Source organism: Procambarus clarkii, chromosome 32 (genome assembly GCF_040958095.1).
Source record: "Procambarus clarkii isolate CNS0578487 chromosome 32, FALCON_Pclarkii_2.0, whole genome shotgun sequence".
Taxonomy (NCBI): domain Eukaryota; kingdom Metazoa; phylum Arthropoda; class Malacostraca; order Decapoda; family Cambaridae; genus Procambarus; species Procambarus clarkii.
In genome coordinates this window covers 14,532,817-14,676,995 of record NC_091181.1, presented here as the reverse complement: position 1 = coordinate 14,676,995, position 144,179 = coordinate 14,532,817, and the positions used below count along the sequence as shown (strand labels likewise).

At 43.3% G+C, this 144,179-nt stretch overlaps 1 protein-coding gene and 1 long non-coding RNA gene across 2 annotated transcripts; both read left to right on the top strand.

The window, feature by feature from the left end:
- Positions 1 to 38,983: 38,983 nt before the first annotated feature.
- On the top strand, positions 38,984 to 41,206 carry LOC138370582 (uncharacterized). The gene is made up of 3 exons (XR_011230149.1): positions 38,984 to 39,073; positions 40,850 to 40,974; positions 41,099 to 41,206. It is a non-coding gene; the product is annotated as an uncharacterized lncRNA (long non-coding RNA).
- Positions 41,207 to 41,879: 673 nt separating this feature from the next.
- LOC123759270 (uncharacterized) lies at positions 41,880 to 140,481 on the top strand. Its single transcript, XM_069334797.1, has 16 exons — positions 41,880 to 41,885; positions 42,285 to 42,508; positions 42,672 to 42,800; positions 88,294 to 88,452; positions 89,009 to 89,099; positions 89,438 to 89,738; positions 93,415 to 93,503; positions 95,879 to 96,000; positions 103,617 to 103,965; positions 106,568 to 106,691; positions 122,688 to 122,918; positions 129,170 to 129,390; positions 129,989 to 130,169; positions 130,301 to 130,400; positions 139,746 to 139,875; positions 140,010 to 140,481. The coding sequence occupies exons 1-16, from the start codon at positions 41,880 to 41,882 to the stop codon at positions 140,121 to 140,123; spliced, it is 2,571 nt and encodes an 856-aa protein (XP_069190898.1). The 3' UTR covers positions 140,124 to 140,481.
- The last annotated feature ends 3,698 nt before the right edge of the window (positions 140,482 to 144,179 follow it).

Here is a 144,179-nt window from a genome sequence, read left to right as displayed (position 1 = left end):
TATATATCATTCACAATTTATTAATGAATTTTACAAAAAAAAACCACCATAAATTTTATATTTAAACATGTAAAAACTATTTGTTTTACATTTGGAAGAAAATAATTGTAGAAAAACTATTTATAATTAAACCTTTGTGTTTGGATTTTTTGAGTAAAAGTTTCTCAAAGGCTCTCCTGCACCATTCTCAATGCAAATCATTCCCACACCTATGGGAAGAGATAGGCGAACGTTGTGTAGATGATTTGTGTTTGCTGGGATGAGACTGCTGTTCAAGCTCGAGAGGCAGGCGGGGGTGGGGGGAAAGGTCCTAGCATGGATAAGGAACTACCTAACAGGAAGGAGCCAAAGAGTTACGGTAAGGGGCGAGAAGTCGGACTGGCGAACAGTAACAAGTGGAGTACCACAAGGATCGGTGCTGGGACCAATTCTATTTCTTGAATATGTTAACGACATGTTTACAGGCGTAGAGTCCTACATATCGATGTTTGCGGATGACGCAAAGTTAATGAGAAGAGTTGTGACAGATGAGGATTGCAGGATCCTCCAAGAGGACCTGAATAGGTTGCAGAGATGGTCAGAGAAATGGCTACTGGAATTCAACACGAGCAAATGTAAAGTTATGGAAATGGGACTAGGAGATAGGAGACCAAAGGGACAGTACACAATGAAGGGGAACAGCCTACCTGTGACGACGCGTGAAAGAGACCTGGGGGTGGACGTAACACCTAATCTATCTCCTGAGGCACATACAAATAGGATAACGACAGCAGCGTACTCTACACTGGCAAAGGTTAGAACATCATTCAGAAACCTAAGTAAGGAGGCATTTAGGGCGCTTTACACTGCCTACGTGAGGCCAGTCTTAGAGTATGCCGCCTCATCATGGAGTCCCCATCTGAAGAAGCATATAATGAAACTGGAAAAGGTTCAGAGGTTTGCAAAGAGACTCGTCCCAGAGCTACGAGGGATGGGGTATGAGGAGCGCCTGAGGGAACTGTGCCTTACGACACTAGAAAGAAGAAGGGAGAGGGGGGACATGATAGGAACGTATAAGATACTCAGAGGGATTGACAGAGTGGACATAGACGAAATGTTCACACGGAATAGTAACAGAACGAGGGGACATGGATGGAAGCTTGAAACTCAGATGAGTCACAGAGATGTTAGTAAGTTTTCTTTTAGCGTGAGAGTAGTGGGAAAATGGAATTCACCGGAAGTGAAATGGTTGTGGAAGCAAATACTATTCATAATTTTAAAACCAGGTATGATAGGGAAATGGGACAGGAGTCATTGCTGTAAACATCCGATGCTCGAAAGGCGGGATCCAAGAGTCAATGCTCGATCCTGCAGACACAACTAGGTGAGTACACACACACACAAACACACACACACACACACACACACACACACACACACACACACACACACACACACACACACACACACACACACATCAAGTGTAGATATGACAGAGCCCGATAGGCTCAGGAATCTGTACACCTGTTGATTGACGGTTGAGAGGCGGGACCAAAGAGCCAGAGCTCAACCCTCGCAAACACAACTAGGTGAGTACACACACACACACACACACACACACACACACACACACACACACACACACACACACACACACACACACACACACACACACACACACATACACACACACACAAGACCAGGAAACCAGGAAACCTGGTAGCACATCTGGAGAGAAGGGACTTCGTGACAAATCGACAACATGGGTTCAGGGAGGGTAAATCTTGCCTGACAGGCTTAATAGAATTCTATGACCAGGTAACACAGATTAAGCAAGAAAGAGAGGGCTGGGCGGACTGCATTTTCTTGGATTGTCGGAAAGCCTTTGACACAGTACCGCATAAGAGGCTGGTACATAAGCTGGAGAGACAGGCAGGTGTAGCTGGTAAGGTGCTCCAGTGGATAAGGGAGTACCTAAGCAATAGGAAGCAGAGAGTTACGGTGAGGGGTGAGACCTCCGATTGGCGTGAAGTCATCAGTGGAGTCCCACAGGGCTCTGTACTCGGTCCTATCTTGTTTCTGATGAATGTAAATGATCTCCCAGAGGGTATAGATTCATTTCTCTCAATGTTTGCGGACGATGCCAAAGTTATGAGAAGGATTAAGACAGAAGAGGACTGTTTGAGGCTTCAAGAAGACCTGGACAAACTGCAGGAATGGTCAAACAAGTGGTTGTTAGAGTTTAACCCAACCAAATGTAATATAATGAAGATAGGTGTAGGGAGCAGGAGGCCAAATACAAGGTATCATCTGGGAGAGGAAATTCTTCAGGAGTCAGAGAAAGAAAAAGACTTGGGGGTTGATATCACACCAGACCTGTCTCCTGCAGCACATATCGAGCAGATAACATCAGCGGCATATGCCAGGCTGGCCAACATACGAACGGCATTCAGAAACTTGTGTAAAGAATCATTCAGAACTTTGTATACCACCTATATCAGGCCAATCCTGGAGTATGCAGCCCCAGCATGGAGTCCATATCTAGTCAATGATAAGACTAAACTGGAAAAGGTTCAAAGGTTTGCCACCAGACTAGTACCCGAGCTGAGAGGTATGAGCTACGAGGAGAGACTACGGGAATTAAACCTCACTTCGCTGGAAGACAGAAGAGTTAGGGGGGGACATGATCACCACATTCAAGATTCTGAAGGGAATTGATAGGGTAGATAAAGACAGGCTATTTAACACAAGGGGCACACACACTAGGAGACACAGGTGGAAACTGAGTGCCCAAATGAGCCACAGAGATATTAGAAAGAACTTTTTTAGTGTCAGAGTGGTTGACAAATGGAATGCATTAGGAAGTGATGTGGTGGAGGGTGACTCCATACACAGTTTCAAGTGTAGATATGATAGAGCCCAATAGGCTCAGGAATCTGTACACCTGTTGATTGACGGTTGAGAGACTAAAGGACTAAAGAGCCAGAGCTCAACCCCTGCAAGCACAACTAGGTGAGTACACACACACAAACAAACACACACACACACACACACACACACACACACACACACACACACACACACACACACACACACACACACACACACACACACACATCAAGTGTAGATATGACAGAGCCCGATAGGCTCAGGAATCTGTACACCTGTTGATTGACGGTTGAGAGGCGGGACCAAAGAGCCAGAGCTCAACCCTCGCAAACACAACTAGGTGAGTACACACACACACACACACACACACACACACACACACACACACACACACACACACACACACACACACACACACACACACACACACACACACATACACACACACACAAGACCAGGAAACCAGGAAACCTGGTAGCACATCTGGAGAGAAGGGACTTCGTGACAAATCGACAACATGGGTTCAGGGAGGGTAAATCTTGCCTGACAGGCTTAATAGAATTCTATGACCAGGTAACACAGATTAAGCAAGAAAGAGAGGGCTGGGCGGACTGCATTTTCTTGGATTGTCGGAAAGCCTTTGACACAGTACCGCATAAGAGGCTGGTACATAAGCTGGAGAGACAGGCAGGTGTAGCTGGTAAGGTGCTCCAGTGGATAAGGGAGTACCTAAGCAATAGGAAGCAGAGAGTTACGGTGAGGGGTGAGACCTCCGATTGGCGTGAAGTCATCAGTGGAGTCCCACAGGGCTCTGTACTCGGTCCTATCTTGTTTCTGATGAATGTAAATGATCTCCCAGAGGGTATAGATTCATTTCTCTCAATGTTTGCGGACGATGCCAAAGTTATGAGAAGGATTAAGACAGAAGAGGACTGTTTGAGGCTTCAAGAAGACCTGGACAAACTGCAGGAATGGTCGAACAAGTGGTTGTTAGAGTTTAACCCAACCAAATGTAATATAATGAAGATAGGTGTAGGGAGCAGGAGGCCAAATACAAGGTATCATCTGGGAGAGGAAATTCTTCAGGAGTCAGAGAAAGAAAAAGACTTGGGGGTTGATATCACACCAGACCTGTCTCCTGCAGCACATATCGAGCAGATAACATCAGCGGCATATGCCAGGCTGGCCAACATACGAACGGCATTCAGAAACTTGTGTAAAGAATCATTCAGAACTTTGTATACCACCTATATCAGGCCAATCCTGGAGTATGCAGCCCCAGCATGGAGTCCATATCTAGTCAATGATAAGACTAAACTGGAAAAGGTTCAAAGGTTTGCCACCAGACTAGTACCCGAGCTGAGAGGTATGAGCTACGAGGAGAGACTACGGGAATTAAACCTCACTTCGCTGGAAGACAGAAGAGTTAGGGGGGGACATGATCACCACATTCAAGATTCTGAAGGGAATTGATAGGGTAGATAAAGACAGGCTATTTAACACAAGGGGCACACACACTAGGAGACACAGGTGGAAACTGAGTGCCCAAATGAGCCACAGAGATATTAGAAAGAACTTTTTTAGTGTCAGAGTGGTTGACAAATGGAATGCATTAGGAAGTGATGTGGTGGAGGGTGACTCCATACACAGTTTCAAGTGTAGATATGATAGAGCCCAATAGGCTCAGGAATCTGTACACCTGTTGATTGACGGTTGAGAGACTAAAGGACTAAAGAGCCAGAGCTCAACCCCTGCAAGCACAACTAGGTGAGTACACACACACACACTCACACACAAACACACACCACACACACACAAACAGTTTGGGGTCTGGTAGCTGAGTAGACAGCACGCAGGACTGGGTTAAATTTCAGGACCAGGCAGAAACAAATGGGCAAAGTTTCTTTCACCCCAGATGAAAAGAGGAGAGCCGAAAGAGCAGAGCTCAACCCCTGCAAGAACAACTAGGTGAATACAACTAGGTGAATACACACACACTTATGAGAAGGATTAAGACAGAGAATTACAGCTTGAGGCTTCAAGAAGACCTGGACAAGCTGCAGGAATGGTTGAACAAATTGTTGTTATGAGTTTAACCCAAGCAAATGTAATGTAATGAAGATAGGTGTAGGGAGCAGGAGCTCAGATACAAGGTAACATTTGGAAGATAAAATACTTCAAGAGACAGAGAGAGAAAAAGACTTGTGGGTTGATATCATGCCAAACTTGTCCCCTGAAGCCCATATCAAGAGGATAATATCAGCAGCATATGCCAGGTTGGCTAACATAAGAACGGCCTTTTGAAACTTGTGTAAGGAATGTTTCAGAACTTTGTTTACTACATGTGTCAGGCCAATCCTGGAGTATGCTGCCCCAGCATGGAGTCCATATCTAGTCAAGCATAAGACTAAACTAGAAAAGCTTCAAAGGTTTGCCACCAAACTAGTACCCGAACTGAGGGATGTGAGCTACGAGGAGAGACTACAGTAAATCTCACGTCACTGGGAGACAGAAGAGTTATAGTGGACATGATCACCACGTACATGATTCTCAGGTGAATTGATAGAGTAGATAAGGACAGACTATTTAACTCAAGGGGCACACGAACTAGGGGGCACAGGTGGAAATTTAGTGCCTAAATGAGCTATAGAGACGTTAGAAATAATTTTTTTCAGTCATAGTAGTAGACAAGTGGAATGCATTAGGAAGTGATGAGGTGGAGGCTAACTCCATACACAGTTTCAAATGTAAATATGATAGAGCCCAGTAGGCTCAGGAATCTGTACATCAGTTGATTGACAATTGAGAGGCGGGACCAGAGCTACAGCTCAACCCCCGCAAGCACAATTAGGTGAGTACACACACACACACACACACACACACACACACACACACACACACACACACACACACACACACACACACACAAACACACACACAGACACACACATCCCCAGGAGGCAGCCCGTATAGACAGCTGCCCGTAGCAGCTGTCTAACTCTCCAGGTACCTATTTACTGCAAGGTAACAGGTGCATCAGAATCAAAGAAACTATGCCCATTTTGTTTCTGGCATCACCGGGATCGAACCCGGACCGTAGGATAACGAGTCCAGAGCGCTGTCCACACAGCTATCAGGCACTCTTTTAAAAGGCAGTTACCTGTAAAATTAGTATGCACAGGAGAATTTACCAATTCCTGCTTAACATTCCAACAATCATTCTCCTCTATTGAGGACCACCTAAATCAAGCCCATTTTGTCAAAAATTCATGCAGGGGATATAGTTTTGAGGGAAAATGTTACATAAACCTACAAAAATAAGTCTCCATTCCCAAGAAAGTCTGTAATTTCTCCACCGATATAGAGGCTGGAGCATCTACTATAGCTGCTACATTTTTGTGAGAAGAGGTTAACCCTTATCAGGGCAGGGCATTCTTTCTTTCAATCAGAGACCCTCCCCCCTCCCATGATAAAATAATATAATAACTAATGATGATAATGACACTACGTACTGCTGTCTGCTGTCGTCAATCAGTCCATTGACAATGGAGTGCACACTGGAGAGTCTCCCTTTAAACGTCTTATTATTTTTTGTATTCACTGTTTCTGGGGACAGGAAGCCAGAGTGAATTCATAAACGTTTTGGCTATTATCGAGAGAGAGAATATCGGTTTCTCCCAAAACGCTGATTAAGTGATTAAGCAAGAGATTAAGCGACAAGGTGGTAGCAGAGGAGGTGAAAGTAGTTCTGGGGCACCTGAAGGTAGTGGAACCAGACAGAATATTGTAGTGGATACTAAAGTAGGCAGCAGAGAGACTGTACAAATTATTGCTAATAATAAATAATCTTGACAAAATTTAGAAGGTATGCTCACGACATGAGAGGTATTGACAAAGAAAATTCCAGCTTAAGATAACAAAATGCTAGTGGCTGTTTAAGAAAGTTAGAACTCTTGTATGTATAAATAAAATATGTATTTTGTTTTAATATTGTGTAATTTTAAATAATAATTAAATTATTTATAAATAAAAATTTTATATATAAATATATAGAAATAAAAATTATAAATATAAATATATAAATACAAATTATAAATATAAATCTATAATTATGTAATTTATTTATAATGCATACAATTATTATGTAATTTATTTATAATATATATATAATTATAATATAAATTTATAATAATTTAATGTAATATATTTAATAATAATATATATAACTATATATAATAATAATATAATTATATTATAAATAATGCAATACATATAATAATGATATATAATATAAAGATATAATATAATTTATAATTATAAATATAAATTATATATAAATATAAGTATTTAATAAAAATAAAAATTAATAATAATTCACTGGATAGCTGAAATGTGGGATGAGGCACCCTCTTCCCCCCCCCCCCCCATCCCCTCCGAAGGCCGAATTTCTGACCCCGCCCAGGATGCAACCCCACAACAAGCTGACTGACTCCTGAGTACCTACTCATTGTTAGGTGAACAGAGGCATGAGGTGAAATAAAATGTGCCCAATCATTTCTCTCCCGCCCGGGACTCGAACCTGGAATTCTCGACCGTGCGTCGAGAAGGAACCAGACTGTACTACTGGGACCCTACCGGTAGTACAGACCTTCCTTATGTATGGAGGGGGGGGGGCTCAATGTCACCTTATCTGGGGACTCGGCACAACTCTGGCCTATTTGTCACGAGTACACACCCCGTTTAGCCACCGTGACTTACCCACTCTCTCCTTAGTTGGGATGATCTTCCAGTTCCCCTTCGTAATTATTATATCTGCCGTTGATATATCTGCAACTGTTTCTCACTCTCTGTCTCTCCCTTTCTTCCTAGAAATTCCTCATTAGGACAAGTGCAAAGGCAAGTTTCTACATATAAACATTAATTAACAAAAATACAATGAATAATGAAATAATATCATATTATCATTAGGTTCCACAAACTAAAATCACGCGTATATAATATCAATGCTCCAACAATACAATACACAAGGATGTTGCTTTAAAGCCTCATCCGCCACCTCTTGCCCCCTCTCACAATCTGGGCTAGGCAACTCGCATATAAATTAATTCAGACAAAAAATATTAACTCTCACCTTGTACAGCATCATTCATAACATATGAATTCATGCACTCCCGCAAACAACAATGACTTCTCGGTAACTCTCTATATTACGTCCAGAGGCCCCACAACAAGACCATCTGTCAATGGGTCCTGAAATCAAGTAAGTACTCCTGCAGTCTCTTCAATATTGCTGCTACTTGAAGTCCCACTTAATACATGTGAAGTTGCTCTCCACGGCTTCACCAAAAACGTGTAGCGCCACTACACTTGAACTTTCACTCTACCAGTGAAATTCCAATTTAACACTGAAGTTCCACTCTACCACTGAAGTTCTACGCCACACTTGAAGTTCCACCATATAATCTTCACCTGACACAAAGCTCATACACGAACTTCCGCATAAAGAACCTTTAATTCCATTACTATACCAAAATAATATATTCTTCTATCAAAACATAAATAACATATACATAAAAATATTAAATTTCACCATCAGACGTTTTACTCCACGCGCCGGTCCTACTGCAGTGGGTACTCCCCCACACCTGGACGAGTCCACACTGAAATTCTCCTCTACTGGGTGCCAAAGAGTCCTTTCCCCTTAGTCACTCACTGACCTCAGACGAGTGAGCATGTGCCGCTCCTGTCTCCATAATGTCAAATCATCTCAAACTCATTATATCTACTCATTATTTTCATAAACTCTCTAACCTGCATTCACAAACATCCTACATGATCACTGGGCACACGATCAAGCTACAACAAGCAGTATAGTACAGTATAATGAGCGCTTACCACAGAAAGGTGGTGTGATGACGCTTGTCCATTGGCGCTCCAAACTGGCGGTACTCCTCGTCGTCTACCAATCTCACTTCGACGTGACACTAAATGCTTCTTCCAGTCCCGACTTGAGTGTGTGAGAAGTCGCCTAACAGGTTCCACACAGGAACATCTGCCCAATTTATCCACTTAACCCTTACACTGCTCAGGGGTCCTGGGGACATTTACACCCCTGTGCGCAAGAAAAAAAAATTCAAAATTTTTTTTTCGTCGTCTGAACATGTTAATTTGTGTCCCCTGAGCACGGAAAAAAAAATCGTAGGTGACATATTTTGGGCGCAATTGACCGAGGATGTCTGGCAAAAAGTGGGCGTTGACAGAGCTGTCGTCAGACCCGGTCAGCGTCACCCGCGCTGACAGATGGGAGTTGCCACAAAGATATTATTACCTAATTGTTTCAATGTCTCCGATTGATTTTTTCTTAGTTTTTTTTGCAGTAATATTATTCAATAGTGTGTATTGTAATATATTTATATAATAAAAGTGGTGAATAATCGCTATACTCAAAAGTATGATGTGCATATTAGTGATTTAATTATTATGTTTATAAAAAAAATAAACATGTTGTTTTGCTGCTATTACACTCTATACACAGGTTATATATAAGTATCTGCATGTTTTGATCACCATAACGAACCACTAAGTTGGTATTGAGAGTCGAAAAGCAACGAAGAGTTACCGCCACACACCAGCCAGCCACTCGCTGCCACTCCCTCAACACACACACTAAACTTTCTTCCCCAATAATACCATTTGTGGTGTTATTACACTATATACAGACATTATATATAAGTATGTATATATTTTGTTCACCATAACTGTACAGCTAAGCTGATATAGTTAGTTCAGGCACTAAGAGTCGTCGCTATACACAGATGGCGGCTGGCGGCTCCCTCACTCTTTCAAGGTCACACGCACTAAACTTTCTACCCCAACAATACTGATTGCAGTGTTATTACCCTATATACTCATATTATATATAAATATCTACATGTTTAATGCACGGTAACTGTACACCTAAGCTTGTAGTGCGCCCAAAAAGCATAGTGGCCACTCTCTAAACAGCTAGACAAATCGTGCAGACGACGTCACCTCCGTCACCCATATGGCTCCTCCCAGCATAATCCTTTTGCTGTTATTACACTAATACACACATTATATATAAGTATCTACATTTGTGTTCACCATAGAGAACCACTGACCTGGTATGGTGAATGCAAACAATAACAGCTAGCCACACAGTCAGTAAACGATGCTGTCTCCCTCCATCTCTCAGCATCACTCCTCTCACAGCGCTAATTATTACAACAATCCTGCTATTATCACAACCCTGGTTATTTATATCACAGTCATGGGTCATCTGTAATATTGTCATCGCTAAATAATAACAATTATATATTTATTTTGACATTTTTCGGCGATGCTGTGGTCACAAGCTGAACAGCAATGCTGTTCGCTCATGCTGCGTGCGCCAGCCTTGGTTGCTCCAACAGTACTGTGCCTCTCACACCTGAGAATATTGCCCACGATTTTTTTTTTAAATGGCATCTGTTTACAAGAGCCCTGAGGAAGCTACTGTGAACCCCGTGTAGCCGCAGGCCATTTGAATCAGGCCTGGCACCCTATGGCGTATATATATGCCATGCGCACCATGGAACATGTTACTCAGGGCGTATATATACGCCATGCGCAGTTTAAGGGTTAAAGGACGCTCTTACAGTAGGGTTCACATAGGTACGACCAACCTATAGGCTTCAGGCCGCCCTTAAATCGTTACCACGATAAGAGAGATGCGTCGTACGTCGTTCGCAGACAGCTGCCTCACACGCAGAACATATAGCCTTCACACAAACTCTTCACCAAGATCTATAACCTTTTTCACAGGAGGTAACAACATACGTCCGTCCCCGACGGTTCTCCCGACTCAAGTGATCACTTCACTCTTGACGACCAATTCACGTCTTGTTCACACTGTCGACTTCTTATCTTACCTCGTTTCTTTAAGATGCCAGCACTCTGCTTTCATTCTCCTCGGTCATAATTACTGACGTTTACTTAGTTTAATTCCTTCCCCAGACTCCTACATCCAGTGATGAGTGGAGTAACTCTCACTAGGCAGACCTACCTCATTAGGCTACCTAGGTTCATAACATCCTTTACCGAAAATATGATACCACAAGTATTCAATGGATTTGATGACTAACCCTGTGACGGTGTTCCCCCCCTTATATTTCTCCCACGCCTGCAGTAAGAGTCATGTCCACTTTACCCGAGCGTTCTCTACGTCGCAGGCATCAGTTTGGTATATGTGGGGGAATGTAGTGTTCTCGGAGTGCCGAGAAATTTATCAAAAAAGAGTATTTTGGCCTGTGGTTTAGACCCTTTAGGAAGCCAATATGGCGCTGGCTCTTCTGTTTTGCCGCCAAAACTATGTGACGTCAGTGACACCAGATTGGTCACCGACAGCGATGTGGCACAGGGAGCCAATGAAAACCTCCCGTGGCGAATGTGACGTCATGAAGGAAGGGGGGTCCGGTCAGAGCGCACGGCGGCGCCATCAGTCTGACACGACACGTCAAGGTGGTTGGACGTGCGAAGATTGGTCCTGTCAGTTTGACAGTTGTTTCCCGTTCCCGTGGATTTTACGCGTCACCCAAAGTCTGCCAGTACTCTGTTACCTGGTTGATACCTGATTGATGGGGTTCTGGGAGTTCGTCTACTCCCCAAGCCCGGCCCGAGGCCAGGCTCGACTTGTGAGAGTTTGGTCCACCAGGCTGTTGCTTGGAGCGGCCCGCAGGCCCACATACCCACCACAGCCCGGTTGGTCCGGCACTCCTTGGAGGTCTTCCTTCGTTCATGTGTTGGACCACAGAGGGAATCGACGGGATATTGAGCAACAAGTGCTCCGGGACAGGTACTGTGCAAGAAGAAGTGAAGTCTGTGCAGTGACGTATACGACGTCTGAGGCAGTTCACCCGTTTGTGACGGTGTAGTGGCTGGACCGAGCCACCGGGAAGCAATGGAAGAGGAAAACTGTTCGGGAATCCGAACGACTGCAGCCGAGACGTAAGCGGGCAGCCGTAGCTGGGAGGAGAAGTCGACGGCCGGGAGACCGACTCCAACCCCACAAGAAGTTCGAGGAGGAGCACGGACCTGCAGTGAAAAGGCACGGAGACGACGCGCTTACGGTGGGACGTTGATTGAGTTCCTGGAGGACACGACAGTGTGTGTGTGTGGGGGCGTTCCCTACACGAGGCAGGAGCCAGGACCAGGAGCTACAACTCAACTCTCACCGGAGGATAGGTGGAAGTAGGTGATACTAGTTTCCCTCCCAATTCCCCTTTAGTCAGCTATATTATTTAGCCCGAGTATTTTGTATGTCGTGAGCAAGGCTCACCTATGTCACAGTAAGGCACCAGTGTGCAGAGTGGGACTATAAAGAGTACTCATGATATTTATGATTATTATTGGTGTATGCAGGCACCCGGAGTAATTGATGAATTTACTGTGTTGATAATGTCTTTAATGAGACTTTAATATGATCATATAGTGAGAGAATATATATATAAATATGCCAGTATTTGGAGTTAGGCTATGTGCCCAGTACCTATGTTATTACCATTATTGATGTCTATGACTCATCCATATATATATATATATATATATATATATATATATATATATATATATATATATATATATATATATATATATATATATATATACATATATATATATATATATATATGTCTATGCTCGTGTATTGAATAATCATTCATGTGTGCAGTGATTAATTGTGTTATCGCCCACGGAAGGAATTACTGAGAACTCCAGTGATATATACTTGCATACATTATCATTAAATGAAGGACAGTATGTTATACTATGATAGTGAGTTATTGTGTCTATTAATATAGAGATGTTTGATTGAGCTCAAGATCAGTGTAGCGAAGTGTTTACGTGCTATTGTCGCAAATATTGTGTGTTCGAACTTCTAGTGATCTTTGAGAACTTAAAGAAACAGAGCGCGTGACGCCAGGAAAACAAGCAATAAACATTCGCGCGGTGGGAGTCGCCCAGCTGATTTTGACATTGACGTGAGGGGGAGCATTGCCGACTTGGTGGGTTCATGATTATATGTGTGTTAACAAGCGGCTTCTGCCTGGAACAGCTGTTTGCTTATTGATATAATCTTGTGATGTCTTTGAATGGGTTTTAAGTAAAATACAAAGTACATTGGTGTTTATATCATCCCCTCCATATTTCTTGTGGCTATATAATACCTGACAGCAGATCGTGATAGAAGTAAATACCTGCCTGATATCAGACATATTGATTGTGCTCTTGCCACTGTTACAACAATTCAACAAAACCACTGATGTGTTAATGGACACCGGAAACACCAGTTGGCGACCTTGTGGTTAGTAGTAGAGCCCATGACGGGGCGGGCACACAATAGTTAAGTGAACAAGTTGTGTTCCCACTCCTTCTCGATCAGAGGCCGGTTGGGATTGACTGGGATACCTCCTGGCGTACAGTGGCGCCACGAGGATAGAGTGAAGACCCGCTGGGCTACGGTGAGTGACCTTGAGTGTACTGTTACTCGCCCCTTTCCCCTCTCATTGGAGGTGAACCCCGACATTGGCGACCTTGCCAGGATAACGATCAAGATAAAGGTTGCAGTTGTGGTACTTTGCAGTGGTATTAGGTATCAGGTACAGGTTATTACTCATAGCACAAGATGGAGGATGATAAAGTAACAAGGTTCATTGACACTAGAGATGAGCAGGTGCTGGAGGAGTGCACCAAGGCACAGTTACAGTCAATAGCAGACCATTTTGGGATAAAGTTGAGATCTTCCAGAGTGGGAGAGAGAAGACTGGAGATCATGGCACAGCTCAGAGCACAAGACAAAGCTTTGGGGGAGGAACGGCCCCAAACACCTGCCAGTATGGGAGAACACCTGAGCATTGGTGGGAGCAGCAGAGGATCCAGCGGCAGCAGGCACAGCGTTAAGCTGGAGATAATGAAGCTGCAGCTGGAAGCACAGCAGCGCAAAGAAGAGCGAGAAGCACAGCAGCGCAAAGAAGAGCGAGAGGCACAGCAGCGCAAAGAAGAGCGAGAAGCAGAAGCGCAGCTGAGGAGAGAAGAAGCACAGCTGAAGCGTGAGGAGCGAGAAGCACAGCTGCGCAGGGAAGAACAAGAGCAAGAAGCACAGCTGAAGCGTGAGGAGCGAGAAGCACAGCTGAAGCGTGAGGAGCGAGAAGCACAGCTGAAGCGTGAGGAGCGAGAAGCACAGCTGAGGAGAGAAGAAGCGCAACTGAAGCGTGAAGAACAAGAGCGAGAAGCACAGCTAAGACGAGAGGAGCATGAGCGAGAAGCTAGGCTGAAACAGCAGGATATAGAAGTTAACAAGGATGTGGAGCTGAAGCGAGCTGAGCTAGGACTAGCTCCACCTGCTCCGCCACAGCAGGAAGACCGCCGAGTGAGGGAGCGAGATTTGCCGGTCTTTGTACCAAACGAAGCTGAAGGTTTCTTCGACCACTTCGAAAGGGTTGCTACTTTGAAGAGGTGGCCGAGGGCGGAGTGGGCGGAGATGGTTCAGGGTAGGCTCACCGGTGAAGCTCGTGAAGCCTACAATATGCTCGACCTCCAAAAGTGCACCAACTACAATGCTGTAAAGAGAGCTGTGCTCCATTCTTTCAAGTTCACGCCGGAATGTTACAGGAAGAGATTCAGGTAATGTACCCGTTCGCCAGGAAAATCTTATGCGGAGACAGCGAGGGACATGGAGAGAAAATTCCTTAAGTGGCTGGAGTCTGAAGGAGCGAAGTCGGCTGAGGAGGTCAAGAGGCTTATGGTCATGGAGAAGTTTATGTCCGTGCTCTCTCCTGAAATCAGGGTGAGAGTAAAGGAGGCGGACATAAAGGACCTGAGGGCCGCAGCCGGCTGAGCCGACATGCTGGAAGAAGCCTTACGCCCACGCAGAGAGGGACAGCACCGACCGCCCGTATACTCTGGAAATGGTAGAAATTATAGGAGGACGGATGGATGGAGGACAGGAGCGAGTTCTCCCAAGTCCCACCTCTCGAGTGGGGGCAACAGAGGATCGAAGAGGGCTGTGGAGCCGGAAAAGAAGTACCAAGCTGAGAGCTCAGGAGCTGTTGCTGAGATAGATGGTGCGAGGAAAACACACGGAGCGACGGCCTCTGGAGGCAGTGCCAAGGCGAGCGGTGGCGGATGGTCTCCGACGAGGAAGATCCGCTGTTTCAATTGCGGAATATTCGGACACGTCGCGCGGGAATGCAGACGCCCTAAGCAGCGGGGGAACGTTGCTTTCGTGAGGGTCGAGGACCAGATGGCCGAGAGGGTGCGGGATGAACCCGTGCTGAGTGGGGAGAAAAGAATTCACCCGTTCGTGTTTGAGGGAACCGTAAGGATGGGGGACGCAGACCCCATCCCGGTGAAGATATTAAGAGACACTGGGGCAGATTTTACCCTGGTGAGTGAAACCCTGTTCCCCGAGGGTTACGAGAGTACCAGTGTGGGGGTGGCAAGTGTGACCACTGTGGGAGGCCCAGTGAGGATGCCCGTACACCAGGTGACTCTGAATTCTGATTATGGCTGCCAGACCCTAGTGGTAGGGGTCTGTGCATCAATGCCCAAGATGGAGGCACAAGTTATCTTGGGAAATGACGCATGTGGAGGATATCTCCTCCCGAATCTCGTGAAGGGCGAGGAGTGCCTAGAGCACTATAAGGAGATGGGCGGAGTGTTAGACGCCTGTGAGGGCGAGAAAGGAATCGCCCCGGTGGCGTTCCCGGTTTGTGCTGTGATGCCGACGCGGCGCGAAGGACACGGAGGGTGTGGATCTGATGGGGCTGAGGAGACGTCCGACAGCCTGGGAATCGATCACCTCTTCATGGGACCCGGAGAACGAGCGGAGGGCGAAGGCAGCCCGAATGGTGAGTTACAGGTGACCCTCACCAGTTCTCTAGGGGTAGACCGCACTCGTCTTGGAGAGTTGCAGCAAATGGAGTTCCCCAAATTAATTCGTGAGGCCAAAGGAGGACGTGTGGGTCCTGAGAGGGCCACTCATTTTTACATACGGAATGGCATGCTGATGAGACAGTGGAGGCCAGTGAAGATGGAGGCCGGAGAAGAGTCTCTAGGTACGAGGCACCAGGTAGTGTTGCCGGCCCAGTGCATAGCGGCAGTGTTGGACCTATCGCATTCTGTGGACTCTGCAGGTCACCTGGGTGTGACCAAGATGCTGCGAAAGATCAGGGATCATTTCTACTGGCCAGGTATGGACGCCGATGTGAGGCGTTATTGTAAGACGTGCTTACCGTGCCAGAGGGCAGGGAAGAGCCAATCCGCGATACCGAAGGCCCCGTTGATCCCTGTTCCGGCGTTTGGGCCTGCATTCGAGCGTCTGTTGGTCGACGGGGTGGGTCCGTTGCCAAGGACGAAACGAGGGAATATCTACCTGATGACGATCATGTGTGCGTCCACCAGATTTCCAGAAGCCGTCCCGATGCGACGTTTGACGTCGAAAGGAGTAGCCGGGCAAGTACAACGATTTTTCTCTTGGGTGGGGATGCCCAGAGAAATTCAGACAGACTGTGGAAGTATATTCCAGTCTAAGTGGTTCCGACAGACGGTGACAGGTTGGGGAGTGACTCAGATTCGGTCGTCGCCCTACCGACCGCAGTCGCAAGGGGCGATCGAAAGGTTTCACTCCACCTTGAAGACCGTTCTGAGAGTGTTCTGCGCAGAACAGGGGGCTGAGTGGGATGAGGCAGTATACCACGCGTTGTTTGCCATACGTAACGCGGTGGTAGAATCGTTAGGTTTCTCACCTTTCCAGCTGGTGTATGGGCACGAGGTGCGAAGTCCTCTGTCCATGCTGAAGGAACAATGGACACCGGGAGTGACCGTGGAGACGGTCAATGAATATGTTCAAAAGTTCAAGGAGCGTCTCACTCTAGCAAAGGAACTAGCTGGGAAACATCTGAAGGAGGCGCAGCGTAAGATGTCGGAGTGGTACGACAAGAGAGCTACGCCGAGGGAGTTCCAGGTTGGGTCCCAGGTGATGGTATTGCTGCCGGGTAAGAGTAGGGTGACCGAGTCGCGGTTCGAGGGACCATACCAGGTGCTACGGCGGTTGGGTCCTGTATCGTATGAAATCGGGAAGCCGGATAGACCCCGAAAGAAACAGGTGTGTCATGTAGACCGCCTGAAGCCTTTCTTCCCTGTGGAAGGAGGGGCCGCCGTGCAGGACGGGACGGTGATCCGAGACCCCCAGCAGAAGACGATTTTGTGCATGCAGGTGGACCAGGAACTTTCAGAGGAGGAAGGAAAGTGGTCCAGGGCGGACGGCACCCGTTTCACCAACACGGAGAGTCTGGCGAAGATCGAGGACAAGCTACTACACCTGGAAGGGCAACAGAGCGTGGACCTGACGAACCTACTGAGGGAGAATGCCTCTCTCTTTACCGACGTGCCCCGACGACACAAGAGTGTAACGCACGAGGTGGAGGTGAGGGACGCCAGGCCCGTCAAGCAGAGCGCGTATAGGGTGAGCCCGGAGAAGCGAGAGCTGATGAGGAAGGAGGTGGAGTATCTCCTTGAGAACGACCTTGCGGAACCCAGTAAAAGTGAGTGGAGTTCCCCATGCTTTTTGGTGAAGAAAAGCGATGGTACCTTCCGCTTTTGTACAGACTACAGGAGGGTGAACTCCATCACAGTGGCAGATTCTCACCCCATGCCAAGAGTGAGCGATTGCATCGACCAGGTGGGCAGTGCAAGGTACGTATCCAAGGTCGATCTGCTCAAGGGGTACTACCAGATCTCTTTGACTCCTGAGGCCAGGAAAATATCAGCATTCGCAACTCCTGACGGGCTGTACCAATACAAGGTGTTACCCTTTGGAATGAAAAACAGCGGTAGCTGTTTCCAGCGCATGATGAATGAGTTGCTGAGGGGTGCCGAAGGCTGCACAGTATACATCGATGACATCGTCGTGTACGCCGACGATTGGAAGACGCACCTGGAGAGACTCAAGGAATTGTTTAGAAGGCTAGAGGAGGCTAACTTGACTGTAAATTTGGCCAAGAGCGAGTTTGGGAAGGCCCACTTAGAGTACCTTGGTTTCGTCATCGGCCAAAGTGAAGTCACCCCTGTAGATCACAAAGTATCAGCCATTAAGGAATACCCCGTGCCCAGAACGCGTAAAGAGTTGCTAAGGTATCTCGGGATGATAGGGTACTATCGTGGGTTCTGCAGGAATTTTTCCACGGTAGCGAATCCCCTGACCGAGCTACTCTCCAAGAATGTGCGATGGAGATGGGGAGAGGCCTGCCAAGAGTCTTTTGAGAAGACCAAGAAACTGTTGACGAAGGCCCCGGTATTAATATCCCCAGATTTCTCAACCGGATTCATCCTGTACGTAGACGCCAGCGACGTTGGGATAGGGGCCATGTTGGCTCAAGAGAGGAGTGAGATACATAGGCCAGTGGCTTTCTACTCTAAGAAGTTTGTGAAATACCAGCGGGCCTATAGTATCGTTGAGAAAGAGGCATTGGCGCTAGTTATGGCCCTGAAGCACTTCGATGTGTACGTGGGAGGAGGGGCGAGACCTGTTCTGGTGTTCACAGATCACAACCCTCTCACCTTTTTGTACAAAATGAGGAACTCCAACCAACGCCTGACGAGGTGGGCGTTGCTACTGCAAGAGTACCGGCTGGACATCAAGCACATCAGGGGGAAGGACAACGTGGTTGCGGATGCCCTGTCCCGTATACACTAACCAGACATGACTCTCATTTTAAGGGGAGGGGTATGTGACGGTGTTCCCCCCCTTATATTTCTCCCACGCCTGCAGTAAGAGTCATGTCCACTTTACCCGAGCGTTCTCTACGTCGCAGGCATCAGTTTGGTATATGTGGGGGAATGTAATGTTCTCGGAGTGCCGATAAATTTATCAAAGAGTATTTTGGTCTGTGGTTTAGGCCCTTTAGGAAGCCAATATGGCGCTGGCTCTTCTGTTTTGCTGCCAAAACTATGTGACGTCAGTAACACCGGATTGGTCACCGACAGCGATGTGGCACAGGGAGCCAATGAAAACCTCCCGTGGCGAATGTGACGTCACGAAGGAAGGGGGTCCGGTCAGAGCGCCACGGCGGCGCCATCAGTCTGACACGACACGTCAAGGTGGTTGGTCGTGCGAAGATTGGTCCTGTCAGTTTGACAGTTGTTTCCCGTTCCCGTGGATTTTACGCGTCACCCGATGTCTGCCAGTACTCTGTGAGGTTTTCCTTCGTTCATGTGTTGGACCAGAGACGGAATCTACGGGATATTGAGCAACAAGTGCTCCGGGACAGGTAATGTGCAAGAAGAAGTGAAGTCTGTGCAGTGACGTATACGACGTCTGAGGCAGTTCACCCGTTTGTGACGGCTTAGTGGCTGGACCGAGCCACCGGAAAGCAGTGGAAGAGGAAAACTGTTCGGGAATCCGAACGACTGCAGCCGAGACGTAGGTGGGCAGCCGTAGCTGGGAGGAGAAGTCGACGGCTGGGAGACCGACTCCAACCCCACAAGAAGTCGAGGAGGAGCACGGACCTGCAGTGAAAAGGCACGGAGACGACGCGCTTACGGTGGGACGTTGATTGAGTTCCTGGAGGACACGACAGTGTGTGTGTGTGTGGGGGCGTTCCCTACACGAGGCAGGAGCCAGGACCAGGAGATACAACTCAACTCTCACCGGAGGATAGGTGGAAGTAGGTGATACTAGTTTCCCTCCAATTCCCCTTTAGTCAGCTATATTATTTAGCCCGAGTATTTTGTATGTCGTGAGCAAGGCTCACCTATGTCACAGTAAGGCACCAGTGTGCAGAGTGGGACTATGAAGAGTACTCACGATATTTATAATTATTGTTGGTGTATGCAGGCACCCGGAGTAATTGATGAATTTACTGTGTTGATAATGTCTTTAATGAGACTTTAATATGATCATATAGTGAGAGAATATATATATAAATATGCCAGTATTTGGAGTTAGGCTATGTGCCCAGTACCTATGTTATTACCATTATTGATGTCTATGACTCATCCATATATATATATATATATATATATATATATATATGTCTATGCTCGTGTATTGAATAATCATTCATGTGTGCAGTGATTAATTGTGTTATCGCCCACGGAAGGAATTACTGAGAACTCCAGTGATATATACTTGCATACGTGATCATTAAATAAAGGGCAGTGTGATATACCATGATAGTGAGGTATTGTGTCCAGTTATGTAGAAATGTTTAATTGAGCTCAAGATCAGTGCAGCGAGATATTTACGTGCTATTGTCGCAAATATTGTGTGTTCGAACTCCTAGTGATCTTTGAGAACTTAAAGAAACAGAGCGCGTGACGCCAGGAAAACAAGCAATAAACATTCGCGCGGCGGGAGTCGCCCAGCTGATTTTGACATTGACGTGAGGGGGAGCATTGCCGACTTGGCGAGTTCATGATTATATGTGTGGGAACGAGCGGCTTCTGCCTGGAACAGCTGTTTGCTTATTGATATAATCTTGTGATGTCTTTGAATGAGTTTTAAGTAAAATACAAAGTACATTGGTGTTTATATCATCCCCTGCATATTTCTTGTGGCTATATAATACCTGACAGCAGATCGTGATACAAGTAAATACCTGCCTGATATCAGACATATTGATTGTGCTCTTGCCACTGTTACAACAATTCAACAAAACCACTGACGTGTTACTGGACACCGGAAACAAAAGTTGGCGACCTTGTGGTTAGTAGTAGAGCCCATGACGGGGCGCACACAATAGTTAAGTGAACAAGTTGTGTTCCCACTCCTTCTCGATCAGAGGACGGTTGGGATTGACTGGTATACTCTCCTGGCGTACAGTGGCGCCACGAGGATAGAGTGAAGACCCGCTGGGCTATGGTGAGTGACCTTGAATGTACTGTTACTCGCCCCTTTCCCCTCTCATTGGAGGTGAACCCCGACACCCACACACCAGAAGATGAAGAGACGACAACGTTTCGGTCCACCCTGGACCATTATCAAGTCGATTGTGATTGGAGCGAGATTGATTGATTGAGGAAAATTAAGCCACCCAAGAGATGACATGGGGTATAAATAGCCCATAATTTATAGATTTTTTGGAGTGAATGCGATCTTTGGTTGTGAAAGGATATACTGTGTGCCGAGCTCGCATTTAAATCGTCAGTCCTTACTATGTGGCTGCTATCGAAGGGGAGGATACTACTTGACAGTATTTATGAGGGTGTCCAACTGACGGGGACCTTTTTTGACCAGAAGAGTGGCAGCGTTGTTGGTTTCAGGGTGATACTATAAGATTCAGGGACTCTAGAAGCTCTTCTAAGGTCGTTGGTTGCTTCACATACCAAGAAGATACTGAAGCAGATGCTTCTCTGTGATTGTTTGGCAGGAGATGCATTCCTGCTCTCTGGGTTCACTAATTTCCCAGTTGCATCTGTAACCTAGACATAGTCTATATAACCAAACTGCTATTTCCCTGTGGATTCTTCTCGGGATATTTAACCTGTCTAACTTGGTGGCCTGAAGATACCATATTGCAGAAGGCGAACCTCCTGCTACTCTCTGTTATAGATAGGCTTTGTTGAGGTGTGCAAGTTTTTTGGTGAAGGTGTTTTTTATGTACTCTAGGCTGGGTTGGATTGTTTTGTGGATCACTAGATGACGAGTTGCCAATTTAGCAGTTTCATCGGCTTTCTTATTTAATGGGATTCCAACACGAGATGGGATCCTTTTAGGGTTATGGTGAGTCCTTTACCTTTAGATACTGCCCCTAGATATATAACAAAGGTAATTATTTAAGCGTCTTTCAAATGTTTTTTCCTAATATTTGAAGTGCAACTTTTGAGTCGGTGTGTATGATTGCAGTTTGAGTGTCTTGTGCAATCACATATGCGAATGCTAATGCTAATCTTTTATGGGCCTTAGGAGTGTTGGATCATAGGCAGCCTTTTTCATTGGAAAACCATCTACTACTGTTTTGAAGGTAGAATCCTCCCACGGTGGGGAAAAAATGTAGTTTGTATGTGGCTGATCACCTCCTCTATCAAGAATCAAGCTATTTATTTGCAGTCTTTTTAGGACTTCTTCCGCTCTGGCAGTCCTAGAATTTCCGTTGTTTTGGCCAAGTCCAACCACCAAGGCCTGTCGTTCTGAGACTGGATCACAGGAAACAATTATCTTACTGATAATCGTTGCTGTTCTTTGAGAAATTTTTTCTAGAAGAAAGGGCATATCCGTTTCCAGTCTTAAACTTTCAAGTCAGCTCTACATAGGGGCTCCCAAGGCATTGGGAGCCATTGTTCTGTTGTTCAATGATCCATTGCTCATAGCATTGTTCTGTGCTACTTGAAGATTTTTCCATTGTTATTGTGATTGAATTGTGAGTGCAGGTGCTGCATAGTCAATCACTGATTTGACTGCCAGAACATGTTGTAGCTGGTGTTTTAGATTCCGCTACTTGGAACAATAATTACCAAGTAGCACGGGCTATGGTGAGCCCGCAGTGGACTTGGCAGTACATAATATATGCGAAGGACATACGGATTGGCTCCTCCAGAGAGGGGGTTAGCGATCTGAGGATTGCAGTCCTGACCGCAGTTCTCTCTCTCAAGTAAGTTACTTCAGCACTAAAATTTATGTGTGTCCAGGATTATTCTTAGATACTGATAAGTGTCCACTCATTCAATTTGTTGAACCTGTACTTCGAGTTGATTGATGGGCTTCAATATTTTTACGAAAATTGCTTGGTGGGGTTGAGTTTTATTCCAATCTGTTTTGCATCTTCACTGATGCAGTCTAAGAATTTGGGTGCAAGGTGCGCCACTTCCCTTCCTTTTATGATAATGACAAAGTCGTCCGCGTAATTTAGCAGCCTGCAATGTTGTGGATGTATCAGCCTCATTATTCTTTCCATTAAACAGTTGAAGACAAGGGGGGACTGAGAATGCCTCCTTGTGGTGTACCATTTTCATGTCTTTTGTATTCAGAGACTGTGCCATGAAGTTTCACTCTTGCTTCTATGTGTATGAGACAGTTTTTGGTCCAGGAGAGCAGGCTGCCTTTGACCTGTTTGTCGATGAGGCAGCAGAGAATAGCTGGGACGCTTGTCAGTTCAAAGGCTTTCTCGAGGTTGGGAGCAATTGATTGATGAAGATTAAGCTACCCAAAAGGTAGCACGGGCATGAATAGCCCGTAAGTGGTAGATTTTCTGGAGAGACCGTCCTGGACCATTTGGTCGTGAAAAGATATACTGTGTGCTAAGCTCGCATTTAAATCGTCAATCCTTATCTCATTGGGAGCGGGTTGTTGTTGTATTCAGCTACTAAGAATAAAAGTTCCAAGTAGCATGGGCTATGGTGAGCCCGTAGTGGATTTACCTGGCACAGGAGCGGGGCTGTAACTGTGGGAGCGAGGGAGGCACGTGCCAGAGGGCCACAGAGGTAAGGCAAGAGTGAGGTGAGGAGCAGGTAAGAGAAGAATGTAATTCTTCTTATGTAATTCCTAGAAGAAGGTAAGAGCAAGGCAAAAGGTAAGAGCAGGAAGATAGATATGAATGGGATAGGTGTAAAAATGGGGTGAAGGTAGGATAGGTAGGAATAAGAAAAGAAATAAAAATAATAAGGGGGGTTATGCTTAAATCAGGTCACGTTTATTAGGAAGGTTGGAGCAATTAAGAAGGTACTGTGAAAGGGAAGAGTCAACAACAACAAAGCCAGGACTAAGGTTCTTGTTGGGCATTGTTATGGCCTCACTTAGCCGGTAACCAGGTTCTTTTCTTATTAAACTTTATATGGAGCCTTAATTAGTGCCGCTTCTTTCTCAATCCATCCCCGCATTATAGGTAAGTTATTAAGAGCTGGCAGTAATAGTCCAACAGGAATGGGGTTAAACAACACTAAACAAAAACCACCACCATGCATACTTCTTAACTATATATACACATATGTGCAGCCCAAACACTGCTGGTGTCACATTAACACAAGACACTATAAAAGAATGTCTGTGATTCTATTCACCTGAGCTGTATGGATCTCGAACTGTGGACCCCACGCGTGTAAGGCCGACGCTTTGTCAACTGATATAGCCCAGGTGAATGGAATGTTAATTTCCATGGAAGTGTGAACTGCAGTTTTAATGTCTGTGATGTTCTAACTCGGCGAGTCCACTTCTATCGTCTATTGTACACCACTCAAGGTTCCCTCGCTGAGTCTGTCTTCTATGGTCCTCACGCCGGCGAGTTCTACTTTCTCAGTATATCATGGACCAGTCCTCTTCAGTATCGTCCCAGTGCCAAAACACGACTTCTACTCTCCAGCAACACGCTGGCAGGCAAGAGTAAAAAAGGAATAATAAGAAGGAAATTTCATAGGTGTCAATAAGATCAGAGCCCTTTACTGGAGAACAGAAAATGGGGTCGAATGTGCTCAACAGATGGCGTTGACATCTTCACACCTCCCCTTCTAAAAGAATTGAGGTTGGGTGTGTTCAACAGATGGCGTCGACATCGTCACAGGCATCATGTGTATAAGGCATCTGTGAAGCGTCAAAGGAGGGAAGAATATTTTAGAAGAAGACCAATAGGATGATTAGAATCCCTCACATGACAGAAGAGAGCATTGTTTGTGTCTGCAGACTTCATACTTCTTTTGTGTTCCTTAAGTCTGTCATTAAGTGTACGGTCAGTTTCACCAAAGTATTGGAGAGGACAAGACGAACAGGAAATAGAGTAGACACCATCAGGATTAGATGCAGGAGGAGCAGTGTGAACTAGATTACTACAATGAATCCTAGTTTGTCGCAGGGCGAGCTTTATGTCAAGAGAACGAAGGTTATTAGTGAGATTTTGAGTTCAGATATGCAGGGAAGGCAGAGCAAAGTGTTACTAGTGTTTACTCCTACTAATCCTCCCATTATGCTATGGCAAAATATTCAAAACCTTTAATAATCTAGCATCATTGTGAGGAGATCCTTTCTCATAGCACAAGCTCATGTCTGCTCATGTTGTAAGGGTTGCTTTCAGATGCTTGCAGATGCTCGCAGTGCACAACCTCATTAGTTCTCATCCAACATGTGTCAAGTTGCGAGTCTCCGGACTCGTCAGGGAAAGAGGGAAAGAGCAGTCCAAAGATGTTTTTCAGTGTCGACCTAGGTCGACAGAGTGCAGTGAAATTGAGTGTGCAGAGGTGTATGCCAAGGGGTGAGGTACCCAGGGCTAGGTGGGTGCAATTTGTATTGTGAGTTGGTAGTCGGGGAGCACAGAGAGGCTCCCACCTCTCTGGCTGCGGTTAGCTGGCTGGCCGTTGACGCCAAATAACCGCAGATCTTCCCGTTCCCTCATAAGACAGTGTTGCCCTTGGCGGGAGGCCATTGAACTAGCTGTGGCGCGAAAAACTAGTTCAGGTGCCGCCACCAATCTGGGTACTTGTAGAGAAGGCTTGCGAGGCCTTGAGCTATGATTGGTTATCAGGTGATGCCTTCACGGAATCCACCAGCCCACTTGTAGAAACCAAGAATGCTTTGGACCAAGAAGACCAAGAAGGTCTCTTCCCTCTGCTTCTAAGGGTGCAGAGGGGAGAGACACTGCCTGCTTGAGCTCGAGGGGCAGCCCATCTTCACTTAAATCCTTAGTAATTAAGTGACTTTTGCATCTGTAGTATGCCAGAGCCGAATAACTGGTTATTGCAGGTGTGAATGGGTTAACATCTAACAAGATTTACTGCAATTGCATCGCCAGTATGATCACGGAGAAGCCATCGCCAGCTGTGTGCATTATGAGAGACTGCACAAATGGGAAAAACACCTTGTGAGCTACGTGTTATTGAATAGAGGACGAGTTAGGTGGACCTGAATTACTTGTGCTGTAAATCAGTGTGGTGAAGATTTCAAGACTTTAGTGTCATAGTTAACGACTCGTGAGACTCAGTGTTGAGTGTTACATCTTAAAGCAAGTGTTGCCAGTGAAGCAGTAATGAACAATTAGTGACACAATTGTTGGGAAGTTTGACCTAGAGTTGTGGGACTTGTAAAAGTGAGATGATCTTCGTGTGAGTGTCGCAATATTGGGATTGAGGTGTGGCTGTTTTAACCCTTGCCTGGAGGAGCAATGTGCGTCCCACGACCACAACCCATGGGGAGGTGTACACATGGTCATACGGACAGTGTGTGTTTGTGCCAAGAACTCGGTAGACCTCTCAACAATCATGTCTGTGTGATAGACAAAGTTCCCCCATGGTACAAGCAATTTACTCCTTCGTGGAATGTTGAATGTTGGAATGTTGTTGGAATGTGGAATGTTGGAAATTTCCAACACTTATTTACTAATACTACTAACCAGTAAAGTAGTGAAATTAACATTATTTAGTTAAGGCATATTTATGCCAAAAATTTCCCAGTATTCATGGCCGTGGTGTTGCATCAGCCAGCCACAGGGAATATTTTCCACTTATTAATGCATCGAGTAGAATCCAGCCTCATTTACCTTCCATAATTAAGGATAATCATTTATTAATAAGTTTATCTCTAGTTAATATACGTTCGTTTACGGGAAAAAACTATTCAGATACGATTAGCTGTCCCAGTAAATGAAATGATATGACAAAATTTCCACTCTAAATCTTTCTCTTTTATTTAACGTAGTATAAATTAATTGACATGCACTGCAAGAAAATATGTTACCGCATAATGCATTTATTTATAATGTAAGTATTGGTCAAATTCATTTCCTTCCATACCAAACATTAAATGATTATTATAATTTATACTCGGGATCCCAGCCTCGGGAGCTATTGCGCATGTGCCACCAAGAGGAAAGAGACAGATTCTTGCCATATTTACCAGCTACCAGCAAGGTGTTCTGAAGCGGAAGACAAATATCTTACGATTCTGCAAGCATCCGTATGTCCCTGTACTTCAGATCGAGGGTGCAGCTTACCGAACTTACGGACACCACTTTCGGCAGGGCTGTAATCCTCATTTGAATATTATTGAGCTCAATTTATACTTAGAGGTACCCTGTCGTGACATTGCAGGCGAAATTAAAACACCCACGTGAGTGTAGCTTTTATCTCTCCAATTATTTTAGATCTTGCGTTTAAATGTGTGAATACTAAGTTGGAGTGGAAATTATAGAAGTTTTACATTTCAGAGTGGTATTCCAACTGAGGGAGACGTGTTACTGTTTCCATGATCACGTGTCCAAGGATTTCTATCTCAGGGATGGTTTCAACGTGTTGTAGAGGCTGGATGTGATCTATGTTCCTCCGAAACAGTTGAGACATTTCCAGTCTTATTTGAGATAGTTGTCAATCTTTATTATTGAGATTTAATTAATTTCATCTATTTGCATATTATTTATATATGTAGTTTATTTTTGATACACATTAGTACCTCATTAGTTTATTATTGATACACATTAGTATCTCATTATCTTTATATTTGATGCGCATTAGCATCTCATTATTTGTACAGCCCAATCACTTGGGCTGGACGGTAGAGCAACGGTCTCACTTCATGCAGGTCTGCGTTCAATCCCCGACCGTCCAAGTGGTTGGGCACCATTCCTTTCCCTCCGTCCCATCCCAAATCCTTATCCTGACCCCTTCCAAGTGCTATATAGTCGTAATGGCTTGGTGCTTTCCTCTGTCAATTCCCTCCCTTCCCTCATTATTTGTACTTGAAATGCATTAGTTTCTCTGTACTAGTCAACCACCAAAATGTGTGGAGGGATTTGGCTCTATATTTACTATATATTACAGTTCACTATTTTATATTAATAGATTTTCAATGATACTAATATAAGAGATCCATAGGCACTGGTTCTTCAATTTTATTTCCTTTTTCTAAAGGATGGTCCTTCGATTAATTTATGAGATTTATTATCAATATCCTGGAGCCAGATTTTCCCACATGTAATGCCAAGGGGCAACGTCAGTGTTTTAATTCATCTTGATGACAAGCTTGAGGTGAGAGCTGTCACAGCTTTGTCTGGGAAACAAGGCTGAGCTCCCTAGCTGTTTACCAACCACTTGGGCTGGACGGTTGAGCGACGGCCTTGCTTCATGCAGGTCGGCGTTCAATCCACAACCGTCCAAGTGATTGGGCACCATTCCTTTACCCCATTCCATCCCAAATCCTTATCCTGATCACTTCCAAGTGCTATATAGTTGAATTGGTTTGGTCCTTTCCCCCTGATAATTAGCATCCCTTCCCTTGCTGTTTTGTGAAAATAGACCACTCATCATATGCATAATGGTCACCTGATGAGTCACAGGCGGCAGTGCCTGGGGTCACCACAACGTTGTCGCGGTGTATGCATGGTTACGAAAGGAGGAGTAATTAATGTCAGTAAAGGATCCTTGTGTTATTAAATGAAGTGGAACCACACATATGTTTTGATAATAATCAGGGAATCTCGGATCAATGAGAGTTTATCTTGCAGCGAGCTGAGTCTGGACCTACTGATATTGTGGAGGGGTTAAACTGTCACCTGAGTGAGGAGGGACATTCTGACTCTTCAAGGTTTGTGTGACTGTGGGTGACCGGTGTATGGTGGAGCTAAACATATCAGTTTAGGATTGTTAGTACGTTAGTTTGGATCTTTACGAATGTCCCAGTGACACGTGTGAGTAGATCATTGTTATTGTTGTGTCTTAGGGACACGTGTGAGTAGACCAATGTTACAAATAAACAAATCCACAAGGGCCGTGACGAGGATTCGAACCTGCGTCCGGGAGCATCCCAGACACTGCCTTAATCGACTGAGCTACAACAGGGATAAAAGAGTTGAAACCGAAGTTCTACTGAACTTACTGGATCCCGCAGACTCTTCGAGGCACAAACCAGGGTTTTACACAACTCCCACCTGCACTCAAGCTATGTCAATAGGACGTTCTCCCTTTCCGCCCTTACATCATTACACACAGACACCACACTAACGTGATAATTCAAATGAACAAATCCACAAGGGCCGTGACGAGGATTCGAACCTAGGTTTGGGAGCATCCCAGACACTGTGCCTCGGAGAGGCTGCAGGATCCATTAGGTTCAGTAGAACTTCGGTTTCAACTCTTTTATCCCTGTTGTAGCTCAGTCGATTAAGGCAGTGTCTGGGATGCTCCCGGACGCAGTTTCGAATCTTCGTCACGGCCCTTGTGGATTTGTTTATTTGAATTATCACGTTAGTGTGATTTCTGTGTGTAATAGACCATTGTTATTGCTGTGTCTTAGTGACATGTGTGAGTAGACCATTGTTATTGTTGCGTCTTAGTGACACGCGTCGGGAAAAAAACGACATCCTATAATAATCTTTGTTACAATATGCAGTTAATTGCACTTCTGTTCATGTACTAATCCCTTAACCAATACTAACACAAATCAATTTAATAACTCCTTCAAAGAAAACGAGATTACAGTGGAATTTCCCCTTAACATGGGATATTATTGCCACGTCACCAGAAATTAAATTAATAAAATATTCACAATCGCCAAAATCTCCAGTCCAACGTTATGAACAATATATAACTGTTCTCTGTGACTGGATCAAATAAAATAATAGATAAAATCAACGCCTCCCTGTCTTTGTCCTTAAATGGGCCGAAATTTATGTACCTTCCCAATGTACCTTCATGTATATGCATAGATAAAATAAAAATAAAATTTGAACCGGTTCCCAGTGACGTCACTGGGCCAGGAGGAGGGAGACCCCATTGTGCAAGCAGCATATCTCTCGTGAGGAAATGCTCTAGGCCGCTACGTTTATTTCTGCTTTCTTCAGCTGCCGCTACCTCTAATAACGACAGTACCTCATTCCGGTTGGGTAAAAACAGTTGCAGCTTTTATTAATGAGCTCATTAATTTAAGTATAGCCAACCAGTGATGAGGCAGGCAATCCAAAAAACATGATCTTCTGTGGTCAACAGGGAATGAAATGACATCAATCTGTTTTGCATCACATGGGACCAGATGCCATAAGCCACGAGGCATATACCTGGTCGATTGCCCACGTGTCCCACAGTTGTACTCATACTGAAACCTTTAAATCAGATAAGGCTATTGAGTACAAACTAATCCAAATAGATTAATCAACTAACCTTTAGTATACTTCTCATTTCAATCGATAAATCCTCGATTGATAGGGAAGAATTAAATAACCCCTCAATTATGTGTAGATATATTGCTTCTGGGAGCATTTAAATCCATTCAGTCCACTCAATTAAACATACAGTCCACTAAGCTATCATAAGAAATAAGAAATGAATCCGTTATACATCATAAATTAAAATTCATTAAACTAATCAATTAATTATCAATTAAATTAAATAATCAAATCCCAAGAGTCAGACTTCCGCCACATAAAGTCTGGTCCCACGAGTGAGATTTTCCCACATATTTTTTGTCTTTTGAACCAAGATAACACAGAACCGGTTCGAATCTCCCAAATAATTGATGGTCATTTGAATCAGGATCTACCTGATCCATAAATGAATCAGTGAAAATCAATAAATAAATATTTTAAAAAATTATTAGCAGTAGAAGCAGACTTCTAATTTACCAGTAACCACTTATGAATTCTCATCCTCAGTGCACACAATAGTGTTACTGAATATTATACAGTTATTGTTGCAAACCTTACTGCAGGTAAAATAGGTTCCAAATAAATAATACCAATAAATACAATATGCAGTAAAACTGCTTAGCGTATCATTTTTGTAGATTATATCCTCAGAAAACGGTGGTAGATTATATCCTCAGAAAAACAAAACAAACGCATTAAATCTAATAAAATTGTGACAATATTTTCACGTATGTTTATCCAATAATTGATTTGATCAATTTAGTGTTAGGGTCACTAACAAATTAATAAATTGTAATTTAATAAGAGAGTAGATGAGAGGTTTCCAATACTAATATTGTATATACATTTCTCTAAATAAGAGAGTCATTTAATATAACATAAAAACTAAATAAAATATTGCACCATTCTATTTACTGCACATTATATTTACTTGTGCCAATCCTTATGCTGGATAGAATAATATTGGACTGGTTTTTAACTAAATATTGTTCAGACTAGTTCAATCCAATTACTTGTGCTGAACAGTCTCAGGGTAGGATAATATTACTTGTTTAGAGGTGAACTAAATATTGTCCAGTCTAGCAACTGTTTAAACAAGTCTGCAGACCCAAAATAAGGTGGGATTCATTTGCATACGAGTTGTGTTCCACATATCTTGTATTACTATAACCATTTATATGTAATTATTTCATCTTTGAATGACAGGAGGTGTTGCTCTCCATCCACGAGCGATAATGATGAGCTAACTTTTGGGAAATCTTGTAATGACACTGGATTATCACTCAAATAATTTAGATATACTAAATTTAATATTTATGTTGCCAGCCTCTATAAGTGGAACGAATCAAGCCTAGTGACTGAGAATAAATCCCTAGGCTATTTACTAAATATTTGCTCAAAATTTAAGAACCAATTCCCCCAGTTATTTCCACTACGAGATAATGGGGCCAACCAAACCAAATTCAACAACCTGCACAAGATGAAATATCTAGTAACAGTATGTTGTACCTCTTATCATACGTGAGTCAAAAAGGACATGTGACTCGACAACTAAACAAGTGTGATCAATTAATCCATTCAAATGTGACACCCAAAATACTCTAAAGCCACATAGTGGTGGCTAAACAAAAAATTACAAGGAACTAATGAGGCTGTGAACTAATATCTTCAAATTCTCATACAACAAAATGCTGAGCCAGACAAACTAGATACCTTCCATGCAGAAATGTAACAATACAAGGAGGATGTCCAAGATCGCCTGGACAAATTAATACAATTCTTAGAACAATTAAATATAAATGCTATCTCTCAAAATGCTCTACCAGCAAGTCGAAGTAATGCATCTGAACCATTCGATTAAGTTCGTCTTCTTGCCATTGATTTACCTCAATTTCATGGCAGAGATAATGAAAAATTCAAATGTTACTGCAATATGTTCGATTCCTTAGTGAACTCTAAAATTTCCATTAACAAAATAAATAAATTCCTTTATTTGCGAAGTACCCTTAAGGGAGAAGCAAAGGCTGTTATTGATCATCAATAACAGTAATGTTATTGATGAACAATAGTACAAGTGATGATGAATACGATACTGCCATACAGTTGTTAGAAGTCAACTACAGTAACAAAGAGATTCCTATAGCTAACCTCTATTATAAACTAAGAGCAATATCTACACCTGAAACAACATCTGAAGCTCTTCAGGAATTTAGACTCAAAGTGGAGTCTCTGATCAAAGCTCTTGCTGCCAAGGCAGATGTTCCTAGAGCAGAATGAATGTTAAAATTAGAGATTCAGAGTAAATTCACCAAAGAAATTCTAGCCTCCATCTGTTCTCATTATCGGACAGACTTACTCACCCCTGGATTTTATGGGTTGAGGATAACAGTGAACCGAATGAGAGCACACGAGGCAATAGTACCAACAACGAGTTCTTCAACTGACAAGTCTCAACCGACGAAGTCCGTGGAGGACCCAACTAATAATAATAAACCAAAGGGTACAACAAATCCCCCAAATAAACCTCAATCATCTACTTATACACCAAAGTGGAAAAATTCTGACAGAGTAGGCACTTATACAGTGGGCCACTCCAAGCCTACAGTTACTGTACCACCCAAAGCTATGACTCCAAGAGGTACTGTAGGATGGAGGACATGTCCTAAGATTAAGAAACAAGTAGTGTATTGTGAAGACTAATGATAAACAGCAGCTCCCCAATGACTGTAATATCTCCATTGTTCAAACAATTATGTATTAGCGATAAGACCTACCATTAATGTATTAATGACTTACTGTAAATATTTAGCTCTTGAAATAGAACATTCTCTGTAACTAGCTGACATGTAACTATAAGATGTGAAGGACAGATGAAATTGTTATGTAATAATTTAATATGAGGTCTGATAAAGACCTTTTGTGCCCTCTGCAATGCTTTTTGCGCTACCCCTCACAGGATGAGTATGGGGTGCACAATAAACTAGCCGCCTACAGTAGCAACAATAAAAAAATCTGTTCTGTCAAGAGGAACATTCCTGCTACCACTACAACACTTATCCTGATCGTGACACCCGTGTCAAACGACTCCAAGAGTTACAGCATTGCAAGAGGTGCTTCAGGAAACAACAACAACAACAACAATGAATGTGAAACCCAACTACACACCTGCACAGGGTGTAACAAGGGTCAGCACTGTGCAAAGACACGAAAATAGAGTCTCCAAACCCTAAAGAAGAAGAAAACATTCCTACTACAGTGCAGTACTGCAAGGTGCAACATTAAATCAGTGACCTATCAGCAAATTCCAAAAGCGACTATACCTACTGCCCAATTTACTATCAAAACTAAAGGAGCCAGGGTCCAACCCCGAAGGTTGTTCGACCAAGAGTCACAGAGAACATTTGTCATTAAACAGGTGGCAGACGATCTCAAATTAAACCCTGTCACCCATGTGACCTTAAACATATCAGAGCTCCTGGCAGATGCTGGACCCCAAATCAACCAGGTGGTGTTAAAATTAGAGTATATTTAGTACTCTTTAGTAGTCTAGTACTTTTAGGCGGCTACGTCCGTCAAGTACAAGCCATCGTGGTGGATACCATTCCAACAGACCTACAAGTAAAAGGTCTAAAAGCTACTGCCACATTCCTAAGAAAAGAAGAAACCAAATTGGCAGACAAAATTAAATCTGATCACCTCTCCAACATAGGAATTCTTGTAGGTGCAGAATACTACAATAAATTCTTCAGTCAAACTAAATATCAGGGAATAAACCTGTTGAATTCTGCAGGAGGCAAGTTGCTCACAGGCCCAGTATTAGGCCTGAGGAAGCCTATGTCTGCAAATAAAGCATCCAAATAGAAAATAGAAAATTTGTCAGCTGATTATAAAACTCCAATGGAAAATACTGGGAAATACATCTGACCACAAATCAACAGAGGATGACATTGATATTGTCATTTAAAACTGAAGATGAACTCATGAGTTCTCAGTGGCAAATCCGTGACCAGTAGCCTAATCAACTACAAGTCACTGCGTCCAAAGTAACTGATTCCACTGCAGTCTCAGAGTCATCTTTTACTTTAAAGATTACATTCCTTCCTCTGAATTAGTTAAACCAAAATAAATTATTAATTCATCAGCAAAATAGACTCCAACAAATTAGGGAGCGTTGCTGACTAAATAAAACTGATGATTGAATTTGATAGTTATTATTTAATTGAGATGAATTCCATGGGCCTCAGTAGTTAACAAGTGACCAGTACCCTAAACAAGCTACAAGTCACTGCGACCCATGTCACTGATCCCACTGCTGTCCCAGAAGCATATATGACTGTAATAAATGATCACATTCACTCCTCTGGAATAAAAAGAATTTAATTAGGCTAGAAATTTAGTCTCACAAGAGTTAGCAGGAATGAATCGCCTGGAGACTTCCAACACCTGCAACTTTAGTATGAGACATCCGTTCTGTACAAACTGAAGCACAAATGTGCAACTAACCACTAACATCAAATTAATCTAATAATTCTGAGGAGGAGTATGAGTGTTCGTCAGTTCTAAATATATATATTTTTTTTTGTTTGCAGGGATATTCCTGCGCGGGCCCTAAACCTCTGGCTGGCCCACTAAGTATTGCTTGTTTCTGTTTTACTTGGGCGGAGTATGAGTATTTATTACTCGTATGGTCGCTTCAGTAAGATTTTGCCATATGTGTTTAACAACTTCTGCTCTGTTGAATCTAAGTTGAAATCTTAATGGGTTTGTAACTGTGCATTGTGTTAGATAATGTTCCAGTGGTCTGTCGGGCATTTCTCCACAGTGTTGACATTTCCTCTCATCTTCCGGAACCTGTAAGCCTATTTCCCATGCACATGGGTATCCAAGCCTGATGCGATATAAGTGCACTTCTGTTGCTCTACTGCTCCCTTTCATCAAACTAAGTGGTTCGTAGTTTGTTGAATTCTTGTACCAACCCGCAGATCTTGATGTTGCAACTGCTGTGTTGTGATGTTGCAACTGCTGTGTTGTGATGTTGCAACTGCTGTGTTGTGGTCACTGTACATCTTTTGCATTGCTCTGTTTCTAATTACTTTCTTAATCTGTGATAGACTCTGGTATGTAAATGTCTACATTTCTTCTCTTAGTTGCAAGTTTTGCAGCTTCGTCTGCAATGTCATTTCCTATTATTCCCACATGACTTGGCACCCAGTTGATAAGTACCCGACGACCTTGTCGTTTCAGTGTTTGCATTAATGATATGACATTTGTGATCAGATGTATGTTATCACATATGTGTTCTTGTTGCAAGGTTTCAATGGCGGTTCTCGAATCTGTATGTATGATAACATGTTGTCGGTGTTGAGCAAGAGCATGTTCCAAAGCCTTTTGAATGGCTAGCATCTCTGCTTGTGAAGTCGAACACCCATTTGAAAACCTCCAACTATTTACAGAGTTTCCTGCTTTAACTGCAGCTCCGGTTTCTTGTCCCTGCTGGTCTACTGATCCATCTTTGAAGTAAGTGAAGCTGTCGGATGCCATGTTTGCTTCTATATGCATCTGTGCAATGTTACGTAGCAGATGAGGATTTGTCTGGTTCTTTTTTCCTTCAATAACCGTAATCTTAAAGTCTGCTGGCGGAGATTCCCAAGGGGGGTTGCATACCAAAGTCTGCATGTATTTCGTCGACACCCTTCTCAGTAACTGTGTTTGTTATATCGAATATATTGATGAGTTCTAAATAGATTATTAAAGGATATCGTTTTTTCCCGACATAATTCTGAGGGTGGGTTAGAAACATGGGTCAGAGTTCTAAATAGAGAACTCTGACCCATGTTTCTAACCCACCCTCAGAATTATGTCCGGAAAAAACTATATCCTTTATTAATCTTTACTACACTATGCAGATAATTGCTCTGCTGTTCTTGTACTAATCCATTAACCAACACTAAGACAATTAATTTAATAACTCTTTCAAAGAAAACGAGATTACAGTAGAATTTCCCCTTAACATGGGGTATTATTGCCACGTCACCATAAATTATATTAATAAAATATTCACAATCGCCAAAATCTCCAGTCCAGCATTATGAACAATAAGTAACTGTTCTCTGTGACTGGATCAAATAAAATAATAGATAAAATCAACGCCTCCCTATCTTTGTCCTTATATGGGCCGAAAATTTAACCAGAACCTAGTGACTTCACTGAGCCGGGAGGAGGGTGGACCCATTGTGTAAGCAGCATATCTCTCGTGAGGAAATGCTCTAGGCAGCTACGTTTATTCCTGCTCCCTTCAGCTGCCGCTACCTCAAATAACGAGAGTACCTCATTTCGGTTGGGTAAAAACAGTTGTAGCTTTTATTAATGAGCTCATTAATTTAAGTATAGCCAACCAGTGATGAGGCAGGCAATCCAAAAAACATGATCTTCTGTGGTCAACAGGGAATCAAACGACATCAATCTGTTGCATCACGTGGGACCAGATGCCATTAGCCACAAGGCATATACCTGGTCGATTGCTCACGTGTCCCCCAGTTCTACTTACTTTGAAGGCTTCATATCAGATAAGGCTATTGAGTACAAAACTAATCTAAGTAAATTATACAAATCAACTGACGTTTAGTATAATTTTTCTGTCAATCGATAAATTCTTGATTGATAGGTTATAATTAAATAACCCCCTCACATATATATGACTTGTGGGAGCATTTAAATCCATACAGTCCTCTCAGTTAAACATACAGTCCACTAAGCTATTGTACAAAATAATAAATAATTCCATTATAAATAATGAATTAAAATTCATTAAATTAATCAATTATTAATTCAATTAAATAGCCAAATCCCACGAGTCAGATTTCCCCACAACATGAGTGAGTTGACCAATGTTAGTGTTGTCTTAATGACACTATACGTTTACTTCTTGTTGTGTTCTGGTCCAGGTGATAAAATAACAATAAGAGCAAAATAATTAATATTATTGGTGTGGTAATGTAATTAATTATTGGTTGCTGACTCTTAGTGACAGTGATCAATTAATTACTGTTAATTAATGCACATCAATTAATGAAGTATTAATTAAAGTGTTAATGTAAATAATTGTGTATTGTCAGTGTTAATTGCATTGTTAACGTAATTAATTGAAGTGGTGTTGTTATTGTAGTTGTGTTACTGCAAGTATCGAGTGCAGTTGCCAGAGTGTTCACAAAGTGTTCAGTAATTACAGTTGTGACCTGTCAAGAAGGTCGAGACTGAGGTCTTATATCACCTCTCAGAGTCTTGGGGACAGACTTCCTGCTGCAGAAGGTCTTGTTAGTTGTCGAAGTGGCATTCTAGTTTAACGTAATGTCATAGTATAATTGGAAGTAAGTTTGCTGAATAAATTTATTTTTGCTATTACACGTGCCTCTACGTCATCCCTCTTCTGAAAACTGCCCCGATGTTATGCTCTGCCAATTATTATTTGCTACTCATGTTAATTGGGTTAGCTCAGATTATCAAGACCATAAAGCCTTAATTACTGAATTTAAATTTGGTGTGAGGACCCATTAGGCTCCTTCTAGAATTTTATATGCAGTTGAGGAACTAGCGGCCTAGTGACGGGAGGTCGGTATATGTTCGTCGTGGCGAAGGCTGTCCAGAGGCTTACCTCTGGTGTGTCCACCGGGACCATTACCTCTGGTGTGTCCACCGGGACCATTACCTCTGGTGTGTCCACCGGGACCATTACCTCTGGTGTGTCCACCGGGACCATTACCTCTGGTGTGTCCACCGGGACCATTACCTCTGGTGTGTCCACCGGGACCATTACCTCTGGTGTGTCCACCGGGACCATTACCTCTGGTGTGTCCACGGGGACCATTACCTCTGGTGTGTCCACCGGGACCATTACCTCTGGTCTGTCTACCTGGCACCATTACCTCTGGTGTGTTCACCGGGACCATTACTTCTGGTGTGTCCACCTAGGACCATTACCTCTGGTGTGTCCACCTGGGACCATTACCTCTGGTGTGTCCACCTGGGACCATTACCTCTGGTGTGTCCACCGGGACCATTACCTCTGGTGTGTCCACCTGGGACCATTACCTCTGGTGTGTCTACCTGGGACCATTACCTCTGGTGTGTCCACGGGGACCATTACCTCTGGTGTGTCCACCTGGGACCATTACCTCTGGTGTGTCCACCTGGGACCATTACCTCTGGTGTGTCCACGGGGACCATTACCTCTGGTGTGTCCACCTGGGACCATTACCTCTGGTGTGTTCACCGGGACCATTACCTCTGGTGTGTCCACGGGGACCATTACCTCTGGTGTGTCCAAGGGGACCATTACCTTCGGTGTGTCCACGGGGACCATTACCTCTGGTGTGTCCACGGGGACCATTACCTCTGGTCTGTCTATCTGGCACCATTACCTCTGGTGTGTCCACCTGGGACCATTACCTCTGGTGTGTCTACCGGGACCATTACCTCTGGTGTGTCCACGGGGACCATTACCTCTGGTGTGTCCACCTGGGACCATTACCTCTGGTGTGTCCACCTGGGACCATTACCTCTGGTGTGTCCACCTAGGACCATTACCTGTGGTGTGTCCACCGGGGGCCATGTCCTCTCCACCTCAGCTACAGGGACCTCGGCGTGTGCTCTCTTCCCGAGAGGTGTTTGTTATGATATTCTCCAAAGTGACCTCTTGTAGGGTGACCACCACTGGCGTTGGTGCTGTTGTATGCAATTGCAGGTTGAAGCAATAAGCAACCATAAGGAAGAGAGTATCCCTCACAATCATGTTCCACTTCACTCTTTTTGCTCTATTTCAAAAGGTGGAATGAGAATATAAAGATTGATAACCCACTAATACAAGTTTCCATATATATGGATTGAAACTGAAAGTTTCTCTCCGAATCATATTCACAAAATGTTTGTTTTCAGGGTTTGTTCAATGTAATATAGATTTTTTTTAAATATGTGTCTTCCTTTTTTATCAATTAAATATGTAACCCAGACAGAAATGGATGTAATATTACTACCGCTGCCACTGTTGCTGCTGCTCACTACTTGCGTCTCTGAGAGAGTCTTACATTTGCCTCTCTATAATGGTAAGGAATTACGGATATGATTTTATGTAAGTAGTTAAAATGTAACAACGACACAGCTGGGACAGAAACTAACAAGCAGATAATGCAGTTGTTGTGAATAACGTAGTCACTTTGCATTAAAAGTACTAAAGCTCTGATCTACCAAAAAGTAATGGCATTCTGATGCTACATCTTTGTTATTCCATTTGCAGACATTGTGTAAAGAATATACATCGGCGGTAGACTGTAATTTATAGAGAACAGAGTTGATTGTTCGAGTGAGAATGACACCTAACAAGTCTTGAATAAAAAAATTTGCTTATTTTATTGTGCAAAAGAGAGGAAGAAAAAGGAAAGCATCATATGAGATTATTTTTGTTATGACATATTTCAGCCTTCCAGGATATCATATCTGAAAATGAAAATTTTATTTTTATAAACAAATAAATAATAATAATAATAATAATATTATTATTATTATTAATTTTATTATTTGTAATATTATTTTCATTGAAAAAATACTCTAGGGCTCTGAGGCGACGCAAACCTGTGACCAAGGCCTTGCCAGCTGCATACCCTTTTTTTCAATGATTTTCACGTTTATGTGAATTCTGTGTGTATGTGTATCTTAATTTAAATCCTAAGTCGGCGTCTTCGGTGTAAAAACTACTTTGTCTTTCTCCCGAGTGCTTGTGGGTCACGCGTAAAACCTTGGACTGACTTCAGGAGGGGCCTCCAGACTTCCTGTGATTTCAGTAGAAATCTGATAGAATGACTTGTCGCAAGTCAGTGGTGATAGAATGGTAGAGTATGCCGCTGGCGATGTCTTGGTCGAAGGTTCGCCTCACCTTACAGCCCCAATGGATGTTTCAATTACATATATCACGTTAGGGGATTTCTGTGTGTATTATTATTATTATTATTATTATTATTATTATTATTATTAAGTAATGGTAATGTCTTCTCACAGACATAATCAAATACAATAAAAAAACACACTTATGTATTTGTGTATTTTATGTAAAAATCTACAACAAGTCTTTCATACTCTCCTGAGTGCTTTGTCAAGATCTGAGTGTGTGGTTAGGACGAGACTCACATCTCAACGACTAATCCATTAGCTGTTGAGATGTAAGTCTGGTCCTAACCACACACTCAGACCTTGGCAAAGCACTCAGGAGAGTATGAAAGACGTAAATTTTTACGTAAAATACATAAAAATCATATGTGTGGTTTTTATCTTATTATTATTATTGTCAATATTATTATATTGTCATTATTATTATTATTATTATTATTATTATTATTATTATTATTATTATTATTATTATTATTATTATTATTATTATTATTATTAATATTAACAATTAATTAATTATTAATTAATATTAATTTAATATTATTAATTATAATATTAACAATTAATAATAATAATTTAATTATTATTATTAATTCAAGTAGTAGTACTAGTATTATACCAGCAATCATTAATATTATTATTATCTTCATTGTTCTACAACTGCTGTTTCATTTTGGAGATATTTGTATTAAATTACCACTTTGCCGATACATTATTTGCCTTGTATTTTAGATTAACATAATAAAATGTTATTTATATATTAATATCACTCATTTACAACTGATCGATAATCGGCACTGGTAATATTTAATTAAACAACAATCTTAAAAATGTAACAATAAAAACTAGGCTTCTAGAGTTCTACAGATTCATATATACTGCAGTTTACTGCTTAAATTAATGTGAGTGTATAGCAGATGATGCTCACCCATCCACAGATAAACATGCCTCAGCAAGAACAATGGCTGGGGTGTTGGATGATGTGTTGTCACCAGAGCACCATCCCCGCTGCTCTGTGTTCTTCATCACAGACGCCGCCTCCTCCGACCCATCAACTATCGCTGTAAGCCCGGACAGCAAGTAACAATAAACTTGCCTGATATTTAAAATATAATGTTTTGTAAATACTTGGGCACCAATGTGACAATTTCAACAGAACGTTCATTATTTATGTTAATTTCTTGCAGATAATGAAGGTGTTTCGGGTCCCGGGAGGTATGGGCGTCTTTACGGCAGCAGCGGACGTAATGGATGGTAACGTTACACTCCAGCAGGTGTTTTCTTTGGCTCGCAAGGTTGGTGGCTTTCATAACATTGTTGATGTTATAACGCTGTTCTCTTGCTACTGTTGTGGGTAGTTCACTCTCACAGTACTGCTGATGGTGGTAGTTCACTCTCACATTACTGCTGATGCAGGTAGGTCACTCTCACATTACTGCTGATGGTGGTAGGTCACTCTCACATTACTGCTGATGCTGGTAGGTCACTCTCACATTACTGCTGATGCTGGTAGGTCACTCTCACATTACTGCTGATGCTGGTAGGTCACTCTCACATTACTGCTGATGGTGGTAGGTCACTCTCACATTACTGCTGATGCTGGTAGGTCACTCTCACATTACTGCTGATGCTGGTAGGTCACTCTCACATTACTGCTGATGGTGGTAGGTCACTCTCACATTACTGCTGATGCTGGTAGATCACTCTCACATTACTGCTGATGCAGGTAGGTCACTCTCAAATTACTGCTGATGGTGGTAGGTCACTCTCACATTACTGCTGATGGTGGTAGGTCACTCTCACATTACTGCTGATGGTGGTAGGTCACTCTCACATTACTGCTGATGCAGGTAGGTCACTCTCACATTACTGCTGATGGTGGTAGGTCACTCTCACATTACTGCTGATGCTGGTAGGTCACTCTCACATTACTGCTGATGCTGGTAGGTCACTCTCACATTACTGCTGATGCAGGTAGGTCACTCTCACATTACTGCGGCAGGTGTCGTGGTGCGTGACGGTGGTGGTGGGTCACTGTCACATAACGTGTACCATGTTGTCGTCCACAGCTGCGGCAGGTGTCGTGGTGCGTGACAGTGGTGGTGGGTCACTGTCACATAACGTGTACCGTGTTGTCGTCCACAGCTGCGGCAGGTGTCGTGGTGCGTGACGGTGGTGGTGGGTCACTGTCACATAACGTGTACCATGTTGTCGTCCACAGCTGCGGCAGGTGTCGTGGTGCGTGACGGTGGTGGTGGGTCACTGTCACATAACGTGTACCGTGTTGTCGTCCACAGCTGCGGCAGGTGTCGTGGTGCGTGACGGTGGTGGTGGGTCACTGTCACATAACGTGTACCGTGTTGTCGTCCACAGCTGCGGCAGGTGTCGTGGTGCGTGACGGTGGTGGTGGTGAGCGACGACCTCACCTTCCTCGCCACCTTCGCCCAGTGGTCCCTCAAGGGCCGCCTCCTGGTGTGGTCGACGAGGCTCCTAGTCGTCACCCGCCTCCCCCACCACCACCTGCACCACCTCCGCACGCTCCTCTCCAACACCAACTCCATGTTGATCATATATGAAGAATCACTAGACAGCATCAGGTACTCTTACTTGTCATGCATCATATAAGTTAATTTATATTGAATCTCCGGATTAAGTATATGGACAGTGAAGTTTTATTGCAGATTATTTATAATATAATAACAGGAGTCAATAACATTTGTGTTGAGGGATGCTTACTGACCAGTTATTATCATCATACAGGTGCGGGGTGTACCTGCAGGTGCCGTACAGTCCCCTGGGCGCCCAGGCGCTGAAGGTGGCCTCCTGGACGCCCCAGCGAGGCCTCGCTCTCACCTCCAGCCTCCCGCTCTTCCCAGACAAGTTCTCAAGGTAAATACGAAGACATTGTAAAGACTCAATGTTAATATATGAAAAATACCCAGCAGTGGTATGCATAGTTTCTACGACCAGGCAACAAAAATAAGGCAAGAAAGAGAAGGGTGGGCAGACTGCATATTTTTGGATTGCCCGAAAGCCTTTGCTACAGTGCCACACAAGAGGCTAGTGAAAAACCTGGAGATGCAAGCAGGAGTGAAGGAAAGGTAATCCATTGGATAAAGGAGTACCTAAGCGACAGAAAACAGTGAGTCACTGTAAGGAGTGAGGTCTTAGATTGGCGAGACGTCACCAGTGGAGTCCGGCAGAGATCAATCATTGGATCTATACTGTTTGTGATATATGTAAACGATCTCCCAGTGGGTATAGACTCGTTTCTCTCACTGTTTGCTGATGATGCAAAAATTATGAGGAGTATTGAAACAGAGGACGATAGCAGGAGGCTACAAGTTGACCTAGACAGACTGAATGAATGGTCCAACAAATGGCTGCTAAAGTTCAACCCGAGTAAATGCAAAGTAATAAAAGTAGGCGGTGGAAACATAATGCCAGACACAGGATACAGAATAGGAGATGAAGTACTTCATGAAACGAAATACTTGGAGGCCTTCGAGAGAAAGGAGTACTAGGAGAGAAAGATCTAGGAGTTGGTATCACACCAAACCTGCCTCCTGAAGCCCACATAAAAATAATTAAGTCTGCGGCATATGCGAGGCTGGCTAACATCAGAACAGCTTTTAGGAACCTGTATAAGGAATCATTTAGAAACTTGTATACCACTGTTATGAGTTTAGTTGCTGTTATGAGGGATATAGAGTATTAATGATAAGGGCCAACAGCTAGAATCAGGAAGTATCAAATTTAGTGGAGATCAGATAGGCCTGGCCCCCAATAAAAACATAAACAATATTCAATATCTGGCTTTAAGTTTAATATGTCCATCTAGCGGCTGATCACTGTTCCACTCTACAGGAAGAAAGGATACTCCTTTAAAACTAACTTATTTATTAACCCCTCTTAACAACCCCATTATACATTAACAACAATAACAGTAACTATTTTACCACACTATCTTACGTTAAAAGCCTTGGTCCACACAAGCAGGATACAAGGTTTTACAATTAGGACAAGCTAGGCTAAAGTTAACTGGTAAAGAACTCTAAAGCTTGAAGCAGCTTGTCGTAGTGAGTACCATGTGGGACCCTATCACAACACAACACTTAGGGATGCCCAAAACATTGGCTTATACTACACAATATCTACACAAGTCTTACAAGCCTAGCAGTTAGCATGGCACACAAGGTTTGGTACTTATCTTAGTAAAATAGCTTAAGGTAAGAGAAGGGAGAAGGAGGAGGAGAATCTAGGCAGAGCCCCACAGGAAGACCTTGACACTACACAGCCAGAACAGAGAAGAACACGAGCCTGCAGTCTGAGCTCTCTCCAGCTGAATCGCTGCCGGCCGAATACTCAGCTAATCGTACAGCAGCCCTCAATCCAAGTTTACTCAAACCTACTTTACTAATACTTTCTAATCATTTGTAAACATAGTTGATACCTAGTTTAATCATTAATAATCAACAACAAGCTCAGTCTTTTAATGCTCTGTGAGAAACAAGATTCGTCTTACGTTTGGCAAGGAAGATAGGAACAACCACGCATCAGCAAGCGCATCAAATAATGTAAAGTAAAATATTTATAGTTCAAATTGACCTCTGGTTTCCATCTGAGGAACCCAGGGTCGTAACACTCCTCCCCCCCTTCAGAGAGAAAGAAAAAATGTGGCTACTAGAATTATAGTCATATTTTTTTGTAAGAGAATACAGAGAATAAAAAGGAAAACTATGCAATAAATGAAAATCAAAGAAAAACAAAAGTTTCTCTGTAAGAAAAAGCACAAAGGAATTCTCTGAATGGAAAAGCACACAAAGATAAATTTTCTGAAAGAAAAAGCACACACAAAGGAATTCTCCAAAAGAAAAAACACGTACAAAAAAAAAAAGGAAGTAAATAAATTTGACACAGAGTATTTAATGTCACAGGAGAACCTAAAAAAAATTACTAAAGCATGACAGTTGGTATATGGCTCCCTGTGGGTCAGATGAATGCTACTCAGGTAACCGGGACAGAGCGTCGGCTATCACGTTGAGCCGGCCCGGTAGGTGGGTAATGGAAAGATTGAAGTCCTGTAGGCACAATGCCCACCTGAGGATGCATTTATTTTTCGCCTTCATTTGGTTTAAGAACAATAGTGGGTTATGGTCTGTGCACACTTCCACTATATTACCTGTGAGGTATACTTCAAACTTTTTACGTGTTAACACTAGTGCCAATGCCTCTTTTTCTACCACTGAATAATTGTGTTGCGCATTGTCAAATTTCACAGAGTAATAGTATACTGGGTGGTCCACTTGATAATCCCCATTTTGCAACAACACTGCACCAGCACCCGAGTCAGATGCGTCAACATGAATTTTAAACGATCGGTCGAACCCTGGACTAGCGAACACTGGGGCAAAAGCTAAGATCAATTTCAAGTTTATAAATGCCTCTGCAGTCTGTTGACCACTTAAATTTAAGGGGGCATATAAAAAAATATCGTTATAAATTAAAATTGTTCAATTTGCTTATAATTTTTTTTATGAAATGGTTATAGGAAGGGTTGCAACTGGTCCAAGTTTCACCATCACACCCTAAACAGAAAAGGAGAAAAAAAATACACAACGTATTATGCAACGAATGTTCAACATTCTCAAATAATCTCAGGGAACACATGTGTCAACTAAAATGTCTACTATGTGCTGTAGAAGCACAAACTCTTGTAATAATTGTAATATGTATGTTCAATATATTTATATTTAATTTTTTTTTTTCTTTTTTTTTTTGGCCAGTTTTTTTTTCTCGTTTGTTATCAAGGGATTTGCATGAAACTTGCACACCTTGCTCATTGGATGCCTATCTGCAAAGGTGCCAATTATGAACGAAATCTGTCGAAGTCAAGCTCAGCTACAGGTGGCTGAACTTGGATCTTTATTTTACTCTGGAAAGTAATTTACACCTTCAAATTACTTCAGAGCTTTCATTTATTAATCAATTAACATGCAAATTACACCTTATATGTAGAGTTTTTGCTTCTACAGACTCTAGTAGACATTTTAGTCCAAAGTCTATTTGTTGATTTTATAAAAATTTATAAATATCATATATTGCATATTTTTTTAGTAGGGTAACTTTGAAAAATTATATTATTGCACTAAACACTTTTTTGATAAAACTGATCACTAGAATCCTTTATTATGTGCTTAATTTAATATCTGAGTGTTATAGAAATGATTTTAGTTGACACATGTGTTCCCTGAAACTATTTGAAAATTCGTTGCATAATTCGTTGTTTATTTCTTTTCTCCTTTTCTGTTTAGGGTGTGATGATGAAACTTGGACCAGCTGCAGCCCTTTCTTTAACCATTTCATAAAAAAATTTATAAGCAAATTGAACCACTTTTAATTTTACATGAATATGCCACCTTAATGGCCTTCTGCAACAAGTCTGTGAGAGGAGTGGCAACACTGGAAAAGTTCTGACAAAAGCGTCAATAGTACGCACACATACCGATAAACCTTTGAATGTCCTTTTTAGACCGGAGCACTGGATACTCAAGAATGGCACTGATTTTATCTTGCCGAGGTAACACTTTTCTTTGACCCACTTCATAACCAAGGTATGTCACTGTGCCTTGGCCAAAATGACACTTTTTTGCATTTGGAGTTAAGTTTGCACTTTTCAGAACTGTGAACAATTGGCATAACCTAGCTATGTGGTCAGTCCAATTACTATCAAACAACACAATGTCATCTAAATATGCCCGACAATTTGGCACATTAGCGAACAGAGAGTTCATTAGGCTCTGGAACATGGCAGGGTGTTACGGACCCGGATCCAGCGTCCGAGCACGGAGCAGTGACAACCGCGCCATCTGTGGGTCAGCTCCCGAAACCCCTTCCAAATGGACGACGACACCTGGCAAGGACGAAGTGTACCGGCCACAAGGGCCAGTTTCCAGTCCGGTTCAGCTCACAACACAGCCGCTGCTGACCTCTGATGAGGTGGTGCTCAGACAACAGCGCCATCTATGGAGTGGATACGTCAGGCGTTTGTGTCTGAGCCTGTAAGTGAGGTGCTTTAGTGTGTCCCAGTTATTGATGACGTGTCTGCTTACAGAGTCGACCTGGGACTGCTGTGATGGAAGTTGAGTGAGTCTACCCAAGGCAGCCATCCCCATACCAAGTGCTTTGCTACAGCAGCTGTGAGTCGCCTCCCGGAGGAACACTGTGGTGTTACCCTGCCTGTGAAGCGGCAGTGAAGGATTGTCGTACCCGGGACCGACTGCTGGAGACGATTAACCACTGGGGTATTGTAGACAGGAGAGTGATCTGTGGTATCACACGAGGCTCCTGACTATTGTGTTACCCTAGTATCGCTCGTGGAGTGGCCCGACCAGCGTTGCTGATCCGGAACCTGCCAGCTGTTTTGCTGGACTTGTGGTTGACGGCGTCCACAGCGGTGCCCCCAGTGGAACTGTGTTTTGGCTGGCCTGTGTCAGGGGTAGACTCAGCTTGATCGAAGGATTCATCAAGAGACCACGAGAGCACCGAGGAACTTGGCACCGAGAGGATCCAGAGTCTTCAGAAGAAGACGTCAGTGTAAATAAGTGTTAATACCCCTCCCCCTGTGTAACTTTTATATATTATTTATTGGTGAAGGTATTAATTATAATCTTAAGTTTTTGTCTTTCTTTCCCTTCCCCTTTTATTTTACTTGCGTCACGGATCTCATCCCTTGAAAGCCACTACTGGCTTGGGGCCGGATACCCTTCCTCTAATAACATCAGAGTACGAACCCAGTTGCGACCCGAGAGGGCCGTAACACAGGGGCATTATGGAAGCCGATCAGTAACACTTGGTACTCAAAGACACCATCGGGTGTTACGAATGCAGTTAGTTGCTTGGCACGTTCAGTGAGCAGGATCTGATAATAACTTCTCGAGAGGTCGAATTTCGAGACGTACATAGCGTTACCAATCTCGTCGAAGCAGTCTTTGAGGAGGGGCAGTGGATAGGCATCCACGATGGTCACCTTGGTGAGCTGCCGATAGTTGGTGCATAATCGCCAGGAGCCATCTGGTTTGGGGACCAGAGGCAGGGCGAGAACCAAAAGCCCTGGCTCGGCCGGATAAGGCCGTGCTGGAGCAGGAAGTCGATCTCTCCCGTACGATGGCCTTCTCTTCCGGACTCATCTGGTAGGGTTGAAGGCGAATGGGGGTGTAGTTTGTCAACTTGACATCATGGTAGATGGCTGGGTTGGGACCCAGTCCCGACCCAGTCTGGGGTTGAGACTGGGTCGGAACCTCTCCGAACAGACTGGAGAATTCTTCAAGCAACGACTGCACCTCTTCACGTTGGGAAAATTTGAAAATTTTGTAATAAGTATTATTAATACCTTGGTATCCCCTCATAGGATCATCATGAGCAGCTGCCAAAGCTCTCTCCCTAAAGCAAGTCGGCCACATAACCTGGTGGACTACCTCCCACTCATTTGACAAGGGAGAACTCTGTGGTCTCCATTTTCTCATCAAAATCTGATCATTGTAGTAGTACCCAGTTGCTGCATCTACAATCTCCTCCTTAGAGAAAGCTACTTTGTAACATTCTGCAAGACTGGGGTCAGCTTTCTGTAACTTACTCAAGGAGGCGTCCAGGCCTTGGTCAGATGCCATTGGCCGAGGCTCAACAGTGTTCTCCTCTACCTTCTCACTATTCTCAGTAGGAGGCGATGGTAGGCTATCTGCAGTGTCCTTGGCCACATCATCGAGTTGGGCCATGAATGTGTCTGCAAGGTCCACGTGGCTTTCACCACTTGGAAAGTTCCTTGTGTCCTCAGGATTTACCACCTTGGCAATCACAGGGCTGCCTTTACATTCAAGTCCCCTAGACCTGGTCACCGCGCACGCAGGGTACACAACATTATCCTCTGTGGCGGGTAGATCCAGGGAAACCTTAGGGGTAGGCAACATAATAGGCAGTCTGGAGTCCCCTACCTTATCCCCTGCTAAATCATTACTCAATTTTACATCAACATTAGGGAAAGGTAGGTAAAAAGTGACTCCGACTGTGCAAACACCCTTGTGGATATCAAATTCCAGGGTAACCTTACAGAGGGGTACTGCTCGTGTATCACTAGTGACACCCTCGACCAGTACTACCTCTCCAGTGTCAAGAGTGTTGGCACCATGCAATCCACTCTCTAAAATTAAAGTCTGGATGGTACCGGTGTCTCAGAAGATCACCACGTCCTTCCAGGAAGAACCCTCAGACAAAAGTAGTCTCCCTTTTGATAAGAATGGGGTAAGCAGGTCCAACCACTGTGGGTTGGAGGTCTTACTCCCTAACCCTTCAGAAGGCTTCAAGCCCAGTGTCACAACAAGAGCATTGGGTCTTTTTTCCGGGTACAGTTGCCAACAACGGCTAGTAGGGTGGTTTGCACTGTAACGGGGGGGGGGGTGATGGGAGTGATTGTAGTAAATGTCAAGTAAAGCAAAGTAAAGGTGGAAGGAGGAGAGGAGGAAAGAGAAGAGAGGGGATGGGTGGATAGAACATGGGAGACGTTGAGGCAGGAACTGAGGTGGAGAAGAGGCGAGCAGAAATAGAAAGCGGGAAGCGAACGGGGAGACGGGAGAGAATGGAGGAGGATTAGAGTGATGTAGGAGGAATAAGAAGAAAGGGGAGAGTAGACTGACTGTTATTCTGTTTATACTATGATCTATGATGTTATACTATACTGATATTCTTAGATGTTCTGAAGTTTGCTGCCACCACCTGTCATTGAATCTAAATTCACTTCCACTTAAACAATGCGACAGGAACACTTCTTAATTGTTATCTCTCACGTGTTCATCAAGATATCTCTCTAGCCTTAACTCTTAATTGTTGGGACATTGATTCAAAAAGAGGACTGAACAAAAGTCAAGTTTGTTATTCTACACATAGATGTTTATTACCAAATTATTTCAACAATTTCCAGCAATTGATATTTAACACTTTGACATTCTATTAATTAATACAATATTCACCATATTAAAAGGGGGGGGGGGGAGAGGATCACCCATTCCATACACGCCCACACCATACATGGCTAAATGGTTCAAACTCCACTAGCATGTCACCACTAAGACACCCAATCAAGACAATGCATTACTGACACTCTTACCTCACAACTCAGACGGATACACCCTGAGGGTGCCTGGAGTGTCACCCGTCAGGGTGAGGAAGACTGGCTGGTCACCTTCTCTCTGTGTAAGGCGGTTGCTAACTTATTCAACCAGCCATCCCCAACGTGGGGGAAGCTGTGTACTCTCTTCCTCATGCCCAAATAAGGCCTGAGAAGCAAAACCAACCCTTATAGGACCCAGGCGGGTCCTGCAGTACACAAGGCCCTCTTTGTTCAATAGTACTCCCGTCAGCACAAGCCAGGCCTGCCCACTCCTCCACTACCGCACGCCTCCTCACCAACACACACACACACACATACACACACCCACCTACAATTATAATTCACAATTATACATGAAAGAGTGCAAAATACTTGCACTGTTACATATCCCCCTATCTCCCCCAAAATGAAGCTTTTTGTAGTGGGATCCAATCAAGATTGAATCACACTCGAAAACTTCATTTAGTGGAGACATAAAATAAAAAGTAAGAATAAACATATCAACAAGGTGCATAAAAAATACAAGAAAATACATCCTAAGGAAAAAAAAATAATGACAAAATCCTAGCTAAAATATTCCAGTTCAATTTTCACTGGGTCTATTTTTTTTTTAACAAATATTTTTTCAATACTTTTCAGTAGACTAAAATGTCTTTTAATAGTCTCTGAAGATGTGGCACCGGGAAACACGATTTGCAGGCAGGAATGAGGGTAGTAACAATGCTTCCTGATTCATCAGCTTCCGGATGCTGCTCCTTCAGGCGCCACAACAACGCTGTTAACCGGGGTCAGAGCCAAGAGCCTACTAGGTGCACTATACCGCTTTCTCGGCAGCCCCCGTCACGTCAGGGTTAGCCCACGCCGAGCATCTACTGGCCAGCGTTTTTGGGGTCCTGGCGCGACCATTGGGGCGGCAATTTTCACTCCCAAACTACAGACCCGCGCTGCTCTTCCAGCGACGTCCTTCTGCCCACATCCTTCGATGGAGTCTTCGGTCTGTACTGTCACGCTGCCTCACACACGGCCAAAAGATGATGTGTCTGCCGGCAAGTGGCCGCCAATGAAGGCAACCGGGCTGGTCTTGACACAGCGTCCTTGCGTGTAGTGCTCCCAACACCAAGCACCAGACTAAGTGCCAAGTGTGAGCATCTTCTTGGGCCCTGCTAGTGACCAATGACCATCAGTAGGGGCCGGGCGCCCACCGTCACAGGCTGGTCGTATGCGGTGGCCCATGCATCTTCTTTCTTCCTTCTTCTTTCTTCTCTCTTCTTTCTTCTTCCTTCTTTCTCGTTCATCCAGTGGAGTTGTCGACAGGACAACCTGGGGGTCCACTGGGCTCCAATGGGGTCGCCTGGAGTTGGTAACCGGCAACATGGGGTCGACTGGGGTCGTCTTATATCCCCCTATCTCCCCCAAAATGAAGCTTTTTGTAGTGGGATCCAATCAAGATTGAATCACACTCGAAAACTTCATTTAGGACCCAGGCGTGTCCTGCAGTACACAAGGCTCTCTTTGTTACGTACTCCTATGTCAGCAGATTGAAGCTAGTCAACACCTCCCTAGTACTGCTCTCTTCCTCGCCAACACACACACACACACGCACACATACACACATCCACCCACAATTATAATTCACAATAATACATGAAAGAGTGCAAAATACTTGCACTGTTACATATCCCCCAATCTCCCCCAAAATGAAGCTTTTTGTAGTGGGATCCAATCAAGATTGAATCACACTCGAAAACTTCATTTAGTGGAGACATAAAATAACAAGTAAAACTAAACATATCAACATATGTTATAAAAAAATGCAAGAAAAGACATCTAAGTAAAAAAAATAATGACAAAATCCTAGCTAAAATATTTCAGTTCATTTTTTACTTGGTTTAACAAATTGTTATTTCAACATTTTCCAGTAGCTTAAAATGTCTTTTAAAAGTTTCTGAAGATGTGGCACCGGGAAACACGATTTGCAGGCAGGAATGAGGGTCGTGGCATTGCTTCCCGATTCATTCGCTTCCGGATGCTGCTCCTTCAGGCGCCACAACAATGCTGTTAACCGGGGTCAGAGCCAAGAGCCTACTAGGTGCACTATACCGCTTACTCGGCAGCCCCCGTCACGTCAGGGTCAGCCCACGCCGAGCATCTACTGGCCAGCGTTTTTGGGGTCCTGGCGCGACCATTGGGGCGGCAATTTTCACTCCCAAACTACAGACCCGCGCTGCTCTTCCAGCGACGTCCTTCTGCCCACATCCCTCGACGGAGTCTTCGGTCTGTACTGTCACGCTGCCTCACACACGGCCATAAGATGATGTGTCTGCCGGCAAGTGGCAGCCAATGAAGGCAACCGGGCTGGTCTTGACACAGCGTCCTTGCGTGTAGTGCTCCCAACACCAAGCACCAGACTAAGTGCCGAGTGTGAGCATCTTCTTGGGCCCCGCTAGTGACCAATGACCATTACTAGAGGCCGGGCGCCCACCGTCACAGGCTGGTCGTACACGGTGGCCCATGCATCATCTTCTTTCTTCCTTCTTCTTTCTTCTCTCTTCTCTCTCCTTTCTTCTTCCTTCTCTCGTCTTTCTTCTTCCTTCTTTCTCGTTCATCCAGTGGGGTCGTCGACAGGACAACCTGGGGGTCCACTGGGGTGCAATGGGGTCGCCTGGAGTTGGTAACCGGCAACATGGGGTCCACTAGGGTCGTCTGAATAATGACAGACAACCAGAGTCCACCGTAGTCAGCTTGGGGTCCACTGGAGGTTGCCATGCGATGATGACAGGCAACATGGGGTCCACTGGGGTCCGTTGTTGTTGGACCGATGGTAATGGACCGGACGGGGGTCGTTGTTCTTCTGCAACCAGTGGGAGGTAGTCGACAAGACAACTTGGGAACCGCTGGGGTCCTGATGATAGTGGAACCTCGTCATCTGGGGTCCAATTTTGGGTATCCCGTTGATATTGGGGTCTACTGAGGACAGCCTAAGAGGCGGATCCTCCATGAGTGCAGACTGGGGTCGTACTTGAGGCGTGACTGAAGATGTCACTCTTGAAGCCTCTGTGTGGGGAACGACCTGAGGGTCGTCCCGGGGTCCGTCTGGACCTGTAGTGCCCCACCCCTGGTCCACAGCTGGTCGGTGGACGTCTGCATGACGGATGACCTTGAGAGAGAGAGTACTGCTCCGCCCTGGTGGTCGCGGAGGTTGTTGGTAGTCAACACTCTCGTCCTCCCCTGGGAGTCTTCAAACATAACTCCTCCACTCCAACCTGAGAAAAGAGTGTAAGAGCCACAGTATGCTGTCCAGGACCAGGTGTCAACAATTAAAGGTGCTAAAACGAGCATAGTCTTCCCCAAGCCTAGTATAGTCGAGCACTGGACGGACTGATCTTTAAAACCTAACATAATGAAAATTAACTCCACAAAACCTACACCTCTAGCTCTGAACTTCTCCCACATATAACAAAATACACAATAAATCACTTACACTATGTAAAAGCTTAACCTGACATTTAATTTCTAGGTTTCTAATGCTCGATACTTAATCTACGGACTATTCTAATTCAATTTAAGATTAACTCTCGTGGTGATTAAAACTACGATTGTTCCTCGGTAAGCTACGACTGGTAACTACGTCTGACCTGCCCTTGGGGAAAAGCATCCAACACTAGCAGCCGTCCTCCCTAAGACACAATTCACGACCAGAATGTTTGAGGTCAGCCTCGCTGCCAACATGACCCCCTCTATGATGATAACTCAGCTACACTCTAGGTGACGGAGCACCGTCTGCGGCCTTATCGTTAAGATCTAGAACTCGAGGCAACTCCATGTACCTCAGAAATATATCAGTAAGCGTCCTTCACTGATAATTTCCCAGACAACCTGCCGAACAGATGGCTGTACAACCTATAACTGGGTTGTACACTCCTGAAAGCTATGCAGAGAAACGAGAACTAATTTCTGTCCATAGATTTCAGAGCGAAGCACATACCCCAAACTTTCATCTAGTTTCCCGTATGTCGCACTAATCATAACACTTAAAATACGTGTGGCTCCGAGCAACGAATCGCGAGCCCGCTTATTCCTACGCTTATTCCCTACACTTAATCATATACACTAGTACACACAGCAAGGCCAGTGTCACCAACACCGCCTCACTAGACTGCTTCATACACAAGCAGCCTCTTACAGAATGATAATCTCAAAATTACAACTAAGTTTAACAAAAAACTTATTATGATTCTTTAATTTCAATGAAAATTATTCTACATTTTAATGTAAGGCACACGAACAGGATGGGTCCAAGTACTGAGCCTTGTGGGACTCCGCTGGTGACATCTCGCCACTCTGATGTCTCCCTCCTCACCGTTACTCGCTGTTTCCTGTTGCCTAAGTACTCCTTTATTCACTGGAGCACCTTCCCTTTTACTCCTGCCTGTTGCTCCAACTTTTTTTAACAGCCTTTTATGGGGTACTGTGTCAAAGGCTTTCTGGCAGTCCAGGAAAATGCAGTAGGCCCATCCTTCTCTTTCCTGCCTAATTTTTGTTGCTTAGTCATAAAATTCTATTAAACCTGTGAGGCACGATTTACCATCCCTGAACCCATGTTGGTGGTGCGTTACAAAGTTAATTCCCTCCAGATGCTCTACGAGCCTTTTCCTCACAATCTTCTCCATCACCTTGCATGGTATACAAGTTAAGGAAACTGGCCTGTAGTTCAGTGCCTCTTGCCTGTCACCCTTCTTGTATATTGGGACCATGTTAGCTGTCTTCCAACATTCTGTCAAGTCTCCTGTTTCCAGTGACTTGCTATACACCATAGAGAGTGGCACACTTAGTGCTTCTGCACCTTCCTTTAGTATCCATGGTAAGATTCTGTCAGGCCCAACAGCCTTTGTCACATCCAGCTCCAGCAGACACCTTTTGACCTCATCACTGGTGAGGTCAAATTCCTCCAAGGTTGCTTGGTTTGCCGTCTCCTCATTTAGTGCAGGGGCTTCTCCTTGTTCTATTGTGAAGACCTCCTGGAATCTCTTGTTGAGTTCTTCACACAACTCCTTGTCATTCTCTGTGTATCTGTTCTCCCCTTTTCGCGTGTGTGTGTGTGTACATATATATGTATATGTATGTATATGTGTGTGTGTATGTGTATAAAGTATATATGGAAGCTGATCAGAATTTCATTTCCCCTTTGTAAATGCACATTAATGACACTATGTAGAAGACACATCGAACACTTTATGTAGGGCATACGTAAATCTGTGTATCTATATATTTATGAAAGTAGCTTAGCTTAGTATTTTAAAAGCACCGAATTGCCTTCTGTGGTTGATTGTTCAATTAATCCCTGAACTATATGTTTAACACATTTCTAACCCTGTCCGTGGAGGACAGAAGAAAATGCATATATGCTGGTTAGCATTGTAAATGTGTGGCCACGTCTGTGGCAGAAAACAAAAAAAAACTGCTGACTGGAGCCCACGCTCACTATACCACCCATCGGTCAACGGTGGTAAAGTGTGCAGTGGGCAATGCCTTGGTAGTTCACATCACTTTACAGCCCCAGTGGATTTTCTCATTGATGTATTTCACGTTAGCGGGATTTTTTGTGTATAATAATAATAATATGAACATGTACATATAAGTATCACAAATAAACCACAGTAGCATGATATATCAATGAGAGAATTATTTTGAAGCAATGGGGTGACTTGAACCGGCGTTTTGGTGATTAACAGACACCTAGCTTAACCCACTAGGCTGAGTGGGTTAAGGCAGAGAGGTGTTGGAAATATCCAACACTTATTTCTCACTTTTAGTACTTCGATAGATAATCCTTGTGCTAAAACTTATATTTTACTAATACTACTAATCAGTAGAGTAATAATATCAATTCCTTTCCTACTGCGTAATAACCACGCCAAAAGTTTCCTACTATCCATGGCGAAGTCACATCAGCCAGCCCGACTGAGGGAAAAACTTCTACATTTCAGAGAATTGTATTGAATTCTCCCATGATATCAGCATTCTTCCAAAATAATTATTAGCTGATAATATATTTACCATTGGTCGAGTGATATAGCATTATTTGCTGAGATGACTATATATAGTACATACTGTTATCAAAGAGATTCATGGAGGAAAGAATTCCCCCTATAACCTTTCCGTCTATATGAACTTCGTTACACATTCCTTGTTTTATGACGAGAATTTTATTAATATTAGCTCTCTTATTATAAACACTTGCCTTATTATCTCGAAAAGTTCAGTAAAATATAGGAGTTAATTTCTCCATTCCAACACTCCGTGCTATTGTGCATGCGCTGGGAGACGAGAGAAGGAAGGAGAAGCAGCCATTAATCTCACAGAGAAAAGCAGTGTCTGGAAGCATGCAAAATTTACCAGACCGTAATTACGTCGTCCTAGCAGCAGCGGATATCAGAGTGCTGGAGCAGCATCGTTATTACTCAGACACATGGCACGGCAAACGCTAAGTTCCTTATTACTGTTATTTTTGTGATCACAAATTTTAGCAGATAGGATGTTTGTTGTCAATCCGTATGGCCACTAAAAATCAACAAGTGAGATCTTGTTTCAAGTCGCTTCTACATTTCACTTAGAAATATGTGTAAATAATATCCATGTAGGCAAATTTTACAATCAACTCGTATTTCAGCTTGTGTCCTAGTGGCAAGAAAGGAGATAAGCTTCTGCTTCAATCACGTGTTTTGGGATATCCTGATCTAACAAGTTTTTCGTGACGATCCTACCCAGATGCATACTACTAATTCTCCACACTGCTAAGCTGTTGTCTAGTTTCGTAATTTAGTAAAATAATAATTATCATTTATGGGATTCGCTGCTCTGCCACCGGAGGAGCTGACATTGGGTTTAACCTGCCAGTGCTTGCCGTCGCTGCTGAGTGATGGTTCATTGTTTGGAAGTGTGGTGCGGCTACTGGCTGGGGCCTCGGCAGGTGGTAATGGCGGCAGCTGGAGGTGGCCGTGTTCGCTGTGTTGACACTGTCCGGCTTGACTTTTCTGCACCTATTGACTAGCCCCTCGTGGAGATTGCCCTACTGGACGTACTGGGCGTGGATATCCCCGATCTCCTCGGCTTGGAGAAATTTTTGCATACCCGTGTGGCGGTGACATTCACCATGTCACTTATCTACCAGCAGTTTGTGCATTGCTGGGATGCGCAATCGCGTGTTATTTCCAATTCAGCTGACCGTGAAGGTCTCGGATCCGTGGGAGGCCCTTGACCTTTGTGAACATCTACGGTGTGCCTGTAAACTTCCCTGAGACGGAGCTGTGTGCTGTGTTCGCTAAATTTGGTGTGGTGTCGGGGCATCGGTTTGACCTTCTAAATGGTGGACGGCTGCAGGGGCTCCGTATAGGTGCACGTACGTTGCGCATGAGACTCAATGGCACTATTCCCTCCCAGGTGGTGGTGTGTGGCTACTACGTGTGTGAGGGAATCTAGATTCCCTCGGCTAGTTTTCCTAGTTTGTAGATTAGGCTAGTCGCTCTAGGGACTCTAGAAAACTGAAGCTTTCAAACTAACATATACTTGTGGGGTGTTGAATGAAAGCTTATGTTAAGGACTATCGGTTGGGACTGGTTAGAGGCCTATGATTGCTCTGTAGAGAGAATTACAGAAATCTTCCTGTTTCTGTGAAATAGGATGGGAGTTGAGAGTGAAGTGGTGTAGGGAGGTACTTGACTCTCCCAACGGTTTTTACAGGGATGGAGGGACAGTGGGGTGAACGTTGCCTTCCCCCCACCATGTGAGACAGTACGCCACTGTCTTTTAGGCCTCCCCCTCCTTGTGACGTCACAGGACGCATGAGGGTGAGTGAGGCTGGGATTAGTAGCGGCACGAGGGAACAGTGCCGGCTTCGTGCTGATTGGTCAAGACAAAGTAGGGGAGGAGGTATGGGCATGTTGAGTTTCCTTAGCACGGGAAATCGTGAGTCTGAGCAGGGTAGCAGGTGGACGAGGACGTGTCTGGGTGGAGGGGGGGAAATTTTCCCCATCCACCCCCGTTAATCGCGGATGTTACCATGTTAACTAGCAGGGATGGCACTCCTACCATCCCGGGTTGTGTTTAGGCCCAATTTTTGTGAAATTTGAGGGCCGACGAGGTACGGAGGGACCAGTAAAATAGCCTCAGAGACAGTGGGCGCCCATGAGGCAGCTGGCAGTCTCATGGTGTAACAGGTGGTTCAAATAACCTGTCTAATGTTGATGACAATTGGCGGAGTACGTACAGGGCCTCCTAGTGTAATTGTGGTAAGATTACAGGCCCCTGTGGGACTTTGAATTCCGCCAGGCGGCGTCAGTGTGGGGACGCCGCCGGCCATTGTCACCCCAGTGTAGAGCAAGGCAGGCTCTGGTTTAATGGGGTTGTTAGTGATTCCCCATCCGCGTGTGTACGCCTGTGGGCGGCAGCCTGCCAGCCCAAGGCACCCATGTGCGCGGCCACCCCAGGCCGCCCACGGCCACCCACCTTGGCCAGCTGCTCGGCGGGGGGCCACCCACCCAGGCCTCCCGTGCGGCCAAACCTCCACCCCACCCCGCGAACCAGCTCAGCCGGGTGGGGTGCTATGACGTCATGCGCTACCCATGGCCACCCCTAGGACCACGAGGTGGCCACATGTTGGGCCACGTGGTTAGGCCACCTTCCCTGGACATTCTAGAGCCACACCTCGCACGAGGAGCGAGCTAGGTGTTTACAGCCAGAGAGGTAGTGACCAGGAAAAGGATTGTGGTGAATATCCAGAGCCGTGAATACAATAAAAATGTTACAGTGAGGGTAGCAGCTGAGTGACAGCTGTCAGTGGCACGTCCAGGTGACTGGTATGGCGGTACCTGGAGATGGATGTTGTACTCGGGACCACACTATAGATATATTGTATATAAGTGTGTAGACTGACTCGAGTATGTACTGGTCAGTGTAGAGATTTACCATAACACCATATAAATGAACCAGTTGTAGATTCTATATAATCGGTCAGACTGGATTAGTGCTATGAGTATCAGCATGTAAAATTATAATCATTAGAGGTAGGCAGGCCAGGTTGCAGGGATGTCAGTGGGTGCCCTGAGGTCTGTGTAGTTAGTTACATTTATCTGATGATATAATTTTCATTGATTATGTGAATGCCATTTCTATGTGTTCATTTGCATGTTTATGTACTGTGTTGTGTGGTGAATCAGTAGATGTGATTGCTGACTGATTGCTTAATGGTGTCATTAGCATGTGGGGTATGCTGACGGCATCATTATGTTGCAGGTTTGTGCAGTATTGTTATCAGTTTATACGATATTGCTGCCCTGAGAGCTGTATTGAGGGTTTAAGGGACCTCTAGGATTATTCAGGGGAATTCAAAGTGCTTAATGAGAGCAGGCAATTGATGGGTTAATTGCCTTGCTGAGGTAAGAGTGTGTTCACAGTAGTCCTTTGCAACGGTTGCAAGAAAAGGGGGCCTGTAATATTGGTATACTCTTGTGTGTTGCACAACCGTGTGTCATTATTGTGTGGGCACAGTAATTAGCGAATTGCAGTAGCCGCAACCGTATGTGGACAGTGCATTTGTGTTGTTGCATGCCATTGTAGTGTGACCTATGTAACACTGGGGTTACTTTGTTTCTTTAAGTTGTGTTGAGGACTTAAGGATTCAGTGAGTTAATAATTGGGGAATTAACTGAATAAGGGGTTCACACTTATTGTGGAGTGAGTGAGGGCTGTTATGAGAGAGAACAGCATTGAGCTTGAGTGAGATACGTCTCGGGAGCAATTAATTGTCTGTGTGACAACTAATTGACCACTCTAGCTAATTATGTAATTAGCCTTCTCATCATGAATTCACTTAGTGGTAGAGGATCTGTCAAAGTCTGTCAGTATTTGTGTTAACGTAATTTGCTCAAGACTAATTACCTTTCTGGGGTATAGCAATTAGTGGCTCATGGTAATTAGTGGAGTAATTAACATTGGAGAGCTCCGATGACTCGGCAAAGCGAGGTCATGGAGCTAGCATAAATCGTTGTATTAATCATATCCTGTCTGAGGACAGTGGATTAGTGGCACATCTTGTTAATTAGGGGTAATTAACTCCTTTCCCGTGAATTCACAGTGTTTGATGAGACCTGCTTAGGCAGTGCGGAGTGAGACGTATTTATGGATGATTAATTATCGGTCCTGGTGACAGTTAATTAATTGCTCAGAATTAATTAGGGTAATTAACACTCACAAGTAATTTTTTGACACAGACTGTAGAGAAGCTACCAAGTTAGGGTAGGCTTAGTTAACGTAATTCAATGGGGATGTAATTATTGGTCCGTTTGACCTTAATTAAGAATTACTCACTGAATACTTGAAGGAAGTCAAGTGTGATGTAATATAAGTTTGAGTTATTGTTAACAAGAGAGAGACAAGTGTTAAAGATTAACGTAGAGTATCATCATGTTGTTGTCTAGTGTGAGACAATTGTTTGTGATTACCGTAGTACTTTGTTGCTGACTGCTGCGATCAGTGAATTAACGTAATTAATCACTTAAGGCAATTTCTTTTGGTTGTCGTCTGGTGACGAGAGTAGAGTAATCTAGGGATTTGTGAAGCTGTGTCCCAGAATCCCGCCTTGCCTGTCTTTGTTACAATTTACAGGGCAACTTCTTGTAGGGAGTTGCAAAGAGTGTTCACACTGGGTTGTGATAGGAGGAGTCACTGTAGGACTACCCGCCTAGTTACGTGGGTCTCTCCTGGGGGGCGGGAGGACCCCTAAGCTTGTGATTATAGTAGCTGTCAGGGAAACCGAGACACTATTGATTGCTTGCTTATGTCTTCAGTGGATATCCTTCATTTGTTCAGTTAGTTCATGTTGTCAGCCCGAAGTGTCAGCAAGATGGAGCCTGCTGTCACTTCTCGAGGGGCTGTTGAATAGCTGTGTTGCAAATGCCACTTGATGGACAATAACGTAACCATTCGCTGTGGTGTAACTTAGTCTGTGATATTTTATGGACATGATATGGATGGACATTAGTCTGTGATATGGATGGACATTAACGTAACGTAAACTCGGTAATGTAGTAGTTAGTCTCTTGTTATTAATAAATTGTTATGTTATAGAAAACGGTTTTTAATGTCAACCCTTCAACCATATTATTCCACCATATTTCTCCATATTACGATTAAATGTTGTTGTGATCTTGATAGGACGGCTGTTCTTGGGAATTCGAATTCCAATTCATAGCGCCACATCAAATATAAATATTTGATTGTGAGAACCCGTCGGTTACCCTTTATTAGTTTTAACGTCCTGTTTAACTAGGAGGAGCCAGCGGCCTATTGTGGACAGGTTTTCACCCCTGGTGGTGGAGGCCTGGCGGTTTGCTCCCGCTTTTCCTTTTTCTATTGGACTCATGCTTAATTGCCGTGAGCAGCCTTTAAACTTGTAGTCCACCTCCTAAGGGAGGTAGGCATAGAAAAAAAATCTCACAGCGTGCGGGTATTCTACCAGGGCCAGACTCGCTCCAGCTTCAGGTGTGGTGAGGAGGGTCACTTCGCTGCTGTTTGCCGTGCTCCTCGAATGGAGAACCTGTCGGTGTTCCGTGAGGAAGATTTTCTGTGCTTGCCGGGAAGTGAGCCGTCCCCGGATGGTCAGAGCTCTGTGGATGTGCCTGGTGGAGTGTCTTCACCTGACGTGCCTGTGTCTTCGTCTGCTTTGCCAGTTGGCTCTGCTGGCCTGGAGATTCCTGATCCCTGTACTCACCTGACAGCGGTTGCGGAGGTGCATCGAGATCCGTGTGAGTCCATGGCAGTGGTCGGTGTTGGTGTGGAGATGGGGTGTGACCCTTGTGCTGAGGAAGGAATACTTCCCGGGGCTGGGGGTGGTGTAGGCTCCGTGCCTCCTGACTGTGCGCACGGCGGTGTTCCTGAGGCTGGTGCGATGAAGCGCCCGTCTGCTGTTGCTGGTGATATGCCTCCCGTGGAATCATTGAGTTCTTCTGCCCCTCGTCGAAAGCTCGCTCCAAAGGATCAGTTGCGCTGCAGGAGGCCCCTCCCCTGGGAAAAGGATCGAGGCTCCATGTGGTGTGGTTTTGGCGGGCGTTCCTCCTTCCGCTCCTCCTCCTCCATCGGTGGAAGGTGCTGCCGACGTGGATTCCGGGGAGGTGGGGGTCGAGGGTGCGGAGTGGATGGTGGCGTCGGAGGCTTGGTGCGATTCGTTGCATAGTGCTACCCCCTTGAAGCTTCAGAAGTGTCCTCGTCTGCCCGTCATTATGAGGTCGTCATCTGGGGTGCACCTGATGTTGCAGATGCGGCTTCCCTGGGGGACGCTTCGGATTGGGGGTGTCCTGAGGTTCTTCCGATGGTGCCCTCTGTTGTATGTGCGACATTAAACGTACGGAGTTTGAATGTTGGTGTGTATGTTGTTGTTCCCTATGTTTGTTACATGGGTTGTGTGTGTGTGTGTGTGCTTCATTATTTTGTTCTGTGCAAATTTTATTCCTTGTACCTTTTATGCTATTTATATTATGTGTGTTTATTGCTCCTTTGTATCTGGCATCTGCTCCTCTGTGTGGGGGTTTGGGGAGCCTGGGATATTATTATGTTTAACACCCCTTTATGTTATGGGGTGCTTGTCTTTATGTTCAGATTAGTTATTATTATTTATACCTTTTCTATGTTGTATTTGTTTGTTTCTTGTACCATGTGTTATGTCTTGTGCTGTTTATAGTTTTGTGCTGCTTGCATTTTGTGCTCGTTCCTGTGTCTCCTTGTGTTTACATTATGTATGTTACATGGTTTTTGTAGTATTGTTTCATATATTGGCATGTTTCTTGTATAATATTGTTCTTTCTTTGTTGCCTGTTTTGTACTTTGGTTTTTTATATCAATAAAAAAATTATCATTTATTTGATTATCTTCAAAATAAGATCATATATTTCACATATATTTTATAATTCATGCTTTATATTCATATTGTAGTTGAATTATCTACAAATATTATTTTAATTAACCCCCCCCAAAGTGTGTGGTGCAAGTCGGCTCAATATTTAATTTCAATTTACAGTTCACTTAACGCTTTCACATTTCATTATTAATTATTGAGAGATCCATAGGCACTGGTTCTATGAGTTAATTTCAATTTATTAATTTATTTTATTACCCTTTATCTAAAGGGTGGTCCTTTGCAGCTATCAAAATATTCTCATTATAATTAATATTCTGAGCCAGATTTTCCCACAAGAGGTATCTGGGAATACTGACCAGGGTATACGGTCTCTGTCAAACATATTCAGGCGAATGTCCCATATTCAGCACTAATAGCTTACTTTGCTTACAACTGTTCAATTACTTTTAAAATATTTCCTTCATGTCATGAAGATTGGATATGCCAAATTATTCGATTCTTAAACATCAACATATTTGATATTTAAAAATTTAATTTACTTGTGTAAAATTGTAAAATCGTATTTCAAGTGTGTATAAACATTTGTCGACAATTTCGACACCAATTACTAAAATATGAGAACTATAAATAAAATGTATATAAAATAATCTTTAAAACGCTAGTCTGGAGGCCAAAATAAATAAAAAAGGTTTTCCCAAGACTGGACATAATTAAATAATTAATAAAATAAGCTCCACCGTCTGTTTGTCCATAAGTGGGCGGAAATTTAACGCCCACGAGACACATCGCTTGAGGGAGAGAGGGAGAGATGCCATTAATTACAATGGCGTCATATTAATATTAATATCCATACATAACATGATACGGTGTTAACACCATGTATTGACATGTTAACACCATGTATTGACATGTTAACACCATGTATTGACATGTTAACACCATGTATTGGTGTTATACCAATACATGGTGTATCACCATATAACCCAGGGTGATGTACACAGCACCCCAGGATGATGTACACAGCACGGAAGAGTGGTGTACACAGCACCCCAGGGTGATGTACACAGCACCCCAAGGTGATGTACACAGCACCCCAGGGTGATGTACACAGCACCCCTAGGGTGATGTATACAGCACTCCAGTGTGATGTACACAGCACCCCAGGGTGATGTACACAGCACCCCAAGGTGATGTACACAGCACCCCAGGGTGATGTATACAGCACCCCAGTGTGATGTACACAGCTCTCCATTGCGATATAGAGAGCACCCCAGGCGATATACACAGCACCCCTAGGGTGATGTATACAGCACTCCAGTGTGATGTACACAGCACCCCAGGGTGATGTACACAGCACCCCAGGCGATGTACACAGCACATCAGGGTGATGTACACAGCACCCCAGGGCGATGTACACAGTACCCCAGGGTGATGTACACAGCACTCCAAGGTGACGTACAGAGCACCCCATGGCAACGTACACAACACCCCAGGGCGATGTACACAGCACTCAAGGATGACGAACACAGCTCCCCTGGGTGATGAACACAGCACCACAGGGTGATGTACACAGCACTCCATTGCGATGTAGAAAGCACCCCAGGCGATATACACAGCACCCCAGAGTGAAGTACACAGTACCCCAGGGTGATGTACAGAGCACCCCAGGGTGATGAACAGAGCACCCAGGGCGATGTACGCAGCACCCCAGGCGATGTACAAAGCACCCCAGGGTGATGTACACAGCACTCCAAGGTTATGTACACAGCACCCCAGGGTGATGTACACAGCACCCCAGTGTGATGTACACAGCACCCCAGTGTGATGTACACAGCACCCCAGTGTGATGTACACAGCACCCCAGGGTGATGTACACAGCACCCCCAAGGTGATGTACACAGCACCCCAGGGTGATGTACACAGTACCCCAGGGTGATGTACACAGCACCCCAGTGTGATGTACACAGCACCCCAGGGTGATGTACAAAGCACCCCAGGGTGATGTACACAGCACCCCAGTGTGATGTACACAGCACCCCAGGATGATGTACACAGAACCCCAGGGTGATGTACACAGCACCCCAGTGTGATGTACACAGCACCCCAGGGTGATGTACAAAGCACCCCAGGGTGATGTACACAGCACCCCAGGGTGATGTACACAGCACCCCAGTGTGATGTACACAGCACCCCAGGGTGATGTACAAAGCACCCCAGGGTGATGTACACAGCACCCTAGGGTGATGTACACAGCACCCCAGGGTGATGAACAGAGCACCCGTGGGCGATGTACGCAGCACCCCAGGCGATGTACACAGCACCCCAGGGTGATGAACACAGCACCCCAGGGTGAGGTACACAGCACCCCAGGGTGATGAACACAGCACCCCAGGGTGAGGTACACAGCACCCCTGGGGTGCTGTAATATAATTTTATTGGAGGTGTTGTGGTTTCTGTTCTAGGTTCTGGATTATACCAACGGTCCAAGTGTCTTCTTATAACAGCGTTTATTTCCGCGTTGCTATATCCGTTGTTCACCAATACCTGAGTTACTCTTTCAAACTCTCTACTCACGTTGCTCTATTCAGAGCAGTGGGTAAGCGCTCGACGAATATAAGCATTGAGAACACTGGCTTTGTATCTTTGGGGGCACTCACTTCTACCGTTCAGGCATAATCCTATGTTGGTGGGCTTGGTATATACGTTGGTGCTTAAAGAGGTTCCTGTTTTTGTTATTAGTACATCCAGGAATGACAGACTGTTATTTTCACTATTTTCATGTGTAAATCGGAGTACTGACTCTCTCTCTAGATGTCTTTTTAGGTCAGTTAGTTCATCTGAGTCTTTTACTATTACGAATATGTCATCTACATAACGGCAATATACAGTTGGTTTTTGTCTGCTACTGAAGACTCAGTCTTCCATGGTTCCCATATAAAAATTAGCAAATAAAACTCCTAAGGGGGAGCCCATTGCTACTCCGTCTATTTGTAAATATATGTCTCCTTGTGGACTGATGAAAGGGGCTTCCTTTGTACATGCTTCGAGAAGACTCTTCAAGTGTGGCTCGGGTATGTCTAATTTGGGGGTGCTCTGGTCTCTGTATACTCTGTCCAGTATCATTCCTATGGTTGTGTCGACTGGGACGTTGGTAAATAGGGATTCAACGTCCAGGGAAGCGATGATTCCATCGGGCTGGGTAGATTTGATCAATTCTAGGAAATCTGCTGATGATTGTAGATTAAACTTACTTGGAGTGTATGTAGTTAGGAGTTCATTGAGTTTCTTTGCCAGGTGATAAGTTGGGGTTGGTATTTGGCTGATTATAGGGCGTAGTGGGTTACCTGGTTTATGCGTCTTAACATTGCCGTAGGCATATCCTAAGCCATAGTCGCCTTGAAGTTTATTGAAATGCACACTACCTTTCTTTGCGTTGATTGCTGTAATTGTATTGGTATAATCCAGAACCCAAAACAGAAACCATAACACCTCCAATAAAATTATTATATTACAAATCAACCATGCACAGTGAACATATAAAAGAGGAAAGAATAATGAAAGAAATAATCCGTAAAGGAGTAAAAAGCACTACTCCTAACCAAGACATAAACCTGATAATATTCTACAAAACCAAGAAGACTGTTTCAAAAACAGCCCGAAGCCGACGGAGAACCCTCTACAGCAGTCAAGCGTTGTATACATGTACACTTGCCCCCACGAAGGATGTAACCTTCAATCTAAGTACATAGGTATGACGTCGACCAAGCTGACGAGGCGTTTGACATGCCATCTTCAATCCGGTGCCCCTAGGAATCACATGAGACAAGCCCATGACATCACTCTAACAAGAGAAATGTTGAACAAGAATACCTGCATAATAGACAAAACCCAAGATGCAAGAAGATTACAAATTCTTGAGGCAATTCACATAAGAATAGAACAACCTACCATGAACACCCAAATCACGGAACTATTTACTCTACCCACCATGAGAGTAAGGACAAGACCAGAACATAACGATGCCAACACAGAAGACAATGTCCAACATAACAGGCCAATTACACTGGATTAATCTTTATATTTAGATAGGAGCTGCTCGTATGGACCAATAAGCCTTCTGCAGTTACCTCTATGTTTCACCCCACATTTATCCCTTATGTATCCCCCCATGTTTTCACCTTTATTGTATTATCACCTGACCCAGTGCGGGTATAAAATCAACCAGCATTGTAAGATCTGTTCACTTGAGAATGAACCATGGAGGTTCGAAACGTTGTGCAAATTGTATAAATAAGTGTAATACACTCTATAGTAAATCACTTCTTTTCTTCACCTTAAAAGTACGAAAATGAGTTTTGGAGAACTCCTATTTCAACTAAGCCCTGATGCTAAGAAAATAGTTAGAGGGATAGAAGCCCTAAACCAGAAAATAATAAATACAGAATATGCGGTCATATTCAATGAAACATATATATATATATATATATATATATATGTCGTACCTAATAGCCAGAACGCACTTCTCAGCCTACTATTCAAGGCCCGATTTGCCTAATAAGCCAAGTTTTCATGAATTAATGTTTTTTCGTCTACCTAACCTACCTAACCTAACCTAACCTAGCTTTTTTTGGCTACCTAACCTAACCTTACCTATAAATATAGGTTAGGTTAGGTTAGGTAGGGTTGGTTAGGTTCGGTCATATATCTACGTTAATTTTAACTCCAATAAAAAAAAATTGACCTCATACATAGAGAAAAGGGTTGCTTTATCATTTCATAAGAAAAAAATTATAGTAAATATATTAATTCAGGAAAACTTGGCTTATTAGGCAAATCGGGCCTTGAATAGTAGGCTGAGAAGTGAGTTCTGGCTACTAGGTACGACATATATATATATATATATATATATATATATATATATATATATATATATATATATATATATATATATATATATATATATATATATATATATATATATATATATATATATATATATATATATATATATATATATATATATATATATTTAACACGCCATTGCTCGGCTTGCAGCAGTAGCAGCCCCCACATGCAGGGGATTTCCTGTTAGCAACCCCAATGTCGGTAACTGGCAGACGTCTCACAGCAAACGTGCCTTGAATTGCTGTGGCCCTCCGTCTTGCCGCCCCAATCCACACCAAATTTAAGTGTATTTGCAGCGAGGTGGTGGCGAGATATATATATATATATATATATATATATATATATATATATATATATATATATATATATATATATATATATATATATATATATATATATGACAATGTCAGACCACGGAGGAAAAATGAAACAGGAAATTTCCTTAAGTACTTTCGTATATTAAATACATCTTCAGAAGGTAGATATATTAAATACATCTTCAGATATTGATGCTCATGATGCATCAATTGACCTTCTGAAGATGTATTTAATATACGAAAGTACTTAAGGAAATTTCCTGTTTCATTTTTCCTCCGTGGTCTGACATTGTCACATTCTTAATCACGTGTTTATTTTCGTGATATACACACATATATATATATATATATATATATATATATATATATATTTATATCCATAAAACTAAACCTGAAGACAGCACACTCCTAGGAGCTCCCCTGGGGTTGAAAGCCATCGATGAGGTCCTTGATAAGAAAATCGCCGACCTTAAGAGGATGGATGGGAGGATTGAGGATATTGATGCTCATGATGAACTCTACCTCATCACCAGATGATGTCCCTCCCCAGGTTAACCTACTTTCTGAGGTGTTCACCATCTTACAGTAGCCAAAAACTAAGTGAGTATGACCAGTTACTGAAATCAATGCTAGAAAAAGCCCTTAACCTCTCTCTCGATGACCTACAGTGGAAACAAGCCTCTCTTCCCGTAAGACTTGGGGGCCTCGGAGTTCGAACAGCAACGCAAATCGCTGTTCCAGCCTTCCTGTCCTCCTTATCAGCATCCGACGACCTTGTGAAGGAAATTCTACCTGCCCACTTACATCAGCTGGCAGGTGTACATGATCCCAATTTTACACGCTGTGCCACAGAGTGGGCCTCTCGTGCAGGCCAATCACCTCAACCACCATCCCCAAAAGCCCACAAGCAATCCAGCTGGGATGGCCCTATTGTAGACCAAGTTGCTGCAGAGTGCCTGGGTGCTGCAACAACACAACACGACATTGTTCGCCTCACAGCAGTAGCAGCACCACATGCAGGGGATTTCCTGTTAGCAACCCCAATGTCGGCAACTGGCACGCGTCTCACACCACACGCCCTCCGAATTGCTGTGGCCCTCCGCCTTGCTGCCCCAATCCACACCAGATATAGGTGCCCGAATATTCGGGCAGATATATATGCCCGAAACGCTTTGCGTAATAGTGGCTTTAGGCATTGTATGTACTAGCTCTACCTATAAGTCAAACAATCCTTGTAAATATTTATTGTATGTATGTACCTTACCTAAATAAAATTGTATTGTATTGTATTGTATTGTATTGTGTATTTGCGGCGAGGTGGTGGCTGACAGGTACGGCCACCATGGCCTACTCTGCCAAAGCACAGGGGGATGGCACTCGAGGCACAGTGAAGTTAACAACATCATCAAGAGGAGCCTTACCACAGCTGGATGCCCAGCTGAAAGAGAGCCCCGTTACCTAACGCCCCGTAACTCTGATGCTCTTATTGGTCGCCCGGATGTTATCACAGTGAACCCCTGGAAGAATGGCAAGCAGTTGGTATGGGACTACACGTGCGTATCAACCCTGGCTAACACCTACATTAACCTCAGTGTTGCACAACCAGGTGGCGCTGCCACCCACAGGGAAACAGCCAAATCCCGTAAGTATAGAGAACTGGATCACCACTACAATTTTGTTCCCATTGCTTCTGAGACACTCGGCGCCTGGGGTAAAAGTGCTACCAGTTTTTTGAAGGAACTGGGTTCTAGGCTCATTGAAACAACAAGGGACCCAAGAGCTGCAAGCTTTCTTTTCCAGTGCCTCAGTGTGGCGATACAGAGGGGAAATGCGCACTGCATCCAGGGTTCCTGCCCGCCATCTGAGGAGCTGGAGGAACTCGACAACCTATGATAACCATCTTTGTCACCCATATGTAACTCCTTTTTTGTAACAAAGTTCAAATAAAGTAAATATATATGTGTACATACAAAAGAATGGGGGTGGTAGGAGAAGATAATGTTAGTGTTCAGTGAGAAACCACAAGGTTTCCTCTGAATACTTTTTATTTTCTTCTCCGAGGCTATGGGTCCCCACATTAGCACCAGAGGTGGTACCCTCACAAATTAAAAAAAAAATTATATATATATATATGTATATATTTATATATATATATATATATATATATATATATATATATATATATATATATATATATATATATATATATATATATATATATATATATATATATATATATATATATATGTCGTACCTAGTAGCCAGAACGCACTTTTCAGCCTACAATGCAAGGCCCGATTTGCCTAATAAGCCAAGTTTTCATGAATTAATTGTTTTTCGACTACCTAACCTACCTAACCTAACCTAACCTAACTTTTTCAGCAACCTAACCTAACCTAACCTATAAAGATAGGTTAGGTTAGGTTAGGTAGGGTTGGTTAGGTTCGGTCATATATCTACGTTAATTTTAACTCCAATAAAAAAAAATTGACCTCATACATAATAAAATGGGTAGCTTTATCATTTCATAAGAAAAAAATTAGAGATAATATATTAATTCAGGAAAACTTGGCTTATTAGGCAAATCAGGCCTTGCATAGTAGGCCGAGTACGACGTTCTGGCTACTAGGTACAACATATATATATATATATATATATATATATATATATGATTTGTGTTCCTCACGTGTTTTGTGTTCCTCACGTGTGCCCCAAAGAATGAGGTGATTTGGTAAAATGCTATGCCCAAGATTACTATCCGAGTGCCGGCGGTGGGGTGGTTCAAATAGCCTCAGCTATCACCTCATTATGTCCGGTCGTGATGGTCAAGTGGATTAAGGCGTCTTGTACATACCAGTTGCGTTGCTTCTGGGAGTATGGGTTCGAGTCACTTCTGGGGTGTGAGTTTTCAGTTGCATATTGTCCTGGGGACCATTCAGGCTTGTTCGTATTTGTGTTCCTCACGTGTGCCCCAAAGAATGAGGTGATTTGGTAAAATGCTATGCCCAAGATTACTATCCGAGTGCCGGCGGTGGGGTGGTTCAAATAGCCTCGGCTATCACCTCATTATGTCCGGTCGTGATGGTCAAGTGGATTAAGGCGTCTTGTACATACCAGTTGCGTTGCTTCTGGGAGTATGGGTTCGAGTCTCTTCTGGGGTGTGAGTTTTCAGTTGCATATTGTCCTGGGGACCATTCAGGCTTGTTCGCATTTGTGTTCCTCACGTGTGCCCCAAAGAATGAGGTGATTTGGTAAAATGCTATGCCCAAGATTACTATCCGAGTGCCGGTGGTGGGGTGGTTCAAATAGCCTCGGCTATCACCTCATTATGTCCGGTCGTGATGGTCAAGTGGATTAAGGCGTCTTGTACATACCAGTTGTGTTGCTTCTGGGAGTATGGGTTCGAGTCACTTCTGGGGTGTGAGTTTTCAGTTGCATATTGTCCTGGGGACCATTCAGGCTTGTTCGCATATATATATATATATATATATATATATATATATATATATATATATATATATATATATATATATATATATATATATATGTATATATATATATATATATATTCCTTGAAATTTTGTCACATTAACGTCTACATCTGTCGTTCTTCTGACAAATAGATTTTTAAGGTTAATTAACTTATATGCAAATTACAAAATTTATTAGCCGGAGTGCAGAGCTTCACACACTCAATGCTAGCCACCAAGTAACTATCAAAATGCATATATCTTTGCTTTCACTTCAGTTATATTTATGACAAGGGATTTAAAATTTGTCTATATTTCTGCTTTTCTGACGACATTAAAAACTTTCGTTTATTACAGTATCTACATAAAATTAACTTTGATCTTCATTAGGTTGTAGTTCCCATCAATAGGGAGAGCGTCGGTCAAAAAATTTTTTTTGTTTATATATAAATATCTTTCCTCTCTCAATAATATGCCCGAAACGCTATGCGTACTAGTGGCTTTAGGTATTGTATGTACTAGCTCTGTCTATAAATCCAATATTATGTTTGTAAATCGACTATTTATGTACTTTCCTGAATAAAATGAACTTTACTAATATCTAATATCTGTGACTAAAACGTAAGAACGACTTTACCTATGCCTTTTTGATAACATATACAATTTTAAGCTTTATTAGTGAAGCTCTATTAATTAAACAATATATCAGAGAGTGTGTAGGGTTCGGTGTTCCATGTGCGAAGAGACATGGGAGATTTTACATCAGTACAGTAAATGGTTTAAGTAGCAAACGCATACTAACGATTAGTATCTATAGACCAACACTATTGTTCTATGAAGTAGAAGCTCATGGTATTGGGGGTGCTATATTAACTTGGATTAGGGCATGGCTATTCCAAAGGAAACAGAGAGTTAGTATAAATGGGGTTAAGTCAGAGTGGGATAATGTTGTTAGTGGAGTACCTCAGGGCTCTGTCCTGGGACCTCTGTTGTTTATAATATATATAAATGATTTAGATTCAGGTTTGAGTAGCAACATTTGCAAATTTGACCTCTATCATGTCACCCCTAACTCTTCGCCTTTCCAGTGAATGCAACTCAAGCTTTGTTAATCTTTCTTCATATGAAAGATTTCTAATTTGGAAAATTAACTTAGTCATCCTACGCTGGACACGTTCAAGTGAATTTATATCCATTCTATAATATGGCGACCAAAACTGAACAGCATAATCTAAATGGGGCCTAACCAGAGCAAGATATAACTTGAGAACCACACCAGGTGTCTTGTTACTAACGCTGCGATTAATAAATCCAAGTGTCCGATTTGCCTTATTACCTTACCACTATCAACTGCCTTAACTATGCTAGAATAAAAAGATAACAAATTTATTAAACATGAACGGCCATTTATAAAACCATGTTGCGACTCAATTATTAATTTATGTTTTTCAAGTTGAATACGAATTTTATTTGCTATTATAGATTCGAGTAACTTTCCCACAATAGACGTTAGGCTAATTGATCGATAGTTAGACGCAAGTGATCTATCTCCTTTCTTAAAAACTGGTATCACATTAGCAACTTTCCAAAACTCTGGCACTCTGCCTGACTATTGATTTATTAAATATGGTTAACAGTGGGTCACAAAGCTCCTCTTTGCATTCTTTAAAAGCACCCTGGCAAACACTTCATCCGGCCCTGGGGATTTGTTTGGTTTGAGTTTTACTATTTGTTTAAGAACATCCTCCCTGGTAACTGCTAAACTCGTCAACCTGTCCTCGTCCCCACCCACATAGACTTGTTCGGCTGAAGGCATATTGTTAAGTTCCTCTTTAGTAAATACAGATACAAAATATTTATTAAAAATACTACTCATCTCTTCATCACTATCTGTTATTTGACCTGTCTTAGTTTTTAATGGACCTATCCTTTCCCTAGTCTTAGTACGATATAACTGAAAAAACCCTTTAGGATTTGTCTTTGCTTGCCCTGCTATGCGAACTTCATAGTTTCTTTTTGCTTTACTTATCTCTTTTTTAACATTTCTAACCAGTTGTACGAATTCCTGTTCTAAAGTGACCTCCCCATTGTTAATCCTTTTGTACCAAGCTCTCTTTTTACCTATAAGGTTCTTCAAATTCTTTGTTATCCACTTTGGGTCATTAGTATTCGATCTATTCAATTTGTATGGTATACCACGTTCCTGTGCTTTGTTTAGAATATTCTTAAATAAGTTATATATTGAATGCACATCGAAATCCCCATTTAAGTCACCTATCGCTGGGTTCATGTCTCGCTCCAAGACCGGCCCACACCCCATACCCAAGACTTTCCAATCAATTTGACCCAAAAAATCTCTTAGGCTACTAAAATCAGCTTTTCGAAAATCTGGCACTTTAACAGAATTCTCTCCTACAGGTCTACTCCATTCTATGCTAAATCTGATTTCTCTGCGATCACTGTTCCCCAGCTCACTCCCCATTTCGATGTCATTAATTTGTGTTTCCCTGTTAGTTAACACTAAATCTAAAATATTATTTTCCCGTGTTGGTTCCCCCAATGTGTTGCGTAAGAAAGCAATCGTCAATTAATTCTAGAAAATCTTCTGCTTCACTATTCCCTGTTTTGTTCAACCAGTTTATTCCACTAAAATTAAAGTCACCCATGACATAAATACTGTTAGATCTAGATGCTCTATATATTTCATCCTATAGATGCTTTGCTTCCATTCTGTCTAAATTTGGTGGCCTATGTATAACTCCTATTGTAATATTATTAGCTTTTTCGTTTAATTCTATGCAAATAATTTATGTGTGTGGCTCAGTTTTGATTCCCTCTTTGAGACTACATTTCAAATTGTCCCTAACATATATGGCTACTCTACCTCCTCGTCTAATATATCTATCTGTGTGAAATAGTTTAAATCCATTTATTTGATATTCAGGTAATAGTTCTCTATTTTCTACATTCATCCACGTTTCGGTAAGTGCAATAATATCTATTTTTTCTGTGCAGACAAGAGCATTTAACTCGTTAATTTTATTTCTTAGACTTCTACTGTTAGTGTAATATACCCTAAGTGAATTGTTATTTTGAGGCCCTTCTCTTTCCCTGATCATTTTGCCAATTCCTTTCTCCCACAAACACATACTTTTATTACCTCCTTCCTCCAAATCAATTCCCATACCTCTATCTACTAACAGTTTAAACCCAAACAAACACCTCTAACCACTTCTTCCAACGAGTTCGCAACAGCAACAACCCCAGCTCTCGATAGATGCACCCCATCACGAGCATACATTTCATTTCTTCCATAGAAGTGTTCCCAATTGTCTATGAAAGATATTGCATTTGATTTGCAATATCTTTCCAGCGGGCAATTGACACCAATTGCCCTCGACATCCATTCATTTCCCACTCCCTTTCTTGGAAGAATGCCACATATGATCGGGATTCCTCCCTTGCTCCTCACTAATTCAATGGCTGTCCTGAATCTCTGTATTAGTTCCTCACTCCTAACTCGCCCAACATCATTACCCCCTGCACTAATACAAATAATGGGTTTGTTTCCATTTCCCGTCATAATATCATTCATGTTTCCAACAATATCATCAATTCCAGCTCCCGGATAGCAAACCCTTAATCTGTTCCCCCTATCTCTGGTACAAAACGTTCTGTCTGAATACCTCACCTGGGAATCTCCCACAACCAAAATTCGCTTCGATTCTCCCTTTTCCATTCAAGCAGTTTGAGGGACCTGCGCTTCAATGCTCCTCGTTGCTTTGCCTCCTCTTTGAACAACAGGCTCACCACAGCACTTGTCCTCTAATACGTCAAATGCATTAAAAGTCCTTAGGTGTAGGCTATTAGTTGTCGGTTTTGCCAAGGTCTTCTTAAGACCCCTGTCTTTCACAACTTGCCAAGACGAGGTCTTCTTAATACTGGTCCCGTCAGTTCTTCTTAATGAGGTCCCGTCAACACTGGCCTCCTCCTTCGTTTCCTCCCGAAGTCTCAGCCGTCGTACCTCCTCCCGCAGGGAATCCATCTCTGCTCTCAGAGCTCCAACCAGACTCACCAAATCCTTCACTAATCCTTCCATTATTGCAATAATAATGTTACTAGAATCGGAGCTCCAGCTAACACAACCTCTCACTGTGACTGCACCTGACTGACTGTGATTGAATAGGGTATTAAAAATATCAACACAAGACAGAACACGAAACAATGGGTATAAATTGGATAAGTTTAGATTTAGGACAGACTTGGGTAAATACTGGTTCAGTAACAGGGTTGTGGATTTGTGGAACCAATTGCCGCGTAACGTGGTGGATGTGGGGTCCCTCGATTGTTTCAAGCGTGGGTTGGACAAGTATATGAGTGGGATTGGGTGGTTATAGATAGGAGCTGTTAGATATTATTAGAAATACGTATTCTACTTGTTAATATAATAAATTAAATTTGCGATCATTTAAGGAGAGAAATATTCCATCAAGTAGGTATTTACTTGCGACGACTGGATCACTGTGTACAGAAGGTTGATATGCCAACAAACACTTTCCAGAAAACAATATATCTTGGATAAGCCGCTCCACAACATTGACACTTGGACCGTTGACTTCCTGGAGGCCACATATTTACTTATTTCATAATGAAAGTATATTATTTCATAGTAAATATATGTTTTCTCGTGTTCTGCATTAAGCACCAATATTATATTGAATAAATATACCATATTTCTTCATTATTTAAGTATTGCTAGGAGGCTTTGAGTAGCTTTGGGTCGTTAGGTGAACAGAATCTCCAATAGATGGGGCGAGAGTCGCGCTATCTCTCGCCCGGGCGAGAGTCGAAACGTGAGTATTTTAGAATTGATATATCTTTGTCCTCCAACAAGATATATTTCCTTTGGTGGACTCACAATAACGACCATATCTCTGTCTTTCTGAAGGCATATAATATTTTAGGCTTTATAAGCGTATCTTTGTTAATTACACACTATATTGCCAAGTGCGTAGGCTTCTGCACTCCATGACCAACAAGCTACTGAATGCCACTATAAAAACGTATGTATCTTCACTTGAGCTTTATATATGTCTATGGTAAAGTAGTTAAAATGAAGCTTATATTTCTATCTTTCATAAGACATATAAAACATTTGTGTTTATTAACGAATTTACGTGAAATAAGCATTGTTCTGAGAGAGAGTTACTCCGTTGCGGGATCGGAGCTCGCCGAGTATAAAAATACACGTATCTTCGCTTTAAATACAAATATGGCCATGGTAAGGCATTTAAAATTAAGATTATGTTTCTATCTTTCTTGAGACGTATAAACCTTTTACGTTTATTAACGATTCTGCGTGAAATAAGCATTGTTCTGAGATGAATATTGCGGATTTCCAGCTCTACGACCGATGAAAAATGCAACTTTTATACAATTACAAATATCTTCAGTTTTACTTTAAATTTTGTCCTGAAAGATATTCCATATATAGATCCAGTTTCTGCCGTTCTTCTGACATAAAAAGACCTTTAGTTTAATAAGTTATTTAGATGTTTTTAACAATATTACTAGGGCGTTCACCGATACTAACATGGGCGACCCTTTTGGAAACGCAACACATGGGTTGACCTGATTGATATATGGATCAGATTCCATTAAGGCTCGGAACAGTTTCATGCAGGGGTGCAGCCTTTCCTTGTGATGGCGGACGTCTGCCTGAGGGGACGTTGGATGAGGCGAGATGGGGGTGATGGAGAAAGAGCAGCGCAGGACTGCGGGTGCTGAATCAAGGGGTGACGCTCTTAAGAGAATCTGTGGAGGCCTCAGATTGTGATGCTCTGTCAGTTGATGGTGGATGGTGCGACTGAGTGTAGAGGTCAATATGAGGTCGTGGATGACGTAATGTCTGCGCCTCCGTCCCAGGTTGTTCCACTCGGGAAGGACGCTGTGATGGTTCAGTTGACTGGTGAACATCATGGACATGATTGTGGTGGTGATCATGGCTTTTTGGTGACCCTACGAGCATTTTTGTGTGATTTGGTTTAGTTATGTGAAATCAGTTTGCTGAATGCTGTACGCCCTGATTGGTTGTGAGTAGTGTTATCGTGTGTACTTTGCTGGATGGGTTGATGTGGAGTAAGAGCCATGCAAGGTTTATATTTTGTGTGTTATGTTTATATGGTTTTCTTGTCTTGATAATGAGCCTTGCGAGGTTTGATATTCGCACTTTGATGATTAGATTCTTGTATGTAAGTAATGTGTACGTATTATGTTCTGCTGTAAATTTGTAAAACTTTTCTCAGGTATATGTATGAATGTGTAAGGTTGGACCTGTGACAGCCACCATGACTTGTAATCGTGTGATGACACTCCCGATTTTTGCCATGAGCTTCCTGTACAGGGATGTTTACCTCTATGCTCTACCAGTTGCTGGTCGCCACCTGTGGACACGGTGTTAGTCTACTGCTTTGGTGCTTCGCCGGCGTAATACGGATGGGATCAGATTTGCGTGCAAGCCTGACTTTCCCATCACTAGTGTGCCCCATTTTGGTGTGCTCCAAGTGAAGCTCGAAGACGTGGCGGGTGTGCACATGTGAACAAGTGGCACGGTCTTGGTTAAATTTGGAGAGATTTGGGAGTTAAGGGGATGTGTACATTAGCTTGAAAGTAATGCTTCCCTTACCTGGGTGTGACGAGACGGCGGAGGTCATGGATTATAACCGGCATGTAAAGTTTGTGTCGGTTCACGACTCTCCTTTTGAGATGTCTAAATAAACAATCGTCAATGTGCTTGCACAACCCGTCATCAGAACAAGTCCATCCCATCCAGAAGTCAATCTAAAAGACCCATTCATAAATTTTAATATGCTGTTCATTCAAAACAGAAATTTTCTCAAATATAAATTATATATTATCATATTGTGCATATTTAGACATTGGTTAGGTTAGGTGTTTAGGTTCTGTTGGCGATTATTTTTATTTGTAGTACGTTTTTTAAGTACTTACAGTGTTGTGGTTCAAACAAAAGTCGTCAGTGAAGCACTTGATCCGAGTATTCGGACGTCATCAGTGGAGTGGCGTGTAAACCATTTTTCATTCATAAACAGGGTTTGGCGGGTGCATGGAATGGACTTCGTCCTTTGTTCATGAGGACGGGCTGACTTTCGTTGTCCTTCCTCAAAGGTATGACAAGGTTCTAGGTGTTCGCTCGAACCGTCACACGTCTGGGCGCTTCAAGGCACTCCAGTGGCTTCAGCATGGAGAGAATCATCAGGAGAAGCGCCAAGCTATTACGACTGTATAACGCTTGGAAGGGGTCAGAATAAGGATTTGGGATTGGACGGAGGAAAGGAATAGTGTGCAACCACATGGACGGTCGGGGATTGAACTCTGATCAGCATGAAGCGAGACCGTCGCTTTACTATCCAGCCCACGAGGATGGACAGTAGACAGTTCAGGTGTGAGAAGATTATCCTCTCCAAAGGTATACTTTCCTCGTTGGCCAAACCACACACTAGAAAGTGAAGGGACGACGACGTTTCGGTCCATCCTGGACCATTCTGAAATCGACTCTGATGAAGGAAGGAGCGAAGGCAACAAATAGGCAAGAGAGAGAGAGAGAGCGAGAGAGAGAAGGAGAAAGGGAGAGAGAGAGGGAGAGAGAGAGAGAGAGAGAGAGAGAGAGAGAGAGAGAGAGAGAGAGAGAGAGAGAGAGAGAGAGAGAGAGAGAGAGAGAGAGAGAGAGAGAGAGAGAGAGAGAGAGAGAGAGAGAGAGAGAGAGAGAGAGAGAGAGAGAGAGAGAGAGAGAGAGAGAGAGAGAGAGAGAGAGAGAGAGAGAGAGAGAGAGAGAGAGAGAGAGAGAGAGAGAGAGAGAGAGAGAGAGAGAGAGAGAGAGAGAGAGAGAGAGAGAGAGAGAGAGAGAGAGAGAGAGAGAGAGAGAGAGAGAGAGAGAGAGAGAGAGAGAGAGAGAGAGAGAGAGAGAGAGAGAGAGAGAGAGAGAGAGAGAGAGAGAGAGAGAGAGAGAGAGAGAGAGAGAGAGAGAGAGAGAGAGAGAGAGAGAGAGAGAGAGAGAGAGAGAGAGAGAGAGAGAGAGGGAGAGAGAGAGAGAGAGAGAGAGAGAGAGAGAGAGAGAGAGAGAGAGAGAGATAGAGAGAGAGAGAGAGAGAGAGAGAGAGACAGAGAGAGACAGAGAGAGAGAGAGAGAGAGAGAGAGAGAGAGAGAGAGAGAGAGAGAGAGAGAGAGAGAACCAAGGCAAAAAGTACGAAAGGTAAGATGAAATAAAGGGGGATAGTAATAGGAATAAGGAAGGTATCGCAAGAGAAAACAATAGGAAAGAAAAAAAAAAGAAAGAAGATAAATGGAAATTTCCATTAAGATAAATATTAATTTCTACCAATTGTCGAAATTAATATGGGTATTTCATTACCAGTGACAGAGAGCATACTTAAACGAATGTCTGACGAAAATCTTAGTGACCTAACAAATTCACAAAGACCTGAAAGCTGTTGCATTAAACATTATGATGAATACCGTGAGGAGGCATTAATTTATAGAGCTAATAGAACAAGAACTCGGCAATGTGGTGTTATAGTGGCCAGAATATGCATGCGATATAACTTGTATGGCAGCTTTCTCAAAGCTCAAATCTTGGAGCATTTTATGATCTACCTAAGATTAACGATGTAATGCATCAGTTATGTAATATATGTGATATAACTAAAGCTTAAGTTTGTAAAAGCATCTTAATCACCCTCTGTGGTTAAATGCTTAATAAAACACCTGTTTCTAAAGCAGCTAGAGGAGGTAGGAGAGTCAAGGAATGATATAAATATATATGTATGTATATATGCATGTAAGATGACCAGAATTGCATTACATCTTGGAAAACGCATATTATTCACATTATGTATAAAACAACATATCTAGAACACTTTATGTGGATTAGACGAAAATATGTATTTACATCTGTTATATGTAGGTTACATTAGCATTTTAAAGGCACTACAATCACCTTCTGCAGTTGAGTGTTCAAAAATCGCTGAACTATATGCATAACTAATATCTAGACATGTCCATGAAGAATAGAGGAAAATATGCTCGCTGATGTGTCTTGCAGGAGGCAGGGCTTCTCGTCGCGGTGTTCTTTTCAGCAATTCGTCGGTGTTCTACTGTTTACTTGATTTTCTCAGGCGCAGATCGTTGGTGTTCTTCTTCTTCTCAGGCTTCCTGCCGGACTGTTGGTCTTGCTATGTGTTGATATAGCGAGGCCATCGTTGGAGGTAGTGTCTTGCAGGAAATTTTTGGTAGTGTAGGGGTGCTTCCATGGAAGAGGTGGTGTTCTAACCGAGACGTCCTCAGCCGATGAGTCGGATGACTCAGAAGCAGAGGCGGTGGATCTTGAGGGATACGTTCTTGCTAGTTGAGGCTTCCTGGGATCGGCAGCTGATGAAGAACGTTCAGAGGGTTTGCACATAAGAGTTGGAACTGTGGCTGATGTCGATGGAGGAGGCGTCTGGGTGGCCTGTGATGATGGTGCTGGAGGAGCAGGCGTTGCAGCTGTTGATAGTAGATCCGTCAGCTCGGCGGCGTTCACGGTGATGTCAGAGACCGGATCCGGATCTTGAGAACTAGAGGTTGAAGTGGTGTTGGTGTAAACTTCATCAGGGACGTTGAAAGCTGGAAGACCATTTGTATTGTAGAGAATATTTAGAATTCTAACATATTCCTGGGGGCTATTGCCAGCTATCATACTGGACGCCGTTGTCAACGCTTGTACAGTGCTGTTTAGTAATTGGTCGAGGTGGGCTGGAGGTGGCGACGGCTGGCTCAATGAGTGGCTGGTTGGTTCGGAGCGGCGCCCCCAATGGCTGATAGTAGCAGCAAAAGCAGTTGTTTGTCCTTCCTGAAGTTCCGGGAAAATGGCAGCTTGGGTGTTGAAAGTTGAAGTTGAGGTGGTCACTGATTGGTTGGTTGCATCATAGGTACTGGCTCCGGCAGATGTGGTTTTCTCCATGTTCTTAATGCCTTCTTGTCTATGAGGGCAACGAATGGAGATTGCAGGATGATCGCCATTGCGAAGCAAATAGCATAGTGTTTCTGACGTGCAGATAGAATCTGACTTGGTGATCAGCTGAGCAGAGGCTACACTTCTGAATACGCTGGTTACATTTGCTGGTGTAGTGGGTGTACTCGTACCACTGGTTGACGATGTGGAAACGTTCCATCTTCACACGGAATGGAGGAATGTGGATACCGAAGCTGTAAAAACCATTTCTGGTAGCCAGAGTAGCCGAAGCTACGGTCTCGAAGGTCAGCTTCAAGGAGCGATTTCTGTTGAAGAAGTGAGCCTCGTGGAGCCCTAAGCCCGGGTTGAAATCCTTGAAGTCGTGCATGAATGCTCTTTCATCTGTTTCATCTTTTTCCACGATCCTTTGGCTAAGATCATGAATAACGACAGAGCGTGCAGCCAGTTACTGACGTGGGAAGTTGAGACGAAGGTGTTTCTTATGACCCTTGACCTCTGGGTATGGTTCCTCTGTTTGGCAGGTGTAAAAAATATATAATAATACGGCTATGCCTCCTAAAAGTGTCTAGGGTAAATAATTCAACCACTTACTCAACAAAGCAATATACTTAAAGTAAGGGTAACAAAGAACATACAAACATATAAATGGAAATACAGGCAGCCTGAAATATTAATCCATCAGAATACAATAACACAATATTATTATATAAGCACTGATCACTATTTTAAAAAACTTAAATGGATAGATGGGTATGCAAATAATGGTCTAACCAGGCACTTAGCTATGTTACTAAACAATAAACAAGTACCACAGACTTATCTCACAACATGTCCACGCCAGCCAGCTCCACCCACGCGACTGGCGTTGCTGGAGCATGCACAGCATGGTGTCTACAAGTTACCAACTAAAACCCACATGAAACCTCTAGATACTCTGCTATCAGAGAGTAATAATTAAGAATATAATTATAACTAAACTTATATGTCTATAACACTGCTAAAGTATAAATAAGACGTTATGTACAATCAATAAACAGGAATAATTACAGAGGGTGAATCAGTGACGCTAGCTTGATACACTGCACGCATTACTGGAACATCCCAAACATGGTCATCCCTCCATGAGACACCACCGTCTCCCCCCACAGGAATGAACATGCAATAGCATTAACACAATATTAAATACAGGTACACTACAGCATGCTACATTTAAATTAAACATGTAACTGGAAAACAGATGGACATAATGGTTAATTTAAATAACTGATGAAAGGAATAATGGACATACATGTTTACCATGATAAATGTTAGAATCAAATATATGGATTCGTAACAGTGTTGACTGGAAAAATTGGAGCTGAAAAACAGAAGTTTGTCGACTTCCTCCTCGCTGTAAAAGAAGAAGAGGATATCTGTACCTTCTTGTCCGATGTCGTTACGTGTCACTTCAGCAATGTCTTTAAAAAGCTTCAGGAGGGATGTCTTGGAGAACAGGTGCTCGTCAAGGGTCGTTCCTCAGACCTTGAAGCGTTTGTGGCGCATGGTGAACTTCCTGGTGGACGATGGGTCTCTCTCAAAGACTACACGTCACTGGAGATGACCTCCCGTCTCTACCCGGCATAAAACACCAAGTTAGGAGTGGGGTCTGACCCTCTAGAGTGACGAAAGACTTCCTGCCATTCATTTACCACACCCTGCAATGCTACGTGCGAGGGATAGAGCTCGAGCAACGAGAACACGTCCAACCGTGACGGTTACAAGTTGCAGAAGTTCGAGTTGTGGTCGTGTCGTTTGTGATGCGTGATTCAGTTCAGTTTGCTAGCTACAAAGTTTTAAATATTAGAAATTTATTTTTCAGTTTTATTAAACAAAAGAGCTTTTATACAAAATTTGAAAATATCTTTAGTTATTTTACAATTTATTGAAGTATTTTAGTTTTGTTTTATAAAACTGTAATATCAATATAGCTCTAGGTTAAGTAGTAATTGTAATTAAGAAGCAATAAAATGCTTATCTTCAAAAACTAAGACGGTTAGGTTAGGTTGTGGTTTTCTATTCAGCTTTTCAGGTAAGCTCAAATATTCACAATATATTTGACAGTACAATTTAATACTAAGTGAAAATAAGTACAATTCCTGATTGTCATACATAGTACATAATTGCACTTATGGGGGCTGTTGCATTTACCTCCCCATTTTTGGAGGACGGGCTGGTTGTTCCATGATGCTGCAGCTGACGGTCACTCTAGGTGACATGTTCTCTTTCAACTGTTTTTCGATGCCAGATGTCTGAAGTGTACAACAATAAATGAGAATGGGCTGTTACATTTACCCTGTTACATTGCAGGGTAAACAACGAGTTTTGTTATTACCTTGAGATCGTAAACTGTATGTAGTCTTCGTCCAGGAATTCGACACCTGTGTTCAGAAACTTGAGGCTATAAAGGACTACTCTGAAATGTTCAGTCGGTCCTCCAAACAAAGGCCCAAAAGTGATTCCATGCATCTGCCAAATCAAGTTTATGAATGAAAAAAGGTTTACACACGACTCACAACTGATTTCGTCCGGAACAAGTACTTCATTGATGAATTTTGTTCGATCCACAACGTTGTAAATCCTTCACCCACGTACTACAAATACAAATAATCGTCAACAGAACTAAACACCTAACCTGACCTAACCTATGCCTATTTATGCACAATATGCTAATATATTATAATATTAATTTATATTTGAGAAAATTTCCTTTTAGAATGAACAGTATTTTAAAATTTATGAATGCGTCTGTGGGGTCGACCGCTGGATGTAATGGATTTGAGTCGAAGACGGGTTGGAAATGTTGCCCCATCAGATGTTGCTTTGACGTTATGAGGAGCTCCTGTGCTTCTCCCGCCAGTGGGTGGTAGTAGCTCCTGCTTCCCTCTCTCCCGCCCACTGTAGCAGTACACAAGTAAGATCTATCCCTTCTACAAGTAAAATGATGGATGTGTATGGAGACCCGTGCATGCCCTTATGTTCCTTCATTTGAGAGTTGAGCCCACCTAGCACTTGCGACTCCTCGGGTCTACACGCTCCCTGGGTGAGGGGACGGGTCTAAAACAAAAGGTTCAGCGTGGCCCACTTAAACCAATCGGCTCGTCTGGTTAGCCGTGCCTCAACCCGTCCTCAGTCCATGCTCATTCCATCCAGCAGTCGACTCCAAAGACGTATTCATAAATTTTAACATGCTGTTCATTCAAATTACGAATTTTCATATATATATAAATTAATAGAATGTTGCATGAGGGTCGCCAATTCACACTGAATACAAATGTATTTGCAACAGGGTGGAAGCAGACCAATATGAACTGCATGAGTTGCATTGCGGAAGCACAAAGGGCTGGCATGCAAAACACAACGAGGTCAATGACATCATCAAGAGAAGTCTCGTCTTAGCTCGGTGCCCAGCGGAGAGAGAACCTCACATCCTAGGGGCCCACCACCTGAATGACCCTGCACTTCGCCCTGATGGTATCACTATATACCCTTGGAAAACGGACAAACTGTTGGTGTGGGACTACACATGTGTATCCACCCTGGCTGACACCTATGTACACTTCGGTGCTGATCAGGCAGGTGGGGCGGCCAACCACAGGGAAACAGCAAAATCACTCAAGTACAGGCGACTGGAAGGTCAATACCTCTTTGTTCCCATAGCGTCTGAGACACATGGCTCCTGGGGCAAGAGTGCCTTGGGATTTCTCAAGGAATTGGGCTCCAAGCTCATTGACGTCACCAGATACCCAAGGGCTTCCATTTTTTTGTTTCAGCGCCTCAGTGTGGCGATCGAGAGGGGAAATGCCTGCTGCATCATCGGTTCCTGTCCGGAAACGGAGGAGCTTCAAGAGATCCATAACCTTTAGGCACTTTTTGTATCAACCAATGTATATCTTGTAACCTTTAAATACACAATAAAGCAAAAAAAAAAAGAAGGGGGTGGTAGGAGAATTTTGTTTTTAATAGAATTGTATATAAGCATAGTGTGCATATTCAGGTATTTGTTAGGTTTGGTCAGGTGTTTAAGTTCTATTGACAATTATTTGTATATATGGTATATGGGTGAAGCATTTACAGAATGGTGGTTCAAAAAATTTGAAAAAATTTGTCAGCAAAGCACTTGTTCGAGAAGTGTTCGAACGTCAACAGTTGTGACTCGTGTGTAAACTGTTTTTCATTCATAAACAGGGGGTATGGCAGGTGCATGGAATCACTTTTGGGCTTTGTTTATGAGGACGGGCTGCTGTGCCTAGCTAGGCATCGGTTCAAGTTGGCATTGTAAAGTTGGTACCCCTATTGGTCCCTGGGGTGCCATTCGGCTCTGCAGTAGTGACCCATGTTCTGCTTATTCCCTGAGGTGGCTTACTTGCCCTTGTGCCTCCCATATGAACTCCGTGATGGAGGAAGGGAGTGGGACAACGAAGTCCTCGTTACTTTTTTATGTTCTGGCCTTATTTCTCCTCAGACTCATGGGGTGGATAAACAGGCCATTAAGTCTGACCATGAGAAAAGGATGGGGGTTAATAGCTCTGGCTACGTTGGGCCAAGACCAGACATCATCTCTTACTATCTTTACTGGCTCTCTCCAGTCCCCTCCCACTTCCATGGCTGGGTGTTGAGCCCAACCTCCCTATGGTGAATATATCTTCCCCTGGTGTGGCTCCATCGTCCATTGTGAGAATTGTGCCATTTAATACCCTCAAGGGGTTACCGGTGCCATCATTGTACTCGCACGTATTTGTTTCCTGCTACTGCTGCTGCATTCATGGATATGTTTGGTCCCTGCTACGTGGCCTAAGTATTTTGATCTTTGTCATAATCAACATACCCTCCTTGATGATGTGCGTATCCATGAGCCCTTAGTTTACTCCGTGGATTCCCCGGTTATGTTTAACACCACCCAGACTAGCCCACGTGGCTCCTCGGGAGGTGGCCATCAGCGTAGCTACTTTGTCGTGTATTAATGAGACTTTGGTTCTGGTGTCCAAAAATACCCTAGTGAATGCCAGCATTGGAGCAGTGATTATTCCTGTGTAGAAATTGTGTACTAGTAGGAAGCCGGTCGGCCGAGTGGAAAGCACGCGGGGCTTGTGATCCTGTGGTCCTGGGTTCGATCCCAGGCGCTGCTTCCTGGGGTGGAGGCCTGGTCGAGGACCGGGCCGCGGGGACACTAAAGCCCCGAAATCATCTCAAGATAACCTCAAGATAGTATTATATAAGTTGTAAGACAAGAAGGAGTTTGTAAAATTTATTAAGTATTTAATATATTAGACCGTAAATTAGATCATGCTTGGGGCTATGAACTCCATCCAAGCCTTCAACTGTCTTCTTGAGACTGTTCTGACTCGCCGTTTTCTTCGCGTTGGTTTACTTGAGAGCGATACGGCGATTTGGAAAACTGTCTTGGGTGCTGCTGTTTCCATATGAACAAGGAGACCTGCATGGGTATCTGTCGGAATGCCACATTATCATCGAGGGAAGAAGCCAGTAACCATCCATAATGGACACAAGACTCTCCTTTACCCACATGGTTATTTCATTCTTCAACTTGTGAGGTAACATATTTTGGACCATTACAAATTCCTGGCTGCACAAGGATTTTGCTCCACCTGGCAAAAGTAACAAGTGTCTTTAAACACTTCATGGAGATGTAGAAGCCAAATGTATGCTAGGGCATTTGTGCTGTACAGCTAACCCTGAACCATGGACAGGTCTTATTTGATCTTTATGGACCGTGTGGATAGCCTCCATAAGGAGGCTTATGGAGGCTATAAGTGCGGGTAGCCTCCATAAGGAGGCTATCCGCACTTGTTCTATTTCCCGAAAAGGCATTCTTGTATCAATTTCTACCCAGTTATTCATTCCTCGATCTGTGCCCGCTGGCAGGATCTTTTGTCGTCTGTTGCAGGTAACAAACTGCGTGCTCTTAAAAAATGGTAGCGTGTCCCCTTGGCGTGTCACCGTAACTGGTGGTAGGAAACAGCTCTGGCGAGATTACGTATTGGCCATACATGTTTAACTCACGGGCACTTAATGGAACGCAACGCTGCACTTCATTGTCTGAACTTCATTGTCCTTATACAATCGTGCATATCCTTGTTGAGTATTCTTACTTCCAGGACGTGTGTGTGTGTGTGTCTTGCTTCCCGACTCTCATTCACGGTCACCTGTCTCTCGATAGAATGCTTGGTGAATCCGATACCTGTGATATTGCTCAACGTGTATGCTATTGTTCTAGTATTGACATCCTTATTGATATTTAGCGTCTTTTAAATCTACTGTGGCTTTAATGGTGTTACATAGCCTCCTAGGCTTGGTGCCTTCTTTTCATAATTACTTACCTTTATATTGTCTATATATTAAAACTCATAAGACTTTCATTGTGAATTTGTTTAGGATTGTTTTATTAACTTCACTTTTAATGTAGTAGTGCAAGAAATATGAAAATTATTAGAAAAAAAGATAATTCTATAACTAATATAAATTAGTACTTGTAAACTGGTTCTAGATATGTTGTAGTGAAGGAAACTTAATAACATGTATTTTGCTGTTAGATTCCTTCAGCGGCCGACACTGAAACTGGCGACGGAGATAAACCCGCTGAACATTATGGTTACCCAGGAGGAAGTCGCAGCCCATGAGGGAGTGATGTTACAGTTTGCAGGACCCGCGGCGGACATGGTATCCTACATCGCTAAGGGGCTCAACTTCTCGTAAGTTACAGTTTGTAGTGACCGGGGTGCAGACCTTGTGTCTTACCTGGCGGTGGTTCTTAACGTCTTGCAAGTCACAGTTTGTAACATATCCTGTGTGAGGGCCAAGGCTCTAAACTCCTCGTAGGTCACCATATGCAGGATCTGAGCCACAACTGGCATCATCTTGGACAAGGCTGTAACCTTCTCGCAAGTCGCAGTATGTAGTTATATAAGTGTTGAGAACCAGTAATATTTTGCAGTTAATTCATTGCTAAACAATTGTCAATGCCAAATAGATGTTACATTGTATAAATTAGATTTAAGTCGTCATGAGGACTACATTAAGTTAATTATCAGGACGGAACTAGTCCTTTTTGACAGTACTACCCGTATTTATTATTACGTTTTATAACACGTTATTGACCTACCAAATGCTGTACTACCGGATGGATTTTGAAGTAATTTAATGTTTAAACCAAATATATTTTAGATATGATGCAAAGAAAATGATACAAGTTTGTTATATTCTAATCACATTACACCCATAAGGCAGAATTAGTTTTCTCTGCGTCAGGTACATATACCTGAGGCCTCCAGACGGGTCGTGGGGCATCAAGCGTGAGGACGGAAGCTGGTCGGGCATGGTGGGCATGGTCATCAGGCAGGCAAGTGTTGTCTTCATGGAGATATTCTCATACATGGACAAGAATAGTAATTTATTATAAAACTAAATTGGCAATGCAATAATAACTTGAAAACAATTATTATTCCTCTACATTTGGGAAGGGTTAAGACAGGATTATGCACTGCTTCACAACTGCCGACTAGCATGAATTTGTTATGACTTCAGAGTGATATTTTCATCATTTGACATTATAAATGCCAAGTATGATAGTGTTCTCTATAATATCGAACATGTGTCTTGTGTTCATCATGTTCTACAAGAACAATTATATTTTAGTTGTTCTACTGATCAGTCTTTTTTTTCTATTTCAACAAGAAGGAAGTAGATGTAGCAGTCGGCCCCTTCGCTCTGAGTGGAATCCGGTCGGAGGTGGTGGACTTCACAGAGCCATTCCTAACAGACTACTACAGGATCCTTGGAGCTCGAGGCCGGCCGGAGGTAAACCCGTGGGGCTTCCTGTTCCCTCTGGAGCCGCTGGTGTGGGCGGCCATCCTGGGAGCGCTGCTGGTGCTGCCCCTGACGACCCTCCTCATGGCCTCGTGCTTCTCACTCAACACCCACGGACACAATTGCATCTTACCGGCTTCATCCGCCTACCTCCGCATATTGTTGAATCAGAGTAAGGCCACATTATTTAATTCTGTTATTGTGATAATATTTAGGTTAACGTCCTGGCGCGGGAAAATATTATTATAAGAACCGGAAGAAAATTATTTTTTCTCGCGAATTTATATATCTTGAATTGTTATTGTTCATAAGAATCTCAAACAATTGTGCAAACATCCATAACTACTAATTTGTTGGTAATATCAATATGGCGCGCTTTTAATCCCAGCAGCTGAAGCTTATTGCAGGACTGGGAAAAGCTTCAGGTAATGAGAGAGAGGAGACAAATGCAGTTCAGTGAAGATGGGTATAATTTCGTTCTGGTGGAAGACAAAATATATTTGTATTTCTTTTTTCACAGTCTACCAATATAACTTTCATATATTAAAGGATCTTTCCGTAAAGAATCTGAAACACCTAAAAATCAAGAAAATAATGTATGGATTTAAGAACAAAAAGGATCTTAACTTTGCGCCATGAAGCATTTTTCCCAGAAATATTACTGTTAGATATGCAACAGCACAGAGCGGTCGTGGGACCGCGAGCGAGACGTGGGACGTGCACAGAGTAGACTTTTGGTCTCTACTGCGCCACCAACACTATTAACTCGCAAAAATACATCGGTGGTTGACAATATTAATATGCAACATCTGATCTCAGTATTACAATGAAAGAGTTAATTAAGTGTAATGTAAAACGGCATCTTTCTTGTTACAAAAAGTGTACCCACAGTGGAATGCCAGAAGGTCTCCAAGCCCGGTGACAGGTCTCCAAGCCCGGTGCCAGATGTCTCCAAGCCTGGTGACAGGTCTCCAAGCCTGTTGCCAGAAGGTCTCCAAGGCTGGTGACAGGTCTCCAAGCCTGGTGACAGGTCTCCAAGCCTGGTGACAGGTCTCCAAGCCTGGTGACAGGTCTCCAAGCCCGTTGCCAGGTCTCCAAGCCTGGTGACAGGTCTCCAAGCCCGTTGCCAGAAGGTCTCCAAGCCTTTGGACAGGTCTCCAAGCCCGTTGCCAGAAGGTCTCCAAGCCCGGTGACAGGTCTCCAAGCCCGGTGCCAGAAGGTCTGCAAGCCCGTTGCCAGCAGGTCTCCAAGACCGGTGTCAGAAGGTCTCCAAGCCCGGTGTCAGGTCTCCAAGCCCGGTGTCAGAAGGTCTCCAAGCCCGGTGCTAGAAAGTCTCCAAGCCCGGTGCCAGAAGGTCTCCAAGCCCGGTGTCAGAAGATCTCGAAGCCAGGTGCCAGAAAGTCTCCAAGCCCGGTGCTAGAAGGTCTCCAAGCCCGGTGTCAGGTCTCCAAGCCCGGTGTCAGAAGGTCTCCAAGCCCGGTGTCAGGTCTCCAAGCCCGGTGTCAGAAGGTCTCCAAGCCCGGTGCTAGAAAGTCTCCACACACGGTGCTAGAAAGTCTCCAAGCCCGGTGCCAGAAGGTCTCCAAGCCCGGTGTCAGAAGATCTCCAAGCCAGGTGCCAGAAAGTCTCCAAGCCCGGTGCTAGAAGGTCTCCAAGCCCGGTGTCAAAAGATCTCCAAGCCAGGTGCCAGAAAGTCTCCAAGCCCGTTGCCAGCAGGTCTCCAAGCCCGGTGCTAGAAAGTTTCCACGCCCGGTGCTAGAAAGTCTCCACGCCCGGTGCTAGAAAGTCTCCACGCCCGGTGCTAGAAAGTCTCCACGCCCGGTGCTAGAAGGTCTCCAAGCCCGGTGCTAGAAGGTCTCCACGCCCGGTGCTAGAAGGTCTCCATGCCCGGTGCTAGAAGGTCTCCAAGCCCGGTGCTAGAAAGTCTCCACGCCCGGTGCTAGAAAGTCTCCACGCCCGGTGCTAGAAAGTCTCCACGCCCGGTGCTAGAAAGTCTCCACGCCCGGTGCTAGAAAGTCTCCACGCCCGGTGCTAGAAAGTCTCCACGCCCGGTGCTAGAAAGTTTCCACGCCCGGTGCTAGAAAGTCTCCACGCCCGGTGCTAGAAAGTTTCCACGCCCGGTGCTAGAAAGTCTCCACGCCCGGTGCTAGAAAGTCTCCACGCCCGGTGCTAGAAAGTCTCCACGCCCGGTGCTAGAAAGTCTCCACGCCCGGTGCTAGAAAGTCTCCACGCCCGGTGCTAGAAAGTTTCCACGCCCGGTGCTAGAAAGTCTCCACGCCCGGTGCTAGAAGGTCCTCAAGCCCGGTGCAAGACTCCAAAACCAATGAAAGGAACCATCAGAAAACAAAGTACATGAAGAGCCTTGCCTCAGTACGAGCGAGCCTCGCTGTTGTAAATAAAGTTTGGATCTTGTGCAGGAAGGTGTTGTTTCTTGTGACCAGCCATAAACTAGGAATTATCCGTTGTACACAGTGTCTACCTTAGTTGTAGAGAGGAAGTTATGTGACGCTGTGTAAAACAGTGCTAGTACATATCATGTCGCGGACCACAACGATTATTTCAACAGAAATATTGGCAAATATTCTCCAAGGCCCAGAAAAGCCTCCAGATGATTTGCCAAATATTGAAGAATGTGCAAGTCAGGTACAATTTATAGAATGTTAATTGAGGCACTATTGGATGGAAAAGTATTCACAATGGCAGATGCTGAGAGACGCCAGTTGCAATTCTGTTATTCCAAAGGTGTTAGAGATGAGATCTAGAAAAATACTCATTGAAAACGAGCTTTTCCCAATGAACTTGGGAAAATCAATCCAGTTTCAAGAAACTAACCACAGCGTATTATGCCTGGGTACGTTATTGATATTTTGACTTCATGTGCCTAACAAAACTACAATCTTATAGTTACCTGAAGATTGTTTATCAAGCTGCCAAACTCCTAAGGAGATAATTAATGACACATGAGAAGTTGACTTTTTCAAGGTTAACTCAACGATACGGAATAACGCAAGCAATAAACAAGATCTTAACATCAGTTATCAAGTGACATATCAGTTGGAAAAAATATTTGATAGAGTACTTATTAACAATTATAATTTGAACTAAAACAAATATTCATTAAACCCTGATGTATTAATGTGTGAATGCCTTACAGAGACTGGCAGGTTTGCTTTCAGAAAAATCCTGACATACTCGTAAATTTATTATTCAAGTTGAGGCTCATCTGTTCGTTCTAAGTCTCGCAGCACATTCTTGGTGCAGCTTGTGAATGGCTTAGGACTCTCGGATGATAACAATATAGCTTTAAAGCTTGAGACGCCTAAAGCCAGTGAAGTCTTACACCACACTGAAGAAAACTTAGGATCATATGTACTGCCAGAATGTGTTAGACACGGGTTTATTGCCCGTGTTATTATTGCTCTCTATACAAACCCATTCTTCCTCCCAAATATCAAATATAAACAAATGGGTCTGCACCAGAGAGGGAGGAGGGAGGGAGGGAGGCAGCCATTATTAAGAGTGCACTGACCTTTGAGAGTTGATACATCACGAGGTTGTTGAGCCGACATTGAGCCTACCACCTGACCACTAACTCTACAAGCAGATCCCAAAGGGCAATATGACTCACATTAGTCACCAATTGTTGCAAAAACTAATTAAAGTGCCAGTTCGGTTTATTTTTTACATCAGATTAGTTGGCCAAATTTTTGTGTCTTAGATAAATCGTTATGGGGCAGGGAAACAACAACCATGGGGGTAAGTTATATACTATTAATCAATCATATTTCATGTATAACACCTGTACTTTACATGTTATTGTCACTTTTTACGATATAACGTGTTGGCAGGTAAACTGATGTGCATGAGACCACAAGTTGAGCTGTACCATCCCAGAACCACCCGGACACCATTAATACCTGTTCACCAAAAATACATGTGACCAAGGGTTTCCTATGTTGGATGACCAGATGCCACTACTGAAACAGTTGAGCCCATTAAATACTTTAACTAATGTAGTGTAATTTAACATATTAGTAATTATATCTACTGTTTAATTGCGGTAAGATAAAATATGAAGCCTCTCTAAAATGTGTGAAGGGAAGTTTACTGTTGACAATAAATTATAAAATACAGTCTGCTTAGAAGTAATAAATGCAATTAAATACAACTTCTTGAATTAATATTCAAATCAATCACTGGTAGATTTCCACCAAAGGGTGTACCGACAGTTAAGCTCACCCATAAGGAGTACAGGCTCTGGTAAGGGGTCCAACAGGTGTCCAAGGAAAGGAAGAGAAAGCAGGACGTTTTGGTGGAGATAAATGGAACAGACCATTTACTCACAAAGATACGGCCGCAGAACACTGGATGTGCGACTGAAACAGTAGGGGGGTGAAGGGAATATCATGATGGATGAAGAGAGCAGTAGAGTTATGGGCTCCAGCAAAAGCTGGAGGAATGAGACAGTTTTTGGTCTAGGAGAGCAGGCTGCCTTTGACCTCTTTGTCGATGAGGCAGAGAATAACTAACTGGGGCGCTAGCCAGTTAAAAGTCTTTCTTGAGGTCCAGGAATATCAGAATTCCTGGTTTATCATTCAGGTAAGCTAACACAGTGGCAATACATTCCACTGTGCTAACCCCTTTTCTATAGACATACATGTCCAGGTGTGGGAACCGACCTGTGAGATTTAAATTTAATATATATGAATTTATATAGAATTTATATTTACGTTAATTTATATGTTTCGATAGCAATTTGTGTAATGTTTAGCGGACTGTATTTCTGCAGTTATTCTCACAAATCGATCCTTACACATTAGGGGGTTATATTAAATTTATATATATGCAGCCATTCAAACTACAGTATTAAACTACATATATTAGTTAATAAAATTGGAGGTGCCTTATCTTATTGTATGGTAGGCTTAGTCCACCAGGTATAACTAGGATGTAGACACCAAATTATCCTCGTGAGAGGCTACCTTCCATCACCCAAGTAACTGATGTACCAAGATTAATTCTTGCTTCTTCTTCTTGTTCCTGTTAAAGGGCACTAGCTGTAAAGCTGGAATCTGAATATATTACGGCTATATCAGAGAAAACATTTATATATTATTAGATAAGGACCAAGGCTTAATTACATGTACTTAGTGGCTCGTTCGCGTCCTAATCGGTTCGCCCAATATCTATTTAACATTAACTAGCCAGAAATGATTAGATAATTGGATTTCGGTAAGACGCTTCCCTTGTTTAGATGTTGCCTGAGTGTTGATGAAAGAAGCACTAATTTGATCTCCATAACACTTCGTCCAAGAGAATTATAGGAGCTGAATTTGCTCCTGCCACTATGGTCTTAACAATGGCTGACCTTCCTCACCACTGACGCCTTGGCTCTCCTTGTCCAGATGTCAATATGTGGTAGAAGAGTCACATTTACTCGATTATGATACTAATAATTAAATTAATTCAAATGAGATGTTTTTATGATGTAATAAGTCCAAAGACTACTGTATTTAAGAATAATTCCCAACAGAACAGATGGTGAATTTAAAGTACTATGTGGCAATGATATCCCGTTTTCTATTGACGGAAAATTCCACTACAAGCTTCATTTTCTATGGGTTACCTTGTGTATACAACAGCAGCAATATTATCTTCCTGTTGTATGTAATATTAGTAAATGGTGTCGGGTTTTCAAACACCAGGTGCACATTTTCCACGCAAAGCCTTTTGTATAATAATAATAATAATAATAATAATAATAATAATAATAATCTTTATTTAGGTAAGGTACATACATAAAGAGATTTACAAAGTTTGTTGGTTTTATAGATAGAGCTAGTACATACAATGCCTAAAGCCACTATTACGCAAAGCGTTTCGGGCAGGAAAAACATTAATGACTACAGCTTAAAACTAATGGGTAAAAAGAAAAGATGTGATGAGTACATATAACAAATAGAGGTAAAAGAGGGGGGAACATTGTTGAAAAAGCAGCACAAATACAATTACAAATTATTACAGAAAATTACATTCAAACAGCGTTGATTTGAAAAACAAAAAAACAAAAAATATACATGGGTTGACAACAGGGGGGTAAGGTGGGTTACATGGAATTTATTAGGTATAGCTTCGTTTTTAACTTAAACTGGTTGAGAGAGGTACAGTCTTTAACATGGTTGGGAAGGTCATTCCACATTCTGGGCCCCTTGATTTGTAGAGCATTTCTGGTTTGATTTAGTCGTACTCTAGGAATATCAAAACTGAATGGCACAAAACTGTGCCATTCTGTCAGTTGTCTTTGCTGTACAGCTTTGGAGAGAGATGGGCCTTAGATTAGCTGGATCTTTGGTTTTTGAGATTGTCATTATTTCTGCCATATTCCAAGCTGTAGGTCTAGTTCGAGAAGTCCAGGCTCAAGTAATTAACCCTCGGTAAGCAGCATCTCTCTCTGGGCCGAGGTCTCTAATAACTTTATAGGTTGTTTTGTCGTCTTCAAGGGATGTATGTTTAGAATTGTTCTTAGCCTGATTGAGCTCATCCAGTGTGAAAGGGGTATTAGTGTTAGAAGCTTCTGCACATGCAGTATGGATTCTGTGCCACCTTTCTTCCTCTAATCCATTCTGCACTATTAGTACATCTAGTGGAAGATGATTACTTGGTGCTCTTTCTGCAAATTTGGCTTCCAGTACTTAGGCTTTTTGTTGAGGATCCTCAGGGTCGTTTGGTGTTTTATTTCCTTTGGCCTGGTGGAGTTGCTGCTACATCTCTCCAAGAGAGGTACTCACCTAATTGTGCTTGCGGAGGTTGAGCTCTTGCTCTTTGGTCCCACCTCGCAACTGTCAATCAACTGGTTTACAGATTCCTGAGCTTACTGGTCTCTATCATATCTACATTTGAAACTGTGTATAGAGTCAGCCTCCACCACATCACTGCCTAATGCATTCCATCTGTTACCTACTCTGACACTGAGAAAGTTCTTTCTAACGTCCTTGTGGTTCATTTGGGTACTCAGTTTCCACCTATGTCCCCTTTTTCGTGTACCACCTGTGTTAAACAGTTTCACGTCTCCCTTTACTCTTCTGTCCTCTAGTTTTGTGAGGTGCATTTCTCGTAGCCTTTCTTCGTAACTTATGCCTCTTAGTTCTGGAAGAGCTTAGTGGCATATCTCTGAACTTTTTCAAGCTTCGCCTTGTGCTTGACAATGTACGGGCTCCATGCTCGGGCCGCATACTCAAGGATTGGTCTTACATATGTGGTATTCAAGGTTCTGAATGATTCCTTACACAGGTTCCTGAAGGCAGTTCTGATGTTAGCCAGCCTCGCATACACTGCAGATGTTATTCTTTTGATGTGGGCTTCAGGAGACAGGGTTGGCATGATATCAACTCCTAGATCCTTCACTCTGCCCATTTCATGAAGGACCACATATATATGAGGTGTGTTCATTCAGATGTGAACACCATTACAGCCACATTTGTTCTTTGATTATCCTGGTCTCATGATGCACATGTTCCTGGACCTCACAGAGTAGGGGGGTCTTCTTGCAGTCACTTGGCTGATTTTTGTACAACTTACTTGTGCTGTTGAGTCTATGATCGAGTTCTTTGACACGTTCGCAATAGTACCAGTGATCTTTGTGGTGTCTGGTGGACTCTCTTTTTCAGGGCCATTGAATGATTAGCTGCACTTTGAATGGCTTTGACAAAATCTTGTTCTGACTGATTATTGTCTTCAGGAACAACATAATTTCTATGCCATTCTGAATTCAAGTTTTGAAAGCAGTCCTATTTTGTTAGAGCGAAGTTCCAGGCTTCTGGTGGAGGTGGAGGTGAGGTGGGTAAGTCCAACTTTAGATGAATTTGGACCCCATAGTGATCGCTTGTGAGTACAACTGACCATGCTGCTGCATCTCTGAAGGAGGCTGATATGAAGGTGAAGTCTAGTCTATCTCCGTGGATGTGGATGGATTCATCCTTGTTTAGGATTTGAATTTCTGGTAGCTGGTCTAGTAGATATGCTATGCGAGTGCCGGCGTTGTTTAATTATAGTGTTTTAGGTGGTGGCGTGTCCAAATAACACTGAAAGACCCTTTCCTACACGTGGAGACCGGTAAACATTAAACACGTCACGTTTGTCGTGTCGTAGCTCAATGGATACTCCTATAACCTCTGTCTCTATTCCACAATTGGGTGGGTTGGTTATGGACTTAGAGATCGTGTCAATTTTCACATAGATGGCACATCACCTGGATTGCCCGTTGACCCATGGAAGAGAAATTCTCGGTAGCCTGAGAATTTAGGTTCTTATCCGTCTCGAAGCAAGCTTTCCTCTAGTATCAGAATGTCTATGCCTTTGGTTGCTGCTAAGCATTGCAAATGCAGGCGATGAGTCACAATAACGTGGCTGAAGTATGTTGACCAGACCACACACTAGTTCTTGCTAATCTCTACATGGAATACTTCGAAACTGTTCTTCTTCCTTCTATTGATACTCGTCCCTCTCTCTGGCTTCGCTATGTTGATGACATTTTTGCTTTATGGCCTCATGACCTTAATCTTTTCCAGCCTTTCCTCACCTCTCTTAACACTCTGGCTCCTTCTATTCATTTCAAAGTTGAGTGGGAATCTAATTCCCTCCTTTCTTTTCTTGATGTTCATGTTCACAGGTCTGTGTCTGGGTTCTCTTTCTCTGTCTACCGTAAACCCATGCATAGTGGCATGTACATTCACTTCTTTTCCTACCATCCTCCTTCTGTTAAGAAAAGTGTCCTCGTCTCTCTCTTCCTCCGCGCTCTACGCATCAGCGACCCTCAGTTTCTTGATTCTGAAATTGCCTTTATCTACAAATCATTCTCTCGCCTTGGTTATCCTTTGCATTTCATCAACTGTGCCTACTGTCAAGCTAAACGAAATTTCTTTCGTCCTAAACCTGTTTCCAACACTAGTAGCACTGTACTATGCCTTCCCTTTATATCTGAACTCAAAACTTTTTCCAATACCTTTCGACCTCTTTACATTAAACTCGCCTTTCGACAAACTAACACACTTCGTAGCAATCTAGTTCACACTGCTCCTCCTGCTTCTAATGCTGCTGGTGTCTACTCTATTTCCTGTTCATCTTGTCCTCTCCAATACTTTGGCGAAACTGGCCGTACACTGAATGACAGACTTAATTAAAGAACACAAGAGAAGTGTTAAGTCTGCAGACACTAACAATGCTCTCTTCTGCCATGTGAGGGATTCTAATCATCCCATTGATTGGTCTTCCTCCAAAATAATCTTTCCTACCTCTACTCTACACAGACGCCGTCTTGTAGAATCGGCTCTTATACACAATGTACCCAACATGAACTTGAGTCCTGGCTTTGTTGCTGTGGACTCTTCCCTTTCACAGTATATACTCAAATGCTCTAATCTTTCTAACAAACGTGACTTAACATAAGCTTACCCCTTCCATTTATCTTTCTTTCTCTTTCCTTTTATTTCTCTCTTCTCCCTTTTTCTGTTTATTGTCTTCTCCTACGCTCCCTTGCTATCCTCTTCTTATTCCTATTACTATCTCCTTCGGTGGTTATAATAGGAGCTGCCTCGTATGGGCCAATAGGCCTTCCGCAGTTCTCGTTATTTCTACTATCCCCAACATCTTACTTTCCTCCTCAGCTCTCTCTTGCCTATTTATTGCCGGTCCCTACCTCCTCATCACAATCGACTTGAGAATGGTCCAGGACGGACCGAAACGTCGTCGTCCCTTCAACTTCTAGTGTGTGGTCTGGTCAACAAGCATTGCTTATGTTGCAATTTTCTGCGCAGCCCTTGTGCATTCCGTCGCAGGATGTTTGGTGGTATTTGTTGTTAGAACTTGTTGATATTACCGTGACATCAATGGACGTAGGGTCAGACGAACTCGCCAATGGACGTTAAAATTGGGGGTTGAGGATCTTGGTGTACTTGAACTTGATTCATCAAGCTCGCTTGCAGAAGTACTGGGTGAGTACTTCATCCAGCACATTTCTCCAGAAAAGTTTTGTTCTGCCCTGCATCCTCGAAGGCGAGGTCACTGTCCGCTGGAATTTCTTGAGCTTGTCTTTAATTGTCTTTCGCATCTCTGTTGCCTGTGTGAGACTGTGTCTCAATAGAAAAGTTTGGACCATTTCAGGGTACCATGGCCTTAAATATTGACCAGAGGGTGTCCAATTGCATGGAAGCATTACTTACTGCTGTGCTGGTATGGGGCCTCTCAACTCGTTGGCCCTTATTGGTGGAAACTGCCATCATTGCACTGAGTGTTCTTACCAGATGCAATGAGCAGGCAACTACATTGAACTATTTTCTGGTGGCCCCCAGCTCTCCATCTGTTCTGGATGGAGACCTTCTCACCATCCATCATGGTTGATATGGCATGTGCCCCCCTTCCACATGGTTTGGTCTTAGTAAGCTGAAATGCTGTTTTTGTGGGCAGGGGAGTTGGCATATGTTTTGGTTGACACATCTGTTCTGCCGTGGATATAACGGGGTTCGTTTGGATCATTTAAGCCATTCGTGGCATCTTAGGTTCCAGGCATGGTGTGCCTTGGAGCAATTTGGACTTTTCTTTAACTATCTGACTAGCCTTGTCTTTATCAAGGCATATTTTGGTGTCATGTGGCTGGCTGCAGACTCCACACCTCACTGGGCATTGGCATGCATCTTTGTGATGTACAAATCTCTGACATCTGAATCATCTGAGGGACTGGGGTGTAAGGCCAGTGTTGGAACTCACCCAAAAGCCAAGAGAGTAATTATCAAAAGAAGGCACCAAGCTGGGAAGGATATGTAGCATCCTCAAATGTGCGGAATATGCATAGAACGCTAAATATTATTTAGGATGCCAATACGAGAACAAAAGCGCATAAGGCAAATTATGTCAATAGTATCCAAATCACCAAATAATCTATCCAGGGAAAAGTGACAATGAGGGATGGTCGGGAAGCACATTCTGGATGTCCGGACATTCAACAAGGATATGTACAATCGTAAGAGGGGGGCAATGCAGGTTGCATGATAAGGAGCAGGGCGGTGCTCCATTAAGTACTTGTGAGTTAAACGTGTATGGCCAATACGTAACCTTGACAGAGCCGTTTCCCACCATCGGTTACAGTGGTAAGAGGAAGGCCATGGGGACACACTACTCATAAGAGCAAACAGTTTGTTACCAGTAGCAGAAGACCAACGACCCTGCCAACGGGGAAGGATTGAGGAATGGATAACTGGGTAGAAGTGAGAATAGGGGATATTGGAAATTTCCAACAATTATTCTCATCCCAAATACAATAGAATGTATTTCCTGCATTAGTCATCATAATCATTTAATACTCATTTATTAATCCTTAGTACAATGTGATCTATTTCCTGCACAATGTGTCATAATTAACTAACGCTACTAATCCGTAGTTTAGTATCACAGAATTCATTGCATTAGGATGTAGAACATCATATAATTTTCCTTAGAATCGTGGCAGTATTGCATCAGCCACCCACAAGGAATAATTTTCCACATATCTGTAAACCCAACAGAGTTCAACCATTTACTTTTCTATATTTAGGATAATTAGTTATTAATTGGTTTATTTTATTTAGTAAATTACAGTTTACTGAAATTCCTTTACCCAGCTAGATAGCTCTTCCAATAAATAATATCATAATCTAAAATCATTTCCACCTCCAAAAGATTCTTGTTTTAATTGTGCAGTCTACATTAGCTGACCTGCACTGTGAGAATCAAATATCATCACATAATGTATTTAATTAAGATATAAACAGTCTCTATAAATACTTCCTTCCCTATTTAGAATTTAATGAATGAAAAGTATTTATGCTCGGACCCCGACTGGGAGTTATCGCGCATGTGCGCCTCCCCAAGAGGGAAGGGGGGGAGGAGACTCTCGCCATATTTGATCCACTGGCAGCAAGGTGTTCCGAAACGGTCCCTTTATACCAGACAATCCTTAAACCATCCGTACATCATCGGCTTCAGATTTTGGACCCAGCTTACCAGAATCACGGACACCAGTTCGGTAGGCATTTACCTTTCTTTATTTATTTATTGAGCTCATTAATAAATATTTATGCAGGGGCCATGTCGTGACGCTGTAGGGCCAAAAATAAACCCCCTTTTAGTACTGTTTCCACCCCTCCAAATATTTAGATATTGCGTTTATGTGTGTGAATATGTGTCTGGAGTGGAAATTATCGAATTTAATTATTGCAGCATGGTACAACACCACTGAGGAAGCGTGTGACTGTTATATACTCACGTGTTCCAAGGATCACTATCTCAGAGCTCATTCCAGAGTGTTATAGAGATTGGACTCCACCTACGTTCCTCTGTCACGGCTGAGAATTATCAGTATTCATTGTAGATAGTACTTTTTAATTATTGAGAGTCAAGGCATTTCTAATCCATGCATATTAATCATATACATGATTTGATCTTTAATATGCAGTAGCATTTTTTGCATTCCACTTTCTAATCATTATAATCTATATGTAGGCATATTATCATTATTATCATCATATAATATATGCTTCATGTAGATTAACCTCATAGAATACCCTCAAAATGTGTTATAGGAAGATGGTTCTAGAATGAATGGAATCCTACATTGTATCATTGTATCTTAAGAGATCCATAAGCCACTTATTCTCTTATTTAGAATAGAATTCTGGCCCTTCGAGCTATCTTATAATTATATATATAATTTGCATTCATAGAATTATACATTTTATTAGTATTAAACTAGAGTCAGATATTTTCTGGTCCTTCGAAACGGATAGTCTAGTCAACTAGACTATAACTAAGAACTAGTGTAAATTCACATAATATTTTATAACTAGTATAATCAGTAGAATATAACCAGAAGTTAGGCTGTTTACAATTCATTAATCGTTTATCATCCCTGATATCATTATACACTCTAATTGAGTAGTATTATAAGGTGCTAGGATATAAGCATAGAAATACGACAGCATACCTGCCACACATATAATCATTCGTAGTAGTAGGATACTACTATACAAGTGATAATATAATCACATGTATATACTCTATATAGATCAAAATTATAACAATCCAAAAACATAGCACTATCCTGAATTTGCACATAGTAGTATTATAGTATATGCCAACCCATATAGAATAGAATTCTTAGACTGGAATTGAACTTAGTAGGGTACAACTCTAGCCTAGCTCATTATTACTAGCCAACCTAGATAGGTAGGATTACTAGTAGACTAGCATTGTACCAGGCAGTACAGCCTTGTCAACATTTACTATTGTGCAAACCAAAGTCATGGTAAGAATTATTAATATTAAAGACGAATTGTGTTTTCCATATCTTATTATATATTACTGTGTACCTTTTAAGTGTTACTGAAGTGTCACTACCCATCCAATGCTGATTATGATGAGCTAAGCCTAGGAATTCCTGTAGAGACAGCAAAGTACTTTTGAAATATTAGCTATTTACTGTTAGGTAGGTAAGCTAACCTCTACGTGAGGTAGGATTAACATAGCCTAACTAAAGAATTCTATATTAGGCTATCTATAACCATACTGGTTCCGCGTATATATGAATCAGTACCCCAGATATTTTCGTTACTATACCATGGCATCAACTAAACCAAAATCCAAAGGCAGTGCACCAGAAGAAATGTCCAGCAAGTGCTTATTGTATCTTAGATCTTACACGAGTCACAAAGGCCATGTGACACGACAGTTGAATAAGTGTGATCAGCTGGTACAATCAGGTGTCACAGCCTAAGTATTAGAAAACCTCATACAAGTGATCAAGCAAAAGTTGCAGAGAACAAACGAGTCTGCAGATGACTATCTCAAAGTCCTCATGTAACAGAATGCTGAACCTGATAAACTAGATACCTTCCATGCTGAGACAGAACAGTTTGAAGAGGGTGTCCAAGATAATCTAGACAAATTAACGCAATCTCTAGAAAAATTGCACAGCAACTCAGTTTCTCATAATACTCTGACTATGAGTAAAACTAATAAACAGGGAAACACTCCAGGAAGTTCGTCTTGTTACAATTTATCTTCCTCACTTCCATGGTAGAGATGATAAGAATTCCGAATGCTGTTGGAACACATTCGACTCCTTAGTAAATTCAAAAAGCTCCATTAGAAAGCCTAATAAATTCTTCTATTTGCGAGGTACTCTTGAGGGTGAAGCAAAAGCAGTTGTCGAACACCTAATTCCTAGTGATAAGGTCTACGATACTGCTGTTCAGTTACTAGAAGTTAATTACAGCAATAAAGAAATTGCTATTGCTATTCTTTATTATAAGTTAAGAATGATACCTACACCAGATACAGCACCTGAAGCTCTACAAGAATTTAGGCTCCAGGTAGTCTCTGATTAAAGCTCTGGGTGTCAAAGCAGATGTATCTAAAGAAGGGTATTGAAATTAGAAATTCAGAGTAAGTTTCCTAAGGAGATTCTTGCATCCATCTGTTCACATTATAAAACAGATAGCCTCTCCCTAGATGAGATTTTCGAGGGATTAAGGATAACAGTTAGTCAATTGAGAGCTCATGAGAAAATAGTGTCTGGCACTGACAAATCAACCACTGATAAATCAGTCAAACCCAAAGGTACCACTAAACAGCCTAATAAGTCTAAAACCGCTGCTTCCACTCCAAAATGGAAGAATACTACAATAGGTACCTACTCAATCAGCCCTCCTAAACCGATAATCCATACGTCACCCAAATTAGTGACTCCTGCATCTGCTACAGGAAGGAGATGCTGTCTCTTCTGTCTGAGAATCTTCTGAGAATCATACCATTTATCAGTGTCAAACCTTTCCTGATCGCGTTACTAGGATAAAGCGCCTCAAGGAATTGCACAAGTGCACCAGGTGCTTGATGCAACCTGATCCTAATACCTGCACCACCCCATTATACATATGTAACAGGTGCCACCAGGATCAACATCATTCCGCATTGCGTGGAGTTGATAGGCCCAAATCGCCTGAACTCCAGGTGGAACAGGACATATCCACCACTGTGCATTGCTGTGCTGTAAGGTGCGACTAGAGGTTAAGGTGCTTAACACCAAATCTCATGATAATGTCGCATTACCTACTGCACAACTACAATTAAAAACAAATATTCCAGGATCAGTACAAGAGGTCTAATCGACCAGGGATCACAGACAACGTTCATCACTCAACAAGCAACTAACAAGCTGAAACTTAAACCCTTGTGTAATGTGACATTGAACATATCGGGATGTTTAACAGATACTGGACCTCAGAAATTTGAAGTAGTACAACCACTAGTATGGCTGTGCGGTTATGTCCGACCTGTTCAGGCTATAGTAGTTGACCATATCCCTCTCGACCTAAATGTCGAAGGTGTAAGGAACACAGCCAAATTTTTGCATAAAAATAGAATCAAACTAATGGACAGACCATTATTAGAAGTTCATTACTGGAACTACAAGCCACCAGGGAATGAACTTGTCTAGTTCAGCACGAGGCTTTTTACTTACAGGTAGAGACTTGAACCTGAAGAAGTCTATGCCAGCTGACAACCAACATTAATTCCAGATTGAGTCTGGTACAATTAGTACTAGCCGAGTTACTTTCTATGGATCTCAGTGGATAAATCAGTGACCAGCACCCTAAACCGGTTCACGTCACAGCAACAAATGTCATTGACCCCTTTGTAGACCCAGAACTCTTCTCGATAGTAATAATAGACCACATTCAGTCCTCATAGCATCTCATCCCATCTTATCACATTTATCATACCTTAGGGAAGTCTTCCAGAGAAGGCGGCATTTATACCAAGTCGTCTGGACCACGATTTAGTAATCCACTTAATGTGATACACCTGCAGGGTTGTATCAGTTTGGTTTGAACTCCATCTACTTTCTTGTCTCTGTCCACATGCAAACTTAGAGACAGTTTGAAGAAGTATCTTTGCGCAAGCAAAATTGAACTTTACAATAGCCTGTAAGTAAACATTTACCAGACGACCTTCAGTAGTGAAACAAGTTGTTTCTCATAATAGAATAAACTCATCTCATCATTTAAGTTATCATGTGCTTAGTTATATCTCCAGAGAGTTATAGTACTGTAACTTAATGTGCATAAACTGTGCAGGTTTACTACTCACTCAGAATCTTTAGGTTGCTATATGTATTTAGTTATACTTCCAGAGAAGTTATAGCACTAATGTATATAATCTGCATCTACCCTCTACTTAGGTAGATTAGGGAACATTAGTTAGTGAAGTCCCATCAGTGAAGACGGAAGTGGAACGGAAGTGTGAAGAAAAGTGTTCAAGGAAGAGGCGTTTCAGAACTGAAGGAGGGATAAAAACTTTAGTGACGTTAGTCAAGATTTTACAAAACTTAGGAAGGGATCCATCCATCCCTCCGCAGAGGCAAGGATGGAACAACACGAGGAGAAATAATGGAAACACGAACCATAAGAGAATATTGTAAGCGAGTCAACCGTACAGAAAGAGGTAAGTGGCGAAGGGGAACAAGGACCACAGGAGAGGGTAAATGTCAATGTACAACATAGGCGAGAGTGAGGCAGTTGTAAGGACCGTGCAAGGTAGCGAAGACGGTAGTGATCACGGCTATCCTGTACAGCCAGGACGTTAGTTTCAACATACAGGCTCAGAGTAGGAGTGGAACGAAATGCACCAAAACTGAGGCGCAACCCAGTATGATGCAGAGCATCCCGACGGCGAAGAGTAGAAGGACAAGCAGACGACTAAGCAGGTCAACAATAATCGAGTTTAGACAGTACGAGAGAGGAATGTAAAGAGAGGAGTGTGCGCCTATCTGCTCCCCAAGAAGTATGGGGACAAGACTTTAAGTAAGTTAAGGGCTTTAGAGCATTAAACTCAGAGGGAAATGATATGGGGTTACCAAGACAAACCAGTGTCAAAGATTAACCCCAAAAGCTTAGCAGAATCTTTGTACATAAGATGACCATAAAGCGTCAAAGAGGGACGAAGAACGACCTCCTTCGAAGTAAAAATCATTGCACAAGTTTTAGATGTAGAGGACTTGAAGCCATGATTGGTGCCCTAAGACGACACGGCATCAATCGTAAGTTGAAGGCTTCATTGAAGTAAAAGCGAGTCATCACCTCGACAGTAGAGGGTGAGATCGTTGACATAGAGCGCTGCGAAGATGCCGGAGAGAAGGGAGGAAAGAAGATCATTGAGGTCAACCAGAAAAAGAGTAATGTTCAGAAAACTACCTTGGGCCACACCTTCGTATTGCCGAAAAGAGGCAGAGAAAGCGGTACCAAGCCCCACTTTAAAGGAACGACAAGAGAGGAATCTTTGGAGGAAGAGAGGGAGATCACCACAATAGCCAAAAGAACGGAATTGGGACAGAATATGATTTCTCCAGGTGGTGTCGTATGCCTTTTCCAGGTCAAAAAAGACAGCAACAATGGAGGTCTTCTCAACAAAAGTAATACAAACATAGACCTTCATGTTCACCAAAACATCAGTCGTGCTGCGACACTTGCAAAATACAAATTGAGAAAGGGAGAGGTGGTGATAGTATTGCAACTGAATGGAATACTGATAGTATTCCAACTGAATGGAATACTATCCCGTCAATATCCATTTGATGTGGTTCCAAGAACCACATCAGACGGATATTGACAATATGTTCAAAGATTTTGCAGATGCAACCTTGAGGGGCAATGGGGCGGAAGTCTTTAGGGGGTGTCCCCAGAGACCCCGGTTTCCGAATAGGAAGAGCCACTGCCTCGAGTCAGTCTTCAGGGACTGACGACTCCCAGATATGATTATATAGATTCAGAAAATACTGAAACACGCATGTAGGGAGATGACAACGCGTCTCATAAAGAATGTCATCTGAGCCCGCCACCATTGAGCCACAGAGGGCCAGAGCAGACTGAAGTTCGGAGAGAGAGAGAGAGAGAAGGGATCATTATAGGGAAACCAGAGATGAGTGCAAAAATTTAAGAGATGAGAGTCAAAAATGAGCTTACGAATAAGGAGAGATGGAGGATGATCAGAACCGGAACTGACAGTCGAGAAGTGACTGTCAGCTCACTTGTCAGAAGAATTTTAATTCACGTCATTCGTGAATTAATTATTACCTGCTCATTTCCATGCTACTGAATGATCCTCTTTTAACTTTGCAGACCAGCGGGGTGCGCGATCAAGGCCCCCAAGTTGGACTGTGTTGGAAGACCAGGCTCTGTAACCCCTGCTACATTGGGCCCAGACCAAGCTACTCCTTTGACCCTCCCAACTACCCTCTCCCCCTCCTCTGTGGTAGCGTTGAACCCCCAGGTCCCCAGTGATGACCACCTCATCACCCGGAGTGGCTCCTTCTCTCATTGTGATGAGAAGGAGCCACTTACTGGGGGTGCTCGGTGCCGACCCCACACACAAACGCACTTGCACGATTCCCTCTAGTGCTAATACGTTCCATGCCTTGTTTGTCCTGCTATGTGGACTGGATACTTTGGTCTCAACCATCTGGATTCTATATGGCCTGTTGATTTCTTCCTCTATAAACGCCTCGTTGATTCGGTGGATACCTCTGTTACTTTTAACCCCACCCATGCTGATACATGTGTCGTTGCTGCTCCTTCTCAGGCAGCAGTTTCCCGCTTAGCTGCTTCGTCCAGCATTGGTGGAAAAACCCCTGTTAGCATCTCTAAAAATGCCCAGTTAAATGCCAGTATTGGTACTGTTATCCTTCCCTACCATGTTGCAACTGGTGTTAGGGACATGAAAGACTGCCTCGAGGCAGTCGAGATGAAGCCCAAGTCCATTCTGTCCTCTAGGTTGATAGGTTCACTCGACCCCCTCGTGATCGTCGTCATCAGCCTCTTCGAGTTTTGATGATCACCTGTGATAGTAGGACCCTTCTGCCTTCTATTATTCTTGCTGGTGCCAGATGCTCCGTTCAGGAGTACATTTCCTCTCCTAGACTTTGCAATAGGTGCTGGAAATTTGGGCATGCTGCCCTCATTTGCATAAGTGCAGCGTCTCTATGCCCCTTGTGTGGGGACTTGGGTACCTCAAGTGGAAGTACTCTTCTATCTTCTCCCGCGTGTATGTGCACTACAAATTTGAGAAAACCATCATCAATTTGAAGCACCACGATCGTTTATCTTTTCCTGAGGCGAGACGCCAAGTCCGACGTCTTTCCTCTAGCGTTGGTGTGTCTTATGCTCGTGTGTTACGTTCTAACTCCTTCTAGCCCTCCCCTCCTTTCTCAGTCTCTCAACCGCTTCCTAGCTTTGGTCCCGGACACACCACCACCACCTCACCTGCTCCTTTACATTCTGAACCAGAAGGTCATCCTCATGGTTCTCCGTCTGGGATTTCCTTCCTTATCGTTCTGCCACTATCTACTATGTCCTCTTTCCCTTCTCCTCCGATCCTTCTTCTCACCCTTCACCTGTCTTTGGCCCTCCATGCTACCTGTCTGTCCAGGCTGTTGTCAATCCTCCTCCTAGCAATCTTCATGTTGATCGCTCCCCGTACTCTTTCTCCTCTTGAGACTATGGAGACTGTCGCCCAGTTCATTATTGCTGGCACATTTGTCTCTCTAAGTCAGAAACGTAAGCTTAGCTCCTCTCCTTCTTCCTCCCTAGCAGGTAAGAATATATCACTTTCATCCTCGCTTTCTGACTCCAATTCAATCCCTGCATCCCCCTCCCATTTCGGTGGTCGAGTCCCCTGTCCCAGCTATGGAGGTTCCCTTTGTCCTCGATTCTCTATCGATTACTGCCCTTGGTGAGGAACACTTCCCCTACCCCTGATTCCATTGACCGCTCCAATCCAATGCCCCCTCCCACTCCAGACTCTGTCTGTCTACCTCTGATCCGTCCTCCCACTCCCTTGACTCCATTGTCCTTGCTAGAGTTACCTATGCCCCCCTAACCCCGATTTCACTGATGCTGATCCTACCTAGTATACTGTGTTCTTCTTTGCTTTTGTTTCTTCCTGGTTCTCTGTTTTTGTTATATCTATTTTTGACAATGTCTGTTCTTCAATGGAATATTCGTGGATTTTATGCAAACCTCCATGAACTCCAACTTCTGATAACAAAGTTTTCACCTCTTTGTGTCTGTCTCCAGGAACCGATGCTTGTGGCTCGTCCTGGTCGCTTCCGTTGTTATTCCCTTCTACCTCTCCCCCCTCACCTCCAGCCTTGGCTGGGGCCCATAACTCTACTGCTCTCTTGATTCGCATTGATACTTCCTTCGTCCCCCTCCTTCTTCAGTCACCCATCCAATGTTCTGCAGCCTGTATCTTTGTGAGTAAATAGTACAAGTCTGTTCCATTTATCTTCCCCCAAATGTCCCACTTTCTCCTTCTGATGTTAAGCACCTGTTGGACTCCTTACCAGAGCCTATGCTCGTATTGGGTGATTTCAACTGTCGGCATTCCCTCTGGGGTAACGTTGTGTACCTTGACATTTGCAAACGTTTGAAATAATTCCACACGAAAGACTAAGGCACCAAGACTATAAGACTTTCAAAGACAAAAGAAAGCACCAAGCTTCGACTTCGCAATCTCAACACCATCTAGCTCGTATCTTGTAACTCTATCATCATTACCTAGCCTCAGAACTTTACATTTATCAGCATTAAACTGCATTTGCCAATCCTTTGACCATTTCAAAACCCTATCTAGATCAACTTGAAGTAATTGTGAGTCCTCCTCCGAATTAATTTCCCTACCGATTTTCGTATCATCGGCAAATTTGCAAATGTTGCTACTCAAACCTGAATCTAAATCATTTATAAACAGCAAAGGTCCCAGGACAGAGCCTTGAGGCACTCAACTTACAACATTTTCCCACTCTGACTTGATTCCATTTATACTAACTCTTTGTTTCCTTTGGTATAGCCATGCCCTAATCCAGCTTAATATAGCACCCCCAATACCATGAGCTTCTATTTTTTTAATTAGTCTTTCATGTGGCACTGAATCAAAAGCTTTGCTAAAGTCAAGGTACACAACATCACAATCCTTACCACTATCAACTGCCTCAACTATGCTGGAATAAAAAGTTAGCAAATTTGTTAAACATGAACGGCCATTTGTAAAACCATGTTGCGACTCATTTATTAATTTATGTTTTTCAAGATAGAGACGAATTGTATTTGCAATTATTGATTCAAGTAACTTTCCCACAATAGACGTTAGGCTAATTGGCCGATAGTTTGACGCAAGTGATCTATCTCCTTTCTTAAAAATTGGTACCACATTAGCTACCTTCCATGACTCTGGCACTCTGCCTGACTCTATTGATTTATTAAATATGGTAGACAGTGGCTCGGGTAGCTCCTCTTTGCATTCTTTAAGCACCCTGGCAAACACTTCATCCGGCCCTGGGGATTTGTTTGGCTTTAGTTTTTCTAATTGTTTAATTACATCCTCCCTGGTAACTGCTAAACTAGTCAACCTGTCCTCATCCCCACCCACATAGACTTGTTCGGCTGAAGGCATATTGTTAAGTTCTTCTTTAGTAAATACAGATATAAAATATTTGTTAAAAATACTACTCATCTCCTTGTCATTATCCGTTATTTGACCTGTCTCAGATTTTAATGGACCTATCCTTTCCCTAGTCTTAGTTCGATATAACTGAAAAAACCCTTTAGGATTTGACTTTGCTTGCTCTGCTATGCGAACTTCATAGTTTCTTTTTGCTTTCCTAATCTCTTTTTTAACATTTCTAACCAGTTGTATGAATTCCTTTTCTAACCTGACTTCCCCATTCTTAATCCTTTTGTACCAAGCTCTCTTTTTACCTATAAGGTTCTTTAAATTATTTGTTATCCACTTTGGGTCATTAGTATTCGATCTATTCAATTTGTATGGTATACTACGTTCCTGTGCTTTGTTTAGAATATTCTTAAAAAAGTTATATATTGAATCCACATCGAAATCTCCTTTTACGTCACCTATCGCTGGGTTCATGTCTCGCTCTAAGACCGGCTCACACCCCATACCCAAGAGTTTCCTATCTATTTGACCCAAAAAATTTCTTAGGCTATTAAAATCAGCTTTTCGAAAATCTGGCACTTTAACAGAATTTTCTCCTACAGGTCTATTCCATTCTATGCTAAATCTGATTACTTTGTGATCACTGTTCCCTAGCTCACTCCCTATTTCGATGTCATTAATTTGTGTTTCCCTGTTAGTTAACACTAAATCTAAAATATTATTTTCCCGCGTTGGTTCCTTAATGTGTTGCGTAAGAAAGCAATCGTCAATTAATTCTAGAAAATCTTCTGCTTCACTATTCCCTGTTTTGTTCACCCAGTTTATTCCACTAAAATTAAAGTCACCCATGACATAAATACTGTTAGATCTAGATGCTCTAGATATTTCATTCCATAGATGCTTTGCTTCTATTCTATCTAAATTTGGTGGCCTATATATAATTCCTATTATAATATTATTTGCTTTTTCGTTTAATTCTATCCAAATAGTTTCTGTGTGTGGCTCAGTTTTGATTCCCTCTTTGAGACTACATTTCAAATTGTCCCTAACATATATGGCTACTCCCCCTCCTCGTCTAATATATCTGTGTGAAATAGTTTAAATCCATTTATCTGATATTCGGCTAATAGTTCTCAATTTTCTACGTTCATCCACGTTTCGGTAAGTGCAATAATATCTATTTTTTCTGTGCAGACAAGAGCATTTAATTCATTAATTTTATTTCTTAGACTTCTACTGTTAGTGTAATATATCCTAAGTGAATTGTTATTTTGAGGCCCTTTTCTTTCCCTGATCATTTTGCCAATTCTTTTCTCCCACGAACACATACTTTTATTACCTCCTTCCTCCAAATCAATTCCCATACCACTATCTACTAACAGTTTAAACCCAAACAAACACCTCTAACCACTGGTTCCAACGAGTTCGCAACAGCAACAACCCCAGCCCTCGATAGATGCACCCCATCACGAGCATACATTTCATTTCTTCCATAGAAGCGTTCCCAGTTGTCTATGAAAGATATTGCATTTGATTTGCAATATCTTTCCAGCCGGCAATTGACACCAAGTGCCCTCGACATCCATTCATTTCCCACTACCTTTCTTGGAAGAATGCCACATATGATCGGGATTCCTCCCTTGCTCCTAACTAATTCAATGGCTGTCCTAAATCTCTGTATTAGTTCCTCACTCCTAACTCGCCCAACATATTAGTTCCTCACTCCTAACTCGCCCAACAATGAAATTGTTGGGCGCCCTATTCGTTAACTCGCCCAATTCGTTATGCCATCTTAATGGCATAACGAATTGCACAAGCTATAATCCTATCCCTATTTACAGGTAACGGTTTTTTCACCCTCCTATCTTACTGTGCGGTGTAGTCACCGTATTTAAGCAAGCGATTTGAGAATAGCAAACCAGTACAATCTCCAGTCAAGAATGTAGTACTCGGCGTGGGCAGTTCTAATCGACCCAAGACGCTACAGCTTCGACACAGAGCAGACAGCAGACTACGACCGCATCCAGCTATAACGCTCTCGCTCCCCGAGTTCAAACACTCGCAATTCCCAATCGAGCAGCCACGCTCTCCCGCATACAGCTCCCCGACTCCGGCCTCACTCAACTCTCTGCTCTGCTCCAGGCTTCATCTCAACGTCTACGACACTGCTGTATCCAGGACTACTAAATAAATATGAAACTCACTAAACACTGTGTATCTAATCAACCCAACAACGTAACATAATCGTACATTGCATTGGTGACCCCAGAGAGTTTCGACGATACCCAACCACGATGGACTACAACATGGATTCTCACTGGACCTTCACTCCTGCTGTTGCTTACTGTGGACCACCTCGTGCCACCTGTCACGGAACGCTGCCAACACCCTCGCCACAGCTATGATTTTCACTGCGATCGTCCCGTCATTTTCATCAAGTACAGGTTGCTGCACAGCGAGTGTTACTCATCTGACAGTTTCATCAGCAACTACATCATGTGGGATCTACAGCCTGTCCTACAGCGACTCTCCGTCCCTGCCAGGGCACTGCTTGTTCTACAGGGACGCCCACGACAGCTGCTCTATCATCAAATTCATCTACACGTTCACTGCACCATCTGGCACTCAGATTGTACCAAACGGCCAGCCTCCCTTGGCACAAGGAGACAAGTGCCCGAGACACAACAAGTGCCTACTGATGCCGGCTCTAGTACTGTTGACCCATCCCATAGTGGTGACAGTACCAGCAACGCCCCTGACAACACACAACAGCCTGATACAACAGTTAAAGAACAGTTGGCAACCTTGCAAGCACAGGTAGCTGAACTGACTGAAATTATACAGGCGCTACGTCAGGCTCCTCCACAAGAGATACAGCAGCCTCTATGCAGCTGTGTCACAGCCGTGGCCCGCGCTGGTAAAGGTTCCTGTGGTGGTGGTGGTGACGGCGGCGGCGGCGGCAGCAGCAGCAGCAGCAGCAGCAGCGGCGGCGGCAGCAGCAGCAGCGGCGGCGGCAGCAGCAGCGGCGGCGGCGGCGGAAGCAGCAGCAGCGGCGGTGGCAGCAGCAGCAGCAGCGGCGGCGGCAGCAGCAGCAGCGGCGGCGGCAGCAGCAGCGGCGGCGGCGGCGGCAGCAGCAGCAGCAACGGCGGCGGCAGCAGCAGCAGCGGCGGCGGCAGCAGCAGCAGCGGCGGCGGCAGCAGCAGCAGCGGCGGCGGCGGCGGCGGCAGCAGCAGCAGCAGCAGCGGCGGCGGCGGCGGCAGCAGCGGCGACAACAGAGGCGGTGGCAGCGACGTCGTCAGTCAACTCAGGGATGACAGCAGTAATAGTGACACAGAAACATTAACTGGAAAAGGAAGTCGATCTGCATCAACTTATTTTAAAATGATTCATGACCTTAAGGAACGCGCTCAAGCCAAGTACGAGAATGAAAAAGATAATATTCTGCGTGACAGTAATTATGCCATGCGACTTACAGAGAGCATTCACTCGCGGACCATCCCGAGTTGCTCAGTGATCAAGAATCTGATGATGTCACCAGATGTTCCTGACGACACCAAACGCCAGGTTGGTGTGGCTCTTTACGTCGTAGAGTCACTTATTGACGCATTGTGTAAGTGGGACAAGGAAAACAATGGGACCACCAGTCCCAGGGAGGAACAACACCAAGACGATGGCTGCTGTTGACACAAGGACCATTAGGTTTCTCAGTTGGAACATTCGTAGCATCAACAAAAGACTGAATGACCTAATTGCATATGTTACCAGTAACAACATAGATATAATTGCTTTACAGGAGCCCTACACGTCCAACATGATAAACAAAACCCCACCAAAAATCAGAGGGTATGCATCCTATAATAACAGTAACGCCACAGGCCTATTAACTTACGTCAGAAGTGATTTACCGCACATTGTTGTGAGCACGTCACACAATGTACACACACAGTACCATCACTTTCATGTACAAACTACAGCAGGCCACTTTTCATTCCTCGACGTATATGCCAGAAGCCAGAAACTCAATGTAACATTGTTCCCAGATCTAGACAATCATGGGACAATATACATGGGAGATTTTAATGCTAGACATATTACGCTGGGAGACAGTACTAACAACGATAATGGATGCAAATTTATCAAATATGTTTATGACAACAGATTAACCGTGTATACTACGGATACCCAAACTCATTTATTGGGAGGCAGACTTGATTATGTAATGGGTAGAAACCTTGTGCAAGATAGGATGGAATGTTCGTTGGTAAATCACTTAGTTAGTGATCACTATGCAGTTTCTGCTTCCTATGAAGTACAGTGTGATGTACCTAATAGACATCAGAGACGGAAAATGAATATTCCATATGGCTTGCATGACCACTTTATTAATTGTATATCAAAATGGTATCAAGATTACACAATAACGAATGTACAAGCCTTCTCCAGAGATCTCGTTGATACGATTACTACCTACTATGACACATGGGTGTGTTGGGGAACAGGTCGTAAGCCTAGCAGAAGTGGGCAACATCTATCACCACCCAAGTGGGTCCTTGACCCCGTATTTGTTAAAGAACATGAACGAGTAAAGCAACTTGGAAATGCGTACAAACGAACCAAAGCACAAGGTGACTTGCATGCATTTCTAGTTGCTAATAGAGAGGTGAGAGACATGAGCAACGTTATACGTAATAAACATTGGGAAGAGTTCCTACAAAGTATAAATGAGCAAACAACACTTGTTGAAGTTCGGGAAAAGATACGAAAAATCTCTAGAAGCAGCCCAACCAAACCGCTGCACCACAGCCCACTAGAACAAGCAAACATCCTCCTTGATCAATGGGCAAAAACATCGAGCTACGACTCACTCCCAATTAACATACAGCACAAACTTGATGACACACGCCCCAACAGACAACGAACCATCAATCTTGCCTGTACAGCTATCGACGTGTCGGACCTTAATGATGTAACTGAATGGGAATTAAATCATGCACTAAAGATGGGAAAATCAACTGCTCCTGGAGAGGACGGTATTACTTACAGTCTACTGAGATTAGTCTCACACGTACCAGGAAATTCATTATTAGTGTTGTACAGAATGAGTTTACGTGAAGGAGTATTACCTGATGCTTGGACAAAGTGTCATTGTTCCCATCCCCAAACCACACTCAGATAATTATAGACCCATATCTTAAACATCGTGTGTTTGTAAAGTGCTTGAACGTATTGTTCTAAACCGACTCATGTATCGTATACAGGGGCACCTGTCACCCCAACTGTTTGGATTTATGCCTGGGCTCAGTACACAACACTGTTTTGCTGAGTACTTCGCACATATTGAAGCTTCCCCCAAAACAGTCTTCATCGACCTAGCAGCAGCTTTTGATACAGCAAACAGAGAAATCATACTGGAGCAGCTTGCCGAGCTGGGAATACAAGGAAAATTACTGAAATGGATAAAGGGCTATTTGTCTAATCGAACAGCATATGTTTTGTTTAATGGTGTTAAAAGCACAGAGAGCAAACACTTTGAACTGGGAACTCCACAAGGAGGGGTCCTCAGTCCCTTGTTGTTCAACGTTCTGATGCATAAACTTATTAAAGATCTTCCAACTAATAATGAAGACACTGTCATTTGTTATGCTGATGATATATGTTTACAGGCTGCCACCGAGCCTAGAATGCAAGTTCTGCTCGACGCTTTTGATACTAGAGCTGAGGAATGTGGCCTCCTTATCTCTGTACAGAAAACTCGTGCCCTCATTCCATGTGGTATTCCACCACCCAATTATCATATAGATGGGCGAGCACTTGAGAACTGCGAGTCTTACAGATACCTTGGTGTCCCCATTAACGACCCTGGGTACCTTTCTTCTCTCAAGAGGAGACTTTGGGAGAGATTAAAGCCCTTGCGGGTCCTTGTTGGTGTCAATCATGGGCTTAACGTGAGACTTGCTAGAATGTTTTATGTATCATTTATACGCTCTGTGATTGACTACAATGCTCTACATCTCACACTGTATACTGACAAAGAGCTGAAATCTCTTGAAACCTTGCAAAATGAAGCTATGCGTCTCATCCTTGGGGCTCCAAAGTCCACGAGAATAGTTAACATGAGAGCAGAGTTAAAATTACCTACCATAAGTGAGAGAATCTTGTCTATTAGCACAGTTTTCGGCGTGAAGGCATTGAGTAGATCTAGACAACACATGAAGTTTCAAGCTAAACTTTCTAATATGCTACACTCACCTGAGGTCTATAGAAGAAGAACGAAATCTGATTATGTATATTGGTTCTACAAGGTAGCCAACTCCATCAAAATATTAAATATGTACCCAACTCGACTAATGATTAATCAGCCAATTACTCCATGGGATAACTGGGATCTATCAGTTGATTTTGTAAATGCGCCCAAGAAAGATAGTGTGCACACTACATTATTAAAACAGTTAACACTGAAAAGCATCACTGAAAGTACTCAGAGTATGGGTAACGATATACCGACGGCTCTGTAGAAGAAGGTGGACGATGTACCGGATGTGCATGTAACATATTTGAACAATCTTCTCTCGTACATACAGCAATGAAGCGCGTCAATGACTGGGCAAGTACCACTCAAACCGAACTTGCAGGCATATACCTTGCCACTGAATTTTTAAAAGACAAAGGCAGTGGACTTATATACTGTGACTCGCAGAGTGCACTCCTGGCATTGAACGCACATAGTAGTGACACCCAGAAAATAGTCAGTGATATTCGAATGAATGTTTTAGCTGCCAAAGAAAACAGATTTGAGATTAAATTCCTATGGATACCATCACATGTTGACATCTCAAGGCATGACACTGTTGATATGCTTGCTAAGTCAGCCTGCAGAAAACCAGTGGTAGAAATTGATATGGGTGTTTCATTAGCAGTGACAAAGAGAATACTTAAACAAATATCTAATGAAAATCTCACCGACCTAACAAATTCTCAAAGACCTGAAAGTTGTAGCATTAAATATTATGATAGATATCGTGAGGAGACATTCACATATGGGACTAATAGAACAAGAACCCGGCAATGTGATGTTATAGTGGCCAGAATACGCCTGGGATATAGACGTATCTGGCAGCTTTCTCAAAACCCAAATGTCGAGTACGCAATGTGTCAACTTTGTGAAAGAGAAAACATGCACTCTCTTGAACATTATAGTGTAGAGTGTCCAATACTGACTGACTTTCGCCCTCCTGGGCTAAGGTATGCTGAACTCTGTAGTTACCATATGAGTACTGGAACACTTGATGATATATTGGACTTGTATCCAAAATTGACCATGTAATGTATCAATCATACAATGTATGTATGTGATGTAACTATATAACCTGAGCTTGTAAAAGCACCTTCATCACCTTCAGTGATTAAGTGCTTAATTGCACACTAGTTTCTTTATCAGCTACCTCACCCTGTCAGGGTAAATGAGACAAATGTATGTGAATGCATGTGTGTGTGTATATATGTATGTGTATGTGTGTGTGTGTATGTATATGTATGGGTATAAAGCATATATGGAAGCTGATCAGAATTACATTTCACCTTTGTGAATGTACATTAATGACACTATGTAAAAGACACATCTAATACTTTATGTAGGGCATACGTAAATCTGTGTATCTATGTATTTACGTATGTAGGTTAGCTTAGCATTTTAAAAGCACCGAATCACCTTCTGTGGTTGAGTGTTCAATAAACCCTTGAACTGTATGTTTAACACTTCTCTAACCCTGTCCATGGAGGACAGAAGAAAATGTATATATGCTGGTTAGCATTGTAAATGTGTGGCCACATCTGTGGTAGAAAATAATAAAAAAAAAAAAAAAAAAAAAAAAAACTGCATTCTGATACTCTGCCGACTCAAGTGCCTTGCACAGTACAGGACTTACGGCTTGCGTTTCCGACTCTTCGTCGCCTCCAGGACAATTCAGCTCTAGCAGTGATTCCCTCGTTGTCCTAACTACGTGCCTACATTACCTCCTAATGTCCTGATGCCCGAGCCCATCTGCCCCGGATCTAAATGCTCCACCAGCGACCCAAGGACGGAACAATCATGCACATTTTTCTAACTGCTTCACCGAGCTTGTCCACACACTGCCTGCATCTTGTGGTACCGGACTACATGTTCCACAGCGACCCAGGGAACAGTAACCTCGTATTTTTTGTTGGATTGCTTTTCTTTCATTCCCTGGCAGGGGGAGTCCTGTAGCGAGTAATCCTTATACTCGCTCCATTATTTTTTTTTTTTTTTTTTTTTTTTTTTTTTTTTTTTTTTTTTTTTTTTTTTTTTTTTTTTTTTTTTTTTTTTTGAGATATATACAAGAGTTGTTACATTCTTGTACAGCCACTAGTACGCGTAGCGTTTCGGGCAAGTCCTTAATCGTATGTTCCCTGGAATACGATCCCCTGCCGCGAAAAATCGTTTTTTCATCCAAGTACACATTTTACTGTTGCGTTAAACAGAGGCTACAGTTAAGGAATTGCGCCCAGTAAATCCTCCCCGGCCAGGATACGAACCCATGACATAGCGCTCGCGGAACGCCAGGCGAGCGTCATCTCATTACATCTCATTACATCTCAATACATCTCATTATCTTAATGGCATAACTAATTACACAAGCTATAATCCTATCCCTATTTACAGGTAACGGATTTTCCACCCTCCTATCTTACTGTGAGGTGTAGTCACCGTATTTAAGCCAGCGATTTGAGAATAGCAAACCAGTACAATCTCCAGTCAAGAATGTAGTACTCGGCGTGGGCAGTTCTAATCGACCCAAGACGCTACAGCTTCGACACAGAGCAGACAGCAGACTACGCCCGCATCCAGCTATAACGTTCTCGCTCCCCAAGTTCAGACACTCGCAATTCCCAATCGAGCCGCCACGCTCTCCCGCATAGAGCTCCCCGACTCTGGCCTCACTCAGCTCTCTGCTCTGCTCCAGGCTTCATCTCGACGTCTACGACACTGCTGTATCCAGGACTACTAAATAAATATGAAACTCACTAAATACTGTGTATCTAATCAACCCAACAACGTATCATAATCGTACGTTACAAGCTCATCCAACATCCCACCTCACAGGACGGCCAGTCATACATGGAATCGGGAGAGAAAAGGAAATATAAAGCCTCCACTATTAGCCTCCACTAGCAAAATCTGGGTACAGCACAAGAATATCTTCCAATATTCCTGAATGTATGAAGTAATTACAGAGCTCAAAATACCTCATACCATTTGGTCTGAAGTCACTGATAACAAGGCACTCACAGATATAGTGTTAGAGAGTATGTCCTCTCAAGTAGGACTGAAAACTGATTTTTTTTCACCCAGAGGGTTATAAAACCATGGAACAGCCTACCCGCTGAAGCTGTACATGCCAAAATCCAGCTAGAATTAGGACAATTGGCGGAACTTAACAAGCCGCCGGTTTTTGTCTTCATCGAGGCCACTATATTGTTAGTGGCATTTGGGTAAATTTAGGTAAATATATATATAAATAAATACCATCGCTTCTCAAATCTTGGGAGCAACAAGGAGGGCTATACACTATTTCTTAGAATTACGCAGGTAAACAAAAAATATAACTTATTTGTTTACTACAATGTCGGTGCTGACTGTACAAATTGAAAAAACATAGTTTTACTTCGAAATATACAAATTTTATAAGAAAATTCGACGTAAATAAATGGCAAGTGCATCACGGATAAGCTCCGATATGCCAGTGTCGTGATTGGTTAAAGCTGTAATATGAAAAATGTTACCTTCTCTTTGATTGGCCAAAATAAAAGCCCTAGTGACATCTAATGAGACCTAAGTGAACTACTGTACTTTACTTAAAAATCTTCGTACATACGCTGTTCTAAATTGCTCTTTGGCGTGTTCCATACACTTTTCTGAATTGCTCTTTGGCGTGTTCTTAGCTGGTACTTAGGAACCTTCGTGGCACATATACTTATGAAGAAATACATGGAGCTTCGTGAATCTAGGTCCTTATCTTCAGCCACGTTATTGTAACTCATCGTCTGTATATGTAAATACATTTGACAGCAATCATTCCGTATGTTAATACTCAAATTGTATGACGGTTGAAACATAACCAATCACAGGCGAGTAGGCCTCTGACGTCATGCCAGATAGAGCGGCACCAGCCGTGCTCCAGCAGGCCTCAGTATTCTCACAGACCCAGAGCAGGTTGGACCTCGGCTGACCAGTTATACACTTTGTTGCCTCACTCAACAAAACTACTGAAGTGTCTACTGTGTATAACTACAACCAACATACATCCAAGAAGGCAACGAATACTCGTAGCAGCAGTGTGATTCAGAATTAATTTTCTGAGCTACGAAATCTCAAGTGCCCACATCACCTGTGTCCAGGCCTCCTGCCTCCCACCACCCGCCACCCACACATCGATATTCAATGATATTGTACCAGTCCGGGGTCCTACCATCAACCACTACTCAAGGTCAACGTCTCAGAAGTAAGGCTAATATTTTCCTGTGAGAACGCTATTTCATCAGTGAGGAGAAAGGAAGATTCCCGCGCCAGCCATTTTGAATCTCGCTCCCCCTGGGAACCAGCACCACCCACCACCACCACTGCCACCCAAGCCCACATCAACAAGTCTTGTGTGTTGCCTGTACCGTTCCAGCTATTGCAATCATCTTCTGCGGCTTCAACTGCTCTGCAGCTGTATTGTGCAATTTATTGCGAAACAAATGGGTGGACTGCAACCGTCTGACTAGCGTCGTAGGCTCCCACTCACCCCCGCCACATTGCATCCTCTCACCATCACTACAGCCTTCTGCAATACCATTCTACAGTGAACTTCTGTCTACACGCCTCGATAGCAACAGGCCTTCATTCGCCATTCGACGATATAACTATTGTCACGCCCTCAACATCACACACATTCCTAGTGTGGGGTCCCCCGAGCTTTGCGCCACTGCCATCAGGAGCGCTGCTTGTCGCTTAAAGATATAAACAAACCGTGCATGTGCCTCTATACACGCCTTGTCGCCGTTTTTTTCGTGTTGGCTATGGTCATATTGGCTTGGCTGCAGTCTTTGACGCCATAGTCCACAACCATCCACTCCCTCATGTTGGCATTGTGGTAAGAGTAACCACCTCGCAAGGGACTGTTGGTCCGCTCCTAGATCATCACCCCATAGACAATTCTCTCGGTCCCCTCGTCAATCTAATCATTCTAGGCTCCCATATTGCAAGTACCATAAACAAGTTGGTCACCACACTGCGGATTGTAGAGCTAGGCAAAGGACATCCCTACCTTGTAACTCCCACGGTCAGTCTAGGTGAGGCGCACAGCATCCAAGACATTATCAGAACTCGCATAATTAAAACTCCCAGCCCAGCTATAATGCAACTTCGAATTATAATACTCGGTCACAGAATGCTGGAGTTCAGAATGTTCACTCCATGTCGTCGGGAAACCCCCAAGGCCATCTGGTAACCAATTCATGCTAGCCAGTTCTAGTGCCTTCCCTGTGTATTCAGTAGCTACCCAAAACAGATTTGGACATTTGACAGAGGAGGACACTGACTCTAGACCAGTTGTAGATGTTGACGGAACCACAGTGAATTTGACCCAGACGAGACGCAGATATCCCAGACAGCATAAGTCGCAAGTAGTAACTTGTCCAGTCTCAAGTGATGGTCCCCTTGTCTCAGCCATTGTTCATGGTAGAGTTTTAAAAGTTTTTCTTGACTCAGGTGCAAAAATTAATATTGTCAAGCCCTCAGCTCTCAGAGACATTGCAAGTAAGCACCTTACTACAATAAACGGTCACCCATACCTTTCCTAAGTGGTGTTTCAGAAATAAAGTAAAAGTTCAGGGTGAAATTGACCTTCCACTCAAGTTAGATGATGTCACATTGTCTATAACATGTTTAGTTGTTGACATTATTCATTTTCCTGGAGACATTCTCCTAGGTCTGTACACCATGATTGATGAAAATATTGCATTGTTTCCCCATCGTTGGAACATTAGTATCAAAGACCACATCATACCCTTGTGTAGCATGTATCGACAGGGTCATGAGTTCAACCTTCAATCAATATATATTAAATTTGTTGACACCCACCTTACTAGTGTAGGTTTGTCAGATCCTTGTCGCGGTAGCATACCCAAGAAAACAGGCACTCGATTGAAGCATCTTAGTTGTGCAGTTGTTAAGGAGAGTGAGTATCGGGACTTTCTGGAAGTGGACGCCCTAACGGATTCTCATTCTCTTGCTCACATGGCAGCTTCCATCTCTGAAATCAGTGGTTCCACGGCTACTGACACTGTGCTGCACTCTCATTCTCTCACCAGAATAAGAGTGAAGGTTCAGGGAGTGCCTGAGTTGTCAGATGTGATTGCGGAAAGTGAAACATGTAAAGTGAATGGAACGTTTGTTGAACCCTCCTGGCACACAGTGCATGATGGCACTGTTACAATGTATATTGCAAACACTAGTAATGCCAACATCCATCTCCAGTCTGGCACCCATGCTGTAGATTTTGCCCATTATTTGTAACCAGTGTGAGTTGTGGATGATGTCTCCATGGATTATACTGTTTGTACTCTCACACCAGGAGAACAGGGATATCAGCCAGAGGTGCAGGTACTACACCTCAGTCCTACTGATTTTCCTGACTCTGTGGGTCAGCTTTTGGAAATTTTGAACAGGAATAGAGCTGTTGTTGCTTTACCAGGAGAAAATTAGGTCTCACTCTTCTTATTACACATAAAATTCCCCTTGAACAAGGAACTACGCCTATTTATGTACCAGCTTAACGTCTTCCCCATTCTCAGAGAGCAGAAGCCGATAGACTCATAGAGGAAATGTTACAGAGTGATGTAATTGAATCGAGTAATTCGCCATGGAACGCTCCATTGATTCTTGTACCAAAGCGAGATGGGACTTGGAGACCTGTAATCGATTATTGCAAGCTTAACAGAGTAACTATACCTGATCGTTTCCCCACTTCCAGTGCTAAATGATTTGTGGCAAAGTATTGGTCGAAACAAAGTATTCTCAACGTTAGATTTGATGCAGGGATTCTGGCAAATCCCCCTTGATGAGGAAAGTAAACAATTGACAGCCTTTAGTACTCCTAATGGTCATTTTCATTCCAATAGAATGCCATTTGGTTTGCCGAGTAGTCCAATAACCTTTTCACGGCTTATGACAAATCTATTTTGTAGATTGATATGAAGTACTCTTCTAGTTTACCTTGATGATCTTATAATCATGTCGCAAAATGTTCAAACTCATTTCCAGAACCTTGAGAAAATACTTGCAAAGCTTGCAGAAGCTAATTTAAAAATAAAGCTTGCAAAATGTTCATTTTTAAAGAAGATTAATTCCTAGGTCATATAGTTACACCTTCAGGTATTACATTGAATGAATAAAAAATTATTGCTGCCCATGATTTTCCGACGCCTCGTACCGCAGAAGCCGTGAGACAGTTCACAGGTCTTGTAGGATTTTATTGTTCATTTATTGCTGGATTCTACATTATAGCCGCTCCACTTTACAAGCTGCAAAGAAAAGATGTACCCTTTGTTTGGGGAGAAGCCATTCAAGCCATCAGTCATTCAAAAAACTCAAGGCAGCCTTGATCTCGTCACTTGTCCTTTGGTACCCAGATATTTCTAAACCTTTTACGTTGGTTACAGATGCTAGTGACACAGGTTTAGGTGCTGCATTACTTCAAACAGAAGGTTACAGAGATCACGCAATAGCTTATGCTAGCCGCACATTATCTAAAGAAGAGAAAAATTATGTTGCAACAGAACGAGAAGCCTTGGCAGTTGTCTGGGCACTTAAACATTTCAGGGATACAATTTATAATTACCCAGTTCATGTTCTTACAGATCACCAACCATTAATTCCCTTGTTCAAAAATAAGAATCAAGTTGGAAAGTTTGGTAGATATTTGCTCACAATTCAAGAATTTAATCCCACATTTGGTTATATTCCAGGAAAGCAAAATTTTGTAGCCGATGCATTTTCTTGACACGTAGCTGCAATTCAGTTAAATTACCCAGCATTAGATGCTACAGTAGTCGAGACAGAACAGAGACAAGACCCCATATGGGCACCCATCATTAAATTTTTGACTAAGCAAGACACTCGCCCGATTCATAAACCGCCAGTACCATTGAAAGAATTAGTGATGTTAGACAATTTACTGTGTAGAGTAGTAAAGCTAAGGACAGCCCCGAGGAAATGTTGTCAGTTAGTTGTTCCAGCTGTCTTGGTACCAACTGTGTAAAAATTATCCATGATGCTCCCGCTAGTGCACATCCAGGAAAGGATCGTACACTCCAACAAGGTCAATTGAAGTATTTTTGGCCAAAAATGGCTAAGGAGATTGCTCATTATGTTGACAGATGTTTAACCTGCTTACAGCACAAGGGACATGTTTCAGGACCTAATCCAATTCAGGTGTACCCAACAACTAAAGCTCCTTGGGAACGAGTATCGATGGATTTGTTGACAAATTTTGCAGAAACAGAAAAAGGGAACAAACACTTGCTTGTAATGGTTGATAATTTTTCACGGTATTGCGAACTAGTTCCTATCCCGAACAAAACAGCAGAAACTATAGCTAGTGCATTCCATGACCAAATAATTTGAAGATATAGTATGCCTAAAGTAATCCTTTCAGATAATGGTCCAGAATTCAGTAATAGTATTTTAACTAGCTTGTGTGATTTATGTAACACTAAAAAATGTAGTATCATGCCTTACAACCCAGCTAGTAACGGATTAGCAGAACGTACTAACAGGAAAGTGTTAGATGCCTTGAGAGTCACGTTGAATTTTGATAACAAGAATTGGGATGATTTTATACCCTTAATTCAGTGTGCTATAAATTCTTCAATTAATGTTTCTACAGGTGACACACCTCACGCTATTCTTTATGGCACAGATAAGATCCTCCCTAATGAATTGATTAATGTACCTCCTACTCCCTTATATAACGTAGATGATTTTGTTCAAGTGAAGCGTAGACAAATGCAACTAGTATTCAAGAAAATACGAGAACAACTGTCCAAAGCTACAGCCGAGTTCACTCTAGCAAGGAATGCACGAGCTAAACCCAGTAAGATTGTTACGGCCCTCTCGGGTCGCAACTGGGTTCTTACTCTGATGTTATTAGAGGAAGGGTATCCGACCCCAAGCCAGTAGTGGCTTTCAAGGGATGTGATCAGTAACGCAAGTAAACTAAAAGGGGAAGGGAAAGAAAGGCAAAAACTTAATATAATATAATGACCGCCACCAATAAGTAATATATAAAAGTTACACAGGGGGAGGGGTATTAACACTGCACAGGGAAAGTATATACACGGTCGTCTTCTCCTGAAGACGCTGGATCCTCTCGGTGCCAAGCTCTCGGTGCTCTCGTGGCCTCACGACAAATCCTTCGAGAAGCTGAGTCTACCCTGGTCACAGGCCAGCCAAAACACAGTTCCACTGGGGGCACCGCCGTGGAGGCTGTCAACCACAAGTCCAACATACAGCTGGCAGGTTCCGGATCAGCAACGCTGGTCAGGCCACTCCACGAGCGATACTAGGGTAGTGCCCTAGTCAGGAGTCTCGGGTGATACCACCGATCACTCTCCTGTCCACAATACCCCAGTGGTCAATCGTCTCCACCAGCCAGTCCCGGGTACGACAATCCTTCAACTGCCACTTCACTGGCAGGGTTACACCAGAGTGTTCATCCGGGAGGCGACTCACAGCTGCTGCAGCAAAGCACTTGGTGTGGGGACGGCTGCCTTGGGTAGACTGACTCAACTTCCCTTACAGCAGTCCCAGGTCGACTCTAAGCAGACACGTCATCAATAACAGGTACACACAAAACCACCTCACTTACAGGCTCAGACACAAACGCCCAACGTATCCACTCCATAGATGGCGTTGTCGTCTGAGCACCACCTCACCAGAGGTCAGCAGCGGCTGTGTTGTGGGCTGAACAGGACTGGAAACTGGCCCTCGTGGCCAGTACGCCTCGTCCTCACCAGGTGTCGTCGACCATTTGGAGGGGGTTTCGGGAGCCGACCCACAGATGGCGTGGTCGTCGCTGTTCCAGGCTCGGACGCTGGATCCGGGTCCATAACAAAGATAACTATTGGATCTGTAGTAATGGTACTTAATCAACACAGGTCTGGTCTTATGTACAAGTTAACTAAGAAATTTTTGGGTCCATATAAGGTAATCGAGTTTATTAAAGATAACAAGTACAGACTTAAGAATTTGTTAACAGGAGAGTATATAAATGAACATTTAGACCACATGAAATTAGCTAAAATGACTAGTTGATGAGACTGATGAGGAAGATGACAATGAACTTACCCAGACAGATTCTTCTATTGGGACACCACCTTCTGTGGTTGACAGACCACTTGATGTACAGCAACCCCATACTAGCACCTATAATCTTATATCTAGACCTCTCGTTTCAACCGTGCACTCACCCCATGTCCATTGGTTAGATGTTAACGAGGTTATCTCTCAAGATAATAGTTTGTCACATGCAGTTTCATCTGTTCCTGACCTTCAGTCAGAGCCAGAGTTGTATAGTGCTCTGGATGAGCTAGGTGTAAATATCCGCAGAATTTAGAATTAAGTGCACTCTGGAATTATTCTGTTTTGTTTTGCAAAATTCATTTGCAGTATTTCCACCATATGTCTTATTATTACCATTATATATGTATATAGTATAATGAAGTTTTTTCTCAACTTTATTTTCTGTTATAAATTAGATGCCATTGTTAAGTCTGCTGCCATTTGTATTTTTACAGTGCTTGTCATAAGCGTTCATTAATGTTCTAGCAACCACACTGAGGCCAGTGAATCCTGACTGCTATCACACAGATGTTAGTCTTCTTGATCCAGGTCTTGTATATAGCTTGTAAATATATTGTGGATTAAAAGAAAAAAATCCTCATTATCTAATCTTAAAATTCATTTGTGGTTGTTAGGTCAGAATTTTTGTTTCATTAATGTAAATAATTGTCTTTAATTTTGCATTGTTTCCAAGCACATGCCATTAACACATGTTAATAATTTTGTTCAGGCAATACCTTGAGTTGTATTGTTCATATCTGACAAGTAGACATACACATGTTCTTAATACTCTGGTTTAATTAAACCATTGTTACCATGATTTTTCACACCTGATCTTCTTCTAATGTTTATTATGCAAATTTCACATGTAAGCCATTATTGAATGCCACCGAGGTTCTTTCAGTATCATTGTAACTATATAGCTAGCCAGAGCTTGTCGACAAGGGACGTCGACTTGGTAGCGTGTCCGAGTGGTGTTATACTCAAATTGTATGACGGTTGAAACATAACCAATCACAGGCGAGTAGGCATCTGACGTCATGCCAGACAGAGCGGCACCAGCCGTGCTCCAGCAGGCCTCAGTATTCTCACAGACCCAGAGCAGGTTGGACCTCGGCTGACCAGTTATACACTTTGTTGCCTCACTCAACAAAACTACTGAAGTGTCTACTGTGTATAACTACAACCAACATACATCCAAGAAGGCAACGAATACGTAGCCCTGAAAGCCTTAAATTGAATTTGTGATCTATACTGAATAATATGATACCGAACTTGCCTTCAGATTGGGTCCCTCATCTAGGATGATTCTGGAAGATATGCCAACGAACTACTGAAAATTATTGATATTTAAAAAAAAGACCCTTCTCCCGGGTTCAGATAATCACACAGCGGTTCTTCTCTGTTGTTTTTTTTATAGCTTCTCAGGATACAGTTGTGCTTCAGTTATTTTGATTATTTTTCTGGTGGGCGTTTTCAGGCATAGAATTTTATAAACTTTACATAAAGGAATATTATGAGAGAACAAGCAATTTTTCACCATTGCTTTAATTTACTCTTAATAAACAGAATTTATTTGTTGGATGGAAAACGTTTTTTGAACGTGGATGCTGCATATGCAACGCAAACGATATGCTAATAATTATTATTAAATATTCCTCTCATAGATGTATTTGAATCTCCCGTGAAGTGGAGTTGGGAGCGAGTGGTGTTGGCAGTGTGGGGGCTGGTGACGGTGGTGTTGACGCAGAGCTACGCCGGCAACCTCATGGCTCTCCTGGCTGTCAGAAACCTTCCTCAGCCCATCCAGTCCCTCCAGGACGTGTTGGATGACAGATCAGTGATCTCTATATGGGAGAAAGACTCTTCTAATGTGCAGTATATGCATGTATGAAATTATATTTTCGTTTACCGATAATAAGTTTGTCACAATAATGTGGCTGAAATATGTTGACCAAACCACATTCTAGAAAGTGAAGGGACGACGACGTTTCGGTCCTTCCTGAACCATTCTCAAGTCGATTACAATCGACTTGAGAATGGTCCACGACGGACCGAAACGTCGTCGTCCCTTCAATTTCTAGTGTGTGGTTTGGTCAACAATATGTTTGTGTAATAGGAAAATTACCATAGCCGACATCATTTATTAACTCAAATATATTTTGTATTAATAAACGTGATTAAATAATTCCAAAATAACTGAGCTTTCGAGAATATTTTTGTAGTGCTACGACAACTTGCATTAAGTCTACAAAGAATTCAAAAATTGTCACATTTTTATAAGAACTCACATGGATTATGTACTGTATGTGAATATTCTGGAACTTATCTATCATTAGCATTCGATAATAAATTTTGTTTTGTATTACAATATGTCAACATTGCAAGTTGTAGTTACATTGCTTATCTAGGAAAGTTGAGATGCGGTACATGAAGATGATAAGACAGTTTAGAATAAAAGGAGCTTGACTGATCCGTTATTTCAGGAAGTGGACTCTGGAATTTACCATGAGTTTGCTGGTTTGGAGGAGAAAGGTCGCCTGGTGTACAGAACGCTACCAGAGTTCCCAGAGAGCATGGACACCTTGGTGAGGAAAGGAGACCACGTTCTCGTGGAAGTCGACTTTGGCTTAAAGATTTTCATGTCACGTGATTTTACGGTATCAGGTATTATATAACATATCAAATGTAATCTGATTTATTATATGTGAACTGAAAGAGATCACTTTATGTATCTATTGTTAGAATTGTAAAATTTCTTATATAACTCTTTGAAAGCTCTTTTTGATCCTTCATAGGGCAGTGTTCATTCTACCAGTCAAGAGAGGAGTTTCTGCCTATGATGCTTGCTATGGCAGGTCAAAAGGGAAGTCCAATTGTTTCAGCAATGAGTAAAAGGTATCTACATTTCAATTAGAATCACAGTTAATCATGGATAAGCCTGCAGTGACTGATGTATATATCTATACTATAAGAGAAAGTCTCTCTGTGTAAAGTTGGAGGACAGATGCATGAGGCTAACCTCACTGAAGTTTGCAACGATAATGGCCTGGGGAACGGGACATACATAGGCTAGTTTGGATTAGCCCAAATTAAATGCTTTACTAAATATTATCTAAATCAGAGATCCCTCACCTGTAATTTTCACGGTGATAATTACGAAATATTTGGTGTGATTCCTTTCTACTTTGAAGTGATCACAAGAAACTATTTTCTAAGACACCCATACAGTTCTTTCAGTGATTCTTAATAACTAATAGTCTGATGAAAGGTGATGATGGGGTAAACAGGGGATGACAGAGTAAACGTTGGGGAAGACGAAGGGAGGGATCAAGAAGATGGGGAAGAGGGGGTTAGATACAGCAGGAGTTAGGTTAGATAGGAGGGGGTTAGATACAGTTAGATATTGCAGGAGACTTGACATCAGCGAGACCCTACACATCAAAAAGTCAACACCAGCAATCAACAGTCAATTAATACATAACTATATTCTACCCACTTCAAGACCCCAACCAACATAGAAGCAGCAAAAGAAAATATGGGCCAATAGACCTTCTGTAGTTAATTTCATTCTTATGTTCTTATATGCAATATATACCCATTGATTCGCTTTATGGCTTTTGTCACCTCACCCAAAAACATTTGTCATATCACCTCACCCAAAACGAATATAAGCATGTAATGGTATGTGTAAACATGTCTTTGAAAACGTGAGACGTCCTTGCGAAACGCTTTTAGGAGTCAAATTATCAATAAAAAAATAAGAAAATGAGGAGTCAAATTATCAATAAAAAAATGAGAAAATCAACCTTGGAGAGTTAATTTTTCAATTACCCCCGACAGTGAACAAAAACGTTAGAATTATTGAGAAGATTCGTGTTAGAATCATTAATCTTAACCTTTCGGTCATATTCAACAACAGATGTTTACAAGAAAAACTGCTACCAAAATATACTAATATTGAAATGCACGACCCAGCAGCAAGAAAGCAATCTTTCACGATAAAATATCGCCAAGATCTGATTTGAAATGAAATACACAAAGCAGAAAATGAGATAAACGATAGCAAAGCACCACTACTTCATGCCACAGAACAGTGGAGACACACCAACATCGACGAAGACCTCCGTACTCGAATCGACCAACACCTCGACATCCTTACAGATCAACATCTCCACAGCACCGAAACCAGGATCATCAAGAAACTGACAACATTATTTGAAGGACCTATGGCCATTCCTCGACCCAGAGATAACTTCTTAAACTTTGCTGGAATCAAGCTCACAGAGGTCCAAATAATTCTCTTGAATCTGGGTATAAACTGTCGCGTTATGTCCAGACCAGGTGAGATGGACTGGAAAGTAGAATTGGAGATCATATTGACGACATATTCGACCTCGAGATGCAAAAGAAGGTTACCACTAAAGACACCTTGCAAGCGGAACTTATTGCAGAAGGAGGAAAGATTAGAGGTCACTGTAGAAGCACCATACTGTCCCCCGAACTCAAAGCGGCAGCTAAAAGCCTTCGTGAGAATATGGAGATAGTCGTCAGGAGAGGTGACAAGTCGCCAATATTCGTTATTCTTATAAAATGCGATTATCTGGCAAAAATGTACCTCATACTCTCTGACCAAACTAAATTCCAAAAGGTAACGAAGGACACTACAACTAAATTAAAAACGAAGGTAAAAAGATTGATTGAAACTGTGAACGCCAAAAAATCAGGACTCCACCTGCCAAAGGTTATCGGGGAATTCAAACCTGGGTATGCGTATGGGAATGTCATGACCCACAAGCCTGGAAGTGAAGAAAAACGTAAGAAATATTGAGAAGATTCATGTTAGAATCATTAATCTTACCCTTTCGGTCATATTCAATAAAACAGATTTATTGAATATATCAAAATAGAAACGACCCTGGTTAAGGAGAGGCTCTAGCAAGGTTGCGTCTTGGCTATACTCGCTTAACTCATGGTCACTTAAATGGAGCACCGCCCGGCTCTTTATTGTATAAATTGCATTGTCCCTCTTACATTCGTCCTGACTTCTAGGACGAGCCTGTGTCTTGCTTTCCGACCGCCCCTCTCGGTCACTTGTCTCTCGATAGACTTCTTGGTGAATCGGAATCTTTTAATATCGTTCGCCTTAAGCGTTTCTATTCTCGTATTAGCATCCTTGATAATATTTAGCGCCCTCTGATTATTCCGCACATTTGATGGTGCTACATAGCCTTCCTGGTTTGGTGCCTTCTTTTGATAATTATTTACTTGATTAAGGAGATCAAAAAAGTACTGTGCTCTTACTGCTCAGGATTTGGTGGTATTTTTTCTCATAAGGAATTTTGATTAATCTCGTTAGTTGACAAATCGTAATATTGTGTTAGAGAAAATCAGTAGGAGCCATGAAAAGGATTTGAAGCCACTGCACTCAGACCACTTGACTCCGACATCGTCAAGGTAGGGTAATTATCAAAAGAAGGCACCAAACCGGGAAGGCTATGTAGCACCATCAAAGTGCGAAATAATCAGAGCGTGCTAAATATCACCAAGAAAGCCAATACGAGAACAAAAACGCATAAGGCGAACGATATCAAAAGTATCCGATTCACCTAGAATTCTATCGAGGGACAAGTGACTGCGAGGGACGGTCGGAAAGCAAGACACACGCGCGTCCTGGAAGTCAGGACATTCAACAAGGATATGCACAACTGTAAGAGGGACAACGCAATTCGGACAATAAGGAGCAGGGGCGGCGCTCCATTAAGTGACCGTGGGTTAAGCGAGTATGGCCAACCCGCAGCTGTGCCAAAGCAGTTTCCCACCGCCGGTTACGGTGGTAGGAGGAAGGCCACGGGGACACACTACGTTTGAGAGTACGTAGCTTGTTACGAACCACAGAGGACCAACAACCCTGCCAACGGGCAAGGATGAAAGAATGAATAACAGGATAAAAGTCGGAATAAGGAAGACCTTTACGGGAGATGGGACAAGAACAGATAGCGTCCTTAGCGGCAGCATCCGCACGCTATTGAAAGAAACACCAGCAAAACTCTACCGATTTAAATTTACTAGAAATAAGAAACAGCCATTGCTGAATCTCAATAACCACTGGGTGGACAGGATTAAAGGACCCAAGAGCCTTGAGGGCACTACGAGAGTCAACTACAACCACAAAGGAGGAATGAGAATGAGAAAGCAAGAGACGGAGAGTATAGAGAATAGCATAAAGTTCCACCGTAAAGACGCTAGCCTCCGAAAAGAGGCGACACATATAAGTACGGTCAGGAAAAACAACAGAGTAGCCCACAACGTCCGCAGACTTAGACCCATCGGTAAAGATGGAAATAGAATGGGAGTGCGAAGAAAAGTGCTCAAGGAAGAGGCTTTTCAGAATTGTAGGAGGGGTAAAGGCTTTAGTAATACAAGTCAAGGACGTACAAAACTTGGGAAGGGGGACTCTCCACGGAGGCAAAGAAGGAACAATAGGAGGAGAAACATTAGAAATATGAACAGAAAGAGAATCCTGCAAGCGAGATAACCGGACAGAAAGTGGGAGACGATGAAGAGGAACAGGAGCTACAAGAGGAGGAAAAGTCAAAGCACGACAGAGGCGAGAGGAAGGATGCTGTCAGGACCGCGCAAGATAGCGACGACAGTAGCGATCACGGCGGTCCTGAAGAGAGAGAAAGCCAGTGTCAACATATAAAAACTGAGGGCGGGAGTCGAACGAAAGGCACCAGAGCTGAGACGCAACCCTGTATGGTGCAAAGCATCAAGATGGCGAAGAGTAGAAGGAGAAGCAGAAGAGTAAGCAGGGCAACCATAATCGAGTTTAGACAGGACGAGAAAGGAGTGCAAATATAGGAGCGTGCGTCTATCCGCTCCCCAAGAAGTATGGGACAAAACCTTAAGTAGGTTAAGGGCCTTAGAGCACTCAACTCGGAGGTAAGAGATATGGGTCGACCAAGACAAACGAGTGTCAAAGACTAACCCCAAGAGCTTTGCGGAATCCCTGTACACAATGGGATGACCATAAAGCGACAAAGAGGGACGAAGAACGACATGCTTCCGAGTAAAAGTCATAGCACAAGTCTTAGACGCAGAGAACTTGAAGCCATGATCGGTGGCCCAAAACGACACGGCATCAATCGCAAGTTGAAGCCGCCGTTGAAGGAGAGGTGAATCATCACCCCGACAGCAAAGGGTAAGATCATCAACATAGAGAGCAGAAAAGATGCCAGAAGGAAGAGAAGAAAGAAGACCGTTGAGGGCAACTAGAAAAAGAGTAGTGCTCAGAACACTACCCTGGGGTACACCCTCATACTGCCGAAAATGGGCAGAGAGAGCAGTACCAAGCCGCACACGAAAAGAACGACGAGAGAGGAAGCTCTGGAGGAAGAGAGGGAGGTTCCCACGAAGGCCAAAAGAATGAAGTTGAGACAGAATATGATACCGCCAGGTAGTGTCGTAAGCCTTTTCCAGGTCAAAAAGGACGGCAACAACGGAGGTCTTCGCAGCAAAAGCAGTACGAATATAGACCTCCAAGTTCACCAGGACATCCGTTGTGCTGCAGCACTTGCGAAAACCAAATTGAGAAGGAGAGAGGTGGTTATAGTGTTCTAAGAACCACATCAAACGAACGTTAACCATATGTTCAAAGAGCTTGCAGACACAACTCGTGAGGGCAATAGGGCGTAAGTCCTTGGGGGATGACCCGAGAGACCCTGGTTTCCGAACAGGAAGGACAACAGCATCGAGCCAGTCTTCTGGGACCGACGACGACTCCCAGACCCGATTGTACAGACTCAGTAAATACTGAGACGTGCACGGAGGGAGATCGCGAAGCATTTCATAATGAACGCCATCAGAGCCCGCTGCCGTAGAACCGCAAAGGGTCAGGGCAGACTGAAGCTCAGAGAGAGAGAAGGGATCATTATAGGGAAGGTGAAGATAAGTACAGAAATTTAAAGGATGAGATTCAAGAAGAGGTTTACGAAGAAGGAAGGATTGGGGGAGATGAGAACCAGAACTAACAGAGGAGAAATGGCAACCCAGTTCGGTCGCAACCTGCAACGGGTCTGCCACAAGAGCACCATGGAGGCGAAGGACCGGTGAGACATCGGGAACGAACTTACCCGCAATCTTGTGGATACGCTTCCAGACCAGTGGGAGAGGAGTTACGGACATAACGGTGGAGACATAAAACGCCAGCAAGCACGTTTAGCTGCACGGATGGTCCTACGGGCCACCGCACTCGCCTTCCAAAACAAAAGAAAAGACTCAACCATCTGCCGGCGGCGATGTCTCTTCCAGGCTGCACGCTTACAGCGAACAGCCCGAGCACAGTCCATATTTCACCAGGGAACGCACTTCCGCGTTCCCCGAGAGGAAGAGCGAGGAATAGAGTGGAGGGCAGCGTCAAAGAGAGTGTCATGAAAAAGAAAATGGCGCGAGGGAGAGGCAGAACGGAGAGGTCGGAAATAGTAGCACGGAGAGTAAAGAGGCGCCAGTCAGGTTCGGCAAACTGCCACCTAGGGAAGGAGGGAGGAGGGCGAAAAGAGAAAAAAGAAACAAGGATAGGAAAATTGTCACTGCCATGGAGGTCATCAAGGACCACCCGAAATCTAAGGAAAGGGATGACGAACACAGAGAAAGATCGAGACAAGAAAGGGAGCGAATCCGAGAGTCCAAATGAGTGGTCTCACCAGAATTAAGAAGGGACAGGGAAGAAGAGAGGATGAAAGGTTCAAGGAGGTGACCCCGGGTGTTTGTCAGCACATCACCCCAAAGGGCATGACGACAATTGAAATCACCCAGCAGGAGCACAGGCTCTGGCAAGGAGTCTAGGAGGCGTTTAAGATCAGGAAGAGAAAGTGGGACAGTGGGGGGGGGGAGATAAATTTAACAAACCGTGTACCACCTATGCACAAAGACACGGGCAGCAGAACAGTGGAGAGGCGAGGAAAAAAGTAAGGGGACAAAGGGAACATCGGAACGAATCAAGAGGGCAGAAGAATTATGGACTCCAGCTGTCGCTGGGGGGGGGGGGAGAGAAAAGAATAGCCACGGAAGCGACTAGGACGAGCATCAAGCATCGGCTCCTGGAGACAGACACAAAGGGGCGAAAACTGTGAAATGAGAAGTTGGAAGTCAAGGAAATTGGTGTAAAATCCACGGATGTTCCATTGAAGAAAAGACATCAGCAAAGAGAGAGAGGAGAGTAACAGAGAGCGAAGAAGAAACAAAGGTGAGGAAGAACCACAGCACGCTAAAAAAGCGCAGGGTCTGGAGCAGGGTCAGCGAAGTCAGGGTTAGGGGGCATGGGTAAACTGAGTAAAGAAGGAGGGAAAGAAGCGGGAGGACAGACCAGAGGTGGACGAGCAGCGTTTAGAGGAGGAGGAGGGGCAGAAAGAGGGGAGTGCACCTCAGCAAGGGCAGTAACCGAGACGGAACTGGGGGCTAAAGAAACCCCCACAGTAGGAACAAGGGGCTCCACCACCGAAGCGGGAGGGGAAGGAACGATAGAGTCAGAGATAGGGGGTGAAGAAGAAAGCGAAGCCTTCTTACCGACAGGGGAGGAGGAAGGAGAGGAGCCAGGTTTCCGCTTCTGACTCAAAGATACAGGCGTCTCAGCAGCAATGTACTGGGCAACAGACGCCAGCGTTTCGATAGGAGAAGAAGAGCGAGAGTGAACAACACAACCATCAGGAGAGCGATGGACATCGGCCCGCACAGTCAGGCGGCGTGGAGAGCCAAGAGACTGAGGAGAAAGACGGGAAGGAGGAGGGAAGGAGGGAGAGGAAAAAGAAGACACAGGAGACGTGACAGACTGGGTAGAAAGAAGGGGAGCCCTAGACAGAGAACCAGGATGGGGACCTTTCGGAACAGAACGGAGGGAAACAGGGGAGGCGGAGGTGGGCGCGTCCAGGTCTAAGGCTCGGAAACGGTTGTGAGACTGAGAAAGGTGGGAAGGACGAGGAGAGGAAGAGCGCACCACGCGAGCATAGGAGACACCAGCGAAAGAGGGGAGACGATGAACTTGGCGCCGAGCCTCGGGAAAAGACAAACGGTCTCGGTGCTTCAAGCTGAGGACAGCTTGAAGCACCTCACCTCAAGCTTGAAGCTTGAAGCACCGCCTCAAGTTTGTAACAAATACACGCACGGGAGAGAGTAGGGTGGGCCTCACCGCAATTGAGGCAGCGGGCCTGGGGAGAAGTGCACTCCAACTTAGAGTGACCCTCGCTTCCACACAGGGGACAGAGAGAGACAGTACTAGAGCATTTGAGGGTACCATGCCCAAACCTCCAGCACTTACCGCAGAGCCTCGTAGAGGGAATATATTCCTGAACCGAGCATCTGACACCAGCAAGAATGACAGAGGGCGGAGGGGACCTACCATCAAAGGTAACCTGCACAACCCTAAGGGGCAGACGGCGATGACCACGAGGGGGACGAGTAAATGTGTCCACCTGGAGTACAGAATGACCCTGGGCCTCGAGGATATGCTAGATATCCTCGTGGCAGTCCTTGAGATCCCTAACACCGTTCCCAACAGGGTACGGGAGGAGAACAGTGCCAACACTGGCATTCAATCGGGCGTTCTTCGAGACCCGAACAGGAGTCTCGCCAAGACAGGATAAGGCGGCCAAGCGGGTGGCCGCATCCTGAGAAGGAGCAGCAATGACACGGGTACCAAGACGAGTGGGGTTGAAGGTGACAGAGGCATCCACGGAATCGACAAGATGCCTATGAAGGGAAAAATCATCAGGAGGAGTTGAATCCAAAGGTAGAAGGTCAAAGTATTTAGTCCACGTATCAGGACCAAACAAAGCATGGAACGAAGTAGGATGGGAAGGGAGCATATGAGAGCGGCCGTGGCGGGGACGGCGATGAGAACCCTTAGAGAGAGACGGGTCGAAAGGTGCAGTAGTCACAAGAAGGGATGGAACCATGCAAGGGGATGAGACAGTCACCACAGCAGGCTTGGGGCTCGACCCAACCACAGAGGAGGGAGGGGAGCAGGGAGGAAGAGTCCGGTCTGGGCCTAAACCGGATCCTGTAGCGGGGGTTATAGATCCCGATCTTCCAGGACGGTCCGACTCAGGGGCCGGGTCGCCCACCCCATGAGCCTGGGTAAGAGGAGGCAAGTCGTTATCCATACAGCAAACCAAACAAAAGAGATGGGACCTGGAACCAAGGGATACCACCTACCAGGGCAGCCAGGGAGGCCGAGCACGGGCCAGTGCAGGAAGGGTGTGTCGTACCCAGCGGTGCTCCCCCTTTTTAACAGGGGAGTCCTACTACTTCGTTCATTCTCCCACACTGGTGCTAAGACCCCAGTCCCCTATCGCCCCAGCCTGGACACCCAACCATCCACTCAGGGCGGCCTCTCACAGGCGACCCCTCCAGCGGGTGGTCCGATGGTTCACAAGGCCCCTACATGGTGCCCTTTAGCACGTACACCACCCAAAGAGGGGGCACAGGCAACCCACACCGGTCCCAGGGAGGTGTACGTGAGCCCTTCAACACGGCAAGGAAACACCACGGAGGGGTCCGACATCGTCAAAAAGAAATGGAACCTGGGATTCAAGTGAATCCTCTCGGGGTCGTGAGACTGAATCCCAGTCAGAGTTTTCACACATTACCCGCGTTCACTCTGACTGTGGTCCAGGAGTTCTACCTCTATCACTTCTCTTCAAATGCACAATGAAATGACATTAACGTGATGTATCTATGAACTAATCAGTAGGAGCCAAAATCAGTAGGTACGGATTCGAATCCTCAATATGACTCCTATTGATTTTTTAATTGATATAATATTTTAATGTGATTAAAATGTTCATTGTATTAAATGTATACACATTATTAACAAAATATAGCAATCAAATTGCATTAATGATATATAGTATTGTTAACAATTTAATCTTAAAATTCAGTTTTTTTAAGGCTGATGTTTTCATATAACTGAGACTCAGTACTAGTATGTTTATAATACTGGCTGTAGATACCCACACTCTGTCTCTTTCGTGTAGAGACATGAAGCATTCGTGTCTTTACATGAAACACTCATCTCTACAGAGGTACTCATGTCACTAAAGTATAAAGTAATCAACATGAATACATTAGCAATGTTATGCAATATTAATGCATAATATAGATAATAATTAATATAATAATAATTAATAATTGATATTTATAATAATTAATGCATAAACATTTGACACAATGTTTATGGTGTGAAAGGATCCGAGGGGTGACGGAGGCGGGACTGTTCAGGTACTGGATGAAGGCGGCGGAGCCCAACTCCACTGTGTGTTACAAGGCTCCCACCACCATCACCGTCCAGGAGTCTCTCTCTCTTAACAACATCTGGGTAATGCACCTCTCTCACATTTACTTGCATGCGAAGGATGTCATTATATAACAAATGATTGTGTAGGTAAAATGGTCTTTTTAAATGTGTAAGTTTACTCAACTTTAATACTAATACTGTTGACTTTATTGCAGGGAATGTTCGTCATCCTGGCTGCTGGCCACGCTGTTGGTGTGTTTGTACTCTGCCTGGAGCTGGTGATTGGCGACATTCTTCATTGTTGGACTCCCTTATCACTTGGAATATGATCACCCTGTCAGCTGCATATGAATAGGGTGTCACAGTAGCTATGAAACACATTTGTATGTGACTATAACTAAACGAATCCCAGTGCTTTTGCTTGACATCTCAATATATTAGTCATGATTGCTAAACTAATGCACTGGATTGAATTTACAAACATCTGGGTTAAAGATATGGTGTTGGAAAGTATTGTTACTTCTCATAATTTGCTAGTAACAACAATGCTAATTTATGTAAACCTATTACACAGTTGGAAACGCAAATTTGTTATTGTATATGAAAAAATCATACAAACGTGAACTAGATATATTTATGTTCAATTTCTTTGCATTTTATTCAATAGCTGGTCAGACGATCAGATGAATGGCTTCTTCCCTGTTTAATAAAATTCCATTGTAATTTGCATTGATCAAATTTTAATAAAATCCAACAGACATCATCAATCGAAACAGTTTAATCATAAAATAATTAACTCGTTCAGACCCTTGAGAGATATCACTCAAATTCACTAATAATTCTGGACAGTGAGTGAATATACACAAAAAAACGTCCACTTTTTGATAGGGAAAATTATTATTGATTCGTGTTTTCTTTAAGGGAGTGGGTCGAAGTGGACAGAGGGTATGTTATTTTTAGAGATGCAATTTATTTCTTATTTGGGGGAGGGGGGTATTTTTCGAGACTGTAGAAATCAATGTCCTTGACACCATTAGAAGGTCAAGACCACAACATGCTGTTACACAATGGAAGGTCAGGGATGGGTCCATTGTAGAGGCAGTCTTGGGTAGTCGCAATGTACGCGAGAGGGAAGGTCAGGGGATGTGTTAACTCCCCCCCCCCTCTCTATCCACATGTATAATCAGTTACTAAGGTTTGTCTATAGGCTTGCATGCATGTCTACACACTGAAGCACATAAGAACGCACACACGCACGCACGTGCACACACACACACACACACACACACACTCTGACGTGTGAGTCTGGAGTCGTGAGAGAGACAGACATGTGTCAGTAGGGTCAGCGAATAACATCAATTATCTCGAGACATTGAAGTGTTTCGGAGGCAAGAAACATAGTTTTTAGTCACAGGAGTGTATGCAAACGCAGTGGTCAGGTGTATAGTGAATTCCTACAGCGGTAGATCAATTAAGAAAGCAAAAACAAGGTCGTTTGGCAAGATCAGTGCCGTACCGTGGGACAGTTTAGCCAGGAACTTTGCCGAGTATTGCGTTGAGAAGCGGATTTATAGCATACATAATGATCGATCCCCCAAAGTGTGTGCACCGTTTAAGAACGTATACTAAGTTCCACATATTGTCTGATGATCAGTGAGGAAGATAGAAACGAATAGCATACCAGAAACACGTGAAGACGGCCAGGAACATGTCGATGACAGAGCAGCAGAAGAGGAAAGGCGACTCAACCCCGCCATATGTACATCTCCTCAAATTCACTTAGTACGTGCTTGCTCGGGGTGAGCTGATAGTAGGTACCATCTCTAGGTCATCAAATAAGGTGTACAGACTGACTTAAAATAATTAATTTAAAATATATCCGAGATAGTCAGACCTACTATTCCAGGTGTCTCATTCCGGGTACAGGTTCTTGACCTACTATTCCAGGTGTCTCATTCCGGGTACAGGTTCTTGACCTACTATTCCAGGTGTCTCATTCCGGGTACAGGTTCTTGACCTACTATTCCAGGTGTCTCATTCCGGGTACAGGTTCTTGACCTACTATTCCAGGTGTCTCATTCCGGGTACAGGTTCTTGACACTTATATGCGACACAGGTCTTGGTGATCGTCAAAACCCACCTCTCATCACACCAACTTCCCACGCCTCACACTCTCCCCAAAAAAACATTCCCCCTATATACAAACGCCCCCACACTCACACACACACACACGCCGGCACGCACGCACGCACGCACGCACACATACACACAAACACACACACACACACACACACACACACACACACACACACACACACACACACAAAGGTTATTTAACACAAGGGGCACACGCACTAGGGGACACAGGTGGAAACTGAGTGCCCAAATGAGCCATAGAGATATTAGAAAGAACTTTTTTAGTGTCAGAGTGGTTGACAAATGGAATGCATTAGGAAGTGATGTGGTGGAGGCTGACTCCATACACAGTTTCAAGAGTAGATATGATAGAGCCCAATAGGCTCAGGAACCTGTACACCTGTTGATTGACCGTTGAGAGGCGGGACCAAAGAGCCAGAGCTCAACCCCCACAAGCAAAATTTGGTGAGTTCAATTAGGTGAGTACACACACACACACACACACACACACACACACACACACACACACACACACACACACACACACACACATACACACACACACACACACACACACACACACACACACACACACACACACACACACACACGGCGGTCAGGGAACGACAAGGGTAGGACGGCGGTCCGCGAATTACTTCAATATTCTTGGGATATTTACATACCAGTGAGCCCAAAACATAGTTTTTGGTCATATGAAGGGTACAGCAACGCAGTGATAACGCAACATAGTGAATTCTTATAACGTTGGATAAGAAAAAAATTGAAAAAGAACGAGATTGTGGCAAGACGGTGGCACCAGAGGCCTGAGAAGGGAAGAGCTTGGACCACCACGTGGGAGGACCTCTGGCGGGGACGTCAACAATTAAGGCGGACATCGCTTCATAAATCACCTAATTGTGCTGTGGGATGCTTACTCGGAGGTGAGTGCCTCTCAAAGTCAGTCATACAAGGTGTACAGTGTTTTTTATATAGTAATTAGCTTTGAACATAAGTTAATTAAAATACGAAAAAGAAGCTCAAGAGCCTCAGCTTGGTACTAGTTTCTCACACCTGTGTGTTACATTACACCGCCACTGACTAGACCTACCCCCCCCCCTCCTCACCATAACACGCCTGTGTAAACACACACACACACGCACGCACAAACCAGCCTACCGCCAACCTCACCTCTCACCCCAGGGACAGACCCTCCATATCTCACCCACCTGATTGCCCTCCTTCCTCTCTTCCTCTCTGCCTACTTCCCTCTCTCCCTCACTCTCCCTCCCTCTCACTCCCCTTCACTCCTCCTCTCCCTTTCACTCCCTCTCTCCCCCTCCCTCCATCCCTCCACCAGTTAACCCCCCCCCCACCGTGCCACCCCCACAATAAACACACACACACAAACACACACACACACACACACACACACACGCACACATACACACACACACACACACACACACACACACACACACACACACACACACACACACACACATACACACACACACACGCACACAAAGACACACACGGACACACACACACGCACACACACACGCACACACAGACACACACAGGTCAAGCGGGATGGTAAGACAACAGAATGAAGCTGGAGGAGAGGGACTGACCGAGTCATTCATGGAGATGATTGCTAATGCATGGAAGGAAGTCAGTGGAGAATTGAAGGACCTGAGGGAAACTATATGTAAGCTGCAGATAGAACTAAGTGCAGCACAAGAGGAGATAAAAAACCTAAAAACAGGCCCTCATCAGACTCTGGCCCAGGGGACCAACCCCCATGTGCCAGGAGATGTAGCAATGGCAGGGGACCCCTACAAGTTGCGCAACCTTTGCTGAAATGCTTAAGAGCCCAGGAGCAATGTCCACAGTCAAGGAAGTTGTAATGAAAGCAGTAACCTCACAGGAGGCAGCTAGATGCACAAGCCAGCTAATGGAAAGGAAAAGAGCTGTAGTAGTGGTAGGTGTCAAGGAACAAGAGGGCTCCACAAGGGAGGAAACAAGGACTAAAGACAAAGCTGCAGTGGCAGGGATATCAAAGGAGATAGGAATGGAAGGGGCTGAACGAGACAGAACAGTTTTTCCGGATTGGCCAGTACAACAGAGACAAAAAGAGATTGATGAAGGTAGTATTCCAGAGAGAGGACATCAAAGAGGACATCCTAGTAAAGAAGAGCAAACTGAGGTATGCAAGGAACTACAAAGAGGTATATGTTCAGAGGGACATG

Excerpts from the sequence above, each read along its gene's own strand:
- LOC123759270 (XM_069334797.1), top strand. Across the intron at positions 89,100-89,437 it reads TGGGCATGGTCATCAGGCAG|GAAGTAGATGTAGCAGTCGG; the intron begins GCAAGTGTTGTC and ends TTCAACAAGAAG. Across the intron at positions 89,739-93,414 it reads CCGCATATTGTTGAATCAGA|GTAAACTGATGTGCATGAGA; the intron begins GTAAGGCCACAT and ends ACGTGTTGGCAG.